Source organism: Eumetopias jubatus, unplaced genomic scaffold (genome assembly GCF_037043125.1).
Source record: "Eumetopias jubatus isolate StellerSeaLion01/CBP00866 unplaced genomic scaffold, mEumJub1_p1.0 scaffold_7, whole genome shotgun sequence".
Classification (NCBI taxonomy): Eukaryota; Metazoa; Chordata; class Mammalia; order Carnivora; family Otariidae; genus Eumetopias; species Eumetopias jubatus.
In genome coordinates, this window is record NW_028274813.1 from 48,113,202 (window position 1) to 48,241,307 (window position 128,106).

The following is a 128,106-nucleotide window of genomic DNA, read 5'->3' on the forward strand; positions in this document are numbered from 1 at the left end:
AAGCTGGGGGGCGGGTTACCGGAGGCCCGTCGGTTCACGAATGTCCGGGGGCGTCCGTAATCTCAGTGGGTAGCACAGCCTGGGCCCCGAGGGGACGCGCCCGGCCAGGGGGCGCGGTGGCCTGGCGGCCGGGAGGGTGTCGTGTCCCGACCAAGCCTCAGGGAGGCACTCTGGTCCCGCGGCCGGCGCGCTCGGGCGGGCCGCTGGGCGCCGACCCACGCTGGCCGGGAACGTTTCACCCGGTGACGCAGCCCCGGGGGGGGGGGGGGGACGTGGTGCGGCGGCGGCGGCGGCGGCGGCGGCGGCGGCGACTGTACGCACCTTCGCCGCCGCGAGAGGACGTGCGGTGCGGCGGGAGGCGGCGGCGCAAGACCTGGAGTGGCCGGCGGGCGCCGGGAAGAGGGACGCGGGCGCCGGTGCGGAAGTAGGTGCCGGACTCCGCGCTCAACAAAGAGCCGGGCCGCCCCCCTCGGGTACCGAGCCGGCCCCAGGCCCCCGGCGGGCGGGGAGACCGGCCGGGCTGTTCGCGAGCGGTCAGGAGGGGGAAGGGCCGCGCCCGGGACGGGACTGCGGGGCGCCGTGGACCCTCCCAGGCCCGCTTGTCCGCGGCCCCCGGCGGGGCGGAAGGGAAGGGGCTGGGCCGCTCCGGGTTGTAGCCCTTGCTCGTTGCTCGTGCAGGCGGAGCTGCGGGCAGAGGCTCCATGTTGGGAAGCGGCGCCGCTCGTCCTCGTTAGCGGGAATCGGGGCGCCGCGGGCAGAGCCAGCGGGGGCCGGGCCCTGAGCGAAGATGGAGGCCCCGCTGCGGCCTGCCGCGGACATCCTGAGGCGGAACCCGCAGCAGGACTACGAGCTCGTCCAGAGGGTCGGCAGCGGCACCTACGGGGACGTTTATAAGGTGAGGCAGGCCGGGCCCGGCCCCGAGCCGGGCTGCTTTCCTGCGGTCGTCTGGCTCCCGGGAATAGGGTCACTTTCTGGCCAAGTATGAGACGTGGGGAGGATGCCTTTATTGTTGCATCTTGGGGATGAAGCGGACGGGTTCCTTTTTTACTCAGCTCAGAGCACCCTGTCTGTATTCATTGCTTGCTCTGATCGTCACCAACACGCAAAACTAACCACACCGTTGCAAATCACTGTTGTACTTTTTTGTGTGTGGCATAAAGGCTTTTTACGTTTATTTGTGGTATCCAGGGGATTTCGAATCCCCTAGCACATGAGGATGTGCTAGGCTTAGCATGGAAAAATGCTTTATGAAAGACGGTAGATGAGAAAGAATATTGACATTAGACATTTGCATTTAAAGAAAAAAATTAAGTGCTTGAGCATGATTTAAAAAGTCATATGAAACCAGGTCTGTTAATTTTAACTGTAATCAGTGTAATACTAATCAAAATGATATGTGCACAAACATCCTATGTAGAACTCTGCTTTTCCTGGCAGATGTTTCATCATTTGTATTTGGTTGATTTTTTTTTTCCCCTACTTTAGCAGTTCCTCTCTCAGGGATTTAGAACATTCCATGACCAAGAGGGGATAAGAGCTGTTGTCTTTTTAATTGTGTTCTTTCGCATTATTTGAGACAAATGGCAGGGTAAGGTACTGTTAATTTGGGATTAAAGAAGAATTATAGAGAAGCAAACTGAATTCCCTAAATCCATTGAGTTCTTGAAGGATTAAAAGGAAAGGGATTGTTTCAGATTGCTTTATGCTTTTTGTTTTCTATTTCAAAAGGAACGTTAATGTAATTCATGTGGCTATATTAAGGGAAATTTCCTTTGATTTTTGCAACAGCTTTGTTTACTGGATTTAATCATGATATATATCCCATTATTCCAAACAACACTCCTGTATATAGCTGAAATGGCCTTCTGTCATATGGGTAATTTACAGTCGACTCCTCTGGGGTATGTTGTTGTATTGCACAGATGGTAAAATGGAAAGACAACCTCCCTTTTTTCTCCTTTTCTGCTTTTATTATTCCATTAATAGTAGTGATTCAAGGTGGTATATGACAACTCTAGCACTGTGTCATTTTGCTGAAATGGACTGTGATGGGTAGGCTTTTTATTCATTAAAAGGGCATTTGAATCTTCTATGTAGGCACTGCCCTAGGTATGGGATGTTGAACTATGAGGGAAGTCCCAGTTCTTGCCCTGTGAATCCACTTTGAATTCAAAGTGGATAATAAAAACAGAATCCTCTTTATGTAGAATTAGAGGTAATTAATTCTTCATTGTTTAGCCATGAATTAGCCATTTTGTGGAATGCGCTTTAAAAGTTGAAATTCCTATTTTGCCTTCTCAGTCTTACTTTTTAGTCATTTTCATCTTATGATTCACTATTAGATCAGTTCAGTTCATGTTAACAAAATACTTAAGTCTAAGTTCCAGGTCTTGTATATTTTCTCTTCTCCCTACTACAAGAAAATTTAAAGTGTTTTCCCCACAAGAATCTCAAAATAATCCACCTTTTTTTTTAAAAAAAATAAATATAATAACTAAAGCAACTCTCTGGAGCAGGATTTTATTCTTGCCAGGAAAAGCAAAGGGTTGTGTTAAAGGGAAGGCTAGTGCTTGTCTGACCCTGGTGCCCCCCTGCCCTGTGTCTCTCTCCCACAGCTCCTAAACAGAGGGTCAGTGACCCCCTCGCCCCGCCCCATCTCCTTGCTTACCACATTCATGTTCTCCCACACTCACATGTATGCTCATTCCACTCTTGGTCAGCCTCTGATTCCTAAACATCCTCAGAATCCTGGTTCTTGGTTTTCCTTTGTTCTCATTACCTGGAATCACCCTCCACCCTCCTTTTCAAATGTTGCTGTCTTACTTGTCCATGAAAACCTTCCTCACAGGCTCCTCCAGGAAGCCCTAGCTGTTCCCCTTTACCTCTCGCCCCTCATCTATAACTTTCTCCTCTTCATTCTGTTCCAGCCACACTGACCTGTTTGCTCTTCCTTAAATATAATAAGCATCTTCCTACCTTTGGGTCTTTGTTCTTGCTATTTCCTCTGCTCAGAATGTTTTTCCTCAGACAGCCATGACTTGCTCCCCTCCCTCCTTGCTTTTACACCCTCCATCTTTTTTTCCTGGTTTATTTTTTTTTCTTTGCACGTAATCACCACGTAACATAATCTTTCCTTTCTTCTTGTTTATTATCTTTTTCAATCCAGCAACATACTCCATGAGGGCAGGAGTTTTATCTGTTTTCATTTCTCTATCTCTAACAGTACCTGGAATTCTGCCTGGTGCAGAGTAAGTGCTAAAAATTTGATGAATGAATGAATGAATAATTCTCAGTAATTCTATCACCTAGTTGTCTGGACATATTCTTTTGACATCACAACACTAAGTTAGCACTTAATACTCTGTGTTAATATGTAATGTCTATTATATCCTGCTATGTATTTTTTGTACAAATTTTAATTGTTTGAGTTCTCTAGGAAAACTTTCTGGAAGACTGTTTCATAGCATACCCATTTTCAGCTGTCTAAATCCTACAGAATTGTGTCAGCTTGTATTTACTTTTATAAACCTAAAAACACGTAACATTCAGAATGTAGTGCTGAAGTTTTGAAGCTCAGAGCAGTTAGAGTAATTTTGCTATTTATCACTGTGTTTCTGATGAGCTGAAAATCCTTGGAAGCTTTAGGAGTATTTTCAGTCGGTGATATAAACTAGTAAAATAATAACAGTGAAGAATAATGAAGATAAATTAGTTGCTCTTCTAGTAGGGTATTATCTACTTTTTAAAATAAATATTACAACTATAGCAACTGTCTGGAGCAGGATTTTATTCTTACCAGGAAAAGCAAGCATCTTTTGAAGCAGGAGCTTTAAAGGGACTACAGCTTTGAGACTCTTTGTGAATTATATATATGCTCTTCAAAAACGCAGATCCCCTCTGAAGCTGAAGCTCCTGTCTTCGCTGAGAATCTCTAGTAGGGGAGAGCTCAATCTTCAACTGGCTATTCCCTGGTTGAAAAGAATTCTTTTAGATAAATAGAGCAAGAGCAGGAAATGGTAGAGGGGAAAGAAACAAAAAAGAAAAGAAATGAGGTGGAAGATGGGTGAAGGATTAAATTTCAGCTGAGTAAATTTTATTTGTAATTAATGTTAATATTTAAATCTGCCAACAGGAAGAGGAAGTCTGGAGATTCACTGTTTTCAGTACCTTCTGTCTACAAAAGAACTAGACATGTCAAATGATCTAGACAATTACAGTATCATGATAACAGTTTATAATTAACAACACAAGCCATTGAGGTGGTCTTTATCAAAATATTTGTATCAAAATTGTTCCCAACCTCTATTCCAGAGAAGGTCTAGGAATCTTTTTTTTTTTTTTTTTTAACTTTTGTGGGCTATAAATTCAGAGTGGGCAGACCCATGTATTTTTTTCTAACCTGCATGCTTTTTCTGATTGATTATACAAGAATGACATGTCTAGCTACAGGAGGGAAGGAATAGATGTCTCTAGTTCATCACTGTATGAGAGATAGATGCTCAATAAGTATTTGTTGAATGATATTAGTTATAGAAAACTGCCCAGAGTTAACACAGTTAATAATTCAATATAGTTTATTTCAAGCTCTTTTCCTGTTTTTAAACCAATATGTTTCTATAAATGGCTTTTATAAAACAAGGATCACAATGTATATCTTTTTTCTACTTGAATAGGAATGGCTAGCATTTTCCGTGGTCATTAAATATTCTTAAAAAATACCATTTTTAAATGATCTATTGAACAAACACTCATTTGGTGAATTATTCTAAGGTTCATATTTGTTTTCAATTAGAAAATTTTTTTTGCAATTATAAATAATGTATAATTTATATGGAAATCTTTGTCATGTAGTTTTAAAACTTTCATGGGTTCTTCTGGGTGCTGGATGAACTGGGTCCACTGGGACAAATCCCTCTTTTATGTATACCCTTCTTTTCTCTCCCTTAAGCCAGAAGTCACAATTCTGGAATGACCTGAGGCATTTTGAAGCATATTTCGGGATCCCATTGTATAGGTTCATTTATTCTTTTTTTTTTAATTAAGACTTTATTTATTTGACAGAGAGAGACACAGCAAGAGAAGGAACACAAGCAGGGGGAGTGGGAGAGGGAGAAGCAGGCTTCCCGCTGAGCAGGGAGCCCAATGTGGGATCAATCCCAGGACCCTGGGATTATGACCTGAGCTGAAGGCAGATGCTTAATGACTGAGCCACCCAGGTGCCCCGAGATTCATTTATTCTGGAAATATTTACTGGATGCCAATTGGATGTTAGGGTATGGGGAGGGAGACATAAGAAAGAAAAAGTACACTATCAAAAAGGAACCTATAATTTAGTCAGGAAAACAGACATGTAGACTGTTATAATAGTGGAAGTGCCATAGTAGAAGTGAAGTCAAATACCTAATTCTGTCTTTCCTGGGAATAGGGGAAGGGAGGAGAGGAGAAAGAACTCTGATGTGAACTAGGGAGGGTTAACAGAGGAAGGGGCATTAACTGGATTGTAAAAGAATGCAGAGTGATTTTCAGGTGGACGAAATGGGAAAGATATTTCAGGCTATGGGAATAGTGGATGCAAATACCTGGCATCTTGAGAAACCATGATGAATTTTGAGGGATCTGCATCTGCAGATTTGGTGTGACCAAATATAGCAGAGATGTCATAGATGGATAACACAGGCTATTTTCTGGAAGAAAAGGGCCAGATAATGGACCTTATATGTCATATCAAAGAATTTGGACTTCTTCCTATAAACTGAAGAGACACTGAAGAAGAGAATCTCTCATGTCGTAGAGGATGGATTAGGTACAGTTGCTGGAAGTCTAAAGACCAGTTATTGAATAATCCAAATGAGAGTTCATGCAAACCTAAATTTAGGCTCTGGAACTGGAGATAAAAGGAAGGGATGGATTTGAGTCGTATTTAGAAGATGATCAAAATTACCTGATGGTTAATTGTGGGGGGGGACAAGTAATCAGTGGCATTTAAAATTCTGACTTGGGTGATAATATTGCTGCCATCAACAAAATTAGAAAATACTAAATGTGTGGGTCTGGATCTTGTGTCTGGTTTTAGACATACGGCATTGCATTGGTGGATATGTCTAATAGATGGTAGGAAATGTAGCTCTGGCCTTGAGAGATGAACTGGGGATACAGGTTTGGGAGTCATCACTTTATGGGGTGGTACCTGTGAAATATAGGTGAGGTCACCCAAGAGAGTTTATAGGAGAGTTGAGGAAATGCTGTACTGTTAGAGTGGTGGCAGAAGAAAATGATACATTGAAGGTGTCTGAGAAGGAACAAAGAGGGATGAGGAAGTTCTTTACATAGAAATCATAGTTCTTTACATAGAGCTCATCTCTATCATCTCTTGCATCCATTCTTTTTCCCGTCTGCTCTGACTGCAATGAGCAAAATATACTGATCTTCAAAAATTATAAATCTGAAGTCTTGTGTCATTCCTCCTTTATTCTCCTTATCCATGGAATAAAGCCTTAGAATAATATACACTTTCAGGCCCTGCCTATCCTGACGTTCTAACCATTCTGAACTTTATTCAGTTCCTTATATTCACTGTACGTTCTGTCCTTCACGTTTTTGCAGGTACTGTTTCCTTTTCTTAGAATTCTCTTCCTCTTCTTTCTCCTCTGCTACTCTTCGGGTTTTTTTTTTTTCTTTAAGATGTGTTTATTTATTTGAGAGGGAGCACACAACCAGGGCGGTGGGCAAAGGGAGAGGGAGAGAGAGAATCTCAAGTAGACTCCCCACTGAGCATGGACCCTGAAGAGGGGTTCAGTCTCACCACCCTGAGATCATGACTTGAGCCAAAAATCAAGAGTTGGGTCACTTAATCGACTGAGCCATCCATGTGCCCCTGGGTTTATTTTTTAAACATTGCATTTTCAGGGAGGCCTTTTCTGTCCCTTAAATAAGGTCATATCTATTTGCTGTATGATTCCTTACCCTAATACTCATTTTTCACATATCGTTGTTGCTGTCAGTCTTCCTGCTCTATTCGAACTGCATGAGAACAGGGACCTTATGTTTACCATTGGATCAGCTAGCCTAGCATGGTGCCTACCAGATAGTATGTGCTCAATAAATACGTTTTGAAGGAGTGAGCAACATAGTGGTCATACAAATAAGAGTCAGTAGGGTTCATTAAGAGCAAAAGATTCAACATCAGTAATCATCAGGGAAATGCAAATCAAAACTGCAATGAAATACCACCTTATACCAGTCAGAATGGCTGGTATCAAAAAGACCAGAAATAACCAGTGTTGGCAAGGATGTGGAGAAAAAGGGATCCTCTCACCCTGTTGGTGAGAATGTAAATTGGTGCAGCCGCTGTGGAAAACAGTATGGAGGTTCCTCAAAAAATTAAAAATAGAAATGCCATATGATCCAGTAATTCCACTACTGGGTATTTACCCAAAGAAAACGAAAACACTAATTCAAAAAAAATATATGCATCCCTGTGTTTATTGCAGCATTATTTACAGTAGCCAAGATGTGGGAGCATCCCAAGTGTCCATCGATAGATGGATGGATAAAGATGTGGTATATGTGGTATACAGTGGAATATGACTCAGCCAAAAAAAGAATGAAATCTTGCCATTTGCGATGACATGGATGGACCTCGAGGGTATTATGCTAAGTGAAATAAATCAGACAGAAAGACAAATACTGTATGATTTCACTTATATGTGGAATCTAAAAAACAAATAAACAGAAAAAGCAGAAACAGAACCATAAGTACAGAGAACAACTGGTGGTTGCCAGCAGGGAGGGGGCAAGGGGTAGGGGGGATGGGCAGAATGGGTAAAGGGAAGTGGGAGATACAGGTGTCCAGTTGTGGAATGAGCAAGTCATAGGGATGAAAGGTACAGCATAGGGAATATAGTCACTGGTATTGTAATAGTGTGTGGTGACAGACAGTGTCTATACTTGTGAGCATAGCATAACGTATAGGGTTGTTGAGTCACTATGTTGTGTACTTGAAACTAATGTAACATTGTCAGCTATCCTTGAATTAAAAATAGAATAAATGTGTTAAAAAGCAAAATTGTTCAAGTATAAATGGTAAGTAAGGAAGTAGAGGGAATGTAGACCCCTCCTTGAAGCACTGTAGCTGTGAAAGGAAGAAGCAATGAGACACAGATGTTTCTTCCACTATTTCTGTTTTCTTCCTTCCATTGAGGCTGATTATAGCTTTTCAGTTATTATTCTTCAGGATTGTTTTATTACCCAGTGACCAGGAGTGTTGCTGAATTTAGAGAAGGAATTCCACAGGGAATGAAATCAAGACAAAGAATTTGGGAGGAATTGAAAATTGAGAAAGACTAAAGACAAAAACTTAGGATGGGATTGTTAGGGACTTAGGGAATACTTTTTTTTTAATATTTTATTTACTTATTTGACAGAGAGAGACACAGCGAGAGAGGGAACATAAGTAGGGGGAGTGGGAGAGGGAGAAGCAGGCTTCCCGCTGAGCAGGGAGCCCGACCTGGGGCTCGATCCCAGGACCCTGAGATCATGACCTGAGCTGAAGGCAGACGCTTAAGGACTGAGCCACCCAGGTGCCCCGGGAATACTTTTAAAGCTTACTTCCCTCCCTTTTTTCTACCCTCCCCTTTTTTTCTCTCCCTCTTCCTCTCTAAAGTAGAGCCTCCATTGATTTCCAGCCCCAGTTTCCCTACGGTATGGTTAGGATGAGGCACACTGATGAATGGGGAGCTGGGATGGAGCAGGGTGATGACAGGGTGGAAAGGGGTATTAAACATTCATTCAGTATTTAGAGGACTTCTTATGTGCCAGACACTGTACTGGGGCCTTGGGATCCATAGGTGAACAAAGTAGACAAAGATTCTTGCTCTCATGGAACTTACATTGTAGTAGAGGGAAAGAGATGATAAACATTAATAGATAAGTTGTGTATATGTTAGAAGGCGATTAAAGATATGAAAAGAAGGAAACGTTGAACAGGTTAAGGAGAATCAGGATCGCCAGGGTGGGCTGGGGGGCAGTTGGGGAATTATATGAGGATCGTCAGGGTATGCCTCACTGAGGTTAGATTTGAGCCAAGACTCTAAAGCAAATGAGGGACTTAGCTATGTGGATATCTGCGTAATCAGAAGTCTTAAATATCTATCTTACTGAATCACCTGACCCTATCACTACAGTTAAATTGTAAGCTTAGGGTGAGGAATTAGAACTAAGACACAGTCGTTGCCATCATCCCTCTTATTGGCTGGTGCAAGAGTACAGATCATTGTGATTTTAATTAAATTAAGTTCATCTGTTGGAGGTGTTACCCATTCCTATGTAATTTTTTAAAAGCTGATTTTGTAAACAAATATGTGGCTGCCTCTACTATGTCTCTCTCTACTAGTGATCTCTAATCTTTAAATGCTAATAAGTAGGCATGCCTAATGGCCCCAAATATGAAGGTGATAGAAAATGTATGTATATGCTGTTTATTATCTCTCTGACATTTGATATCAAAACATCACCTACTTTCTCTCTTTCTTTGATAGTAATTTGTTTGAATATACTGTCCTTTCTGTACCCTGGTAGTCTGGCATAAGAGATTATTGGGTTTTCATGGTAGTGTGAGAGAGAGTGAATACTTTGCAAAAATAGGTTAACAGCAAAAAAATAAGGACTGTGCTTCAAAAATCTTATTTAAAATTACATGTTTTATTAAGCTAGTGCATATCTTATTAAAAGTTAATTAGATGTTATGTTAAATATTGTGTAAGGTTACTGTGAAAATAAAGTGTGTTATTAGGTTGAAGTGAACTGTTACGGATGTTTACCATTTTATAAATCATCTGGTTAAGTCTTTTTCTTTTTTAAAGATTTTCTTTATTTATTTGACAGAGAGAGCACAAGCAGGGAGAGCGGCAGGGAGAGGGAGAAGCAGGCTCCCCGCTGAGCAAGGAGCCCAAAGTGGGGCCTGAGCCCAAGACAGACAGTTAATTGACTGAGCCACCCAGGCGCCCCTGGTTAAATCTTAATTTAGTATTTCTTACTGTGCAGAAATAGGCTTATTTTATGACTGCCTAAAAAAAGAACATGGTTGTGGTTGTAGATATGAAGCTCTGGACTATGACCGAAGGCAAATTATTTAAAAACTCTTTTCTACCTTCATAGAAATGTTGTGAAAACTATAAAAGAAGTCTTTAAAATATTTTCATCTTGGTGAAGGTAGACATAAAACAGTTTGGTGTTTTATTTATATGTCTACAAATCACTGGTGCAGGTGTATAAATTCTAGTTTCAGAATTAACTTGTGGATATAGCCTTCACCTTAGGCTTATAATACATTTTAGTGTTTTTGTTGTTTTTATTACTTAGGTTCAGCATGTTCACTTTAACCCTCATTTCCAGTGGTTTTGTTAAAGACAAATGGGATAGGTTGCAGATTGACTTAGATTTCTTAAACTGCTTTTGCTTTCAAAATTTATATAAAAGTTTCACTTCTCAGCTTTAAATTGTGGTTTCAGACCAAATATACAGGAAGAGAACTATGAAGGTTATTAACAAGTGATAACTTATATTTTCAAGGCTTTGTTGTCAATTTGAGAACTTAGTCCAAGTTCATATTAATTGGAGCAGGCACTTTCGGCTGTACTGGACTAATCGTATATTGGCTATTACTCTTCAGTTGTGTGAAGTACTATTTAAGTTAGTGTAGATAACTCTCTGTAAAGGGCAAGATGAACTTAGGTCGAATGGATCTTTATTTCTGTTAAATGTCATCATCTTCCACTGAGATTTTGAGAAGATGAATTGGGAAGCCAGACAGATAGCCTGATGTATCCTTGGAGGTGTTTGGGCCCATGAATCATATTGACCCCCACCTTCCGACATTTTTACAAAAATGAAATCGGATTAAAGTGACTAAGAGTGACTAATGTTTGTTCAGCTCTTTCGTAATCAGTATATTACTTGTTTCTTATAGTAATCCTATGAAGTAGGGACAGGTATATTATCATCTCTGGTTTACCCAAGGAAAAACTTACTATTTGTCCTAGGTCTTACTGTGAATAAGTGGCACTATGAGGATTTGAGTCCAGATTTTCTGACTCTGTTATCTCTGTTATTTCCACTATTCTCAGCTGCCTGGCGACTGTATCTTTAAATTGATTGGGGCACACACAGCCCTTAACACATTGCTTACCACATAATAAGCTCTGAACAAATTACGGTCAGATGAAACTTGGTGGCCTCACTGAGAGATGAGGGATTTTTTTTGGACGGATTTGAACGTGCATATAAACTTCAGTTTGCAGCACTAATTTTTAAGAGACTTTTTCCTGTTACCCCTTCTGGTCATTACTCTTACCCTCATATTTTCCAAATCAGAACCCAGGGTTGATTTGCCTTTACTATGGAGATGACTCAGCTCATAGTCACCCTACAATGTAAATAACTAAAAAGAGAATCTGTCTTTTTTTCTTCGTTGTTGGGACACTCTTTTGTGCCTTCTCTTGCCCTCGTTTTGTCTGGACTTTAAACTTATGGTTATTGTTATCTAGATTAACTGAGTCCCATAGACTGACTGTATGGTGTAATGCTATTATAAATTAAAATACTAATTATTTCAGGCAGTTACCATTAAGTAGTTACTTCTGTGTGCCTCTGTCTAATTTAAGGTAAATAGGACTGCCTGAGAAGGATGTGACTTTTAGCATTGTCTTGTGAACCACTTTGTTACTTCTCAAACACATGCACCTCCTTTTTTAGGTGAGCTGTGCCTTCTTACCCTCTTTTTTTTTTTTAAAGATTTATTTATCTTGGGACACCTGGGTGGCTCAGTTGCTTAAGCGCCTGACTTTGGCTCAGGTCATGATCCCAGGGTTGTGGGATCAAGCCCTGCATCAGGCTCCTTGGTCAGCAGAGAGTCTGCTTCTGCCTCTCTCTCAGCTCATGCTCTCTCTGTCTCTGTCTCTCTCTCAAATAAATAAAATCTTTTTTTAAAAAAGATTTATTTAATTTTTTATTTGAGAAAAAGGGAGCATGTGTGCCGGGGGGGGGAGGGGCAGAAGGGAAGGAGCAGAGTGGGGGAGAGAATCTCTAGCCTACTCCCAGCTAAGGGCGGAGCCACTGTGGGGCTTGATCCCAGGACCCTAAGATCATGACGGGAGCCAAAATCAAGAGTCAGCCACTGAACCAACTGAGCCACCCAGGTGCCCCACAACTTTTACATTTTAAGCTTTTTAACTGTTAATTGTATTAGATGATCAAGATGCTTGGTTCCCTACCAGTTTTTTTCCGGGAATAATTTCCTGTTACTATTTCAGCAGTAGCATAGATCCATGGGTAGGACTTGCCTTCCTGTTTTGCCTTTCTTCCTTGCCTAGGCATAAATAGCCTTCTTTCCTACCTTTTATTTTTAAAATACATTTTAAGTAATATGAGTTAATTTTAGAAAACTATGATATAGGAATAAATGAAAAATTACCTGTATCTTCTTTACCAAAAGATAAACATTGTTGTTTATATCTTTGTAGACTTTTAAAAAGATAATATTAATGGCATATACATAAATCATAATATATATAAGCACATATATACTACGTATATGATAGTGAAGATTTTTTTCATTTAACAGTATCACAAACAACTTTTTATGTTAGTAAAAATATACATTTTGTATTTGTATATTATTTCCTTGTATCATTTTACAATTAAAAAATTTTTTTGACTTATATCTGTTTTGCTTAGATTTTTGGCCCCATTGTACAATTTTTAATCCATTGTTGAACAGGTAGATTGTCTCCAGAATTTCCTTAGTATAAGCAATGCTGTGATCAGTGTCCTTGAACAAATTCTTAAGACAAAAATAAAACTCTTTAAGTAAATTTCTAGAATTAAATTTTCTAAGCTTTTTGAAATTTTAGTGAATTTTGACTAATTATTCCTCAAAAGTGTTGAACCCACCAAGAGTCGTTCCCTATTTTAATCTTAAGCTCTTTCTTCCTTTTTCTTTGCCATTAGGACATCCAGATAATTCAATTTAAGTAACCTTTTGGATGGAACTCTCCTTTTAATAAAATCAATCTGTTCTAAGAAAGGGTTAAGAAAATGCTTTTCACAGGCAAGTAAGTGTCCTAACAGGCTAAGGCTTTAGTGTGTCCTGAGAAATAAGTCATGTGGACAGATGTAGAGTAACCCTAACAGGAAGGCTTCAGGCTCTGAATATGTCTGCCTGGTAACATGTCTGCAGGAACGCTGCACTGCAGTCTCCTATGGCAGCAGGAGCACCTGTCTAGACCTGTATAACTGTGTGGAAGGCAGCTTGGAAATACTCCATAAAAATTAAGGAATTTGTGAGTTGGCAGGGACTTCTCACGCAGTGCAAAAATCCCAAACCCTATCCTTGACAAGTGGTCATTTAACTTATTTAAACAATAAGGACATAGTATGCTCAGAAGTAGTCAGTTCCTTTTTAGGTGCTATCTGTAATCTGTCTCATTGAAACTCAAACAGGGCAGGTACATCTTTGTAATTTTTTGCTCTTACTCCAGCAATACTACCCTCGTGTCTGATGTATCTGATGCATAGGTTGTGCTCAATGAAAAAAAGATATTAAAATAATGAATGACTAATCTTTATTTTAAATTTTCATGTGGAGGTTATGCCATAAGTGACTCCACCCTTATTATATTTTGTCCCCATAAATTTAAGTCTTAACTGGAAGTAGTTTCTTGAAATTCATATAACAATTTATATATGTATAATATGTCTAGTGTTTATAACCTCCCTTTTTACTAAAAGGATTTATAAGAAAAATGAAGCACTTTGCTCTTGTCAGAGGATAAGGTATTCCATTCTGTTTTGAATATAACACTTTAGACATTTATTTTTAAATTTAAATAACTTTATAGAAATTCAAAAGAAGAAGTCCCCTTTAGTGCCATGAGTCTAGTGTTATAACTGCTATCATTTTTGTTGGACATCAAACTTTGAGCACTTAATCAAAGTACATAGTAACCAGAATGGTAGGAACGGTCTGGAAACTATATGTGGCATTTTGAAGGGATTGGATGTTTGTCTGTAGTTAGAAAGAAGCTTCTATATATATGCATATATATATGTATATATATACACACATATATAAATTTTATTTGAGAGGGAGAACACAAGTGGGGGAAAGAACAGAGGGGGAGGGAGAGGGACAAGCAGACTCTGCACCAAGCAAAGAGTCCGACATGGGGCTCTATCCCAGGACCCTGAGATCATGACCTGAGCCAAAACCAAGAATCTGATGCTTAACTGACTGAGCCACCCAGGCACCCCAGCTTTTATATTTTTTGTCTGAGCAGGGTTAAAATTAGGACCTAGACCCTGACTGCCATAGGGACTCAATAAATGCTTAATAAATTAATAAATTTAGATATCTGAAATTGGTCACAGTAGGAGGAATATGCTAAATCAGTATTATCTCACAGTCCAAAACTAGGACCACTGAGGAGAAATTATAGGAAAGTAGATTTTGCTTATCATAAAGAAAGCCTTTATACAACTAAAGTTATCCTAAAAATGAATGTATCAGATTGGCTAAATTACTGCTACAAAGTAGAAGAGAATTGCTTTTTTAGAACGAAGTTGAATTAGATGATTTCTATGAGTTTCTCCAAACTGGGCTTCTAATAGAACAGTATCTCTGGAGTGGTTTTGGTTTTGTCTATTTTCACTATTCCTTAAATGTGGGTGATTTTTTTACATTCTATTCTTGACTTTCTTTTCTTATTCTCCATATTCTTCCTAAGTAATCTTATCTACCTGGCTTGGATTCAGTCATGTTGATGGTGCCCAAATCTGTCTCCAATCCAGGTTAGCTCTTGAACTTCAGGAGCTATCTATTAAATGGCTTATAGGGTATCACTAGTTGGTTTTCCATTGGAACCTAAAATTTAAATATGTTCGAATCTGAGCCATTCATCTATGCCCCTTCACTACCTTCCTGTCTCGCCCCATAAGATGTGTTCATCTTCTTTGTTTGTCTTTGTAGTGAATGGGACCACACTGTCCACTCAGTTGTGCAGTCCAGAAACTAGGGGTTATGCTAGGCTTGCTGTTTCTTTGCATTTCACATTAAATAACTTACCGGTTTGTAATGGAGACAAGCTTGAAGTAGAGTATATATAACAGAGGAGGTAAAGGGAAGTGAATGGATTTGATTTATATTTTTAAGCCATCAGGATTTGCTTATATATCAGATGTAAAGAATGTGAATGGAAGAAATGAAGAATGATCTTGGGTTTGGATTTAAGCAACTGAATGGTTGCAATTAATTTTATTTAGATTGGGAAGATATGGAAATGAATGGGTTTATGGAGCAGGGATGATTGAGTGTTCTGTGTTAGACTTGTTAAAATTGAGATGCCTGTCAGGTTTCCATGGATTTAGGAATCTGGCGCTGAGTCAGGAGAGATTTGTCCTGGAGATGGTTGTTAAAGCCATAGGACTACACAGGAGAATGTTAGATAAAGAAAAACTGAAATTCCATCATCACTCAGGATAGTTAAGAAAAGAGGGAGTAATAAAGAGGCTGAGGCATTTTTGAAGGTTTGAAGAGAAGGGAGTAAAATAGTCCTTATGAAGAGTGGAAAATAACCTTCTCCTAATGGAGAAGTTGTAGTTTGAAATTTGTGTTATGATTTCAAAATAAGACCAGTTAACATTATTTTAAATTCATTTCCAGCAGCATTTAGCTAGCTAGCTCTTGAATACCACTATGGAATGAGTGGATGTTTGGGTTTAATCAGATTAGGATTTTGCCAGGTTAGTGTGGTACATGGGAAGATGGGAAAGAAGTAAGAATGTAAGAGAGTGACTGTAAATGGAGTGATTGACCATGGAACCCTGAAAGTTAAGGGAATGTGAGGAATTGAGACGTAATTAGTAGCCATAGGGGAATGCTTTCATAAGTATGGAAGAACTAGTGAACTGAAAGGATAGGTCATCAGCAGGAAGTAACAGTGTTTGAAATCAAGATTCAGATAGGAGGTCAAGGAATGAGAAGTTAGGAAATAGATCTGGAGAATGAAGTCTCTAAAGACTTCCTTTAGAGGCAAGAGAAGAGGTGGAGAAGATGACTGTGAACCAGAGGCTATAAAATCTTAATGAACAAGGAGTGGGTGACTAAGATGGTAGCTACAAGAGAACAGTGGGTGATACAGTCTGTCTTGAGCTGCAGAGGAATCTTACGTCTCACCATTCCCTTCTTTACACTCTTAAGTTCCCTTAACACGAGATAATTTTACTTCTTTGAGATACCTGTGTTTTGTCCTATCTTTACACTGTTGCCTGGAATTCTGCCATAATCACTTACCACCACCACCACTACCATGCTTCTCCCGCAACCCCAAGGTCTCTCATCAGGTCTCAGTTTAGATTTACTTTCTCTTGGAAGCTTTCTCCAGCCAACTTTGAATGGGGTCAGAACCTTCCTGTGTTGTCTTTTATCACCTTTGAGGGCACTTGTCACAATGTATGGTATTTACTGTTTACTACTTCTCTCTCTCCAACTGTTAAAAGCCTTGGAAGACAGGAACTTTTTTCTTTAATTAAATCTCCAATATCAACAACAGTACCTGGTGCATAGTCAGTAATATTTGTTCAGTGAATGAACCAATCACAAACAGTGTTCCATAAAGATGCAGGTATAGAGGTTTTATAGCCTATGATATAATTGTTTACATTTTTTGTGGATGAACCAGTTCTTTGCATTCTTCAAACCTTACAGATGCTGTGTTGCTGCTTTTGTGTTGTAGCTCATATTCTTAAATCTCGGATGCATAATCCTGACTGAGAAATAGTCACTGGCCACTAGAGATAGCTTGTTAAATACAGAGAAGTCTCGATTTTCTGTTGTTATGTTAAAGAATATTTTTGGAGGAAGGGGCCATATTTAAAACTGGTGGCCCCAGTTGGCTTTACAGAAAAGTTTTGTGACCCTAAAAATATGCTGGAAGGAAGTTAATTAGAGATAGGATGAGGGGCCTAATGTTAAGAACAATAAAGTTGTGTGTATAAACTAGAAATGCAATTAAAAAAGAAACAAAGTTGTGTATAAAGGCTGAGCTCACTTCATGGTGACACTCTTGGTTGTCGTAGGTTTTAGATGACTGTCATTAGTTACCAGTTTCATTTTTTGACCTAATTTTTAAAAATTCTCTTCTAAAAAATTCTAACTTCATGGTGACAGAGGTGTAATGTTCATTATTAAGTCTTATCTTCCTATTCTTTCTTGAAAACTTGTAGGTAAAATGTGTAGACGCAAGACTTTATTTTTAGTCACCTTAAAAATTTCACAGCATGTGAAGAAGTTCATGGCTGAAAAAACTGGGAGCTGCATGGTATTGTTGAAATAGAAATGGCTTAATCAGGAAGATCGGCATCTTTACTTTTTTTTTTTTAGCCTTTGAGCAAGTGGAACTCTAAGGTAACTTTTTTAATAATGAATTTAAAAATCCAAGACTGGACAGTTTGAGTTAAAATGCTTCTCTGATAAGTAAAATTGACTTGGAAATATTAAGAGGTTAAAGGGAAATGCATTAACAATGAGAATAGAAACTTAATTTAACTGGAAAGGCTCTTTCATGGATTTTATTGTGACATTGACCCATTTATTATTAGTTTATCTTTCCCCACCCAGTAATTTCATTTCCTAATTAATAAGAGTTAAGTAAGAGAAAAGCAGGGCGCCTGGGTGGCTCAATCAGTTAAGCGTCTGCCTTCAGCTCAGGTCATGATCTTGGGGTCCTGAGATCGAGCCCCACATCAGGCTTCCTGCTCAGGGGAAGTCTTCTTCTCCCTCTCCTTCTGCCCCTGCCTCCTGCTTGTGCTCACGTGCACACTCTTTCTGTCTGTCTCTCTCTCTCAAGTAAATAAAATCTTTTTTAAAAAATAAGAGGTTAGCTGTAGTAACATTTTATTAGAGTTCTGGGTGTTTAGTATACTTTTAAGTCTGAATAGTGAATACCAATAACCTACTAAAATACCTAGGAATCAGAAATATATTTAGATCCTTTTTGTACAGGTGCTTTGGTACTTCCATTAGTTTCTTTTGCAGGATTTTCAAAATTCTTGTGCGTTAAAAACAAAAATACTTGAGAATATCGCATTAAACTTGTTGGAGGGAATAGTTGGGTTTCAAAATCAGTATTATGTATGACTCTTCTGGATTATAGTGTGAAATTATATAGTTAAATTTCTGAAAGATCTCTTTAGTAAATTGAATCTGTAAAGTCTCTGTTTAGATCTTTTTTTCTGAAAGCCTCTTTGCCTTTTATTATAAAAGAGCCTGGTACTGTTTTCTGTTTTTAAAAATCCAGCTGGAAAATTACAGAGTACAAAAATTTGCCCATCGGTTCTTCATTTGGAGAGAACAGAAATATGTCTTCAAAATGGAGACTGACCTTTAAGTGTTCTATCAGTGGGAGTTTTAGCTTTTATTATTTTTCTTTACTTTTTACTTCTGTTACTACATATACTTTGGCTTCTGCCTGGTACAGCTGAATATTAAAATACCATCTTTATGTGGTTCTGTAATTGTTCAATGAGCTGTTTCTTTCTGAGCCCTTCAGAGTGTCTTCAAACAAACAAACAAACAAAAACACAGCAAGGTGTCCTTGGTCTTTGTGTCTTTATTTTGGTTCTATTAAATTGAAACAACATATTTGTGTTGATTGTAATCATGAAAATTGGACTCCTAAATGTGTCTGAAAGTATCCTATACTTAAAATAGTTTTATATGTATTCTTTTAAAAATAATCAATAGACTTAATTTTTAGTACATTTTTAGATTACAGAATAATTAAGCAAATAGTATGTAGAGTTACATTCATCTACCCCCCCAGCCACTCACGTACCCATGGTTTCCCCTTTTATTAACATCTTGCATCAGGTACATTTATTATAATTATTGAACCAGTATTGATATATTATTATAGTCCCCATACTTTAAGATTCACTTGTTGTATTGTACAGTTTTAGGGGTTTTGACAGATACATAATGATGTGTATCCATCATTACAGTTTCACACAGAATAGTTTCAACACCCTGAAAACCCCCTATGCTTTATGTATTCATCACTCTCCACCCAAACCCCTGGCAACCATTGTCCTTTTTACTCTCTATAGCTTTACCGTTTCCAGAATGTCACATAGTTAGAATCATATGGTATTAGACTGACTTCTTTCACTTAGCAGTATACATTTAAGGTTCATATCTTTTCATGACTTGATGGCTCATTTTTTTAAATCACTAAATAATATTCCACTGTGTGGATGTACCACAGTTTATCATTACCTATTGAAAGACATCTTGATTATTTCCAGTTTTGGTGATTATGAATAAAGCCTGCTATAAACATTCTTCTACAGGTTTTTGTGTGGATGTAAGTTTTTAACTTAACTGGGTAAATGATAAGTGGGGATTGCTAGATCGTATGGTAACACTATGTTTAGCTTTGTAAGAAACTGTCACACTGTCAGCATATGTGTTCTTAAGAATCAACCAAATTGGGGCATATGGGTGGCTCAGTCGGTTGAGCCACTGACTCTTGGTTTTGGGTCAGGTCATGATCTCAGGGTTGTGAGATCTGCTTGGGATTCTCATTCCCTCTTCCTCTGCTCCTCCTCCCCGCTCGATCTCTTTCTCTCTCTCTCTAAAATAATTAATTAAAAAAAAGAACCTAATTAAAAATCTGGAAGGATATACTCTAAACTATTAACAGATTACCTCGGGGGATGAAATGGGGAGAGATGGGGGGGACTGTCATCTTATTTTATAATATCTGAATTTTTTAAAACAAAATACTATTTTGTAGTAATTTTTTACAAATAAAATTTTTCTCTAAAATACTTTACTTAATACATAGTAATAAAAATTGAAAATGAGGGGTGCCTGGGTGGCTCAGTTGGTTAAAGTGTCCGACTCTTGGTTTCAGCTCAAGTCATGATCTCATGGGTCATGAGATTGAACCCCGAGTCAGGTTCTGCACTCAGGGGGAAGTCGAAGATTCTCTCCTTCTGCCCCTACCCCCACTGGCTTACGCCCTCTCTCTCTCAAATAAGTAAATCTTTTTTAAAAAATTGAAAATGAGTTAACGTAAATAAAAGAAGACCATTTAAGGCAGTATATTATTAGTTTCATAGCACTTCCTAGATGTGGAGGATTTTAATATTCTTATTTTTTAAGTAAAGAGGATAATTACCGGGGCACCTGGGTGGCTCAGTCATTAAGCGTCTGCCTTCGGCTCAGGTCATGATCCCAGGGTCCTGGGATCGAGCCCCGCATCTGGCTCCCTGCTCCACAGGAAGCCTGCTTCTCCCTCTCCCACTCCCTGTGCTTGTGTTCCCTCTCTCGCTGTGTCTCTCTCTGTCAAATAAATAAATAAAATCTTTAAAAAAAAAGAAGGATAATTACCTTACTCCAGTCGTAATTGTCCATTCAACAAATTTATAGAGCATCTACCTGTGGCATAGTTTTTCATAGAATCCTGCCCAGAGCTAAGAAGAGAACACACTTCATTCAGCCTTGGGATGTCAGGCAAGACTTCCTGGAGGAGGTGATATCTGAATTATATTCTGAAGGAGAGATCTGAATTAACTAGGCTAATGTGGCGGGGAGAAGGGCAGGGGAAGGAGAATGTACCAGAATGAGGACAATGTTTTCAAACTAGAGACCAAGTCATTTGCTTCTGGTTAATCTGATTAAAATCAGAATTAATTGTTTCATATTGTCAGAGAAGCATATTAGATCTTTTCATGCTCTTGGCACTTGTTTGATAATCTGTATTTGGGAAGTGTGGGCTCATATTTTCTTTTGGTTTCTAGTGACTGGCAGGGTGTATTGCTCTAATGCCTGTTTTGCTTGGAAAACTGGAATAATGAATACCCTGAAGATATTTTGTTGCTGGAGATGTGTCAGCATCTGTCACTGTCACATGAGTTAAACATTGCACTCTTTATCTGAATTTTAGAGCCTTGAATGGTTCAACTGTCACTCTTTGTGAGTGTACATACATGTTACTTTCTTGGGCCATCTATGTCTCTTATACTTAAATCTTGCTTCCCATATGTAAACTTCCACTATATATCCATAGATTTTTTTTTCTGTTTTCTATAGGATTCCAGGGAAAAATTTAAAAATTATCACTTAGAGAAATGCAGAAAGAGGGAAAAACCAGGAAATGTATTGACATGAAGGGATGAAAGTGGATTGTGTTTGCTAGATTATAATGCAGAAGCCTTAAAAAAAGAATTAAAGTCTTGTCAGTTGATATTTTTCTGAATCCTGTAAGTTGGATTTTAAACATTTTGGAAGGCTACTGACTGTTATTTGGTCTCTTTTTCCAGATTATTTAAAATAATAATATTTTTCCTTGGATCAAATTCAACTCTCAAATTAAGACCTTAAATATGAAAGAATTCACAATTTCTTATATTGAAAATCATCATAGGAAATAGTTTAATGTAAAATATGATTAGCACATTACCCTATTTTCAATAAAAGTCACCCCTGAAGTCTATTAAATATTATGAAATTAATACTTTTCTCTGGTACCTGTTGCATTTAAAAAAGGAAAACAGAATTCTCATCTATTGAAAGGAGCAGTGAAACCTTGACATCAGAATACAGTTACTGGGTTCTAACTCCATCTCTTGCCCCCGGCCAGCAGAACAGCCTTGGGCATGTCCCCTAACTTGACCAGCTAAGTCTTTGTGTTTAAATAAATAGAATTAAGTAACGAGTATGAGAGTTCCTCCAAACTGTAAAGCAACTACAAATATAATTTGCATCATTATCATGGAATTTGTCTTCTAGTAGACATTTTATAACCCACTGAACAAGACTCCCAAGAGGTCAATTATTGCTGCTTATTTTATAACTTTTGGCCATGTTTTCTGTACCAGAATCTCACTGGCATGTGAAATGTTGAGCAGTGGACAGCCTAAATCTGTGTGCACATAATTTTCCATAGCCCACGGGAGGACTGAAATGCTGAAAGATCTTAGGAACTGGGGCAAGACCTAAGGCCAACAGATAATTCTTTTGTCCAAGGGCAAGAAAGAGGAGAGGGTAGTTGTGGTGTGAGGCTTTTGGCTGACCTGTTCCATGTCTCTAAATGTGTTTGTGTTTGGGTGAGGGATAATTACATTGGGGAGGAGAGTTAAAATGTCTGTTCTCTTCCCCAGGCCCCTCCTTACGCTAATTTACCATGATAGGTGAGGAAAATGTGAACTTCTTATCACAACATATTTGAGACTTCTGTAGAAAATCCTTTTTTTTTTTTCTTCTTCCTGTTTGTGATTTTCCTTCTGTATCCCTCTCCCGCATTCTATTCTTTTTCTTACCTTCTTTATGTCATTTCTAAAAGTATTCCTTTGAAGGCTGTCTTCCCTACATTCTTGGTCATTCTTCTATTTTCCCTTTTTCCCTCTTGTAACATTACCTATTTAATCCAGCAAATTGGTATAATTTTACTCTCCTGTTTTATCATACGCTCCTTATTTTTTATGCCAATTATGAAAGTGTAAACTTTGAAGAGTAAATGAAAGACATCGTAAAGTATTAAATTGCATTTCTACATATGATGCCACTGGATGTAGTGAAAATGAGCATTTATATTAGCAATGACAACATAATAGTACAATGCTTTTAGACTGTTTTGGTAGTATGTGTTGATGGCCTTAAATGCTCATATTCATACCCTTAGACCTAGTTAATTTCAAACCTTAGAATCCATTTGAAAGAAATAATCTTAAATAATGAAAAGACTATGTGTAGCCAGGGGCGCCTGGGTGGCTCAGTTGGTTAAGCGACTGCCTTCAGCTCAGGTCATGATCTCAGGGTCCTGGGATCGAGCCCCGCATCGAGCCCCGCATCGAGCCCCGCATCGGGCTCCCTGCTCCGTGGGAAGCCTGCTTCTCCCTTTGACCCTCCCCCTGCTTGTGTTCCCTCTCTCGCTGTCTCTCTCTCTCTCTCTCTGTCAATTAAATAAATAAATAAAATCTTAAAAAAAAAAAGACTATGTGTAGCCAAACAATGAATCATGGAACACTACATCAAAAACTAATGATGTAATGTATGGTGATTAACATAACAATAAAACATTTTTTAAAAAGGAGAAAAGACTATGTGTAGCATTCTTAATGTCTAACAATAAGGGAGAATGATTTTGTGGACTATTATGTAGCCATTTAAAATTATGTATAACATGGAAGTTCATAATTTTAAAAACAGAATTAAAATTTGGACCTACAAGAGAACTTAGCGAATATAGATTTCACATTCAAGGTTGGTGAGAATATAAATTCACACAGTTTTGTTAAAGGGCACTATGGCAATATCTTCATTTAAAATTCACATACTTTTGACCTAACAAATAGACTTGTAAGTTGCCTTACTGATAAACTCTGGTATGTGCCAAAATATTTGCAGTTATAATCATTGCAGCACTAATTATAATAAGTCTCTCCAGGGGCTCCTGGGTGGTGCAGTCGGTTAAGTGTCCAATTCTTGGTTTCTGCTCAGGTCGTGTACTCATGGGTCATGGGATCCAGCCCCATCGTGGGCTCCCTGCTCAGCTGGGAGTCTGCTTGAGGAGTCTCTCCCTCTGCCCCTCCCCCTACTTGGATGTGTGTGGTGCTCGTGCACACTCTCTCAAATAAATAAATCTCTTTTAAAAATCAATCTGTCTGTGATTTTTTGGTAAGTAGTGAATAGTTTCTTTTTTAGGAATTTATCTGAAGGAAATAAGGCTGTGGATAGATATAAAGCTAAGATATATTTATCCCTGTATTTATAACTGCAGAATAATATTAAAACCCTCCATGTTCAACAATACCAGATTAGTGAAATACAGTCTCCCATCAATAGAAAATTATGCAGCATTATAAATAACATTGTAGAAGACTATGTGTGATGTCATTATCTTCTACCACACATACACATGTAAGCACTGACACATCTACACATGGAAAAAAAGAAACACATGCTCTATTTAACTTTTTTCCTCTGGGTAGTAAGATACAGATGCCTTGTTTTTCTAAATTTTCCCTTAATGATATACTATTATATTTATAAAATACATAAAAACCATGAGTATTTTTTAATAAGAATATTAACTCTAGTATAAAGAAAAGGCTTAGCGGAAGTATAACAAAAATTGTAAATAATAGCTAGTTTTGAGTGGTGGGATGAAAGGTAACTCTGTGTGTGTGTGTCTTTTCTATATTTTTCTTTAATGAGAAAATGAATATATTCATTTTATTGGAAATAAAGTTCTGTTAAAAGCATGGTTGATAAGCAGCTAATTAACTTAGTGCCAAATAATTTTTATATAACTAACAAACTTAAAAACATTTTTATTTTCATTTTAGGCTAGAAATATTCATACAGGAGAGTTGGCTGCAGTAAAAATTATCAAATTGGAGCCTGGTATGTATTAAAACTCTCAAGATAATTTTTTAATACTTCTCTTGTGTAGTTCATAAATATAGAACTTAAGCATTTTCCGTATTTTTTCCTTATTTCCCTTCTTCCAAAAAGAAATCTTTGTTGTCAGGGCAGTAAGGTATCCAATATGGTTATAATTAAATTCCACTGGAGGTTGTTAGTTAAAGATGAGTTTGGTGTGATAGTTTTGTTGCGAAATAAAATTTGAAATGTGCACATTCAAAAATTGGAAGGCACATTGACGGTGTTAAAGTAATTTTCTTTTAAGGTTATAGTGAAATATTTGAACTTCTTTTATGAGAATTTAATTAGGAAAGTATTCATTGATGGGGTGAGATATTTGGTAATATTTGGGATAATGGTATTTTATATGTCAGATGTAACCTGGCTGTTAGGTTTAATAATTCTGGTCTTAGCCTAGGGCCTTTTTTTTTTTTCTAAACACTTCTTTGTAACAGAAAGGTGTTTGTTTTAAAACAGGGGTGCGTGGCTGGCTCAGTCAGTAGAGCATGCAAGTCTTGATCTTGGGGTGTAAGTTTGAGCCCCATGTTGGGTGTAGAGATAACTTAAAAAAAATACTGAGAAATTTGCTTTGAAAAAAAAAAACAACTGTGTAAAACCTGAAACTCTTTTGTTATTTCAATAACCTAAGAGTTTTCTAATGAGAGTAGTAGTAGCTTTTTCTCTCCAGTTTTTTATTGTAAAATATATATAACAGAAAATTTACCAACAAAACCATTTTTTTTAAGATTTTATTTATTTACTTGACAGAGAGAAACACAGCAAGAGAGGGAACACAAGCAGGGGGAGTGGGAGAGGGAGAAGCAGGCTTCCTGCCAAGCAGGGAGCCCGATGTGGGGCTCGATCCCAGCACTCTGGGATCATGACCTGAGCCGAAGGCAGACGCTTAACGACTGAGCCACCCAGGTGCCGCTGAAACCATTTTTAAGTGTATAGTTCAGTTGAATAAAATACATTGATAATGTTGTGCTACCATCACCACCATCCATCTTCAGGACTCTTCATCTTGTAAAACTTAAACTCTATACCCATTATATAGTAACTTCCCATTCTGGTCTTCCTCCTAGCCCTTGGCAACCACCATTTTACTTTTTGTCTCTGTGATTTTCACTACTCTGGGTACTTGATTTAAGTGGAATCATATAGTATTTGTCTTTTTGTGACTGGCTGGCTTATTTCACTTAGCATAATGTCTTCAAGTCTCATCCAGTTGTCACATATGTCTGAATTTCGTTCCTTTTCAAGACCAAATAACATTCCCTTGAATGAATAGATCACATTTTATTTATCCATTCATATGTTGATGGGCACTTGGGTTGCTTCCACATTTTAGCTATCGTGAATAATACTGCTATATGAGGATGAACATACAAATATTTCTTCCAGACCTGCTTTTATTCTTTTTTATATACCCAGAAGTAGAATTGCTGGATCATATAGTAATTCTATTTTTAATTTTTTAGGAACCACCATACTGTTTTCTGCAGTGGCTGTACAATTTTGCATTCCTACCAGTAGTGTTCAAGTGTTCCAATTTCTCCACATCCTCATCAACACGTATTATTTTTCTGTTTTGTTTTGTTTTGTTATCGCAGCCATCCTAATGGATGTGAGGGGGTATCTCATTGTAGCTTTTGTTTGCATTTCTGTAGTGATTAGTGATGTTGAGCATCTTTTCATGTGCTTATTTGTCTATCATTTTTGGAGAATTGTCTGTTTAAGTCCTTTGCTCATTTTTTAATTGGGTTTGTTTCTTTGTTGTTGAGTTTTTGGAGCTCTTTGTTATAATCTGGATATTAATCCCATATCAGATATATGATTTGCAAATATTTTCTCCCATTCCATGGGCTTTTTACTGTATTGGTATTGTCTTTTGGTGCATAAAATTTTAAAATTTTCATGAAGTCCAGCTTGCCTATTTTTTCTTTTGTTGCCTGTGCCTTTAGTACCATACTCAAGAAATCATTGACAAATCTAGTGTCAACGAGCTTTGCTTTATTGTAAGAGTTTTACAGTTTTACGTCTTACAAAGTCTGTGATCATCTTGAGTTAATTTTTGTATATGGTGTTGGGTGAGGGTCCGACTTTGTATTTTTGCTTGTGGATATCCATTTTCCCAGCACCATTTGTTGAAAAGATGGTCCTTTCCCCATTGAATAATCTTAGCAGCCTTGTCAGAAATCTTTTTGGTTGAAGGTCAAAAAATCTTTGACCATATATGTAAGGGCTTACTTCTGGATTCTCTATTCTATTCTGCTGGTCCTTATGTCTGTCTGTATGCCAGTATCACACTACTTTGAGTACCATAGCTTTGTAGTAAGTTTTGAAATCAGGAAGTGTGAATCATCTAATTTTGATCTTCTTTTTCAAGATTAGTTTTGGCTATCCACGGTCCCTTGAGATTTCATATAAATTTTAGGATAAATTTGTCTGTTTCTGCAAAATAATGTTGTTGGAAAAAGGAGTGGTAATTTTTGACCAGGTAGGTGAATATTTGGTGATTGTTCATTGCTGCTTCATAAACTTAGACATGTAGAATAATTGTGTGACTGTAATTATGCCAAACAATTTCTTAATTTGAGCATTAAAAATGTTTCTGCATTTCAGATACAATATTTTCATCATTATGTATATGATTCATTAAAGAGAGATTACTGAGGGTAGCTTATGCTGCAACACTTTAAAAATAAGCTTCCATATAAGACACGGTATCCTTTTTGCCTCTGGGTATTAGAAATTGTTATAATACTCTTAGAGTTCTCCCCTTCTACACTGTTGGTGGGAATGCAGGCTGGTGCAGCCACTCTGGAAAACAGTATGGAGGGTCTTCAAAAAGTTGAAAATAGCTACCATATGACCCAGCAATTCCACTACTGGGTTTTTACCCCAAAGATACAAATGTAGGGATCTGAAGGGGTACGTGCACCCCGATGTTTACAGCAGCAATGTCCACAATAGCCAAACTGTGGAAAGAGCCAAGATGTCCATTGACAGATGAATGGATAAAGAAGATGTGGTATTTATATACAATGGAATATTATGCAGCCATCAAAAGGAATGAAATCTTGCCATTTGCAATGACGTGGATGGAAATGGAGGGTATTATGCTGAGCGAAATAAGTGAATCAGAGAAAGACATGTATCATATGATCTCACTGATATGAGGAATTCTTAATCTCAGGAAACAAACTGAGGGTTGCTGGAGTGGTGGGGGGTGGGAGGGATGGGGTGGCTGGGTGATAGACATTGGGGAGGGTATGTGCTATGGTGAGTGCTGTGAGTTGTATAAGACTGTTGAATCACAGACCTGTACCTCTGAAACAAATCATACATTATATGTTAAAAAAAGAAGATAGTAGGAAGGGAAAAATGAAGGGGGGGAATTCAGAGGGGGAGATGAACCATGAGAGACTATGGACTCTGAGAAACAAACTGAGGGTTCTAGAGAGGAGGGCAGAGAGGGATGGATTAGCCTGGTGGTAGGTATTAAAGAGGGCATGTACTGAATGGAGCACTGGGTGTTATACGCAAACAATGAATCATGGAACACTACATCAGAAACTAATGATGTAGGGGTACCTGGGTGGCTCAGTTGTTAAGCAGCTGCCTTCGGCTCAGGTCATGATCCCAGGGTCCTGGGATCGAGCCCTGCATCGGGCTCCCTGCTCCGTGGGAAGCCTGCTTCTCCCTCTCCCACTCCCCCTGCTTGTGTTCCTGCTCTCGCTGTCTCTCTCTCTGTCAAATAAATTAAAAAATCTTTAAAAAAAAAAAAACTAATGATGTAATGTATGGTGATTAATATAACATAACAAAAAAAACAAAAAAAAAAAGAAATGAAGGGGATTAAGAGTACACTTATTGTGATGAGCACTGAGAAATGTATAGAATTGCTGAATCATGTTGTACACCTGAAACTAATATTACACTGTTTGCCAATTATGCTTGAATAAAAAAAAAATATGGATCACAAAAAAAAATACTCTTAAGTTCTATTTAGTAAGTATAGAGTGATCCCCAGTGATGTCACTAACACAAATAGAAGAGAATATAACACAACTATGCAAGCATTTGCCTCTTCTGGAGGAGTCGTGAGCAGATATTCAAGTTATGTTCAAGGGATAGTTAGAGTCCAAATAATGAATGGGCTGCGTTCTCAGAGGGAAGAAAGTTATTTATCCCTTCTCTGCCCTCAGTGAGTGCACTGGGCTTGCTTTAGCATAGTTTCACTTATTTGAGTTGAATGTATTTTTAAAAATCTTACTGACTTCTCATTAAGTCATAAAAGAGAAACATATATCATCATATGACGTTATTATTTAATACATAAAGATTAATTGTGGGGACCATTAAGATTGAAAGGTTGGAGTTTTTTTGTGCTTTGTTGACCTTATGTCAGAGTTCCTTAATATGTAAGATTGACTAATGTTTAAATTCTCCCCCCAAAAAGAATAATATAGAAGTTCAATAAATGCTTGATAATGTGATTTTAGTATTTGATCATTTTTATAATGTTATTTGCCTATACTTATATTTTGCCCAATTCTACCAAATTGTCTTTTATTATCAATTTTTAGATGCCATTTGCACTTTGAGAATAGTGGCTCTTCGTGTTTTTCAAGTTTTCCCCAGTTTTTCTCTCTTCGTACTCTGCTTGTCATCCTTTTCTGTGTGAAAGTGATTTCTTTCTTCTTAGATAAATTTTCAGTTTTCCTTTCACTATTCTCCTTTTCCTCGGTAGGCCTTTTCTACTAGACAATTCTAAAAGTATTTAACTAATTTTTTCTAGTTTTTTTCCCTTCTTTTCTTCTGGTATTTATATATTCGCTCCATCAGGAACAATTTGTTCTAAGGGGCGAAGGAGAGCTCTAGGTTTATTCTTTTTCAAGTGGCTAGATAGTTTCCCAGAGCTGTTTACACAGACTCTTGTCTTTTATTCTCAGGGTTAAAATGCCTCGATTGTTGTAAACTAAATTTCCATGTATCTCTGGGTTTTGTTTTCTGTTCCAGTGATTGTTTTTCCCTCCTATTTCTTCTTCAGTACTATCCTGTTTTTGATGATTCTAACTTTTCGATGCATTTTATAATCTTCACTGCTTTTATTTTTCAGGAGAACTTTAAAATCATTTTTGTCAAAGAGAAAAAAGCTTGTGAGATTAATTTAGAAGATAGAGCATTTTGAGAGTAGAAATTCAGGTCTTCAGCCAAGTATTATAACTTGCCAAATAATTCATATTTATGATATTTCTTGCTGTTACGAATGTCATTTTCCCCCCCTTACACTTTCTAGTTGGTTACTGTTGATATAAGTCATTGATTTATTGGACTTATTTTCTCTGGCAGATAGTTTTTCATCGATAGCATTTCATTAGATAGCTTTTCATGCCCTTTTGCCTTTAGTTTAACTTCATCAAACACTGATCTTGCCAACTCTCCTTTTTGATTATATTCGTGTGGCATATTAACAAATGGATACAGCTGCTATACTTGGGTCTGTCATTTTACTTTAATCCTTTCTGGGTCAGTGGTTTTTAGGTGTATGTGAGTTTTATTTTATAACCCAATCTGAATCTTTTCTCCTTTTAATAGATGAGTCTATTACTGTATTGTTTAGTGAGATGTTTGATCCTTTGTTGTGGTTTTATTTTCTAATGTTTTTTGAAGCTTTTAAAAATTTAAAAAATTATGGCTATTTTACCGCTGATATTTTGAAAGGTACACAGTCTAGTTTTAACAGAGGATAGGATGGCTTACAATGAGACTTTGATTAACATGCTTATATGGATGTTTTTGATTTATTAACTTAAGCACTGAAAGTCAATGACTTCTAGGTTTAAAGATGTTGAATTTTACATGTTTATACCCTCCTACCTCTTCATCTCCCAATTTTCAGACGTTGGTTAGTTTATTTGGAGGTTTTTGCCTGAGAATTTTTTTATTATACTGGGGCATTGAGTGTGTGTTAGTCTGCATATCTTTTAAGAATTATACCAATTATTTGGACTTAGTTTTATATTTAAGTGGATTTGGTGCTCAGTATTGGTCTTTTCATGCCATGTCCCTGCCATTCTGACTGACTTATTTTGTATCAGCTATTAATAGAATGAATCAAATAATCATATACATTTTCCTCTTATGTATTAGCAGTAGTATAGTTTGAACCCACAAATTGTTCACCCCAAACCTGCTCTTCCCTCAGTCTTCCCCATTTTGACAAGCAGTTAGCCAAGCCGGAAATCTCGGTGTTGTCCTTGCGATTTCTCTCTTTTTTTTGTACTCCAGAGTCAGGCTGTTAGCAGGTTTCTTCACCTCTACCTGTAAAATGTATTCTGCATCTGTCTACTTCTCTGCGTTGCCTTCTCTACCCTCTGGTCTCGCCGTCCTGTCCCACACCGCCCATCTTCTTCCAGCCGGTTGCACCAAGCCACCAGACTGATCTTTTAAAAACACAAATCAGATTGCAGTGCTCTCTGAAGCTTTCGAATCCACTTAGAATAATATTCACCCTTTTAACGTTGCTTATAAAACCCTACATGATTTGCTGTCTCCTTCTCTGAACTCATCATGTAACTTTTTCCCTTCTCTAATCTGCTTTTATTTTCTTTTTATTTAAACAGTCCAAGATTAAACTAGCCCTTCATTCTACCTGAAGTACTATTTTTCATGATCTTTTGAACAGAAGGCTTCTGGGTCATTTACATCTCAGTTTAAAAGTCATGTCCTCAGAGAGAGCCATTTCTGACTACCTAATTTGAAGTGGCTACTCAAGCTCTTGTTATTTTAATTCTCTGAAATAAAATGTATATGTTTATATATGTATATGTATTTGTATAATAAATATAAATAAATATATAGTGGTCTCTCTCAGCTGCTATATTTCAGCATCTGAAACAGTGTAATACGGTACAGTAGGCACTCAGTAAATAGTTTTTGTACAAATGAATATTATAAATGTCTTTCTTTTGCCTTTGAATAAGAATGACCAGTTGACGAAATATAGAACTATTTGTATCACACATTATTCCACCCTCAAAAATGTGTAGACATCTTCTCTGTGTGTAGTGTTGGGGGAAACTGTAAGGCTGTCTTGGCATTTTTTCCTCTGCAGGTCTTGCTGCTTTTCCTGATTATTTGTGGCACTAATACTGCTTATCTCCTATGAGCTTGTGATGTTCAGAAGATAGGACCATAATATTTATTATATATTCAGATTTCAGTTCATGGTTAATAGTAATTGTAATTTTAGTAAATTTAGCAAATAACAACCGTAAGTTTTTCTTATACTTTAAATATATATACTTTTCATCTTAGTAAATAGTTTCATTTATTTTCATCATCTATGCTTTAGAATTTGAGGAATTGATCTTCTGGTTGTGACAGTATTTTTATTCATTTGGATGGTTTCGTTACATCTTATTCGAGGATTTTTTTCTTTTGTATTTTGCCTCTTTTTATTTATTTTTTTTAGATTTTATTTGAGAGAGAGCACATCAGAGGGGGGAGGGTCAGAGGGAGAAGCAGGCTCCCCATTGAGCAAGGAGCCGCATGTGGGGCTCGATCCCGGAACTCCAGGATCATGACCTGAGCTGAAGGCAGTCACTTAACCAGCTGAGCCACCCAGGCACCCCATGTATTTTGCCTCTGTTTTTAAAAAATATTTTTCTGTTGACCATAGGTATTTATTTATTTATTTATTATTTATTCATTCATTCATTTATTTTAGCATTTTCACCAAAGTAGATAGTGTTTTTCACATTTTTGGAATGTGAAAATTAGGTAAAAAATATGATGGTATGCTAATGAATTTTCCCAACATTCAGTTCAGATGCTTCAAATAATTCTGGAGACAGCTGTATTTCAGAAATGAATTTTTAACTCTACTTAGTAGCTTTTAAAAAAATTTGTGCTAAAGCCAGTATAATACAAAAGTGCTTCCTTGTATTGATTTAACAGATGAGCTGGTTTAGAATTATATTTAGATATGAAAAGATAATTATTTGCCAATATGACTTAGAAAAAGCCCTATGTCTGGTAAAACATAAACAAGACTTTTTTTTTTTGAGTAAATATTATCCCAACTGTAAACTTAATAATACTTTTCACCCCAGGTAAAAATAGATTATTGAAGTTCATACTAATTGTTCGGTCTTGAATTTTATTACAGATTTACCTCACAATTTAATCTTAAAGATTATTATATTTATAATATAATATATTTAATAATATATTGAAAATTTCACTGAAACAGATTGCTTTTGCAACTCTAATACTCATAAAAATTCTAAGTGAATCTTAGAGTTAAAAATAAATTAACGTAGAGAATTGGTTTTTTTAATTAGCCACAAAAATAAAAGAAAAAGAAAATGTCAGCATTCCTTCCTGTGTCTCTATATTTTTGTTACCGTTCATATACACAGGCAAATGATTATTTTTAAGAATGATTAAATCGTTTCTGTATCTTATTTTCATAGTAGATACTTATTAAATATGCATACCTACATCTTACAAATGGTGACATTCGAATAAAGTTTGGCTTACTAGTGATTAGTATTGAAAATAAATGATACTGATGATACCATTGTGAATTTTAGTTTCATTTTCCATCTCTTTGGTCAGACATAAGGACTGCCCTAAAAAGCAGGCAGATATTATGATGCATGTCACCATGTTTTCCTGTCTGTGTCTGAATTGCAGCCTTCCCTCTAACTCATTTTACAGATGCTCATTTTGCTCAACAAGTCTGTAGCTAGTGGCAGCCGACAGCCAGAACAGAAGCAAGATTCCTGGGAAAGCTGATCATCAGAATCCTACTCCCCCTCCCTTCATTTTCTTCTCCCATTATTACCCCTCTTTTCTGGTGAAACTAAAGTGTAGTATTTTAAAGTTATGCACATGATAGTTTGTTAAAAACTGTGAACAACTCAGTAGCGAAAAGAACCCCAGTCTGATTAAAAAATGGGCAAAGGCTCTGAGTAGACGTTTTTCCAAAGCAGACATCCAAATGGCCAAATAAACACATGAAAAGATGCTGAGCATCACTCATCATCAGGGAAATGCAGATCAAAACTACAATAAGATATCACCTCACACCTGTTAGAATGGCTCTTAACAAAAAGACGAAGTAAGTGTTGGTGAGGACGTGGGGAAAATGGAACCCTTGTGTACTGTTGGTGGAAATTAAATTGGTGCAGCCACTAAATTGGTGCAGCCACTATGGAAGACAGTGTGGAGGTTCCTCAGAAAGTTAAAAATAGAAACTCTGCTATGATACAGCAGTTCCACTCTGGGTATTCATCTGAAGAAAATGAAAACACTAACTCAAAAAGATATATGTACCCCCGTGCTAATTACAGCAATTTTTTACAGTAGCCAAGATATATATGGAGTGTCTGTCCATGGATGAATGGATAAAGATGTGTGTATATGTAAAAAAGAAATGCAGTCCCGCCGTTTGTGACAACGTGGATGAATTTAGAGGACATTATGCTAAGTGAAATAAGTCAGAGAAAGCAAATGCCATATGATTTCACTTATATGTGGACTCTAAATAAAAACAAAAACTAAGCTCATAGATACAAAGAACAAATTGGTGGTTGCCAGAGGCAATTGGGTGGGGATAGGTGAAATGGGTGAAGGGAGTCAAAAGGTACAAAATTCCAGGTATAAAATAAGTCATGGAGATGTACTGTACAGCATGGTGACTGTAGTTAACAATACTGTATTGCATATATGAAAGTTGCTAAGAAAATAAATCTTAAAAGTTCTCATCACAAGAAAAAAATTTTGTGATTACTGACAGACATTAACTAGACTTACTGTGGTGATCATTTTACAATATACAAATATCAAATCATTGTGTCATACATCTGAAACTAATAAAACGTTGTATGTCATTTATACCTCAATTAAAAACAAAACAAAACTGAGCTTTGCTTATAAGGATGTGATTTAATAAAATCATTATCCATGGTGATTAACGTGATATACTTTTGTTAGTTTGTTTTTTAAAATGCTGAATTGGAAACGTTCATGAAATAATTCAGCATTTTTAAATAAAATAACAAGTTAAATGTACTTCATTGGTTTAGACAGTTTTCAAAATGAATAGGAAAATGTATCTTTGGATGTTTAAAACTTTTCTCAGTTATTTCATTTTATTTTGTTTTATTTATTTGAGAGAGCATGTGAGCGAGCACCAGTGGGGGGGGGGCAGAGGGAGAGGGAGAAGAGACTCCCCACTGAGCAGGAAGCAGGACGCAGGATGGATATGTGGGGCTCAATCCCAGGACCTGGAGATCATTGACATGAGCCAAAGGCAGATGCTTAACCGACTGAGCCACTCAGACACCCCTCAGTTTTGTTTTATAATACTTCATCTTGTTTGCTGGAAGTATAAGCAGAGAAAGTAAATTTTTAAAAAGTCAAAATGTATATAAAGATTTAAACAACCATTAGTTTGCCTTGTTAATGTTCTTGAAAGAAATCCCAAAGTAGGAGCTTTGGCCAAATAGGACAGATGTCAGCTATTCTGGGTAAGTGGTATTTTCTTGCTTTTTTAATATTTAACTTCTATTTTAAAATCTAAGAATTTCGATTTTTCAAAATCTGTGAAATAAAGTATTAAGTTAATATTACTTAACTAAAATAAGTATCCTGTCTTCACTATTTGGAAAGTTCAAGTCAGAATTGGTGGAAAAGTTAAATTGGGGTCACAAGTGCCCACCAGTGTTTTTTTTTTAATTGCCTTTAAATAATAGATACAGAAAGCTTATAAAGGCTAAATAGACATTTTCTGTCATTTTGTAGGTAAAAATCACTTTGTTATGCAAGGGTACTCAGTTTCAGTTAGATCCCAGTTTGCTTTTTGAACACAAGATGATATTGAAATGAAGATACTTTTTGTTTCCATGTAATTTAAAAAGTGAGCTTCAATGTCTGATTCTAAATTAGTGAATTTAAAATGGATAGGAATTTTCTCTGTAGATGAGTTTTCAGAATCTAAGATAGGCATCCCAAGGAAAATGTTTTGTTAGAAATGACTGTTCTATTTACATTCTATCCTCATTTTGCTCAGTGGAAAAAACTCCTGTTTCCTTATTACCAACAAAAACAATCAAATCCACAAGACATTTGAAAATCATCTGACAGAATATTTAGCATTCAATTAATTGGTTTTCTAGAAATGATACTGTTAATGTATTACCTGTACAGTAAAATCAGTTTTCCCTTTGATATCTGTCTTTAAGACTGATTTCATTTCATAAACTTCAGAAATATATATTTAGTACTTATTAGTACAAAAAGCTTTTTCCATGCCTGGTTTAAAAAAAAAAAAAGCTTTTTCCATTGCTAAGTGTTACAAATATTAATTAAAAGAGCTACTGTTTGCATTGTGATTTTACTGTAAATGATAACACAATTTTTAGATTACTTAATTTTTATTTACAAAACATATATTTGAAAACAGTAAATTTTAAAACTTGAATATCCAACCATAGTGAAATGGTTAAATAAATTAGACTATATTCACATAATTTTAAATTATTTTTATTATGGTAAAAAGTACCTATTATTAAGCTTTACCATCTTAACCATTTTTAAGCTTATAGTTTAGTGATGCTAAATATATTTACCTTTTTGTGAAACAGATCTCTGGAACTTTTTCATCTTGTAGAATTGAAAGTCCACATCTATTAAGCAACAATTCCTTGCTCCCCTTCCCTCAGCCCTTGGTAACCATCTACTTTTTATATTTATAAACTTGATTGCTTTAGATACCTCCTATAACTTGTTCTTTTGTGAGTGGTTTATTTCACTCAGCCCAATATCCTCAAGGTTCATCGATGTTGTAGCATGTTACAGGATTTCCTTCCTTTTTTAATGGCTGCGTAGTATTCCACTGTATGTCTAAGCTACATTTGGTTTATCCATTTACCCATCTGTTGATGGACATTTGAGTTGCTTCCATCTCTCAGCTATCATGAATAATGCTCCTATGAACATGGGCATGCAAATATCCCTGATACCTGCTTTCAGATTTTTTGGATATATACCTAGATATAGGATTATTAGATCATATGGTAGTAAATTTTTAATTTTTTGAGGAACTGCCGTAATGTTTTCCATAATGATTGTACAATTCTACACTACCACCAATAGTGCAGAAGGGTTTCAACTTCTCCATGTTTCTACTAACACTTGTTACTCTGTTTTTTGTTTTTTGTTTTTGTTTTTTTATAATAGTTGTGAGGTGATACCTTGTGGTTTTTATTTGCATTTCTTGGATGGTTAGTGATGTGGAGCATCTTTTTGTGTGCTTGTTGACCATTTGCATATCCTCTTTGGAGCTATACCTATTCAAGTCTTTTGCCCATGTTTTAATTGGTTATTTTTTGTTGTTGAGTTGTAGGAATTCTTTATATTTTTTGGATATTGACCACTTATCAGATACATGGTTTGCACATATTTTCTCCCATTCCACAGGTTGTTGTTTCACTCTGTTGATTGTGTCCTTTGATGAAAAAAATTTAAGTTTGACATAGTCCCATTTACCTATTTTTGCCTTCGTTGGCTTGTGCTTTTGGTGCTATATCTAAGAAATCATTGCTAAATCCAATGTTAGGAAGTTTTTCTTTAAGAGATTCATAATTTTGAATCTTACATTTAGATCTTTAATTCATTTTGAGTTAATTTTTGTGTGTATATATAGTGTAAGATAAGGGTCATCTCCATTCTTTTATATGAAGATACTCAGTTATCCCAATACTATTTGTTGAAACAACCGTCTTTTCCTTGTTTAGTGGTCTTGGCACCCTTGTCAAAGATCATTTGATCATAATTGTGTGGGTTTATTTTTGGGCTCTCTACTCTGAACTGTTGATCCGTGTGTTTTTACAGAAGTAGCATGCTGTTTTTATTACTGTGACTTTGTAATGTGTTTTGAAATCTGGAAGTGTGAATCTTCCATATCTGTTCTTTTTCAAAATTATTTGAGGCTCCTTGAGGTTCCAAATGAATTTTAGGATGATTTTTTTCTATTTCTCCTAAGAAGATGCTATTAGGATTTTGATGCAGATTATGTTGAATCTGTGGATTGCTTTGGGTGTTTTATTGACATCTAACAATAGTAAATCATCTTATCCTGAACATGGGATATCTTTCTATTTATGTCATCTTTAATTTCTCTGAGCAATGTTTTGTAGTTTTCAGTGTACTTTGACCACCTTTGTTAGGTTCATTCCTAAGTCTATTATTCTTTTTGATGCAATTGTAAATGGAATTGTTTTCTTAATTTCCTTTTCTTATTGTTCATTATTAGTGTATAGAAACACAACTGATTTTTTGTGTTGATTTTGTTTCTTAAAACTTTGCTGAATTTGTTTATTCTAAAAGTTTTCTTGTGGTATCTTTAGAGTTTTCTACGAATAAGATCATATCATCTGCAAACAAATATTTTATTCTTCCTTTCCAATTTGGATACCTTTTAAATGATTCTTAACAACACAGAAAATGTTTACAGAATGGGTCGTGAACCTGTAGAGTAGGAGTCCAGTTTGTGTCTATGGTGGGAGAAACCTTAAATACTTACAGGACTGGAAGAAATGTGAATGGTGAGTGTCTCTTGATAGTGGATTTGTGGGTGACTTTTATTCTTTATATTTTTCTACATTGGCTGACTGTTGTAGGATAAAAATATTAATGTGATACAATAATAAGAAATAAAACAGGTTTTATTTCTTTTGAAAAAGTAATTTCCATTATTGATACGCATATAGAACTAGACATGTTTCTGATAGCTTTCTGTGAATATTTGTTTAAAAAGGATTAAAGTAGGAAATACGAACAATACTTGTACTAGAAATACTTGTAGTAGGTAGGAAAAGCATGAACCCATTGATATTTGATGAAATAACAATTGGAAAATCTTGTTTCACTTTTTGTGGAAATATTAAAATATGCTAAACTCTCTGGAAGTTCAGTATATACTAAAGAATATTTTGCTGGTATTAGTCAAGGTTATAGCCCTCTCCAAAACATTGTCACATGAAAGGAACAGCATTTTAGGGGTTTGAGAGAGAGGATAGGTTTGGGGCTCTGGAGACAGATTGCTGGGGTTCTAAATACCGTCTGCCACTTAATAACTGCATAACTTCAGGCAGGTTAGGAATTATGCTAGTGGTTCTATTGAAGGAAGGAGGGTATATGAAAATCACCTGTGGAACTTTTTTAAATATATTTTTTAATATTTTATTTATTTGAGAGAGAGATAGAGCACACGAGCAGAAAGGAGGGGGAGAAGTAGTCTCCCGCTGAGCAAGGAGCCTGATGCAGGGCTCAATCCCAGGATCCTGGGATCATGACCGGAGCCGAAGGCAGACGCTTAACCAACTGAGCCACGCAGGAACCCCAAAAATCACCTGTGGAACTTTTAAAAAATAAACATTTCTACCTTCAAAAAGCTCCACCTTCAGAATATATCCAGACTCTTAATTTTGTCAACACTTTCTTTGCTGCTGTCCTGGCCTAAACCACTTCAACTCTAGCTTGAGTTATCTCAATGATTGCTTTGCTTTAGGCCTTGAGCTATCACCCCCTCCAACTTCTTCTCTCCCCTGCCCCCCCATACGCTATGTTGAATCTGTTCTCAACACAGGAACCAGAGCAATCCTTCTGAAACTAAGATACTATACTCCATTATTCAAAAATCTCAAAGGCTTGCCATCTTGCTCGGATTAAAATCAAGGTCCTTATTTGCAACGACGTGGATGGAACTGGAGGGTGTTATGCTGAGTGAAATAAGTCAATCAGAGAAAGACATGTATCCTATGACCTCACTGATATGAGGAATTCTTAATCTCAGGAAACAAACTGAGGGTTGCTGGAGTGGTGGGGGGTGGGAGGGATTGGGTGGCTGGGTGATAGACATTGGGGAGGGTATGTGCTATGGTGAGCACTGTGAATTGTACAAGACTGATGAATCACGGATCTGTACTTCTGAAACAAATAATGCAATATATGTTAAGAAAGAAAAAAGAAGAAGATAGCAGGAGGGGAAGAATGAAGGGGAGTAAGTTGGAGGGGGAGACGAACCATTAGAGACGATGACTCTGAAAAACAAACTGAGGGTTCTAGAGGGGAGGGGGGTGGGGGGATGGGTTAGCCTGGTGATGGGTATTAAAGAGGGCACATTCTGCGTGGAGCACTGGGTGTTATGCACAAACAATGAATAATGGAACACATCAAAAACTAATGATGTAATGTATGGTGATTAACATAACAATAAAAAATTTTTTTAAAAAAATCAAGGTCCTTATGATGATGGCTGAAAAGGCCATTTCCCTTTTTTTTTTTAAGATTTTATTTTTTTGAGACAGTACGCGTCATGTGCATGATGGTGGAGGGGCAGAGGGAGAGAGAGAATCTCAAGCAGACTCCCACTTGAGCATGGAGCCCAACTCGGGGCTTGATCTCGCAACTTATGACTTGAGCCTAAATCAAGAGTCACATACTTAACTGACTGAGCCACCCAGGCGTTCCCCCTTTTTATTTTTGGTAGGCTTCATGCCCAGCGTGGAACCCAGTGCGGGGCTTGAACTCATGAGCCTGAGATTAAGACTTCAGCTGAAATTATCACACACTCAACTGACTAGCCACCCAGACACCCCGGAAAAGGCCACTTCTGATCTGGCCTTCTAATTCCTGGCTCATCCCATCTTCTACCACTGTTCTGGTTCACTTTACAAACACTGGGCGTCTCTCTGTTTTCTAATGTGCCGGATACACTGCTGCTTTAAAGCTTTCATATTCGCTGTTCCTTGAGCCTAGAATGTTATTCCCTTAGGGATCCATTTGACCTACTCCCTCGCTATGTTCATGTATTTGCTCAAACATCACCTTATTGGAAAGGCCTTTCTGACCCTTCAGTCTGTGTAAAACAGCACTTAGCTCCATCATTCTCTGATCCCAAGCTCTGGTTAATTAACTCTTCTTCTTAGCACTTACAATACTTGACATATATATATTCACTTGTTTTACTTTCTGACACCCACCCAGAGAGCAAGTGTTTTGTCTGTTTTTGTTTATTTGTTTCACTAATACATTCCCAGTGCCTGACAGGGTCAGCACCCAGTGAATGTGACCTGCCTGCCTCACTTCATAGTGCTAATATTACTTTCATACCAAAACCAAAGACGGTACAAAAAAAGAAAACTGCAGACCAGTGTCTCTCATAAACATAGATTGCAAAAACTCTCCACAAGATACTAGAAAATCAGATCTTTTTTTTTTTTTTTAAGATTTTATTTATTTGACAGAGAGAGGGAATACAAGCAGGGGGAATGGTAGAGGGAGAAGCAGGCTCCCCACTGAGCAGAGAGCCCGATGTAGGGCTCGATCCCAGGACCCTGGGATCATGACCTGAGCTTAATGACTGAGCCACCCAGGCTCAGAAATCAGATCTTAAGGACATTTTGAAGAGGATATCTAGGCACTTGCAAAGGCTTTAGTAGTAGCAGTTACATTCTCTGTATGTTTGTTGGTCCAATTTAACTCCAGGACTTTGGCTTTCCTTTTCTTGAGTAGATGTTAACAATAGTAGTTTCTAAATTTACTAACCGTGTTTAGAGTTGTTTTTTGCTTTGTGCATAAAACAAAGAGAATAGAGAATGAGATTTTCCTGTAGTAAATGACCAGGAATTAGATGACAGAGAGAAATGAGTAAGATGATTAAGGAAAATAGATGTATTTGTGAGAAAGATTGCCTAATATGGAATTAACTGTCAGGGTGAAACAAATTATATATATATGCATGTTCATTGCCCTCTTTCCTTCCTGCCATCCAAAGGGGTAAAGGGAAGGAGTGTAAAAGAAATATATATATATATATATATATATTTAAAAATCAAATAATTGTGTATATCAGTAGCCAAATGTTAAATCTGTCTTGACAGGTTTGTTCTCCAAAACAATGAAAATGCATAATGTTGGAATGGAATGGTTGTGTCAGTATAAATAGCTGTTATTACAAACTGTTTGTAAATCAGGTACTTATAACTCAGAAAATACTTACCCAAACAGAATTATTTAAAATAGGGTTTCTGAAACTTGCCTGATCTTAGGAATCCCTTGAAGATTCTGATTCAGAAAGCATAAAGTGAGCCTAGGAATCTCTAATTAATAAGTGATTTTAAGATTAATTAAGAATGACAGACATTACTTTAAAATATCCAGTTTAGAATTTTAATGGGATAAAACTAGCAAGTGTAATAGATAGGCCTTTATGTAATAGTTGGATACCAATAAAAAAGTACCTTTAGCTGTCCTAAGAAGTTTGTTTTCATGTTATTTATAAAATAAGCAACAACATATTGCTAAGAAGCAGGACTGATTCCAATGTCAGCCATCTCAGACACAGAGCTACCGTCCTTCCTGCTCCCTATGGATCACATTTCTGGCTGAAGACTGCCAGTCTTTTTTTCCTAAGAGTATCAGGCTGAGTTCCTGGGAGAGAGAAAGAAAGACACACACACACACACACACACCCCTTCTGGCTGAAGACTGCCAGTCTTTTTTTCCTAAGAGTATCAGGCTGAGTTCCTGGGAGAGAGAAAGACACACACACACACACACACACACACACACACACACACCCCTTCTGGCTGAAGACTGCCCCCCCCCAAACACACCCCTTCTGGCTGAAGACTGCCACACACACACACACACACACACACACACACACACACCCCTTCTGGCTGAAGACTGCCCCCCCCCAAACACACCCCTTCTGGCTGAAGACTGCCACACACACACACACACACACACACACACACACACACACACCCCTTCTGGCTGAAGACTGCCCCCCCCCAAACACACCCCTTCTGGCTGAAGACTGCCACACACACACACACACACACACACACACACACACACACACCCCTTCTGGCTGAAGACTGCCCCCCCCCAAACACACCCCTTCTGGCTGAAGACTGCCACACACACACACACACACACACACACACACACACACACACACACACACACACACACACACACCTTCTGGCTGGTCATGAGCTTCTGGTCTCAGGGATTTCCCAACTATCTCTGCCTATACTTTGGTACACTTTCAAGCTCTGGTGGATCTTTCCCTTCCTATATAAGGATATACTCATCAGCCAGGTTTTCAGTACGTCTCTAGTAACCTTAGCCACAATCATTCATAGACTCTTATTCTAATATTCCACTTTTAATGTGATGCTTCTTGTTACTAACAACTTAGTCTCCATGGTTCACATTTTCAAGACACCAAATGTGATTAGTTACCGCATTTTTTAGGTCATTTGTCCACCTCAGTGCCTTCAGCAAGTAAAAGATGACATGACACAGACTAGCTCTTGCTGCCCCGAGGTCAGTTCTCTTAGGAGGGCTACGGAGAGGCTGCCAGAGGTTAGTCCTGTAGAAAAAAAAAAAGTGTCATTAACACAAATAGAAAGGCCAAAGAGAAAATTATTTGGTTCTTAAGATATTGGTACCTTGGAGCACATTAAATTCAAGGTGCTAGCAAGACATCTGGTTGGAAATAACAGGTACTTAGTCAAAACTGCAGATATGGAGTTCTGTATTTCTCAGCTAGTCTCGAATGAAACTTCTCTTTTTTGAGGAAATAATCTCCTCAAAACCCATTTTTACATGAACAACAGAGCTGGAACCTATAAGCCTGAGGCGTCTGAACCTAGTAGATTTTATTTTTTATCTCAAAAGGAAATGGCTGTCTGTCATCACCCAATCAGAAGAATAAAGTGAACCCAAATTTAGATATTTTGAAAAAGCTGATGTAACCCATCAAAGAATAATTACATCTGTAATGAATTATTGTATTTAGCTTATCTGCCTTTCAGGATAGACTACAAAAATATTATCTTTATATAGTCTGCTCCATGGTACAGTTTCAATTCAAAGAACATTCTACCCGCTTTGGATTAAAGCTTAAGACAATGGTGAAACAGATATATGAAGAATATATTCTAAACTGGAGTTTATTCACAAAGTTAAGTATATCAAAGAAGGCACAGTCCCCAAACATCTGAGTTATTTATGACCTGTTCTTGTGAACTCTAGCTTCCAGCTACAGCTGTAGAAAACTGTTGCTCAGTCTCACCAAGACCCCACCTTTTCTGGCAGAAACCTCATGTAGCTTCTGCTGGAACTACAGTTGTGGGGGGAGGGCGGGGGAGGAACTCAGCTAAATTTCCCCAGGAAGTAGTGGTTTGTTATTAGTATTAATTCAGCCCTATTATTGGCTTTTAAAGGTCAGTTTAAGAATTTAGACACCATTAAGAAGTTAGACATCATTTGTGAAGTTACTCCTGTGAGAAAATCTGTTCTAAATCCCGGAGTTAACTGGAGCATTTTTTAGCACAGCTCAGATATGACTTCTGTGTACATTTAAAAGTGAGAGTAAGATGAAATCCAAAGAGTAGCATATATTAACAAAGTTAGGTAATTCTTTACTCTTCTTTTCCTTTGTAATTCAGGGCTTCCTGGTAAAGTGAAGGATAGGCTAGAATCTAGCCTGCTTGTTGGAGATTAGCATGTATAAATCAGTTTTAATGCTGTAATGGAAAAGGCTCAGGCAGAGGAGTAAGATATAAGGAGAAAGCATATTCTGGTATCCAGGAGTGGACAAAGAAAGCCTCTACACCTAGGTGGGCAGGCTTTTTACTATAACTTGCAGGAGCTACTCCCTACTTCTGCATAAACTGATAATGGGAAACATAGATCATCATCTGTTTTGGATTATCTCCGTTGAGCCCCTTCTACTAGCAGACAGTTAAGAAATATTTTTTTTACAAGTGAAATCTTGCCTTTTACAGCAACATGGATGGATCTAGAGACTATAATGCTAAGCAAAATATGTCAGAGAAAGATACCATATGATTTCACTCATATGTGGAATTTAAGAAACAAATGAACAAAGAAACAAAAAAACAGACTCTTTAAACTATAGAGGACAAACTGGTGGCTACCAGAGGGGAGGGGGTGGCGGAGGATGGAGGAAATAGGTGAAGGGGGATTGAGGACACTTACGATGAGCACTGAGTAATGAATAGAATTGTTGAATCACTGTTGTATTTCTAAAACTAATATAGATAGTTAAAGTATGTTAACTAACTGGAATTAAAAACTGAAAAAGGCCCCCCCAAAAAGACTACTATATAAAATGAAGTTTGATGGTGACAATATCATTTTAGGTGGTATTCCCGTAACAACCATGAAATTCCCATAACTACCCAATATTTCATTTTAATATAACTTTTCCTAGTTAAACAACTCAAATAGATTTGAAATAAACAAATTGGAAAATACAAATAAAAAGAAGCAAAATTACTTTTAATTTTACCACCCAGACATAAACATTGTATAAGTTTTTTGAGACATTTTTTCTGTATACATATGTACTTATATATAGAACATCCCTTTTTTACTTAATATATCATGAACATATTTTCAAATCAAAACATGTTTTAACTGTATTATATGTATAACTGTACCATAAGTTATTTATTTATTTATATTTTAAAGATTTTATTTATTTGAGAGAGAGAGAACAGGGGAGGTGGGGAGAGGCAGAGGGAGAGGGAGAAGCAGGCTTCCTGCTGAGCAGGGAGCCCGATGTGAGGTTCCATCCCAGGACCCTGAGATCATGACCTGAGCCAAAGGCAGAGGCCTAACTAAGCCACCCAGCCACCAAATCTTTTTTTTAAGATTTTATTTATTTATTTGAGAGAGAGAGAGAGAGTACAAGTGGTGGGGAGAGGCAGAGGGACCATATGGTCCCTTATACTTATAATCATTCTTTCATTATTAAGTCACATTGTAGAAAACATTTATCTCTGTATAGTCTCCTTCAGAAAAAAAAATTTTTAATAAACATATAATGTATTACTTGTTTCGGGGATACAGGTCTGTGATTCATCAGTCTTACACAATTCACAACACTCACCATAGCACATACCCTCCCCAGTGTCCATCACCCAGCCACCCCATCCCTCCTACCCCCCAACCCCCTCCACTCCCCTCCAATCCAGCAACCCTCAGTTTGTTTCCTGAGATTAAGAGTCTCTTATGGTTTGTCTCCCCCTCTGGTTTCGTCTTGTTTCATTTTTCCTTCCCTTCCCCTATGATCCTCTGTCTTGTTTCTCAAATTCCTCGTATCAGTGAGATCATATGATACTGGTCTTTCTCTGATTGACTTATTTCACTTAGCATAAAACCCTCTAGTTCCATCCACTTTCTTGCAAATGTCAAGATTTCATTTTTTCGATGGCTGCACAATATTCCATTGTGTATATATATATACCACATCTTCTTTATCCGTTCATCTGTTGATGTACATCTAGGCTCTTTCCATAGTTTGGCTATTGTGGACGTTGCTGCTATGAACATTGGGGTGTATGTGCTCCTTTGGATCACTATATTTGTATCTTTGGGGTAAATACTCAGTAGTGCAATTGCTGGGTGGTAGGATAGCTCTATTTTCAACTTCTTGAGGAACCTCCATACTGTTTTCCAGAGTGGCTGCACCAGTTTGCATTCCGACCAACAGTGTAAGAGGGTTCCATTTGTCCGCATCCTCACCAACATGTCTTTTCCTGACTTGTTAATTTTAGCCGTTCTGACTGGTGTGAGTTGGTATCTCATTGAGGTTTTGATTTGTACAGAAAAGAAATTTAAGTGACATTATGAGTTCAAAGATTTTGTATATTTTTAGGGCTTCTGTGTTTTAGAAAGAATGTATTAGTTTATATTCCCACCAAAGTATTAAGAGTATCTAATTCCTCATCTCTAACATTTATTGTAAAGTTTTCCTTTCTTTTTCCATATATAAGACTCAAAATGTAACTTGGTGTCTAAGTTTTATCATTTTGTTTTTCAGGAGATGATTTTTCTTTGATTCAACAAGAAATATTTATGGTCAAAGAATGTAAACATTGCAACATCGTTGCCTACTTTGGGAGCTATCTCAGGTAAAAAACAAAGCATATGCTCTCCTTGTATTTTATACTTCTTTACTACCACTCTCCCTCCTTTTCATGTAAATGCTGTTATATACAAATTTTTAAAGTTATGTTGTCTCAGTTTTTCTTTGTCTCCCCTGCTATATTAGTGACACCTCCATTTATGCAGTTACATCTTTTCTGGCAATAAATATTATAAATGATTACAAATAAGTGTTTTAGCTTGTAAAACTGATTATATTCTAAACCATTGAAGACGGTAAGTTACTATGCTTTTCTGTATCTGGAAGAGAGACTGCCAAGGCAATTTCCTGTACACTCTGTAATCCATTCTAAACCTTGGTGTACTGAAGAGGGAAAGCCTTCAGAGCATTCAGTGATTAAGAATTCCTACCTAATATAATTTTCTTTCTCTTTCATATATTAGTCGAGAAAAACTGTGGATTTGTATGGAATACTGTGGTGGTGGATCACTTCAAGATATTTACCATGGTACTGTTAATTTGCCTTTATATTTTAAAACTGACTTTGACTTTAATGATTGTTGTTTTTATCATTCGTAGTTAACCAGGGATATTGGTAGGTAGATATACTGTTTTACATTCTTCCATTCTGCTCCTGTAGTATTAGTGCATACAAGAAATCTAAACTTTATTTTTGTTGGTTATCCAGTTAAATTCGCTGAAACCTGAACTGAGAAATCCAAGAGTTCTTGTACAATCCAAATTTTACTTTTTAGATGTAGTCTCTAGGAAATCTTATGTAGCCTGTAGGAAAATATGTTATCTACAATTGAAACTGCCCCAACTTCCTTGTAAGTAAGAATTGAAATACAAAGGTTAACTCTCACATAAAAGAAATTGTATATCTATTTTAAAAATCATTTAGCATAACTAAGAAAGTTTAATTTTTGCTATATTTTTGTATTAAGAATGTATAATTTTTAAACATTTGAAGTATTTTTTATTGAGCGTTCTGTTAGGTAATTAGGCCATTTTCTGAGTTGAATTAGATTTTACTATTTAGAAAGAGTCTTCATTTTGGCTCCATAATTTAGCTTCCAATTTGTTTTGTTGTTGACAATTAACTGATTTTCTAGAGTTTATGAGACTAAGCAGAGATCCTTATAAAACAGTGTTTTTTCTTTATTTAACTGAATATGGAATAGTAAAACTCCCATTGCAGCTTTGCATTGTATCATTTATTAAGAATTCTGTGAAATACTTTCAAACATTTCTGGGTTGAAATCTTTATATTGACAGTCTTATCAAATTTCAGTCATCAAGTTTACAAATACAACCATAGTAGATGTAAAAAGAAGTGCTAATCAAGTTTATTTTTTTTTTTAAAGATTTTATTTATTTGAGAGAGAGAGAACGAGAGATAGAGAGCATGAGAGGGAAGAGGGTCAGAGGGAGAAGCAGACTCCCTGCCGAGCAGGGAGCCCGATGTGGGACTCGATCCCGGGACTCCAGGATCATGACCCGAGCCGAAGGCAGTCGCTTAACCAACTGAGCCACCCAGGCGCCCCTCAAGTTTAAATAATATTTGTAGCTTGTAGAGGTCAGATTTTTAAAATAATCAGTAGAGCAATTATTAAATAAACTATGCTACTTCTATAATATGGAATACTATGCAGCATTTAAAAAGATGAAGTAACTCCATTTATACTAACCTGGATATATCTCTCCAAGGCCTCTTTAAATGGAAAAATTGCATCAAGAAAAAATATGTACAGCATAATCAATCACACTTAGACTTTAAAAAATAAAACTTTTTATATTCACATTATATGTGAATTTTAATGCATAGCAAAACGAAAGGATATGTACTACATTGATAAGTCATTACTTCTAGGGTAGGATAAGGTGGGACTCATAAGTAAAATTTTGAATTCTAATAAAAATGTACTGATGTATTATTTAATTATAAATTAATAAATATAATAATCTAATTTTGTCACATAACCCATGACAAAAAAATAGTTGTGACTGATTTCTAAACTCTGGACACTGCCTCTTTTTATTTAAATAATATTTAATACCACATAAATATTACAAATATACAAAATATTACAAAGAGTTTTTAAAACAAGAGTGAGGGGTACCTGGATGACTCAATTGGTTAAGTGTTTGCCTTCTGCTCAAGTCATGATCCTAGAGTCCTGTGATCAAGCCCTGCATTGGGCGCCCTGCTCAGCAGGGAGTCTGCTTCTCCCTCTCCCTTTGCCCCTCTCCCCTGCTTGTGCTTGGACACACACACTCTCTCAAATAAATAAATAAAATCTTGAAAAATAAAACAAGAGTGAATCCCATTTTTTAAAGGTTTTATTTTCTTATACACTAGTCATTTTCTTATGTATTCTGTCATACTAGAATTAATGTTCTCTTGTATCCTACTGTTAATTTTAAAGAATTATTGGTAAACAACTGTGCCACTCAATTTAAAATTCTTTTCTTTGATTTTATGAAGAATTATATGAAAAGTTTTTTTACAATTTTTATTCACACTTTTACAGACTGAGAACTCAAGAATATGGATAAATAAAACTATATAGCTGGCATTTTTAAATTAAATTTTTAAAATTAATTAAATTGTTTTAAGACATTAATCTTATTTATTAAATTCCTACTTTCCATTATTAGACTTGATATTTGTTGAATTAAATTGAATCCAAGAATGCACAGTCCTGCTAACACCTTGATTTCTAACCTCTGGCCCTTAGAACTGTGAGAGAATACATTTTCGTTGATTTAAATCATTTAGCTTATGTTAAATTGTACAGCAACCCTAGGAAACTAGTACAGGTGTGGATGAAGAATGTGAACTTCCTACAAGCTGTTGCTGCTGGGAAGTGGACCATGATTTTAATGGTACTGATTTAGTAGATGCTTTAAGTTTGGATGGAAAAGAAATCAAGTCCGGATGTTCCATAAGTCAGTTGAATACAATAAATTTAGATTATCAAACTGCAAAAAAAAAAAAAAAAAGAATCCAAGAAGTATCCATCCCTGTGTATTGTATACTAGATAGCATAGTAATCAAGAATATCTACACTTACAATAAACTGTTAATAAGGCAGCTTCCCTTGTTTTATTAGTCTATCAAGTTGCTAAATATCAAAATTTTATGTTGCTGTATTGCTGTGGAGAGCCAGTGATTAAAATACGCAGTAAAATATTTAAGGGAAGGTTATGTATAAGTACCTGATTTGGTTTCACTGCCAGCAAACACCACCCCAGATTTCAAATATTCTCATGGTATTGGACGCATTTTTTTTTTTTAAGAGAGAGAGAACGAGAAGGGGGAGGAGCAGAGAGAGAGAGAGTTCCACAGAGCCCAGCGTGGGGCTTGATCTCAGACCCAGAGATCATTACCTAAGCCAAAACCAAGAGTCCCACACTTAACCAACTGAGCCATCCAGTCGCTCCTGGAAGGCCTATTTTTTAAGTGTCTGGTTAGGTACTTACAAAAGGATTTTATATTTTATAATAGAGATCTGGTTGTCAGAAGTGACCCAGGGGGTGCCTTGGTGGTCAGTTAATCATCTGACTCTTGATTTCGGCTCAGGTCATGATCTCATGGGTCATGGGATCGAGGCCGCCCCCCCATTCCCCGTCCCATGGGGCTCCACGCTCGTGGAGTCTGCTTGAGATTCTCCTTCCCTGTCCTTCCTCCCAAGAGCACATGAGCTCGCGCTCTCTCTCTCTTTCTCTCTCAAATAAATAAATCTTAAAAAGGAAGAAGGGGTGCCTGGATGGCAGTCGGTTAAGCCACTGACTCTTGGTTTCAGCTCAGGTCATGATCTCAAAGATCGAGCCCCACATCAGGCTCCGTGCTCAGCGCACAGTCGGCTTGAGATTCTCTCCCTCTGCCCCTCCTGCTTATGCTCTCTCTCTCTCTCTAAAATAAATCAATCAATCATAAAAAAAAATTAAGTCAGGGCGCTTGGGTGGCTCATTTGGTTGAGCGACCACGTCTTGGTGACAGCTCAGGTCATGATCTGTCAGGGTCCTGAGATCAAGCCCCACCTTGGGCACTGTGTTCAGCGAGGAGTCTGCCAGAGATTCTCTCTCTCCCTCTCCCTCTCCTCCTCCCCTGCTCACACACTCTCTCTCTAAAATAAAAATAAAATCTTTAAAAAAAAAAAAGTTACCTGGTTACGTTTTAAATTCTTAGATAAGGTGCTGGATCAAGCCTTCCTATTTTGAAAAATACAGTATATGCTGCCTTTCAATATATTTCAACAATCGATCTCTTACAGTTCTCTACTTTATATAACTAATTAATTATATATGTTTATCTCATTTCTTGGCTTTATTTTAGAAAAATTGTTCAGAATTAAGATCATGTCTATTGTTTTCTATAGAACGTCCTATGTTGCCTAGTACTATGCTTTGCACATAATGGGTACTTATATTTTCACTGACCAAAGTTGTTATAGAGTAAATCTTCCATCTTTAAAGTACATTTTAAAGTTCTCAACTTAATTTTTTTTTGTTTCCTGATTACAAGAACAATGTGTGCTCATGTTGAGAAGTCACCCAATGATATGTACAGAAGTTTTATAATAGTTTGTCATTTTTACGGTAGACTGTTTTTAAGCTGTTGTATTGAAGTATATAACAATGTGGTGTCTCTTTTTTCCTAGTTACTGGGCCATTATCAGAATTGCAAATAGCCTATGTGTGCAGAGAAACTTTACAGGTAATACATTTGCTTATGTGGATAGAAAGGCAGTTCTTGTTTCACAATTGAAAACTAGAAAATGATGATATGCCCTAAAGAAAAAGAGTAAACCAAATGATTTTTCTGTTAACCTCTCATATTGTAATTCTGCAAGTCTGGTTTCTTTATTTCTGAATGAGTCACAAGAATTCATTTAAGCTGATGCTGATATAAATAGTGGTGATGTCGGGTGTTCCATTTTGTCAGGTTTGGCCCTCAGTTGCTGCAGAGCTAAGGAAAGCCACAGGTGTGAATTGGTTTTTGTGGATGAATCACCAAACCTCTCAATCCTAACAAGCTGTCTTTCCCTTTAAGTTTTATGACAAGAGAAGGTCCCTTTAAGTTTTATGACAAGAGAAGGAATCCTTTTGCATAAAACATGAAGTCTTTTACTGTTTCTCCCCAAATGAGAATAAATTAGCAAACCATAACCTGGAATGTTACCTGGAACTTCTAGCTCTATGTGATTATTAATAAGTATCATTGATAGCAGAACCCCATTTTATAGTTTTGGTCAATATTGTATTAAGCAGAAGTTTCTTTACTTCTTTATTTCAGAACCTGTGAGAGCTTTTAATAAACTAGATTGTGACCCTTTAATAAAGGTATAGAGTATGCAGCATTTCTCCCAATTTATTTTTTTAGTGCCTTGAAAAGCTAGCAAGTATTAATTTTGTTCATATCCTTTAAAGCATTTAAATTAGGAATTAAGTAGTAGTGATTACATTTTTATTTTGGTAATTTACAACTGATAATTATTAATGCTTCTATCCCTACATTTCCTAGATTGTGTAGTTTGTTTAGAAGTGAAATTGATGTTCTGTATGTTATTTTTCCATATTTTAGAAACTGAGAGATTGATTTGATTTAAGAGAAAACTCTAGTCATTTCTAAGAGTTGGTTTCCTCATGCTTTAGAATACATACCATGTAAAATCTGAATGTTAAATATACAAAAGTAAATTTGTCATATATATATATTTTTGTAATACTCTCATAACATGGATATCTACTTTTTGTGTTCACATAAAATACAAAACTAATCAGACACTCATAGCAGAGAATTGTTGACAGATTTTTTTTTTTTTTAATTTCCAAAAGTCATTGCTTTAAGTAATGGATAGAGTACTAAATGGAAGTAAGAAACAAAACGAAAACTTGAATTTGCATTCTGACCCTGGTATATGACCACAATCTATTTTATGGTTCTAATTCCCTAAGTATAAAATGAGCATTGGTAAGGATGCCCTCCAAGATTAGTTCCAATTTTGAAATTCTGTTATGCTGACAAACTTCCACCTTTGGTGTCTGTTGACAGATGAATGGAGAAGGTATAGTGTATATATACAGTGGAATATTATTTAATCATAAAAAGAAGGAAATCCTGTCATTTGTGACAACATATTTGAACCTGTAGGACATTATACTAAATGAAATAAGCCAGGCACCAGAGACAAAGACTGCATAAGTAACTTATATGTAGAATCCAAAACAGTTGAACTTATAGATGCAGAGAGTGGAATGAATGATGATTACCAGGAGCTTGAGGGTCAGGGGCGAGAAATGGAGAGATGTTGGTCAGACTATAAAGTTCAAGCCATGTAGATTGACTGATGACTAAGGTACGGCATGACAACTATATTAATAATACTGTACTGAATACTGGAAATATGTTAAGAGAGTAAATTTCAGGTGCTCTTGTTAAAAAAACAAACAAAAAACAAACCAGTAACTATGAAGAGATGATATGATGTTAACTGGCTTGACTCAAGTAATCATTTCACTATGTGTGTGTGTGTATATATATATCAAATCATCATGCTGTATATCTTATTACATATAATTTTTATTACATAAATTTTTTTTAAAAAATAAAAAGGGCAGAGATTGTCAGAATGGAAAAATGTAAGACCCAACTAGATGCTGCCTGTAAGAAATGTACTTTTATAAAAACACAAATAGTCAAAAGAAAAGAAAAAGGTATATGAGGGTGCCTGGGTGGCTCAGACGGTTAAGCGTCTGCTTTCGGCTCAAGTCATGATCCCAGAGTCCAGGGATCGAGTCCCGCATCTGGCTCCCTGCTGAGCAGGGAGCCTGCTTCTCCCTCTGCCTCTACCTGTCTCTCTCTCTCTCTCTCTCTCCCTGTCTCTCATGAATAAATAAATAAAATCTTTAAAAAAAAAAGATATATGATACTATTAAAAAGAAAGCTGGAGTGGCCATATTAATATCAGACAAAGTAGACTTTAGAGCAAACTACTACTTCTTTAGGGCCACTCCGTCAAAAGATGTAACAACCCTAAATGCTTGAGCCCCCAATAACACAGCTTCAAAATAAATGAGCAAAAACTGATAAAATTATAAGGAAGATAGACAAACACACAGTTATAATCAGGTGTACCCCTCTCACAATAATTCTGTGGCCCAAGTAGGCAGAAAATCAATAAAACCAATCAGCTTGACCTAACTGACATTTTAGTCTAACAACAGTGTGATACATATGCTTTTCAAGTGCCCATAGAGCATTTATCAAGATAGACCATATTTTGAGCTATAAAATATGTTTCAATACATTTTAAAGGATTTAAATCATATAAAGTATATTCTCTGACCACATTGCATTAAATTAAAAATTAACAGAAATATTTCTGGACTATCTCCAAATATGTGGAGACTAAATAAAGCACTGTTAAGTAACCCATGGATCAAAAAAGAAATCAGAAGAGAAACTAAAAAGTATTTTGAACCAAATGAAAATGAAAACACATGAAGGTGTGGGGTATTCCTAAAGCAATACATAGAGGGAAGTTTATAGTACTGATCACTTCTATTAGAAAGGAAAAAAGGTCTAAAATTAACATCTTCAAATTCCACCTTAAGAAACTGAAAAAAAGGGCGCCTGGGTGGCTCAGTTGGTTAAGCAACTGCCTTTGGCTCAGGTCATGATCCTGGAGTCCCCCGATCGAGTCCTGCATCGAGTCCCGCATCGGGCTCCCTGCTCAGCGGGGAGTCTGCTTCTCCCTCTGACCCTCCCCCCCTCTCATGTGCTCTCTCTCTCTCATTCTCTCTGTCTCAAATAAATAAATAAAATCTTGAAAAAAAAAACTGAAAAAAATCAAATTAAATGCAAAGTAAGCAGAGAAAGGAAATAATAAAGAGTGAGAAATCAATGAAATAGCAGAAAAATATGAAAAAAAGGCAATAAAACCAAAATCTGATTCTTTGAGAAGATCAATAAAATTGATAATCCTCTAAGAGAAAATAAAAAATTATAAAAGGAATGAATATGAAGATATTACCACAGAATCTACAAATATTGAAATAATAACAAGGATGCTTAGTACCTAAGGAATATTATGAATAGCTTTCTGCCAGTAAAGCCTACAACTTGGAAAAAATTAACAATTTCCTTGAGAGACACTACCAAAGATCACTCAGTCAGAAATCATCTGAATTCTTCTTTATATATATTCCCACAAAGAAAACTCCCAAGTCAGATGATATGGATAGATAAATTCTACCAAACATTTAAGGAAAAAATAATGCCAATTCTACACAAACTCTTCTAGAAAATTGAAGAGTAAAGAATGAATACTTCCCAAATGATTTTATGGACCAGCATTTCTCCAAAACCAAAATCAAATAATATTGCAAGAGAACAAAACTATAGACTAATACTATCCTTCATAAGTACAGATGCAAAACTTTAAAAGGATAATAAGAGGTGAACAAGGGTAATCCAACAACATATTTGAAAAGATAATACATCATCAATAAGTGGGGTTTATCCTAGAATGCAATTTTGATTTAACACTCAAAAATTACTTCAAGTAATTAACCATAGTAGCAAACAAAATGAGAAAACCACATGATCATCTTAAATAGACCTAGAAAAAGCATTTAGGAAAATCCAACATTCATTCCTGATAAAGATTCTGAGCATACCGGGAATAGAAAGTAACTTGTTCAACCTGATAAAGAACACCTATGAAAAACCTACAACTAAATCACGTTTAATGGTAAAATACCATATGCTTTCCCACCAGTCAGTCAAACAGCGCAAGAATGTCTGCTCTCATCACTTCTTTTCAACATTGTACTGGAGGTTTCAGCCAGTGCAATAAGAAAAAAAATAAAAGGCATCCAGATTAGAAAGTAAGAAGTAAAACTGTATTCACAGACCACATAATTATTTATATAAAAAATGGAATAGAATCTACAAAGTAGCTTCTAGAACTAGTAAGTGAGGCTAAGACGTTTGCAGGATTCAAGATCCATGTACAAGATTGATTGGATTTCTGTACCCTAGCAACAGATGATCAGAACTTTTATAATAATGGTAACAAAAGATATGACATTCTTAAGGGAATGTGTATGACAAAAGATACATAAATCCCTGCATACTAAAAACTACAAAACTGCTAAGAAAAAATAAAGAAGACCTAAGTAAATGGAGAACTGTACCATATTCATGGATGAGGAGACTCAACAATAGTTCTGATGTCAGTTCTCCCCAAGTTGACCTATAGATTCAGTACAATCCCAAACAAAATCCACGGAAGCACTTTTTTCTTTAGAAATGGAGAAGCTCATTCTAAAATTACTGTGGATATACAAAGAACCTAGAATAGTCAAACAATTTTAAAAAGGAACAAAAATTTGAGAGCCAGCAGCAATTTTAAGACTTAACAAAACTGTATTAATCAAAACATAGTGGCATTGGCATAAGAGTAGGAAAGTAGCTCATTGGAACAGAATAGAAAGACCAGAAATAAATCTACACATAAATGGACTGCTGGTTTTTAACAAAGTTGAAAAGACAAATCAGTGAAGAAAGTATAGACTTTTCAATAAATGGTATTGGAATAATTGGACATCCATATGCCAACAAATGAACCTTAAGCTGTACTTCATATCATATGTAAAAACCTAAAAGTAATCATAGACCTAAATATTAAAACCTAAAACTAGAACTGCTAGAAGGAAACAGAAAATTTTGCAGTCTTGAATTAAGCAAAGCATTTTCAGACATAACATGAAAAGCATGATCGAGAAAAGAAAAACTTGGTAAATCAGACTTTATTAAATGAAAACTTCCATTCTTCTAGAGACACTGGTAAGAGAATAACAAGAGAAGCTGCAGACTAGAAGAAGATATTTGTAAAGTGTATATCTGATCAAGAACTTGTATTCAGAGTACATAAATAACTCTCAAAAGTCAGTAATAAAAAAACAAGAGCCCAATAAACAAATGGACAAAAGATTTGAACAGACACTTCACTGATGCTGGTCGGGAAATTCCTGACCAGCATCAGTGAGGAATCTGTCACATGGACCCTCTCCATCCCCCCACCTAATAAGACCCCTGCCCTTCCCCCTACGGGAAGGTGACCCTGCCTGAAACAATCATTTCTATTAATAACTTCTTTTCCCACCCTCCTTCCTAGAAATTTTGTACAACTCCTTGGAACTCTACTTGATAGATGGGATGCTGCCCAACTTGTGAATCTTGCTTAATAAAGTCACTTGGATCTTAAAAAAAGAAAACAGACACTTCACCAAAGAATGGCTAAAATTAAAAAGACTGACCTTAAGAAGGTTGGTGAGGATATGGATTAACTGAAATTCTCATACACTGCTGGTTTTAATATAAAATGGTACAGCTGCTTTGGAAAACAGTTTGGCATTTGCCTAAAAGTTTAAATTTATTACCACCATATAATTCAGCTATTACACTGCTAGGTATTACCTAAGGGAAAAAAAATTATACTAGTACTTGTGTATGAACCTTAATGGCAGCTTTATTTATAAAAGCCAGAAACTGTAAACAATCCAACAATCCAAATGTCTATCAAGAGGTGGATTTGTAAACAAATTTGGTGTATCTGTACAATGGAATACTACTCAAAAATAAAGAAGAATGAACTATTGATATACACATTAACAAGGAATCTCAAATTAATTATTGTAAATGAAAGGGACCAGACAAAAAAGAATATACTATATAATTCAGTTTATCTAAAACTCTAGAAAATTTAAATCTGTAGTGATAGAAAGCAGATCTGTGTTTGTGTGTAAGAGGGACTTTTGAGGGTAATGGATATGTTCGTTATCTTGGTGATGGTTTTACAGTAAGATATTTCTGATTTTTACCAGAAAATGAATTTGAAATCTTAAAATACAGTAAACATTGATTAGTAAAAAGAAACTCTTCTAGGTTCCCCCCCCCCCGAAGACATTCTAGTTTTTCTTATTTGGTGAGAATTTAAGTAGAAAATATAGGTATTGGGGCACGTGGGTGGCTCAGTTGGTTACGCATCCTACTCTTGCTTTTGGCTCAGGTCATGATTTCATGGACTGTGGGACCAAGCCCCGTAATGGGCTCTGCATTCAGCCAGGAGACTGCTTGAAGATTCTTTCCTCTGCCCCTAGTGCATGTTCTCTCTCTCTCTCTCTCTCTCTCTCTCTCTCTCTCTCTCAAATGAGAAATCTTAAAAAAAAGATAATGTAGGTGTTAAGTTTGCAATTTGCTAATGCATACTTTTTTTTTTTTTAACTTCAGGGTCTTGCCTATTTGCATACAAAAGGCAAAATGCATAGGGATATCAAAGTAAGTTAATTTAATACGCTTAAATTGATAATTTTATCTGAAAGAGTTTTATGATGGTAATTTAATAGTATTTATATTTTTGTTTTAGGGTGCAAATATTTTATTGACAGATCATGGTGATGTAAAATTAGGTATGTTATTTCAAGTTCCTCACATTTTTTCCCAAAAAGATTTAATAAAATTTTAAATGAGAATTAACATTATACAGGCTTAATAGTCATATCAAGAACCTCAATAATATTCATGTTTTGATCCGGTAATTATACTCCTTAGATAATGTTTAAGGAAGTTAATCCAAAAGAAAAAAATCTATATTCATAGAACTATTAATTGTACATTATAACAGAAAAAAGTACAAACAGAGCTAGCAGTAAAAAAACTGTTAAACTGGGGGCACCTGGATAGCTCAGTTGGTTAAGGTCTGGCTCTTGGTTTTGGCTCAGGTCATGATTTTAGGGTCCTGGGATGGAGCCCCACATCGGGCTCTGGGCTCATTGGGGAGCCTGCTTGTCCCTCTCCCTCTTTCCCTCCCTGTGCTCACTGCCCGCCCCCGTGTGTCTGTCTCTTTCATAAAGAAATAAAAAAATCTTAAAAAAAAAACAACTGTTAAACTGTAATAAATCCACTTATGGAACATTATTCAGTCATCAAAATTAATAGTTAAGGAGAACAGGAGTAGATTCCCTCAGGTGTTAGTTAAATGACAAAAATGAACTATATGTACATTTAGTTTTTTACAGCCATGTGTAACAACAATAAAGTTTATATAGAGAAAAAAAGACTTTCTTTAATAGCACCAAAATACTGCCCTACTTGTGTTAGAGTAAAAGGCATCCAGGTGGGGGGGGTTATTTTTTTATGTTTTTTTCCTAATTAATTTCATCGTGCTTATAAGTTTTTTATTAACTTCGTTCTTTATAAAGTGTGCTTCATTCTAGTAAAGTGCCAAAAAATGATTTTCCTTCAATGAATGTTATAAACTAAGCAAGAAAATATTTAGGTATTCATTTTATATACATTTCCTTAGCATTACTGTCTGAATTCTTAATAATGCCATGCCTAAGGGTGAAATTTAGAAATGTGGGTAACTTTATTGAAAGAACTAAAATTTTTATTCAATTTTTTTCCTTACTAGCTGACTTTGGCGTGGCTGCGAAAATAACAGCCACCATTGCAAAGAGAAAATCTTTCATTGGCACTCCCTACTGGTAAGATATTATTATGATTAGATTTTGTGTATTTTCATTTCTTCAGAGTTGGTGATCAGCATAGATACTTAGTGATACAATTGACGGTTGACTGAAAGTCTGGAAATTTGCATGCTCCTTGATACTCTCATACTTCTGATTGGGTTAGGGAACTTTGATACCCATTTTTATTGTCCAGCTTTCCCTGTATTAAAGAGCTAATAATTCCTGTTGTCCCTGGGATTTTGTATTAAGAGGACTCATAAGTATGGGGTTTTTCAAAAGAAAGACTCTTATTTATAATCTCTTGTCATTTTACTAGCCTTCTTTTGGTATTGATTCTATTTTAATCCAGGTCTTCACTTTCTGGCTGTTTAAAATTCATGCATGCACCAGCCACCTTCCTCAATGCATCTTACCAAGTACTGACAAAATGATCTTTCTAAAACACTGCTTTCATCAATGAAGATAGATAATTGAAATATAACAGAATACCTAGTAGTAAACCTTAGTATGTAAAATAATTTAATGAATGTTATAAAGGTGACAAAGATTGTATGAAAGGTTGGATTTTTTAATATCAGTGTTTGGGTAACTTACTATTTGGAAAGAAATTTAAAGTCGCTCTATACCTCATACCTAATGCCAAAATAAATTGTGTATGGAAATAGTTAAATATAAAAGTAAAACCAAATGAACTATCAGTGACTATCTGCTTTGAGTTGAGTAAGCCAGGGTGCCTGGGTGGCTCAGTCGGTTAAGCATCCAACTTTTGATTTTGGCTCAGGTCATGATCTCAGGGTCATGAGATCGAGCCCCTTATTGGGCTCCATGCTTAGCACAGAATCTGCTTCAGATTCTCGTCCTCTGCCCCTTTCCTGCTCACTCGCTCGCTCTCTCTAAAATAAAATAAAATCTTTAAAAAAAATGAGTAAGCCTTTCTTGGCATAAAAGCATAAAACATTAAAGGGAAAAATTGATAGATTTAACTACATGAAAATTTAAAGTTGAACACTAGGTTGAACAAAAGTGAAAGGCAAATAACAAATCAGGAAATATCCACTAAAATATGACAAAATAGGTTTTAATACCTTTAATATATAACTTCTTAATAAGTCAATAAAAGTATTTCATTAGAAGCAGTTATTTAAATAATACATACAAGATGTTGTGAAACATTAGGGGAAACATGAAAAATGTTTCCCCTAATGATGACCAAAAATGTAAATTAAATGAACAACACCATTCTTTTCTCCAAATTGGAAAATATTTGGAATCATGAGTAATACTTATCACTGTCACTAAATATTTGACAGTGAAAGTGGAAATTGGTAGAACAGTTTTGAAGGATAATTTGGCAGTAATGTTTTTCAAAAACCTTTAACAATGTTTATGTTTTTTTAGTCTGAATTCTGCTTGTAGTAATTTATCAGAGAGACACAGATTATTATATGAAGAGCTTTATCACAGTACTTTAATAATGAAAGACTGAGAGAAGGTTTGCACATGCAAGAAGAATTAGTTAAGGAAATTACGTTTATTCAGATCAGTGGAATAAATTGCTGGTATTAAAAATCCTGTTGTAATCAATCAATCAATCCTGTTTTAAAAGTTGGTCAGTGGATAGGTTCATGATGTACTGTTATTCAAAAAATCAAGATTAAAAATAGCATATGTAAGATTAAAAGTAGCATAATATAATGCCATGTTAAAGAAGATACATGTGTAAGTAAAATTTATGGATGTAATGTGTGAAACAGTGGCTGTCTTTGAGTGGGATAATGTTTGACTTGTTTTCTTCCATATATTCCAAATTCTCTTTGTCAACACTTATCAATTATAACAACAGGAAAAATAAAGGCCCAATAAGTATCACTTAAATAAGTTAGAAGAAAACATAGCTAAGTTAGATTACCTATAGAATTTCCTTCATCGTATGCCTATTTCCTTCCTCAATCTCTTTCTGTGATTGTCCTCCCCTGTGAACATTCTTCTGTAGTCAAAATTTGTTTTTTGTACCCTGACTATATTAGGTATTATTACCTCCCTAGTATATCCATCTTCTCTGTTTATCTTAAGTCATGCCTTGTCTTAAAAGTGGCACATACTCTGCCTTTCTTGACTCATGGTAAACTGATAGATCACAGCTCTGCTTCCCACTGCGCCAGGAACTACAACACTCCTGGTCAACTTGGTGCTCCACTTACCCATTACTAACTGGTTCTGGTGGGCAGAACTCCAGCTCGACTTATGTGAACTTGCCTTTAGTCATTTTGTTCCATAGTAGTGATTATCTTCTTCTCTTTACTCCTATATCCATTTTTATGTACATAGTACTTGCATATAACAGGTACATCTACATATCAGCATTTTTAGTATACATATTTTATATCCTTAACCACTTTTAAGTTGAGAGACATTGTGCTATGTAACTTTTTGTAATCTAAGTACATATAAAGGGAACTTCCAGGGGTGGCTCAGTCAGTTAAGCTTCTGCCTTCGACTCGGCACGATCTCAGGATCCTGGGATCGCGCCCTGCATCAGGCTCCCTACTCAGCAGAAACTCTGCTTCTCCCTTTCCTTCTGCTCCTCCCCTGCACTCATGCTCACTCTCTCTCTCAAATCAATAAATAAAATCTTTTTAAAAAAATAAAAAATAAAAGCAACTTCTACCTTATGGATATTTAATATAAATTAATTTTAAAATAGTAAACATTAAAAAAAGTATTTCCCCCAGTAATATTTATACTTTATAACTTCAAATGCCATTATTATATACTACTGAATCCCAAACAAATAACTCCAGCTCAGCTACTAAATTGACCTTCAATCTTAGATATATTCCACAGTTGTTCGATAATAGCTCTACTCTAATATCCACAAGCATTTTATACTCAAATCAGTCTCTTCAGTCAACCCCTTTCATTCAGTCCCCTCTGCCACTGCATTTGAAAAGTCCTTTATCTTTTTTCCCTTGTATTTTTGAAATAGTCTTCCAACTCATTCACCCTACTCTGTTTTTACCTCCTCTCATACGGTCCTTCACGTTGCCATGAGTTTTAGATCAAGTTTACCCCCCAGAATTACCCCATTTTCACAATAAAGTCTAAACTTCCTTATATAATCAGTAGGCTATTCATTATTTAGCTCCTACTTCTGAGGTTCATTTTACAAATACTTTTTAGACCCTCTCAAACTACCTGTGGTGAATGACCAATTTTCTAAAATTTCCTGCTGATGACAGACTGATACTTTTATAAAATAAGTTAGAAATGAATTACTAAAAAATGATCATGTATTTGGACAAGAGTTAATACTCCCAATTCCTGTACTTATAATAGACTCATAACAAGCAATTTATGGCTCCAGGGAAGGCTCTAGATCATACACTGAGGAGCACTGTCCTATCACCTTGCTAGGTGTTCCGTGTTCTCTGGTCTCTCTGCATTTGCACTTGTGTCCTCTGAAATGTTGAGGCTCTTCACCCTGCTGTAGCTCCCTGCTGATTCATTCTCACCTCCTTTGGGAACATTTCATGGGGATTTAGGTATTCTTTTCTTTTCCCGTATTATATGACAAAATTCACAAAACAGAAACTAAAGTAAGACAACACAATTTTTCCTCAGAGCGCAAGTCTTCAGAGAAGATCCCAGATTTTGAAATAATGAATTTTGAAAGAGTATATCTGTATATATGTCGTCTTTACTAACTCTTTCCCAGTAAAATCTGTCAGCCTCTTTCCCTCTAGTTTAGTGAATATAACAAAAATATAACAAAAAATAGCAGATTTCCTATCATTTTTAAAAACTAAAGATGTTATACTCACTGGTTCCTCCTAGGATGGCCCCAGAAGTTGCAGCAGTAGAAAAGAATGGTGGCTACAACCAGCTCTGTGATATCTGGGCAGTGGGAATAACGGCGATTGAACTTGGAGAACTTCAACCGCCTATGTTTGATCTTCATCCAATGAGGTGTTCTCACTATCTACAATTATACAGTTATTAATAAAGTTTTCGAGGAGAATGAAATATTGATAACTTGGGTGTTCCCAGCTCATTTTCAAATCTGGCAAAATAGTAAAGGTGTTGTAAGGGACCTAGGGGTAATCAATCGCACCCAATACCTGCTCTCTTGTATTGCTGTTCCTAAGGCAGCATGGAGTGAATCATCAGTACTATTTGAAACTTTTCCATACAACAAAACTTTACTAATCATACTAGCACGTAGCAGTTATCATTTAAAAAGTTTTTTTAAGTCTTTACATTCATTCTTTCATCAGCTAAACTTGTTTCTTTTTCTGTTCTAAGCAGAATTATAAGCAAATGATAAAGGATGTAGATGAGATTTTTTTTTCTATTCTTTTTGGTTTTGTTTCTTTTTCTTTTGTCAAGGGATGATGAAGAGGTAGCTATGCTTAGCGTAATTATTATTTACGTTTTAGGGCATATTGTCTGTCAGAAAAATATTTGAGAGTCTTTGAAAAGATTTTTAATATTTTGAAGGAAAATATAAATTGAGCTAAAATTTGAACTGTTAAATAGTAGAAAGTTGGAAAGAAAACAGAGTGGGGAAAGTGTCCTAACGTGATAGCGGATTAGTGTATATTACATAAAGAATTCATTTAGAGACTGTATAGGCAAAAGATAGATTGTTTATGAGTAAGTACCACATACAAAGAAACTTGGAAAACTATTTGACCTCCTAAGTAACCAAAGATGCACAAGTTAAAAGATACCTACTTTTAGCTGGAATGCCAGTAAAAGTAGAGACCTTCAGGAAAATAATTTGATGTTGCTTGTTATGGGCAATACAAATGTTTCATTGATTCTGCTACTTGGAAAATTACACTTAGGAGATAATCCAAGAAAAGGAAAAGCTAAGAATTACCCATTGCATGTTAACAATGGAAAAAAATCTAAATGTGCAATAGCTGCTAAGTTGTGTGTTTTTTTTTTAATTTTTTTTTTCTTTTGGTGAATTGTTAAGCAAATTTTTTTAGCAGTTAAGGGCAGCTGTTACATATGTACAAACCAAAGCAACATGGAAAATTGATTATTAGTGAAAAAACAATATAATATTACCTAATATAATAATTGGTTATATAAAGACTAAAGAAGAGTGGAAGATTTGAAATAATGTCTCAGGGTAGTAGGAATATAAACTTTATATCGGAATCATTTCATTTTTAAAAAGATAAAATATCTTTGGTATTTAAAAAAAAGACCACGGAGTTTGCTTAGAAACCTGTAAAGGGTTTTGTAGGAAATACTGAAATAGAGTATTTTAGAACTTCCTTCTTAAATCTTCCATCCTTCTGCCCCCACAGCCCTAGAAAATGAGTCAAAGGTGAATTCATAGAGAAAGTCCTCTTAGCAGGTTGACTTCTACATCATTCATAATGAGAAAATGTGGAAAATTATTGTCCAAAAGAGGGGAAAAGACTAGGAAGTAGATATAATTTGCCTATATACCCAAAATAATTATAGAGACAAATCTTCCATTAAGCGTACAACCTGATGTTAGAGTAACATATCATGTCTATATTATAGAATGATACATAATTACTATATATACTTGTGCCTAAGATACAATGCTAGCTATATATGTTAACAGTATTGTAATAAAACCCTTCTCTAACATTTGGTAGCTTTACCCTGTGAATAAGAGCTGGTTTGAAATTTAAATATCCTCTCTATAGCTAGGAGAAGTTTTCTATAAAGTATCTAAAATATAAAAAATTTAATTTCCGGGGGTGCCTAGCTGGGTCAATTGGTAGAGGATGCAACTTTTAATCTCAGGGTTGCAAATTCAAGCCCCATGTTGGGTATAGAGATTACATTAATTAATTTATTTATTTATTTATTTATTTTAAAAACCACATTATTGGTGAACTTTTAAAAATAAAATCTTTTAAAAAATTTAATTTCCATATTCCATACCGGTTTTCGTCAGTGCCTACATATTAATTTGTATAAATGCATAACAGAATACTCATTCTGATTATTAGATGAAGTAATAAAAGTATTTCAGTATTGCTCTTTAACTGAAATTTTTATTCCAGGGCCCTCTTCTTAATGTCAAAAAGTAATTTTCAGCCTCCAAAACTAAAGGACAAAACAAAATGGTAAGTTAAAGATTACATAGATTTATAGAATTTTACCGATGAAAAGGAGACAGGTTCAGTTCCCTTACCTTATAGATGATGAAACTGAAGCCCAGAGCTATTAAACGGTTTACCTGAAATTATATATCTAATTTACTTGCAGAGCTATGGCAAGGATATGGGTTATTTTCTTGACAATTCCAGTTCCTTAGGAACTTAGAGTAACGAGGAATAGGAACAAGCCCATGTCAATCCAAAAGATTTTTATAATCTGCTCTGGTAAAAACTCTGATCATTTTCTTAGTTTTTTAGAAGCTTGGGTAAGAGATGTGGTCAGGAAACCATTGGAAATGAGTAGATTAAAATTTTGGAGATTCATATCTTTGCCTTGGATTCTATTACTTCTGTTAATGACATGTTGACTTTTATGGAAGGTAATATGAAAAGGTTTCCCAAGTACCATGACACTTTATCATTGTTGATTTTTTCTGCCTCCCTTACCTAATATTCAAAAAGGTTATATTTATTTTCATCCTAATCTTTTCTTTCTCTTACTGAGTAAAGCAGTTTGCCTCTTCTTAAAGTCCATTAGGACATCTTTAATTGGATGATAAAAATTGAGAATTATTTTTCTGGTAATGTTTTCCCATACATTTAATAAAAGAACCATGCAAATAAAAGTTTCCAAGTTCTTAAATTCAGGAATTCTTCATCTAGATTTAATGGATCTCTTATGGGGGGAGACCCATGGGCTCCCCAAATTCTGTGTATATATTCATTCTTGTAGGGAGACAGTCCATATCTTGTTTCAGATTTTAAGAGGCCTATCCCCAAAACAGGTTCTGAACTACTGTTTTATGTTTTACTGGCCTGTCTGTGCAAAGTGTTACTTAGGAGCCAGGCCATTCTGGGGATGATGCCAGGAGTGAAGGGAAAATCACACTGGAAATAAAGGAGTTTATATCCTACTGTGGCGCTCTATTCTTTTGTGGTGATATGGGTTTCTTCCTAATCCTTGTTACCCTAAGCTCCTAAGCAACTGGAACTGGAGGACTTTATGGCAGGAGTGACGGGATATTCATTCAGGAATGAATGACTACTAGCTGTTATGGCTAAATTCACAGTCAGATTCCAGAGCAGTTGGTGCCGTTGGGAGTACCTGTGCCAGTCTCAGGGTACTCTGACTCTGTTATCCCCACCACAAGTCACCAAATATAATGCAGTGATTTGATTTCTCTGCAAGAGAACTGCTATGTGGTTGCCCTTATTCCTAAGAAATTCAGTGATCCTATAAAGGTTTAGATAATCTTTTACATTACCTACCATACCTCTGTGCCATTCTTCTGGTATAGGAAAACATATATTATATAAATTTAAGCAGCAAGAAAAGGCCATTTTGATTCCCAAGTGGCACCTAGAACACAAGATTATAAATCCTACAAATGACGCAGCTGCCCATTTCTAGTTTTTAGTGTATTTTTTAGAGGTTTTATGTTACTGTTTTGTCAACTAATGTCATCTTACTTACAGATGAAACTGACACCTGTTTTCAAGGAATATACTATGCTTTGGGTTTTGTGTTTTGGCTTATATGGAGCTAAGAGGCCTCAGAGAAAAATCATGTGTTTCAGACTTCCTAAGTGCTTGTAAATTAGTTTTATTTAGTAACACCAAAAAACTAATATTAGTGAAATATTTTTGTACATGTCTCTTTTTATTTGAAGGTCATCAACATTCCATAATTTTGTCAAAATAGCACTAACCAAAAACCCCAAAAAAAGACCAACCGCTGAAAGACTTCTGACTGTAAGTCAATTTAAATTATAGGGGAATTTTCTGTAGTCATGCAGTAAGTAGGCCTATCACTTGAACAAAAGTATTTAGGATTTTTAATATAAAAATTTAGTGATCTCTTACTGCAGGGGTCAGCAAACTTTCTGTGAAGAGCTTAGATAGTAAATGTTTCAGGCTTTGGGGCAACACAGTCTCTTTTGCAGCTACTAAATTTTGCTACTGAAGCAGGAAAGCAACCATAGACAGTATAATCTAATGGGTATGGCTTTAATACTCAACACTTGATTTACAGAAAGAGGCAGTGCCCCAGATTTTGCCCATCAGCTTTAGTTTGCCAACCCCTGCCTTAGAGAAAACGCTTAAAAATGTTGCTATCATCTTTCTTGGTTTCTTATGTAAATTTATAGAATGCTCTGTGTGTATATGTATTTGTAGAATACTTTTATATTAGAAAGTCAATGATTACAACAGTCTAAGGAAACTATTTAAATGTCAACATTGAATTATGTATCTTTGTACATTTATATAATGTTACTGAATTAAATGTATGCAAATTTGGAATACAAATGCTTTTTTCTTATTGTGATATGGACTGTACCTCAGTTTTCATTTGCATATATCACTATAGTGACATGAGTATTGAATGTCTAGTTGTTATAGCCAACGTTGTAATTTTACACCTAATGTAGATCAGATAACTTAGAAAAATTATTCATGTTATAACTTACTCTACAAGGGTGCTTTAGTTTGATAATATATAATTATGGATTCTCTGATTAATATTTTTACTAATACATTCTCTAATTTATTTGTATTAGTAGGCTCCCATATGCTTGTCTCTGATCGTTAACTGAATGAAAAAGTACAAATAACATTTTCTATAAACCACTGATGTAAAAGCATACTCATGAAACTTTGTTTTGTTTTGACTTAGCATACGTTTGTAGGGCAGCCAGGTCTCTCTAGGGCCCTAGCAGTTGAGCTGTTGGACAAAGTGAATAATCCAGACAACCATGCACATTACACTGAGGGAGATGACGATGACTTTGAGGTAAAGAGTGTTTGCAGTCTAATATTTGAAAATAAATGTTTAATATGGTCTGAGAGTTTGTTTTCTAGTTTACTCTTTTAGTTATAACAGATTTAGCCACAAAGATTAATTAGCAATGTAAACTAAACTTATCCTGCATATAATTACCAGTTGATACTTTAAAAAAAAATTTGCGGTATAACATATGTAACGTAACTGGTTGACACTTTTTCTGGAAAGAGCGAGGATTACTAGACTAATTAAAACTACTTACATCATTTTATTTTCCTAGTTGGTTTGCCCAAAGTTACTAGAAGATAGCCAAAATTAGAATCAGATCTTTTTCCCCTCCCAGAAATCCAGAAATGCTTTCTCTTCTCCCTATACCTGAGATTTTGTAGTGAGAGTCTGATCTTTCTCTAAAGAGAAAGGACATCTATTTCTAAGGAAATAAAAGGTTTAGGAACATTGTTTTGGACCAAGAGAACAAAAAGTTAAGAGCACATGCACATAAGATTTTGCACAAAAGAGGCTCTCTAGAAATCCAATTGGTCACTTTTTAGTTTCTCTATTACACAGGTTATTAACAGAATACAAATAATTTTTAAAAATGAGGCTCCCATAGAAATTTTATCCTTTCCAATACTTGTTGAAGACTGTTATATTTTATATTATTACACGTAGCACTAGTCCTATGTTTTCCTTCTCTGAAAATAATTGTAAAATCTTTTTGAATTATATTCTGTTTAACAACAAAACTTGTAAATCAGAAATGAGGGACTTCCTTCCCGTTGTCAGGTACCTACTTAAGCTTTTATAAAACACAGCTGTACTTTTTCACCAGTGTTTCTTCCTCTCCTTTTAGGATTTCTTTTTATTTCTGTGTTTCTCTGAATTTGCCTCTTCATTTCTCTTTATGCCTTTATTTCCTTTATTTCTCTACCTTCACTCTGGCAAGACTATAGAACCAAACTTTATTATTTATTGAAGGAAATGTTCTACTTTATGTTCTTAAGTTTTGAATTATACCATATAAGTATCATGATAACTACTAACACTCTTTGGGTAGTCATTGTGTATCAAGTATTAGGCCAGGTAACTTTCACGTTAACTCATCTAATACTCAAAACAGCCCTTTGCAACAGATTCTATTACTATCCTCATTTTATAAATGAGGAAATAAAGGAGAAAGAATAGAAGTAATTTGCCCAAGATCATATGACTAGTAAGTAGTGGAACAGTATTTGGATCCAAGGCAAACTAACTCCAAAGCCTATCGTTTAATTAATATGACACCATTTCTATATATGTATTTAATAGAAATAGTCATTAAATAATCTTTGAAAATTAATCTTTAAAAACTAATCATTGCCTAGTGTATAGCATAGTCTTATCCTTGTCATTAGGTACCTAGGGAATATTTTGTTGAGTGTTAAATGAACTTTAATTGAAAATATTGAATAAGCTAACCATTCATAGATTTTTTTTTTTACTTTAACATTTGTGGACTTGTAATAATTAAGATTTTAATCCCTTAAAAATAAAAAATTATTAAAATTGTTGTAGCTTAAAGGTGGAATTGATATTACTTGATTCCCCAGTTTGTCTTTCACAGGTTATATAAATAACCAGGTTCTTTTTTTATTTTCTTTTTTATTTTTATTTTTATTTTAAAGTTTTTATTTATTTATTTGACAGAGAGAGAGAGCGAGAGCAGGAACACAAGCAGGGAGAGTGGGAGAGGGAGAAGCAGGCTTCCCGCCGAGCAGGAAGCCCGATGTGGGACTCAACCCCAAGACCCTGGTGGGATCATGATCTGAGCCAAAGGCAGATGCTTAACAACTGAACCACCCAGGAGCCCCACCAGACTCTTTTTTTATTCCCCACATTATTTTGCTGGGCTTCCCAGATTCACTCTACCTTCTGAGTTCTCCATTTCTGTTTAATGATATCACCGTACTTTTCAGTTCTTGAAATCCTTATGCCAGGTAGTTGGGACACTATGGTGTATGAGATTCACACTATCCCTGCCTTCAAAGAACTTATGGTATGGCTCAAAGGAAACTCAGAAATACCAACAAATAATTTACAAGTGTGATAACTTATGGAATGGGAAATATAGTGTGCTGTGGAGGCAAATTTTAGGGACAGGAAAGGAGTTGCTGTAGAAGTGATACGTAAGTTGAAAACCTGAAAGAGAAATCGGAATTATAAGAAGAGAGCAGGCAGAATTGTTCTGAACAGAGGGAATAATAGCATGTTAGAAAGCCTGGTGATAAAAAAGAAGACTGTATACTTGAACTAAAGAAAAGTTAGTCTGGTTTGAGTAGAAAACAAGGAAGAGGGTGCTGGGGGATGAAGTTACAGAGCTAAACACTAGCTATTTCAAACCATGTTAAAAATTTTGGGCTTTGGGGCACTTGGGTGGCTCTGTTGTTAAGCATTTGCCTTCCACTCAGGTCATGATCCCAGGGTCCTAGGATCGAGCCCCGCATCGGGCTCCCTGCTCAGCGGGAAGCCTGCTTCTCCCTCTCCCACTCCCCCCTGCTTGTGTTCCCTCTCTCGCTGTGTCTCTCTCTGTCAAATAAATAAAATCTTTAAAAAAAAAAATGGGGGCTTTACCTAAAGGTGGTAGAAGACATTAAAGGTAAGGGAGTGACATAATTGTATGTGCATTTTTTAAAGATCTCTGTGACCTCAGAATGGTGGTTACAATCCTGAAAATCTTTTAGAGGCTGTTGAGGTCATCCAGGGTAGCATGGGTGGTGTTTTAGACTAGCAAGGATGAAGAAGAGTGGACTAATTCAGGAATTCTCTGTGAGATTGGGGATTGGATGAAGACATGAGGGTGGGGGATGAATAAAGGTCACTGCTAGATTTTGATTTAAATGCCTGGGTGGATATAAAAGTGCCTCATTTACTGAGGTAGAAACACTAGAGTAAAATCAGGTTTGGGAAGAAAGAGGAGTTCAATTTTATGTATAGTAATTTTGATGTTGCACAAGACTTCCAAATGGAGAGGTCTCATAAGGAATTAGATATGTGGTTGTAACTTGGGGAGAAAAGTTTGGACTACAGATATAAATTTGGAAGTCATTAAGTATAGAAGTAGTTAATACCTTAAGGAATAAATGTGATCACTCAAGGGAAGCATGTAGAATGAGAAAAGAGGAGGGCCTAAGACAGCATCCTGAGATTTCTCCCAAAATTTGAGAATCAAGTAAGCTAGGGGGCACGTGGGTGGCACAGTCAGTTAAGTGTCTGACTCTTGGTTTCGATCAAGCCCCATGTCGGGCTCTGCACTCAGCGTGGAGTCCGCTTAAGATTCTCATTCTCTCTCTCCCTCCACCCCTCCCCGCCTGTGCACACTCTCCCTCCCTCTAAAATAAATAAATAAATCTTAAAAAAAAAAAAAAGAATCAAGTAGCTAAGAGGAATGGCAAAGGATTGATAAAGACCATTAAAAGAAGGAGGTAATTTTTAACAAGAATATTGCCTAGAAGGGGCACCTGGGTGGCTCAGTCGTTAAGCGTCTGCCTTCAGCTCAGGTCATGGTCCCGGGATCAAGCCCCGCATCGGGCTCCCTGCTCCGTGGGAAGCCTGCTTCTCCCTCTCCCACTCCCCCGCTTATATTCCCTCTCTTGCTGTGTCTGTCTCTGTCAAATAAAATCTTTTTTTTTAAAAAAAGAATATTGCCTAGAAGATAATTTAAATCATTGGATTTAGGTGAAGGTGCTTGATTACTTTTTTAAAAGGATAATACTCAAATTATCAAGGTGAAGCTAGATTGGAGTGGTTTGGAAGATAAGTATAGCAATACATTTACGCAATTTAGTTGTGAAAGGGAAAGGTAGGATGAACAGTAGATGGAGGAAAATGAGTTGGTGGGGAATTTATTTAATTAGTTAACTGTTTATGTGGGGAAAGTAATTTTGAATAGGATTAAATGCTTATGAAAGGGATCCAATAGATAGAGATAAAGATTTAAGAGAAACAAGATGAATAGACAAAGTCTCTGAGAAAGGAGGAGAGGCTGGGATCTAGATTATGAGACACTTGATCTTAGGTAATGAAACACTTCTCTTGCATGAGAGAGGAGGATATTTGAGATTGTTGCTAGAAGATACCTTCTATTTGATGATTCCAGTTTTCTCTGTGAAGTAAATGGCAGGATCATCTCTTGAAAATCTGAGGGAAAATGAGTGGGTTTGGAGAGTATGGAGAGAAGGTGTGAAATAGTAATTGAGGAGAATGGTTGGGTTAAATGATTAGACAAGTGTTTGTGGGCAAATTTGAAGCCTCAGATGAGATGAATTTTCAGTGTGGTCTGCCTGGGTGACTTTCCTCCAGTAGTGATTGGTATCCCCAATATAAACACAACGGTAGTTAGCTTAATTCATCCAAAGTTGTCATTTTGTCATGCCAGAGTACTGAAGGACAGTGGGGCAAAGGGAATTTAGGGTACTGGCAAGAGATTGCTTGAAATTGTAGACCACCGTATACAAACTGGATAGGAAGAAGAGTGAAGATAAGACAATGGAGGGTAAGAAGGTAGTGGGTCGATGGACTTGAGATTCCAATGTGAACATGAAATAGTGTAATGGGAGTAAATGAGAGTGAGCTCAAAGGGTGAGAAGTTGGGAGCATAGCGTGAGTTTGAGTATCAGAGCTGATGGCAAGGTCCAGGGAGTGATCTTAGGAATTGAGAGTGTATTGAATATTGAAGTCTGGGAGAGTGACATGAGGTCAGAAAACAAGTCCCAAACAATGGGCTGTTAAGTCCCGTGGTATGATGGTGGGTCTTGAAGTAGAGGAGAAAACATAGCAGCCATTGTCATTCATCACTGAATGAGAGTGAATCATTAGAAATTTGATAGGTGGCAGTTAAGCTGAAGGCATTGTTTCAAAGGATCAGGAGCTTATGCAAAAGGGTGTAAAGTAGCAAGCTTCTCACTTGATTAACTACAGTATTCTTACTTAATCTCCCTGCATCCAGTATTTCTCCCCTCCGTACGCTTATCCAATTACTCTTAAATCTGACTCTGAAATACCACTCCTTTTTTGTAAAATCTCCAAAAAATTTCTTGACTGAGAAAATAAAATGAGAGCCCTCGGCTGACATTTGGAGCCTTTCATGATCTGGCTCTTCCCCAGTCTGTCCAGCTTTGTCATCTCTTCACTTAATCTTCACTGAAGCCAAGTAATAACCAACTCCAGTTCCTCCAAATACTCCAATTTCTTTTTCTTCTTGCATTACTTTGTTCATATTCTCTCTGCTGTCTAGAATGCTTCCCACACTGCTGCACATCCAATGCCTACTGTCCTTCAGGACCAGATCAGATTACAGCTCTGTCATGAAGAACTTCTATACCCCTTCAGCTGGAAGTCATTTCTTTGTCATCTGGGCATTAATAGTAATTGTCTTAATGGATGGCATTAACCATTTTCTTTTTTTTTTAAGATTTATTTATTTATTTTGAGAGAGAGAGTACATGAGAGGAGGGAGAGTTAGAGGGAGAAGCAGGCTCCTCGCTGAGCAGGGAGCCCGATGCGGGACTCGATCCCGGGACTCCAGGATCATGACCTGAGCCGAAGGCAGTCGCTTAACCGACTGAGCCACCCAGGCGCCCAGCATTGACCATTTTCTAATCGTATGATTTGTGCATCTTAACTGCCTGCACTACAGACTCCTTAAAGATAAGATTTCTGTCTGACTTTCTTTGCATCTTTTCATTACTTTATACAGTATAAACATGAAATAAATAACTTTTTAAAGTATCTTAGTGTTCATTTAATTATGTTTATCCTATAATTTGCTCTTTTAGGTAGTCATGTTAGTAAATGATTGTTTAGTTAAAAAGAAAAGTTTGACCTTTTAACTTTATCACTGAAATTTTTTAAAGTGTGTATATTATGCTTATATTCACAGCCCCATGCAATCATTCGTCATACCATTAGATCTACAAACAGGAATGCCAGAGCTGAACGGACAGCTTCAGAAATAAATTGTATGTGTTTGGTATACATTTTTAATTGGTGGTTTTGGAGGGTTGAGCTGGGTGTTTTTGTGGGTCTTTTTGGAATAATAAAATTTCAGACTAACTGAAGCTATGTGCTTTAACATAATCAGAATACCTCTAAAATAGAGGTTGTTTCTCAGGTTTGTAATGGAATTCTCTTGTTTTTTAATTAAATGGTTTTTATACACTAATTATAAAGGTAATGTATGTTCATTGTAGAAAATTTGTAAGAGGAAAAAAGTAGAAAATTAACATTGCCCATAATCTCATCCCCCAGTACCAACCCACAGATAGTATTTTTGCTAAATTGCCTTCATGTTTTTCCATGACTGAATTTAGTTAACATAGAAGCATTTTTGATACATTAGCGTAGCCTTTATAATCGTTTAAGGTTGCATCCTTTTTCACCGAAGTGGTATGTAGTTGAATAATTTCCTGTTGTTGGACATTTGGGTTGGTTTCAGTTTTTTTAGTCAAGTTAACAGGAGAGATGACTCTTCTTTAAAATATATACTTAAAAGGGGAAATTGACATTTATTCAATAAATTAATCATTGACAGATATTTTGTATCAAGGATATTTATTACTTTAGCCAAATTAATTTAGAAGAACAGATTTGCAAAGAAATTTTAGGTGTGAGTATATGGACTTAAATGCATACTGTTTCAAAAGAGATTTTTTAAAAGTTTACAGTAAAAGATAAAAAATTATAAACTGTAATAAAGATAATATATTAAGTATTTAAGCTAATTAGAATTATTGCAGATGAGCATCTTGTTGAAATCTGAGTTTTCTTGAACCCAAATATTTCTAGCTTTCTGGATACAGCTTTGGAAATATCTAGGTCAGTGGACAGTTAGAATGTCCTTCCTATATCCATCGATTCATTCAGGCCTTTTCTTAAACCGGTAATTCGAGATTTTATCTGTTAGTCTCAGATTGCTGATATTTCTTATGCTATCTTCTTATATAATCCCAGATGAACTCTCAAGACTTCAAATACCATATAGCAAAGTAGCAAAGTTGCTATTCCATTATAAAGCTGCCTTCTTTATTTTTTGCAGGTGTATAAGTATTCAATTAATAGTCTAATTTGCCTATATTTTCTTCTGTAGCTTTTGAATTTTGTGTCCTATTTAGCAAAGCCTTCCTGATTTTAAGATTACAAAAGAATTCTATTATTTTTCTTCTATTTTTACAGTTTCACTTCTTTAATATTTAAATCTTTGATACAAGATATTAATTTGGTAAGAGGAATGAAGTATGGATTCAACTTCAGTTCTTTTTAAGTGACTACCCATTTGTCTGAATGCTAATTATTAAAAACTTAATACTTTCACCAGTGGATTTGATATATCACCTTTATGATGTACCTAAATGGCCATATATATTTTTGGATTCTTTCCAGAAATTCTGTCATTGCATTAGTATGTCTAGTCATGTGCCGATAGCATAATTTGATTATTTTGTCTTTATTATGTCTTTTAAAATCTGTTAGGACTAATCCTCCTCCCACCCTCCTCACTCCTCCCTCCGCCCATACATATCTTGTTGCTGTTCTTTGTTAATGATATTTTGCTATTGTATTTTTCCACATAAACTTAAGAATCAGCTTATCTAGTTAAAAATTCTCAGTATTTTTAGTGAGATTTCATAAAAGTTCATGTATTAGCTTGGGGAGAATTGACCTCTTTATGATAGTCTGTCTTCTTAACTAAGATAGGCTTTTTCAGAGGTAACTTCAAGACTTAGTTCTTTCCTGAATGCCCAGGGCACTAATATCTTCATGATGTAAGCTCTTTGTGCTTCAGTACCAGAAAAAAATTGGTAAAGGTGAAGGTCATTTTATTGGTGATTTATCTTTACATTTTCTCAGGTCTTCTTTTGTGTCTATCAAGAGCATTTTATAGCTTTGTTTTTATGTGTTTGTTTTAATAGATTTTATATACACCTAATTAGTTTTATTCTTAGTTTTTTGTTTCATTTTTTAAATTTGAGCTGGTAACTTACATACAGTAAATGCTTAGGTGTACTATATGATGAACTTTTAAAAATGTATACACTCATGAAACTGCCACTCAGATCAAAATATAGAACATTACCAGAATCTCTGAAGGCCCCTTCCCTAGTGCTCCTTCACAGTCAGCACCCTTCTATCTTCCTATATCCCCCTGCCCTTTCCATTGCCCAGGCTAATCACTGTTCTGTTCTCTAGTCACCATAGATTGGTTTTTACCTTGATCTGGATCTTCAGATAAATGGGATTTACAATTTGCACCCTTTTTGCTTGGTTTCTTTTGTTCAACATTATGTCTGTGAAAGTCATTCATGTCATGTATAGAAATAGTTGTTTTCACAGTAATAGAATGTTTTATTGTATGATTTAACACAATTTATCCATTCCTTGGTTGATGGGCATTTGATTTGTTACCAGTTTTTGGCTATTATGACTAGTATAAGCATTCTTCCTATGTGTTTTTAGTAGATGTAAGTAATTATTATGGTCTTGGCCTAGTCTAAGAGCACCAAGGATGAATTTGTAGTCCAGCAAAGTCAGGTTTGTTGACTCTGTACAATGAGGGAAAACACACACTAGAGGAACTATGGAACATCTCATTAAACAAAGGAAAAGAGTTAGAGGGTTTTGGAAAGAGTAGAGTTCAAGTGAAATATGATAATACAAAAAAAGAGATATATATGATAGGGTGACTTTCAGGTCCAATACTGTGAAAATTGACCCAGAGGCCTGTTTTCTTGGAAATTTGGAATGCTGTGTTTGGAAACCCCTTTATTTGAAGTTCTGTGTCTATTTTTCTACTGGTTATGGTTTCTATTCTCCTGCTTCTCCCTGGTTATTTTTTGATTATTATATCTTGGACATTGTGGCACAACGTTGAGTGTATGGTTGTGTCCTCTTTATTCTAAAGGGTGTTTAAAGAAGGAAGGAAGGGGGGAAATCGGAGGGGGAGACAAACCATGAGAGATGATGGACTCAAACAAACTGAGGGTTCTAGAGGGGAGGGGGTGGGGGGGTGGGTTAGCCTGGTAATGGGTATTAAGGAGGGCACGTACTGCATGGAGCACTGGGTGTTATACGCAAACAATGAATCATGGAACACTACATCAAAAACTAATGATGTGATGTATGGTGATTAACATAACATAAAAAAAAAAACAACTGGTATGTCAGTTTGATCCTTTTAAAGCTAATGTCAGGTTTTACCAGAGTATTCAGCAAGCTCTTTCCTCTGGTTAGAAACTCACCTATCTTTCCTGGCACTGTGATCACCAGAATCTACATTTAGCTCACAACACTCTTGTCAGCTTTTGGTGACACACTTTGTACAGTCTTTGCTTTTTTTTTTTTTGCTCATGGGCAATTTAGTATTCATCCAAAGACAAAGAGATCCCTTGGCATATTTCTAGAGCTCCTTCGTGTAGCTTTCTTATTTCTGGCACTCTGCCCTTCAAATTCCCACCACCTAAGCATCCCCAATCTCCAGTCTTTGTTTCCTGCACCCAGTAAGACTGTTACTCTCTCTTCGGATTCTACTTTCTTGTGCCCTAGTTTGGAAAGTGCCTCCAGGTGGAAAGCTAGAGTGAATGTGGATCTTACCACTGTGTATTCCCTTCTCTCAAGGATGACAGCGTTGTGGGGTCTGTTAGCCACTACCCCAAAATAATTACTTCATATCATTTGTACACACATTGGTGTTACATGTATGTAGATGTTTAAAGCAGAAGGATAAGTCCAATTCCTGTTACTTCATTATGGCTAGAACCTACATCATCTTACAGAAATAAAAGAGTATGTATAATAGAATAGAAGATGGTAAACCTCCCCATCTTTGGATTTTCGTAGGCCAAAAATGCACCCGAAGGGTACTGTCAGTATTTCCTTTAAAACAAAACAAGTTGAGGTCCCATCTTCCACATAAAACAATGATATTGGAGGCTCTAGCATTTCTGTGCCATAAATTATGGCTACAATAATTTTAGAACGGTCATAAGGAATTTGATTTTCTTAAGGAGTACTTTTCTTATGTTTTAAAACATCTTAAATGTTTATGAAACTCATTTTTTCTTGGAATTTCTTGTAAGTCTTAAAATTTGCTTGATCTATAATTCTTATTGTTAATGATATTTTCTCTTTCTTTTCTACACCTGCTTGCCTGCCAGTATTTCTAGTTGTGACAAAAAAAAACTTTAGTTCATCTCTGTCTCAAATGAATTGAAGTAGTGAATTAGAGTAGTGGTTTTTGAGTTAAGATATTTTTTAAATTATGTTAAGAAATAAGTCATTAATAACTGAGAGCTTTTTATTTTAGGTTGTTTTTGAAAAGTTGATACAATGTTTTATGAACTGTATTTCAATCTTACTGAAAATTTTTATGACAATGTTTTTGTTTAATGAATTATATGAAAACTTCATTACTTTACAAATTTTGTTTTAGGGATAAGAACAACTGGATCCTTTTTGAAAGTGATTTTTTAATTTTTTTTTTTGCCAAGATTGTATTTGGGTATCTTGCATCTTTATGATGCAAATATGAATTTTTTTGTTTGTTTTTTAGTCACATTAAATTTTATAATCTTAAATTTCTGTGTACTTTATGGGGCACCTGGGTGGCTCAGTCGGTTAAGTGTCCGACTGATCTCAGCTCAGGTCTTGAACTCAGGGTCATGAGTTCAAGCCCCATGTTGGGCTCCATCCTACTTAAAAAACAAAACAAAACAAAAAAAAAACCCAAAACAACTGTGAAGTAGATAATAAGCCATCCTTTTCTCTGTTTTAGAATATTTCACATAAGAGAAGTTTGAGCAGGCCAAGTAAAATACACATTGAGCAAAATATATTAAATTTCCAAATACTATTATAACATTTAATTTAAATACTGTTTGTTCTTTTTAGATAATTACAGGTAGTTTGGGGAGGTTCATCCCTGCCATAAAGTTGTAGCCTTAGAACAGAGTGTGCAGCCCAGACAGAAAATCCTTAAAGTGTTTTTTCTTAGTCAAGTGGATACTTTAATTTTTTGAAATCTTTCATACACAAAAAGTGCTGCTTAATTTCCTGACTCCAACCGAGAATTAAGCAGAGTTGTTAGGAAGGTACCAAATTGTTACCTTCTTTTGGTAAATATAAAAAAAGGGGTACTCTTGCAGTAAAAAATCTTATCTTCTTCCTTCTCCCTTTCCCTCTCCCCAGTACATACGCTTCTTGTTACATTTTTGAGATTAACCCTTTAGATAGAGTTTGTGAATATCTGTTACATATTTTGCAGTTGACAAATTACAGTTCGAACCTCCTCTGAGAAAAGAAACAGAAGCTCGGGATGAAATGGTAGGAATCATTACTTTTGAAGTACTTTACAAATTAAAATTTGAGAAAACTTATAGTTAGGTATACTTTGACTAAGGAACAAAGTTATATACTCTTCTAAGCAATAATTTTGATACTGCATTTCACACATTAAAGTTTGAAAAGCTTATAGTTAGGTACATTTTGACTAGGGTTTAATGTGTAATAGACCATTTTAACCATTCATTTTGACGCTTCTGAGTCTTTGGAAGGATTTACATGAAGTTATTAAATATATGATTTTGATGTTCAGCTTAAAGCTATCAGGATCTTTTTTCTTACCAACTCTTTAGGTTTAGAGTTTATGTTTGCATTACCTTACTGGTTTTAATATTTGTTTATTAATATAGCTTCTATTTTAACCATTGCGCTTATTTTGAGGTTACTATTTCGTTAAACCTTTCCTTATCTAAAAGGAAATAAGTAATAGAGCAAGGTATTATTAGAGTTGCCTAGATGTTATCTTAATATATTTACTTTATTTTTCAGCTTTGGCAAAGTATAATTTTTATAGGAATTGTCTTCTGTTAATGGATCTCTTCATTCTTAACATTTGGCAGTAATGCTCTTCTTACTGTATATATTGATATATAATTCTCAATTTCCATGCCATTGGGAAAAAATAGCACCAGTAAGTTCACGATAGCTTAATAATATGATGTTTAGTTTTCCACACTAATGGATTAGTGACGCAGATAATTCAGAGTTATGTTTCTCTGTTTTATTTGGAATATAATAGCAATGGTAAAGAGAGCTTGTCATTTGAAACTATATTTAGTATGTTTATGGAACTTCTTACGCATAAGGCAACTGATAATGAATCATTGACCTAAATATGTCAAATGACAGCAACTCTAGCTGGAGATTTAAAAATTGACTGAAAGCCAAGATGATTAACAATCATGACACTGAATATTTTCTTGAATCAAATAAGATGATTAATATCTGTTATGAGGAAACATTTTAAACTATTTTTTCACCTTCACAGGGAGTGTCATCAGACCCAAACTTTGTGTTACAGTGGAATCCTTTTGTTGATGGTGCAAATACTGGCAAGTAAGTTGTTTTTTAACTTAATAACTATATTTTACTTGATTACATAAGAACAGTATTGGGAGGGAGTGGTTTATTCTAACAAGTTTTAATTTTCATTCTTAAAGAAGTTGTGCTATGCCTTTTATCAGAGTAAAGCTTCTGACTTTTTAATTACCAAAAGGCATCATGTGTTAATCATTAAGTTTTCTTGAGTTTTCTTCTTTAAGTCAGAACTTAGTATGTGTAATGTTAATTTACTGAAGGATGAATTACATAATGTCATGGGAAGAAATACTATAGGAGGAGTCAAAAAGCCCCAATTCCATCTCTGCAGTATAGTTTCTTCATATTCTAGACCTCTCTTCCCTCAACAGTTAAGTTGCAGGGCCGGCCAGCCTAAATGTTCCAAGCCTGTTTGTGCATTGCAGTGCTTCGAGTGGGCTTTGGAAATACAGATTTCTGGGCCCTCCACATTCAGCTTATAGATCTGGGATTGGCAAACTCTGGCCTATAAGACACATCTGATCCACTGCATATTTTTTGTACAGTCCACAAACTCGAATGGTATTTAGATTTTTTTTAATAGTTGAAAAAAATCCAAAGAAAAGTGATATTTTGTTACATATGAAAATTATATGAACATTTCAGTGTCCATAAACGTTTGTTGGAACACAACCATGCTTTCACATTATAAAGTGAAAAAAGCTATGGCTTTTTTTTTTTTTAATATAGCTTTTCTTTTTTTAATATGGCTTTTATAACATGAAAAAAGCTGTGGCTGCTTTCACGTTATAACAAAAGAGTTAAGTAGTTGTGACCACAGTGTAGACTAAAGTCTGTAATATTTACTATCTGGTCCTTTACAGAAAGTAAAAGTGATGCAGATGTTACTGATCTGCGGATCCCACTTGGGGCAGCTAAAGGGTTTGACGATACAGCCACTTGAATCTGTGATTCACAATGGCTTCCAGCTCTATAATCCTGAATCTGTTTTTTACTGCTCTGTTTAATTCATTTTTATTACATACTAAATATGCAAAGCAAAACCGTAAAGTTAAAAAGACTTTGTATTTATTTTATAAAAATCTATTTTATAGTCCTAATACAGTTTGACACAGTGAGGTCTTAAGTCTTCTATAGATTGTAAAAATACTCCTCAGCATGATCTAATTGTTTTTTATATCCCCTGAATATAAACAGATTTTAATGCACATTTAATGGAGTCTCTGTTTTATGTTATCATTTACCACCATCTGAATTGCATGTTTCTCTTTGTGTTAGATCAACCTCAAAACGCGCAGTACCACCTCCCCTACCTCCTAAGGTGAGCTGCTTAAAATTTTTGAATAAATCCTTTTTTAAGTAATATAGTAATTAAGTTTAAAAAATGATTTTATTGAATTTGTTCAAAATTCTCTTAAATATATTTAGATAAATATAGTTTTCTTTACGAGGAGATTACAAAGATGTAAAATATATATTAAAAAAGACTTCATGAGAAATACAGTATTTGGATAGCTATAAGAAAAAGGTAAAAATCAGTCATACTCATTTGAGAGAAAACTGCATGGAGAGGATATAAGAGTTCATCATTTATAATCCTCATTTACTACTATAATTTGCTATTTCAGTGGAGTCATACTTGATTAAGTCCTTGCTTGTTTCTACTTATTAAATACTTTGTGTATTGTTTATATAATTTTATCAGTTAAAATTATGTCAGTTTTGACTTAGGGATGATTAAAAAAAAATCACATGGCAAGTTCTTAGTTGTGTTGGGACAGTATTTCAACTCTTGTTTGCTTACTTAGCGCAGTGATTGAATTATATAGAAGAAAGGAAGAAAAGACATATCCCCTTTCCCCTCAAGTCTTTGATACATAATGATAATGGAGTGTTACTGTTTTATATCCAAATTTATTAAAGCACTTTTGTGTCTTATTATCACTAGCCAAGGATCAACAGCTACCCTGAAGACAGCCTCCTAGATGAAGAAAAGTCATCAACTGTAAAACGTTGCCCTGATTCAGAGAACAGAGCTCCCCAGTTTCTCAGAAGACAGAGTAGCCCAAGTTGTGGTCCTGTAGCTGAGACTTCCTCTATTGGTATGGCTAGCAGTATCAGCAGTCCTGGAGTGCATACAGCTAGATACTGTGATCTGGGTAAATAAATCAAAGTGAAAACTGAAAAGAAAGCCATTTTCATATTTTAAAGAATGTCTTCAGTCAATTTTATAACTGTTTAAAGCTTTCTGAAGTTATTTTAAAATTCCACATGGATGGGCTATACATAGATTCAGTCCAGTTCAATCCTAATCTGATCCCTTACTAAATATGACAGGGTCTTAGAATGATGAATGGATGTTCCTACCCTCCAGAAGCTCAGGATGTATAGCAGAAGGTACACCCATGTACCCATAACATTAGACAAGACAGTTTGTTTAAGTGTCTCATACAATAATTACATGTAATAAAGATGAGAGGTGTTTAGGAAGATAAGGATAGGCAATAGAGGGGGTGGGCCCTTGCAGAGTATTAAAGGACTTGGTTGAGCCTTCATTAGGGGGAGCCAGTGCTGACAGGCATTCCTGATGAACAAGAAGGAATAAACAAATGTACTGAACCATGAAAATCTGGATTGTATTGTAAGTAGAGTCTAGTATGAGAGAAGTGTGAGCTTTCGAAAGATATATAATGGGAAACAGGACTAGAAAGGTAGGTTGAAGTCCACTTATGAAAGGCCTTGAATATCAGCATAGCATTCATATAGCATTTCTTTTTCTCACAATATGGAAAGACATTTGGTGTTGTTTTCATGAATTAAGACCACTGCTAACTATGCTTTCATACTTTCACTTGTCTGCCAGTAGAGAATATTTCCCAGTAAAGGATCACCCAAATGGTACAGAAGTACTGGGGGAAAGGGAAAATTATTTTTCATGGGAAGTACTTATTTGTGTTCATTCGGCTTTTAATCATGATTCTTTTTAGGAAATGGTGATGGTATTTCAAAACTGATTAGTGAAAATACAGAAGGATCAGCACAAGCACCACAGTTACCACGGAAGAAGGACAAGCGCGATTTCCCGGTCGGTATAACCGGTGTTTGGTGATCAGTTGTGACTACTACCATGCTCATCGCATAAGAGGCTATGTCTGTTTTCATGGGCCGGGGGGCATAGTCTGTTTAAGTCAAGAATTTGAATAACTAAAATTCCAAATATATAAGGTTTTTTTTAAGGCTTAAGAGATCTTATAGCGTTAAAAATTATTTTTCCCACAGAAACCAGCCATCAATGGCCTTCCACCCACCCCAAAAGTGCTGGTAAGGAATATTTCTCTGTAAACCACTTGCCAATTTCCATCTCTTTAGACACATCAGCAGATTTTTTATTTGCTGTCAAGTATCTTGAGCTATTGAAAGGAAGGATTCACAAAATACAGAGTCATTAAAGGCATTTTGATATACCATGGATCAGATCATATACCCTAATTTGAGTGAGTTGGTTAGAATTTGGAGAGTTTCACTTTTTGTAAATATGGCAGTTGGATTCTCAGATTAGCCTTCAAAGGCCAAGTTAACTTTAATGTGGTATCAGTAGTACTGTGTTCTCTTTATAATATGAATTAAATATCTTTCTACCCCTGAAGCCATTTTCATATTGAACTATACACAGTGAAAAGGAACAGGGAAGCTTATGTTAATGCTTGTTCTGTGGCTCTTTAAGGTGGTTCAGCCAATCATATGAATGGGATGCTTTATAAATTATACCTTCTTATTCAGTAAAAGTCTAATATGTAACGTAACTATGAGTCTTTTTGTCTTTTTCACTGTTACAGAGTTATACTGCAATTATAATCACTGTGATACTGCTCAGAAATATCATCCATTCTTTCACATTCTTAAATGTTAGTTCTAAAGATAAGTGGTGACTTAAAATTCCTAAAATGTATCACTGATATATGTAGATGTTTTGATAAATCTGATAGTTTTGCTCTGAAATAGCAGATTACACAAGGGAAGAATAGGAGAAAGAGTTAAATGATATCAGAATAGGAATTTTGTTTTGTAATGAGACCATAAATATGCAGTAAGAGTCAGTTTAGCATTTTGTAATAATCTTAGGTATTTTCTAGGACTATATAAAATTATCTAATCAAATAAGTCAATATTTCTTTCTTTATAAATAAGATGGGAGCATGTTTTTCCAAAGTTTTTGATGGCTGCCCTTTGAAAATTAATTGTGCAACATCCTGGATACATCCTGATACAAAAGGTAAAATTTCTGAACTTTTATGTACATCTCTAATAAAATATTTGTTCTGGGAAAGTATATGGTCAGTGAACTGAGGTTGTTTACTTTAAAAATATGACTTTAGAGACTAAATCGGGCAGGTACCTGCAACAACCTAAATAGATAAATAGAGTTTTGGTGTAAGGTATTAGAATTTAGAGTATACAGGAAATGCTCTGATTAGAGGAGACTGAGTAGTCATCACAAGTGATTACAACCATGATTAGGGATTTTCTTTTCTATAAAAGGACAATACTGGGACAATTGATAATCTCAATCAGTAAAATCGTTAGATTAGATAATAGTATTGTTGCAGTGTTAATTTCCTGATTTTGATCATTGTACTATGGTTATGTAAGGTTTTTCTTTTTCTTTTTTTTAAGAGATGCACACTGAAATAGGAATAAAGGGACATTGTGTTTGTAACTTAAATAGTTCAGAAAACAAAAAAATGTGTATATGGAAGGTGAAAAAAGGATAAAGCAAAAGTAGTAAATGTTAGTATTTGTGGAATCTGTGTGAAGGAGGATATTCAGGAATTCTTTGTACTCTTCAAACTTTTCTGTAAATCTGAAATAACAGCAAAATAACAAACTTTATTTTTAAAAATTTATACTGTATATTTTTAAAGTGAGAAAGCCTAATACATAGAGGTAAAAATTTGGCATCAAATAGATCTGGGTTTGAATTCCTGCTCTGTCATTATTACATGACTTTGGAAAGATACTTAAAACCCCTGGTTCTCAGTGTGATCATTTATAACATAAGTACTCTTTTTTTCTTTTTTTTAAATATTTATTTATTTTAGAGAGAGAAAGCGAGTGGGGTTAGTGGTAAGTGGAAAGGGAGAGAGAATCCTTAAGCAGACTTGGGCTGAACACGGAGCCGGACATGGGGCTCCATCCCAGGACCCTGAGATCGTGACTTGAGTCAAAGGCAGACCCTTAACCGACTGAGCTATCCAGGTGCCCCTAACATAAGTACTATTAATACCCACTTTGTTGCAAGGAAGGAAAAAGCCTCCCTACCTGAGTGTCTGGCAATTAGCAAAAAGAGGTTAGGCAGTAAAGGGTGTTCAGGAAATGTTTGTTTCCACTCTAACACAGTAATAAAGACAAGTCATATAATTATCTGTTTTAAATGCTACTATTAGAAAGTATAACAGAGAAAAAAATATTTTTATCAGTAAGGAAATGGGTTTTTTTGTCTTTATAACTTTTGATATAATTTCAGACTTACAGAAAAGTTAGAAAAATAATGCAAGAAACTCCTTTATACTCAGAATCATCAGTTATTTCTATTATCTGCCTGTATGTGCATTTTTTTCTGAATTACTTGAGAGTGCTTCCCTATACTTCATTTTGTATTTCCTATAGGAACAAGAATTGTCTCTTATATACCCATGGTTCCAATTGTGAAAATCAGGAAATTTATTATTGATGTAATCCACAGTCCATATTTATGTATTTTTTAATTGAAGTATAACTGACATCACCGTCCATATAGAAATTATTAATTGCTTCAGTAATATTCTTTATTGTCTCCCCCTTCCTTTTTTCCCCAACCCAACAATATCCAATTCAAGATCACATGTTTCATTTAGCTACCACATCTCTTTAATCTCCTCTGGTCAGGAACAGTTCCTCAACCTTTTTGTATCTCTCTAGATCTTGACATTTTTGAGGCTATTTATTTTGTAGAATGTCCCTTAATTTGGGTTTGTCTGATGAGTCCTCATGCTGAGATCAGGTAATGTGGTTTTGGTGGGAATATGAAAGAAGTGTTACTGTGCTCTTCTCAGCTCATCCTATCAGAAGGCACATTCTATGAGCTTGTCCAAGTACCAGTGATACTAACAGTGACCAGCTGGTTAAGGTGGTATTCACTAGCTTTGTCTACTGTCAAGTTACTTTTTTTTTCTTTGTAATTAATTAGTAATTACTTAATTTCCTAAGCTGAATAATAGTATGGAATACATTGAGACTATATAAATATCCTCTTGTTCATTAGACTTCCACCAACTGGTTTTAGCATTTATTGATAGTCCATTGACAATCTTTTGAGATCTACAGACAATTTCCCTTCTTTCCCATTTATTTATGTACATGTATTAGTTTAAACTTACGAATTTTTATTCAGTGAGATATGATCTATTATTAATTTTAGCACTTAAATTGTCCCAGAATTTTTGAGCAGTGCGAGTTCCTATGTTCTTTTACTGAACATTTGATCACTTCGTTACTTTCTGGCACAGCAGAATTTCTAGGCCCATCTTACACTTTCCTTGCCCCAGAATTGGAATCTGTCTTTTCCAAGCAGCCCTGGTTCTTTTTAGTGGAAGGTAGTATTTAGGAACCAAGATCTGGACACTTAGGTGTACTTATCGCTTCTGGTGTGTCATGATTTATAATTTCTTTTTAATTTACAGTTTCCTTCTTCCAAGAGTATTTGAGATACCTGGCAAAAATATATAGCTGTAATGAAAAATTTTAAGACCTGATTGTTATGTTGAAAGGAAGGATTATATAAGTTAAGTAAGATAAAGCCAAGGGACACCTGGGTGGCTCAGCCGGTTAAGGTGGCTGCCTTAGGCTCAGGTCATGATCCCAGCCTCCTGGGATTGAGTCCAGCATTGGGCTCCTTGCTCACTGGGGAGCCTGCTTCTCCCTCTGCCTGCTGCCCTCTCCCCCCTGCCGCTTGTGCACACTCTCTCTCTGACAAATAAATAAAATCTTTAAAAAAAAAAAAAGAGCTAAAGCCAGAGTGAATGAGTAACAGAGAATATATTTGCTTTTAAAAAATGAGATCAGAATTGGAGAAAGAGGTAAAGAAGATGGCATGAATTTTAGAAAATAATTTTTCTTTGGCTGTGGCTAATTCTCAATACCATTAAAGGGGTACCTGGATGGTTCAGTCTGTTAAGTGTCCGACTCTGGATTTTGGCTCAGGGCGTGATCTCAGGGTCTTGGGATCAAGCCCATCGTTGGGCTCTGCGCTCAGTGTGAAGTCTGCTGGAGATTCTTTCTCTCCCTCTGCCCCTCTTCCCACTCGTGCACTTGCTAAATAAATAAATAAAATCTTTAAAAAAAAACCATTAAAGTATAAAGACATTTTATTGAATTATTTCAGAAAATTATAGTAAATTCTGGTGATTTATTTCAACTATTTTAGATCAGTACATCATTTTTGGAACTGAAGATGGTATTTACACATTGAATCTCAATGAACTACATGAGGCAACGATGGAACAGGTAACTTAGGAGTTTTAACTCAAGAAATTAGTTTGAGTATATTGAATAAAAGAAATATTTTAATTTTAAATTTTTATGGGTCTCAGTTTTAATTATTATGATTTAAATATTTAAGGAGGTGAAGTTGTACTCTTTACATGTTCATGTTATAGGATTTTTTTTCCTCTAAAGTTTTGGTAATTTACTAAAAGATAGAAAATAGTTATTTTTATACTATTTCAGACTGTTGGGATTTGGAAGTTAAAACATAAGGGAATGAAAATTGGAGAATTTTAATTACCTTTTTTTCTTTATAGTTATTTCCACGGAAATGTACTTGGCTCTATGTTATCAATAATACTTTAATGTCATTATCAGGTATGTATATAACAAAACTAATATGAAAAGTAAACCATAGACAAGCAGAGAAATACAATTTTTTAATTGAAGTATAGTTGACACAAGAGAAATGTGCTTTTAATATACAGTATTTTTAAATGTTATTTGTTACTTTGGGTAACTATAGTATAGTAACTTTGAGGCTTGCAGATGTTTTCTACCAACTTAGAATGGAAAGAAACCTTGAGAAAGGACCTGTGTTCAGTGAAGGTAGCACTTCCCAAACTTGCCCAGGACCTAAACACCTGAGGACTATCACAGTGATTGTCACCTGAGGCCGTCCACTTCTGCTCAGACTCCTTCCCCGTCAACTATCCCAGCACCATTGGCCTTCCATGAAGAATTAACAGTTGAAGGGAAAGTATCAGAGGATATAGCTGCTTCCTTTCTCTGTGCTCTTGAACAGATCACCCTCTCTCAGCCTCAGTTTCCTTAACTGTAAAATGAGGACGATGGAAACAATACCAGCCTTATGAGGCTGTGGTGAGGATTAAACGAGATGATCTCGAGCACTTAGCTTACTCGAGCTTACTTATATAGCGCTTTTTTTTTTTCGATTCTTACCTACCAAAACCTATTTTCTTACATTTTAGATTTAAGTGACTACCTAGAGGTTCGCTGCTTACTTTCATTCTGATAGTAGAGTACAAGAGAGTTAATTATTTCTGTCTCTTAATAATCCTAATGCTGTCAACTATTAAAATAGCATTCACCCCTCTCTCTACTTAAAATAATTAATTATTTTAGTATTTCTTAAATTTTTTTTCATTTCTTCTCTCTATGTGAGTGTTATATCCCAGCTCTTATTTACTGTACTGTCAGGCTTTTTGGTACCTTTCTGCTACTTATGTTTTAAAGCGTCAATGCCAATATACAGCCTTACTGATAGGTGGATCATTATGAATTGTGGCCTAATCTAAGAAATGTCTTTTTTATAATTTTAACTGTGTGTATATAACTTGAACTCTTCCACTAACCATTGCCTAATAGAGATTCTTCAGAAATTTGTATATATGAGCTGATGACAGTGTTTACAAAGAACATATTATTTGATTGTGCATAAATGACTTCTAAAAAGCTGGGGGTCCTTGAAAAAGTACTTAATCACTTTGATTTTAATTATGCTTCCCCCAGGGTTTTTTTGTTTACCAAAATAATAATATATGCTCTTATAAAAATAAACTTAAACCCAATTGTGTTTAACAATTCTGATTTGCATACATATAAAATCACTTTCCTCTTACTCTCTTAACTGTTTTTATCCCTGCTCATTCCTGCCTTTGGATATAAGCTTAAAAACCACACAGAATACATTTTATATATTTATAAAATAACTATAGGAAAACAGGGAGAAGTTAGCCTATAAATTAGTTATTTCCATATTCTAGTTAATATGACCCATAAAACTGAATGCAGGTAAGTAGCAGAGCTCAATAGGCAAAAACATTATTCTGCCTGAGGGTCTGCATTTGTGTGGACATGCACACATACATACATAAGTGTATTTAGCTGCCTCGCTAGCTAATATAGGGGGGGAATGGAGAAAGGTAGGGTGTGGTATGGTGTTAGGCAGAATGTTTGCATTCTAAGAAAATACGGGGAATTTTCTTGAGGATAAGACTCAATACTGTATTATAAGACTTTTTCATATACAGTTGACCCTTGAATAATGCAGAGGTTAGGGTTGCTGACTCCCGGAGCACTTGAAAATCCCTATAACTTATGACTCTCCAAAAACTTAAGTACTAATAGCCTACAGTTGACTGGAAGCCTTATCAATAACATAAACAGTTGATTACCACATTTTTATATGTTATATGTTTTATATACTATATTCTTATAATAAAGTAAGCTAGAGAAAAGAATGTTAAAATCATAAAGAAAATACATTAACAGTACTGTACTGTACTTATTTTTTAAAAAGTTCACATATAAGCAGACCCACAGAGTTCAAACTCATGTTTAAGGGTCAAAAGTATATTTATGTTTTCTAATAGTAAAATGATAAATACTTGTTCTGTGTTGTTATGGTACTATAGTGTGTATAATAAGGAGTCAGTAGATGTTTCCCTTATCTCCCCCTGCTTAACACACCTGTAGTTTTGATTATATGGAAATTGTAGCCCCATTATCCTGGTATTATGGCATATAATATTAGTTTGCTTTGCTTTTCTCAGTATTTTAATCTGTTGTTATATTTAAGACTTCACAATTTTAAACCAAGGTAATTTGATAAATTCTTGATAAATGGGTCTATCCCAGGAAGATAATATAATATAGTTTTACAGAATTTCCTGTGTTATACTAAAATATTCACATGTTCCTCATTATAACTCAGTCCCCTATACAACAGTGTTTAACTGTTTTTTCTTTCTGTGCTGGCTTCATTAAGGCTTATATATATTCTGCCCAGATCACCTGTTAGTTAAAATATACCTAATTCATGTATTAGGAAACATAATTATCTACTTTCTTAAAACTCTGTTATCTTTCAAAATGTATTAACTGGGTTTTTGTTTTTTGTTTTTTCATATGTTTTTCTGTTTTACTTGGCTCTTTGAACATTTCTGGACTCCTTTATTTTTAGAAGGTAATTATGTTTTCTTTTGCTTAAAAATTCTTGTTTTTCTGCTGTGAAAGATTCTAATAAAAATAACATGTTTTTCTTTTATAGGAAAAACCTTTCAACTCTACTCTCATAACCTTATAGCTTTGTTTGAACAAGCCAAAAAACCAGGATTAGCTGCCCATATTCAAACTCATAGGTTTCCAGACCGCATACTACCAAGGTACAAAATATTTTAACTCTTCTGGGAGTGAGGGGCATTAATATCTATTTTTAAAATAACCAGTTTTCCTTGCCCACTAAAAAACTTCCTTTGTTTTAATTCTGAAAGGTAGTTTACACTAAAGTGCACTTCATATAGAATTCAAAAGATCAGTGTTTCCTTAGCTTGACTGTCCAGGAGAACCACCTATAGAAGTTTTATAAATATAGATTCGCAGGCCCTGTCTCAGTCCTAGAGAATCAGGTAGTTTGGGGGTCAGAGTTTACTACGATTGGTTTTGTAAAGCTCCTTGACTGGCTACTGTGTAGCCAGGTCACAAATCACTGGGAGCCACTGCAGTAGAGTACATTTACCTTGTCTGTGTTTCAGAAAGTTCGCTTTAACAACAAAGATTCCTGACACAAAAGGCTGCCACAAATGTTGCATAGGTGAGTAAACGCTGTTTCTCAAACTGGATGATTAGAATTTTGAACATTCTTAAAATTCTTTAAGACCATGGAGAGTCTTAAGGTATCAAATAGGAAGGAAGGTAGGCTTTGTATTTGTTTTTAATAAGTAGTTAAGGGGCCATTGAAGCACAAGACTGTGTGGCAGGGCATGGCATAAAAATGTTTGGAGATAACAGTCCTAATGCTTTCTCAGAGCACAGTGTCCCTAGAGTTTTTTAACCATACTCCCTGAGGCTGTATCTCTGCTAAGATCCTAGTTTACCATTTATTTAACATTTGCATTTATATAACCATTACAGCTTAGTGCTTTACGAACATTATTATAGGAGTTTAGCTAACTATGAAGTTAGAGGGAACAGTCCACGCAAGACCACCCTCTTCTGACACCAAGTGCAAGTCTGGGGGGTTTCCAAAACCACCCTCATGTTAAAAAATTCTCTAGAAGACTCAGAACTCACTGAAAGTACTTATACTCATAGTTAACGATTTATTACAGGGAAGGGATAAAAATTAAAATCAGACAAGAGAAGACGGGCATAGGGCAGAGTCTGGGAATAGCACCAAACATAGAGCTTCTGTTGTTCTCTCCCCATGGAGTAATGGACAGTGTTACTTTCCTGGCAGTGGTGTGTGACAATACACATGGAGCATTGCCATCCAGGGAGCATACTGCAACCTCAATACTCAGAGATTTTATTAGGGCTCCCCTCACAGAGGCTTGATTGTCCACATGGCTGATCTCAATATCCAATCCCTCTGAAGGTCATTTGATACTGCATGACCTAAAGCCTAAATCCTAAATCACATTGCTGGTCTTTTCGGCATGACTGTCCTTCCCCTTCCCCAAGCCCCCACTTGAGATCATATTATTAGACTATTCAGTGACCCAAGGCCCTAGGCAAACAAAGACACTCCTATCAAACATGACATTCCTAAAGCTTAGAGATTACCTCCCAAAAGGGGGGACAAAGGCCAGACTTCTTTTGGAGCAAGGTTAAATTTTTTACTATATAATTATTTTACCTCATTTAACCATCAATCAACTCCATGATATTTGTTACATCGCTAGTAAGAAACAGAACCTGGGATCAGACCTGGTCCATGACTTCAGATCCTGGGCTCTTAACTTCCTGTTTAATTCTGTTTGTTGAAGCAATGAGCTTACTCATTGATCTTCATGCTGCATGGTTCCATAGGATACTTTCTTAGTTATAAACAAATTTCATAAGCATTTTTCCAGGGAGAATTAGGTCCATATCTGTTATCAGAATCCCAAGATCTATGACTCAAGAAAGGTCTTAGAAGCTTACAATCTTAAGATATAAACTCATAAATATATTAAGATACAGCTTATTTGCAAATAACTACTCATGTAATCAATACATATAATTGTTGATGGGAGTCAAACTGGGGAGAAGGAAAGACCAATTACGATTTTTTGTAGATTTGAGTCAAGAATGTTACATCTTTAGTAAAATGTAAAATAGTTATTTTCATCTTACCTTAAGTAAACTACTATACCAAAAATGAAATCATAGATTTCAGTTGCTTCCTAGACTTTCTGTTTCAGTTAGTTTACTTAAAAAACAGCTCTTTAGGTTGCATTCTAGGTGTTTTAGTGCTTAAAATACTATCCCTTGTAGAAGGTTTTTAGGTGTTTTAGTGCTTAAAATATTGTCCCTTGTAGCAGGTTCCTATGTTTAACATAAAGATGTTTAGAAGTAATTGTATATAATTTAAAATTGAGGTAAGAAAGTGAAAAGGAAAGGGTAACAAAGCCAAAAGAAAAAACATCCTTTTTCTTTACTTACTCTTATCATCCTTGTGAATAGAAACAATCATTTTTCTTTATCAGCTAAATAATCACTTCAGATAGTTTCTTCCATCCATATTTTGGTATCAATGGCAAGCCACATTTCATTGTTTTTCCCATATATCAGCACTGCCTTTATAAAGAAAGTAAGTTAGCTCTTAAATGAGCATAACTCAGTTGTTGCTTTTAATGAACTAAACTAATTGTGTTTTCGTATCAAGGTGTTCAGTGTTTTGGTTGTGTCTGTTTTGCTTTGTTTCTTTCCAGTCAGAAACCCTTACACAGGACATAAATACCTCTGTGGAGCTTTACAGTCTGGAATTGTTTTACTTCAGTGGTATGAGCCAATGCAGAAATTCATGTTGATAAAGGTATGTATTACTTTGTTTATAGTTTTCTTCTTTAGAAAACCCTAGTGTATAACGGAAGCTAAAATTATATGATCTCAGGGTGCCTGGGTGCCTCATTCGGTTGAGTGTCAGACTCTTGATTTTGGCTCAGGTTGTGATCTCAGGGTCTTGAGACGAAGCCCCATGTCGGGCTCCGCCCTGAACATAGAGCCTGCTTAAGATTCTCTCTCCCTCTCTGCCTGCCCCTCCCCCCCCAAAAATAAAATGCTTAAAATTATATGATCTCAATGCTACTATGCTACTCCACACATTTACAGTTATTTATGGGTGTTTACTTGGTTTAGGGGTTTTTGTATTCTTGTTAAGGTTTCTTCTGTAACTTATGTTAGTTAACTTACAGAAGCATCACAGCCATAAAGATGAATCTGGCCAATTCTCTAAAACATATTTTTATAGAAAACTCAACCTTACCGTGATCATTTTAGAGGTAGTCATTTTTAGAAGTAGATCAATCAAGGAGAAAATGAAAGCCTTTCTTTTGGCTTTATTCAACAGTATGAATGGGGAGATTGTTTCTAAATTATACTTCTGTTTATTTTTTGCAGCACTTTGATTTTCCTTTGCCAAGTCCTTTGAATGTTTTTGAAATGCTGGTAATACCAGAACAGGAATATCCTATGGTCTGTGTAGCTATTAGCAAGGGCACCGAATCAAATCAGGTTGTTCAGTTTGAGACAATCAATTTGAACTCTGCATCTTCATGGTTTACAGAAATTGGCGCAGGTAAGTGTTTTTAACCTTATGTTAAAATACTGATGCTTTTGCATATAAAAGAAGCAGAATAAGCTCCATTAGCATGGGCTGGTTCAAAGAGTCAATCAACATAGTTTCCCAAGTAAGTCCAGAGGAACATGTACATATTGTTTATGATCTCTATATGCCTGAGGCAATTGATACAAATTATTTTACCAAGAAAAATTTTAATGATTCCTGACATACAAAGGTCTTAGTTGTTATCAGTTAATTTTTGAACTTACTAAATAATTAAATTTTCTAAGACATTTTTCAAATTTATCAGCTTCTCAAGCAAAGAGATTTACCTCTTTCCTATAAGTTTTTCCCCCCCACACTTCCTAGAATCATTAGGTTCAAGTGCTTTTCAGACTTGACTAGAAGCTTCTCATGTATGACCTCCAAGCTTTACCATTTAAAGATACTGGGAAATAGCTCTTGTGCTTTTTAACAATAGTTCATTAGCCTAGGATTTATCATATGTGTCTCACTGAAAGCTCTGAAAACGTTGGGAAGTTTATTCTTAAACTTTAAAATTGGAACAAATCAACCACAAATTTTTAAAAATCTACATAATAAGTGAGATGAAGGGGATCCTTTAATGTTTATTGTGCTAGTATCTTATTTGATCATCTGTAACCCTATATTTATCAAGTCTTTTTTTTACATATGAGGTCAAGCAAGCTTCAGTCAGAACTGTTTCATTACTTACCACTGTTATATTTCCTTATTACCTTGTGAAGAAATTTGTTACAGGCATCAAGTTTGATGCTTGTTCTTATTAAATATCTTACTATATCTTTTGCTCATTTGTAGGCTAAATTACAAGAACTCTTTATACAACCCAGCTGTTGAAGTTAATGTAGAACCACACCAATATCACTTTGAGAATAAGCATCAGTATGAACCAGTGGTGTTCTGATAAATGTTTAACTACATTTGGGGTACAGAGAAGCCTGACATAGCAGTTGTCAGTTTCTGTGGTATAAATACTCCCACCAAGGGAATATTTCAAACTACCAAACCTGATTTCATGTGGCTCACAAAATTCCTGAATATTTAACAACCCAGTACAAGCCAGTTCCAGCATGCGCTGGATTGTCTATGATCACTCTCTTTATGGACCAAGTCATAATTTCCAGTAAAATAAGATTGTATTCTCTACCCTCCCAACCCCACCTATACTCCACCTTTCTTCTTAATTTATTGTTTAAACACTTTTAGTTGAGTTAGAAGCACCACCTTCTGTATAGCTAACAGAATGATGCAAATGACATTGTTTTTTATCATGAAATATAAACAGCCCAAACATAAACATGTTTCTATTACATAGTTATGCTAAAAAGAAGAGTTATAGATCAGTTTATTTAAAAACCAAGATCATTTTTGGCAGACAGCCCCAACTTTTATTTTTTTTTACTGGTTAGTATATAATAGTGGTATAGAGCAAGGTATTTCATACAGTTATCTGTATTTGCAACCACTTTCTTCTGTGTGATATATTAAGAGGTTGCATTGCTCAAGGGTAGACAGTTAGTCCTCTTTTGAATTTGGGGGGGGGTTGTTGCTTTGTTTTTTTAATGCCTGAGGGTACTATTCTACCCACTTTTAACATTGTCTAGGCTAAAATTAAGGCAGACCCGAAATTACTTTTTATTTTATTTTATTTTATTTATTTGAGAGAGAGACAGAGATAGCGAGAAAGAACACAAGTGGGGAGGAGAGGGAGAAGCAGCCTTCCCGTTGAGCAAGGAGTCTGATGTGGGACTCCATCCCAGGACCCTGGGATCATGACCTGAGCCAAAGGCAGATGCTTAACCGACTGAGCCACCCAGACGCCCCTCAGAATTACTTTCTGAGGAAAGCCAGAACTCTGCTTAAGGGTAATCATTCAAATCACCCTCAAGCAGAGGTGGTCCTTATTAGGTTTCTCCATTTTTGCCTCCCATCTGTGTTCATTGTTGAGGTCAGGCCTTGAGTTAGCAACAGTTGTACCAGTTAAAATGAACTCCTATTCCAAGACTCTTTCAGTCTTAGTTTAACTTATCATTGCAATGTCTTTATCTCCAAAGGGTGATGCCTAGCATATTATCAGCACTCAATAAATATTTGTTGAATAAAGGCATGTATATAGATTTACTGAGAAAAACTATTTTGGAGTGTTGACTGAGGTCTCAGTTCTGTAGATCTAAATGCTTCACTTTGTATGGGCTTTTTGAAAGGTCCACAAGCCCCAAAGTAATATATAAAACGTTTGTTTATGTTCAAATGTGCAGTTTCTAAGGGAGAGGGCTTCCCAAAGAGATGTAATTAAAAATGACTGCTCTAGGGGTACCTGGGTGGCTCAGTCGGTTAAGCAGCTGCCTTCTGCTTAGGTCATGATGTCAGGGTCCTGGGATCCAGCCCTACGTCGGGCTCCTTCCTCAGCAGGGAGTCTGCTTCTCCCTCTCCCTCTGCTCCTCCCCCCTGCTCAGTGCTTGCTAGACCATTCAGGCAAACTGAGTGCCTGAAATGAGTTGTTTTACCAAAATGTTTTACAAAAATGTCATCACACCTGTTAGCAAAGCAGCCCCATGAATATCAGCAAAGTTATGAAAGTTGCTTCATGGAAAGATGTTGTTGACAGTATTGTCCATTATGTTACTCTGTGGCCTCTTAATAAAGGAAGTCCCACTTATACATACGCACACATATACCAACACCAAAAAGGTTTCTCTCTGATAATAATTTCATTAATCTTTTTGATTTTTCTGAATTACTGGCTTATTTTTATTTCAGATGCTGTGATTCACCTAACTGATCTTGCTTCCCTCCTCCCATTGGCTATTGTAAAATACACAGCAAAATCTAGTCATTGTATAGCATGCATTTACTTTCTTCCTCATATTTACCCTTGGCTTCATTTTAAGTTTGTAACCTTTCTATAACTAGTTGAGGTATTAATTAAATGCAAAGTTGAGTTTTTCTCAGCTCACTTAGCTATGCTTAGGACTTAGGTCTGTTCTAAGTTGACCTACATACATTTTTTGAAAGATAACATAATTACAAAATACAATTTCTGTGTTAAATTTCAAAGACTAGTTTTAAATGAAAGAAAAAAATTCAGCATTTGTGTTTCTTTTCTAAGCTTTGGTTTCTAAAGCATGTTGTGTAACAATAACCCTGTTTTTTTTTTCTCCTTCCAAGGCAGCCAACAGTTAGATTCCATTCACGTAACACAGTTGGAGAGAGATACTGTTTTAGTGTGTTTAGATAGTAAGTACACTTTTAAAGTTTGAGTATACTACTTGATATAACATCTTTTCGTGGAATTAATTCTGTTAAACTATAATTCAAGATTTTCCCTTTTCTGCCTTAAAAGTAGCTTTTTTTATTGATGAAAAACCTAAATTGGCTACAGATACAGTAATTAATTGATCTGTTTGTTAATACTGTTCTCTGTGACTTTTTTTTTATTTTGTTTGACCTACTTGGAAACGTATTAGGACAGCTTGCCATAACCCTGGGGTAAAATTTTGTATAAAACTATTCTGTATAAAATTCTTATAAAACTGAGAGTTTTTTTCCTACCTTACTTTAATTAATGGAAAAAATAGAAGGTTATACTAGTATGGTCACTTTGTCATATAACATGAACTTTTGGAATCATGTAGAAGTGAGAGTCTAATGTACAGACAGATTTGACACCTTCATCTGCTATTCATAATTCTTTTGATGCAGGGAGAGATGTTATTGATAGAAATATGTTGTACTATAAGCAGTGGAGAAGCAGAAAAAACAACAAAAACAGGAATTATTTCAATTTTCAAAGAAGTCAGGTTCCTAAAACTCACCTTATTTTTATACAGTAAATCATGCAAGGTGAAATTCACCCAAACTTAAAATTACACTTAAAACTTGGCAACCGTTGCTATGTTTGATCCATTTCAGTATTTTTAAATTACTGGACGTGTCCAGAGGTGTTCAGGGTAATTTTAAAAATTGTTCTACTACTGAATTTGCCTGTATTTTTGTCCTAATTCCTATTCTCTAAAGAGTTCCCTAGTGGATTTGCCTTACATAATCATAAAGATCAACTAATACTGTAGAGTGAACCAAAACCCAAATTGTTTCATTCACCCATCATCCTTTCTTTAAGTACTTTGGATTCTTTGACTACTGGTAAGATTGGAGTGTTATTCTGTTACGTTTAAGTGATTTTGATAAATTCTTTTTTATCCAAACAAGTAGGAAGTTCAGTACTGATTAAGCAAATAATCAGAATTTAATATTAATAATGTTGAGTCTTTAATGCCAAAATCCCTAAAAACCTTCTGATTCATCTAAGGAAAATGTGCTTAGTTTTCATTTTGTTGATTTATGTATTTTATCAAAAAACGTTAAAAACCTTTGATTAGCGAGGCCCTCCATTTGCCAGTTATTCAAGGTAAATGGAAAGGTGACTTTCTTGAGCTTTGGAGTTTTTTTAAGGGAGCAGAATGAGACTTTAAAAGTGAGTTGTCAACTATACAGTATAAATCAATTTTAGTAAGCGGCAGAAGAGATAGGACTATAATCACAAATCATGGTAGACAGATAAGAAAGTAATGCAGAGAGGTGTCTTCCAAATCAGAGCTAAAGATGGTTAAATTAAAAACAAATAGATAAAAAATAGATTTGTGTATACTCACCATCCTCGAATTTACTTATAAGAAATTATGACCCTTGGGGCTCCTGGGTGGCTCAGTCGTTGGGCATCTGCCTTCGGCTCAGGTCATGATCCCAGGGTCCTGGGCTCAAGCCTCGCATCTGGGCTCTCTGCTCAGTGGGAAGCCTGCTTCTCCCCCTCCCACTCCCCCTGCTTGGGTTCCGTCTCTCACTGTCTTTCTATCTCTGTCAAAATAAGTAAATAAAATCTTAAAAAAAAAAAAAATTATGACCCTTGAGAAGTACTGTTTGTTGCCCCTGTGTACCTCTATACAATATTATTCATATACTAAAGTTTTAGATTACTACAAATATTACTTATCATATGTTATATAATTTGTGAGGGAAAATATCAACTCCAATTGCTAAGTACTTGGGCACTAAGGTCGCCACCTTGAAACATGCTTTTTAAAAAATGAGAATCCTAAAGAGAAGGAAAAAAGGAAAGAAAAAAATAGCAGTGGAATTGCCTTATTTACTAAAGAAGTCACTCTTATATCTTATAAAACAGATAGTTTTGCACATATTAATAACAGTTTTTCAGTGGGCACACTTGAATCATGGTAATAAATAGTTGAACTTTATTAAGAATATTTGTTCTATATCCATATAAAATCCACTTACCAAGTTCCATTTATTTTAGCAGATTTGTATTTCCAGTTTTGACTTGCTTTTTCTTTTTTTTAAGAATTTGTAAAAATTGTAAATCTACAAGGAAAACTAAAATCAAGTAAGAAACTGGCCTCCGAGCTAAGTTTTGATTTTCGCATTGAATCTGTAGGTAAGTCTGCTTTTTTTTTTAATTTAAGTATAATTGACATACAGTATCCTGTTTGAGATATATGTCATAGTCATTTGATATTTTTATACGTTATGAAATGATCCCCACAATAAGTCTAGTTACCATCTGTCACCATACGAAGTTACTACAGTGATGTTGACTGTATTCCCTGTACTGTACATTACATCCCTGTGGCTTACTTGTTTTATAACTGGAAGTTTGTACCTCTTAATCCCCTCCACCTATTTTGCCTAAGCCTCTGTTTTTTAATAATGTGTTTAGAATACTTGATTTTTTGTTTATTCCATACTTGGGGTTGTCTAGACCAGCAGTGTCTCATAGAAGTTTCAGTGATGTGGAAATGTTCTGTGTGCTCTTAAATATAGTAGTCATTAACCACACCTGTTAAGTACTTGAAACATGGCTAGTGCTACATTTTAATTTTAATTTTTTTTTAAATTTTAATGTAATTGTAATGTTAATAGCCACATGTGGCCAGTTGCTTTATCATATTGCACAGTGCAGGTCTAGACCTTAATAAATCTTCTGTTGTTGTTTCCTGGGTAGTTAAAACTTGAAATCATTTTTAAAATTTCTGTTCATTGTTCCTTTTGCTGCATGAAGTGAATTATGTACTCCCAGTTTTTTTCCAAATCATGAAGGTATTTGTGTGATGTGTTTAATGGTGTTAGATATGCTTTGATTCTTTGCCATGTAAAGTTCAGGTTGGTGGGTTGATGGTTATTGCTTTTAGGTTCATTTATATTATAAATAACTAGTTTCCGGGGCGCTTGGGTGGCTCAGTCGACTGTTAAGCGTCTGCTTTCGGCTCAGGTCATAATCCCAGAGTCCCGAGATCGAGGCCCGAATCAGGCTCCCTACTCAGCGGGAGACCTGCTTCTCCCTTTCCCACTCCCCCCTGCTTGTATCACTATGTCTCTTTCTGTCAAACGAATAAAATCTTTAAATAAATAGATAAATAACCAGTTTCCCATAGGACTTGGAAACTAATAAGTCATTTTAATTTGCTTCCTTGCCAATGAGTATTTTACTCTGTGTAATACTCATTGCTTTTATGATAAAAATTATTATATTTTATTGTTGTTTGCATCCTCTATGGTTATATGTCAGTAAATATTTTCCCAGGGGTGATAGAACTTACGAAAAAAATACCATAACTGGAAACATTTTGAACAATATATGATGTGACTCTACTATAAGTCAAAAATAGTTAAAAACAATGTTGGCAATTTTTATTTGTGCCGTAAAAAGTACATGTATTTCATAATTAAATGTATATTCTTTTAAAAATATGTTTCTCATTTAGAAAGTTTCTGTTTCATCTATTAAATATTTTAATGGTTTCTCAACTGGAATTTTGCCCTTTTGCAAAGTACGTTCATCCCTCTGTGTAAACATTTTACATAAAAGTAATTTGCTTGCAATTGGAAAATTTTTAATTTATTGAAGCAGGAAACCTAAACATTCTGTAGATGGCCAGACAAAAGGAATTTTGAAACTAGTTTCTTCTTTTACTCCTTTATGTGCTGGATATTGCATACCAGTTTCCAAGATTTAATATTTTCAATAGGGATTCTGACATACAGATCTTTAGTTCCTTTTCATTTTAACTGAAACATACTGGTACCTAAACTTTTTCACATGTGTCACATATTTTAGGAAATTTTAATTGTTACACAGAAGTTTGTTCCTCTTAAGCTACCATCTCTCCTTGCTAGTGAACTTGGAAATAATTACAAGGATCCTCCTGGGTAAAAAAAGAGTCCCTTTAAATCACCTTTTAAAAATAAAACCAGTAACTGAGTCTTTTTATTTGTCACAGTTAGTGAAACATGTGATTTGTTACTGTAAAATACTTTTATTTTTATTGAGCTAATTTATATTCCCAGAACATTCTTACGTTAACTTTTTACAGAGTCCGTATTCTAGTAAGAAACAAAATGCTTCAATCACTTTCTCTCTTTACCTTTACTGTGTGGGGCATGTGGCTAACTCTCCAAAATCAAATGGGCTCTCTCCCTCACTGACTACACTTTAATGACTGCAGCCCCCTGCCAGGAAGGGCCTGCTCTCTTCCCCTACAATTGTGTGACCTGCCTACTCTATTTCTAAACCTCTGAGTTACCCCATAAGGGTGCCTCAGTGGGCCCAGGCCTATTGCTTGAAACCAAGGAGAAGATAGAGATGGACAAGGCACAAGAACGGGTTTCCCTCCAAGACCTTCAGGCCACACCAGGGGAACAGGGGAGATGGGTAGGGAGCAGGAGGGATTGTGGCGTGTCATGTGGTGGCCACACTTTGGGGTCATGGTCACCCCTGAATCCAAAGCCATTAGGAAGGTGAGCAAGCTTGGTGGTGAACCATTGTGTGGACAGTGGGGCCTGCAAGTCCGGGGGAAAGGCCCAGGGGACTCCAGAGGCCTGAGGTGGGTGGGGGTGGGAATGCTGAAGGCTGCAGCAGTGAGAACTGTAACTGGGAGCCCCTCCGAATAAGAACTGGCTCACAGATCAAATAGTGTGTGGGTACATTTTGGATTATAAGACAGGTTTACATTTTAAAATAAAATTTGTAGTAGGGAAATGTAAATATAAATAAAAGATGCTTCCTTAGGGCACCTGGGTGGCTCAGTTGGTTAAGCGACTGCCTTCGGCTCAGGTCATGATCCTGGAGTCCCGGGATCGAGTACCGCACTGGGCTCCCTGCTCGGAAAGGAGCCTGCTTCTCTCTCTAACCCTCCCCCCTCTCATGTACTCTCTCTCTCTCTCACATTCTCACTCTCTCAAAATAAATAAATAAATCTTTAAAAAAAAAGATGCTTCCTTAATAGCTACTTGTAAATATATGACAGTATTTAAATAACCATGTTTTTGATCCAAAAAAACAAATATGTATGTTTTTTTATTCATCTAAGACAAAAGATAGCATATGAAAGAGAAATTAATATGTTGATATCCAGCTCAGTAGAAGTTAGCTCATGTTTAAATGAATGCCTGTTATATATATTTTTGAAAACTTGCATGACCCTGCCTCAATAAATTATTTGAGCTTAGGCATGGCTTAGCCACAAAAATGTTGGGAACTGATGGTCTAGACAGTGGAATTTTGCACCAAGCACTTGAGAGATTTACATTAGAATTTATTTAAAACAGTAAAGGAAAATGTATAATGAATTACTCTGTGCTTTATTTTAGTTTCAGTTCTCTCTCATCTTTTTTAGTATGCCTTCAAGATAGTGTGTTGGCTTTCTGGAAACATGGAATGCAGGGTAAAAGCTTCAAATCAGATGAGGTAAGGCTTCTCACATTACCTCCTGTGATTCCCACAAAAGATTTTAAATGTTGAAACATTCATTTTATGCATTTTCTTTCTGAACCCACATTACTCTGTTTAGAGCCTTTAATGCTTTGAACTGGTAGAGCAAAATTGCCAGTATTTTCCCTTCAGATAATTTTATTTTGTATTCATTGTATGATTCTCAGTGGCCATGAGGAATTGTCAAACATGAGTTTGTACAATTTCAGTTCTCTAATTTGTAATCTGTAAATGTGGTTGCCAAGGTTGCTAAACTTCTCTAAATTTGGTAAGTCTTTTCCATAATCTATAAATGTATAGCTTCTTTTTTAATACTATTTTTTAAATTTTAAGTTAATATGTATTAGATCACAGCACTAAGGAAAAATCTAAGAAAATTAACTCATTTAGTAAGTAATTATTGAGTACCAACAACATGCAAGACACTATTATTATAACACTGTAAGGCATAATGAAGCATAATTATAAATATCAAACCTTTTAGACCATCCGTGTTCCAGGCACTTTACAAGTATTAGCTTATTTAAAGCTAATAATCCAGTGGGGTTAGGTACTATTCATAGTCCCATTTTTTTTTTTTAAGATTTTTTTTTTTTTTATCTGACAGAGAGAATACAAGCAGGGGGAGTGGCAGGCAGAGGGAGAGGGAGAAGCAGGCTCCCTGCTGAGCAGGGAGCCCGATGTGGGGCTAGATCCCAGGACCCTGGGATCATGACCTGAGCCGAAGGCAGATGCTTAACCGTCTGAGCCACCCAGGCGCCCCTCATAGTCCCATTTTTTATAGGCACAGAGTGGTTAAGTATCTTGCCCAGGTTAAGTGGCTAGGTAAATGGCAGAGTCTGGATTTGAAGGGAGGGTCTTCAAAAATCACTTCTAGTTGAGATAATCAGGCTACATTTTATGCAGGAGAGGGACCTGGAAGATGAATCCTAATAGTTAAGATGATCCTAACATTTCCTACTCATATGAGTACCCGTGTAATTCTTCTACACAATTGTCTCACACATTTTTGGACTTATTTTAAAACTGAAAGTCTTCTATTTGAATTATCTTTAGTTTTATCCATGCTCATATTTATATGTGACTGATTATTTGTACCTCTTACATGAATATGGAGTCAGAATGCTTCCAAGAGAAAATAGCATAAATCAGCTGTCTTTGAATATATCAGTTTATCTAGTTACTCATGTCACTAAATGTTACCACGTCCCTGCATTTAATGAAACCTGTAGTCCTACTTACTGCCATAAAATTAATTGTCCTTAGATGCTTTTCTCAGTGTGTCACTCCTGTGGTTAAAAATCTATAGAAAATACCTGTTGCTCACTATATCATGTACAAATTCTATTTCCTATTTTTAACTCATCTTGCTTACCTCTTTCTTTTTGTGTTCTCATCCTTCATTTGCGCCTAGCTGTGATATTCATAAAGTACTACTCAACCATTCAACCACAAAAAAAAGAGTATATTAATAAACTGGTTCCCACTATGCGTGCCAGGGCTTAACCGTAAAGGGACCACCTAAGGAAGGATATAGAGCATACTTCAAAATAGACTCATTTGAAGGTGGGAAGGCTGGTGCATTTATACACCAACTGCTGTCTCTTTTGATTAAGTGTTATTCCCAGGGATATAAACTCCCCACACTTTGGAATAGTACCTGCACATGAGTTTGTGTACCTTCTACAGCTTTGGAGAAAACAGAGCAGAGGAATACCATAGATAACACTGAAGTAAGACACTAGTACTTGGGAGTACAGCTCTGTGGAACTCAGGTGGGCTATGGGGTGCCACGTCAAGCATCTGCACTGAGGGAAAGGAAAAAAGAGTAGGGGCTCTGCGGTTCAGCAAACCTGTATTGAAATCCTGGGTCTACCAGTTATATAATCTTAAGCAAGTTATTCAACTTCTCTGAGCCTTAGTGGTTTTTTTCCCCAATAATATGGGAATTATATATCACAAAGAATTCTCTTAAGGAAAGTACCTGACCAATACCAGATGTTCCATAAATGTTCATTTATTTCTTAATAAGGCAGTCAAAAAAAAACTTACTAAAATTTATATCATTTGAGGAATTGAGCCTATCAAAAATTGCTCTGTCTAAATGGTTTTTAAATTATGATTTAAATAATATGGGGATGAAGGTATGACTATAGGTATTTTCTTTTCATAGGTTACCCAGGAGATTTCAGATGAAACAAGAGTTTTCCGCTTATTGGGATCAGACAGGTAATAGTTTGGTTGTTTTAATTTCATTACCAAAGGAGTTCAGTAGTTGTGTTCTTAATTATATTATCACCCTGTAACTGTTTCAAACAAGATTCTTAGAAGGCTCAGCAACTTAGAGAAATTTCCTTGTATCTTTATTGAGATAGAGAAGAATTTAACTATTCGATTCAGCAATCTTCCCACCAGTGTGAGGACCGTGATTCTAGAGATATAGTCAGCCAAAACAGTGTGTTCATGCCCCTAGTACCATGACATATTTCAGGTCCCTTAATTTTCATCATTTGTTCCTGGTTTGTTATTTTCTATTAACTATCACTACATAAACCCAAAAGAATATGCACTTCCTGACATTTTTGTATCATTTTGTATCCGAAAACATTTGACTCCGTTTCTGAAGTCAGTCTAAAGTAGAAGGAATTATGTGGTCTCTCTGATCAAAATGAAAGACAAATTCCAAAACTGTGCCATCTTAGGAAACAAATGTAGTAGCTTTTGTTCTTCAAAGTCTATATTGTCTACCTCTACAATTAATAAAATACCCCTCCCTTCCTATTTTCCCACCCAAAGTTGTTACTGCAGCAAAATTGGCTACGGTAATAGGCATCAGTTGTGAGGCAAGGACGAAAAACCTCCGGTCTTCCAGCTCAGGCTGGTCACAGAATCACTGTTTGGATGGGTGCCTCTTAGATTCCTGTTTTCTTCTCTACGCTCTTCGTTCACCCCCTTCTTGTTAGTGTATATCGACCCTTGAACAACACAGGTTTCAACTGCACGGGTCCACTTATATGCAGATTTTTTTCAATAAATACAGTACAGTACTGTAAATGTATTTTCTCTTAGGATTTTTTGAATAACTTTCTTCTCTAGCTTACTTTACTGTAAGAATACAGTATGTAGATGCATAAAGCATACAGAATATGTGGTAGTCAGCTGTTCATGTTATCGGTAAGGCTTCGAGTCAGCAGTAGGCTAAGTTTGCAGGGAGTTAAAAGTTATACATGGATTTTCAACTGTGCAGGGGGTCAGTGCCCCTAACCCTAATGTTGTTCTAGAATCAATTGTATTCTAAAGCTTTATTATACTTTTTATTGGCAAATACGAGTAAGCAAATTTGGTTTTAATTGGAGTAAGATGATGAGACTATCCTGAAATGTTTTGAGTATTTTATATTCATAAATTCATACAGTTGTTATTCAGTTTTGTTTTTAACCTATGAAGTGTAAAGCTGAATTTGACAGTGCACCTGTGATCTTTATGAGAATATGAACAATGATATTCTTTCCTGGTTTGATATTAGTATTTGAATGAAGCATGCAGTCTCTGTTTTTACTTTTAAACAAGCCTTTTGTTTTGGTTTAATTGCAGGGTTGTCGTTTTGGAAAGCAGGCCAACAGAAAATCCTACTGCACACAGCAATCTTTACATCTTGGCTGGACATGAAAATAGTTACTAAACAACAAAAACTGATCTCAAATGACAGGAAAATGACTATACTCCATTGAAATCAGCAAAAATATCTTAAGTTCAGTACAAACTACACTATGATTTACTTTAACTTCTATGGGTTATATCTCAAATAATCTGTACTTTAAGGTAGAATTCAATATTTTCTGTAGCTGGAAACAGCTGTTCTATCTCTTGCCACTGTGTGGTGGTTATATCAAGTTTGCTTAATAAAAGCTATGAGACAAATAGTCCTCTAGTTCCAGGAAACACAGTCTTTTAAAAACATATTGTAACAAGGGTGCCATGATATTTTTAGATAACAACTCATGTGATTATCTTCAGAGGGATAAATTTAGTGATAGTTTTCTTATTTTATACCATGTTTTATTCCTTCTTAATGAACATAATTTGATAAAAAAATTATCAAATAAGCCTTTCACTTTGACATTGGCCATTCTGTATGTTTTTGTAAAATAGAATATTTAATCCTTATTTATTAATCTCTTGCTGGAGTGGTGTGATATATGTAACTTTTAGCAAAGGAGGGTTTCAGAGCAGTTTAAATTTTTTTATAATGTATAAAAATTTTGTTTAACTTTTAAGAGTAGTACTTTGAGGGGTTAAAGGCAGTGTGTTTGGATTCAGTACATACATGCAGTTTTGCTTAACACAAGTATTTTATAATACAGGATCATCCAGAATTGCCTTAAAAGGGAGTTTTGTGTTTTCAATTATAATAGTTGCAGGGGGTCATACAGAAGATACTGATAATGGTTGAAATATTGTTAGAGGGGTGTGTGTGTCTAGATGTGACTACCATGTGTATGTATTCTTGACAAGCAGTATAATATACCTGTGATTTTTTTTTTTTACATAAGGGATCATGCATAATAAATTAATACTCATATATATGATCATCCCTGATGTAGGGGGGACGTATTTAACTGCCCGTGATATGTATTTTACTTATACTGTACCAGAGGGGAAACTGTAAAGCAGCTACATGTGTAATCTTGGTTTTTTCACATATGTAGGTATCCATTTTGAGTAGGTTTAAGGAAAAAAAATCTTTAAATAAAATTGAATTCCTGATGGGATAGTATAAATAAGTATTTTAAAAACCAGTATTCTAAAAATAAAGGATAGGGCCATTATTGAGTTTCTCTTTTGCTATTGTTAGTATTCAAAATTAAAGTGTCACTTTTGGTACCTGTTGTCTTAATGCATTTACTGAGAACAGTTAGCATTGAGATGATGAACAAGGGGTTAGCAATAGCAAAGTATAGATTATATTCAGCAGTTACTTGAGAGGACAACAGTATAACAATCTCAGTCAGTCTTTAGCAGTTCTGTAAAATAGTATTATCATTTCCATTTTTCAGATGAGGAAATAAGGGTTTAGCCAGGTTAAGAGATTTACCCTGTTCACACAGCAAGTTGGTGGTTGAGCCAGACCATGAGTCTTGTGACTCTGTTCTTTTCACTATGCAAACACAAAAATGTTATGCAAATAAAATATAAAGTAAATTTTCTTTAAAAATGCACATATGATCTGATTTCATTAAGTGTGTGCTTGTTTATTTCGGGTATGTTAAAGGGGGCCTCTGAACTAAAGGACACTGGAACACCAGATGGCAGGCAACCTTACTCAGAATATTTACATACTAGATACAAAGACCAGTGTCCTCCTTCTCTCACTGAATCCTGGCAGCCAGACCTTCCCATCCCAACAATATTCGAAGTCTTCTCTCTGCAATCTGGCCAGTTCAGGTGGAAAGACCTAAATAGATCCCGACATGAAAATCATAGTTAACATGCCCACCACCCCATGCATCCAGAGCTCACAGTTCATCTTACAGTCCTATGCTAATAATAATGATAAAACAACCAAGACATAAAATCTCTGAGGAAAACCTATCACATAAGAGGAAGAAAACAGTTTTCGGGAAAAAAGCACTTAGAGGGAACAGACTATCCAAGATGATGTCAAAAGAAAAAAATATATTCTGAAAGATGTAGCTATGAATCAAGAGTAGGAAACGAAAAAGGGAGCTTTCAAAAAATAAAAAGCTCTTAGAAAATATGATAGCATAGTTGAATAATTCAATAGAAGATTTAGAATATAAAGTTGAAGTTTCTGTGATGAGCACTGGGTGTTCCATATAAGTGATGAATTACTAAATTCTACTCCTGAAACCAGTATTACACCAAATGTTAACTAACTAGAATTTAACTAAAAACTTGAAATTAAAAAAAAAACTTGAACTTTCTCAGAAAATAAAAGGAAATGGAAACACTGGGGGCAAGTTAAGATTAATAACCCAGGAGGCCCATTATCCAGTCTCTCCAAAAAGAAACAAGGAAGAAATCAGTGGAGTATTTCAAGAAGCTTTTCCAGTACTAAAGAACTTTAGATTGTAGAATGAAAAAACAACAGTAGATTACAAAAACCTATACCAAAGCACATCATTGTGAAGTTTCAGAGACACTGGGGTCAAAGAGAAGATCGGCTGTTTCCAAAGAAAAAGCGCAAGTTCTATACCAAGGAATAAGAATCAGGATCAAAGTTCAACAGAAGTATTGCCTTCAAAATTCAGAAAGAAATTTCCAACCTAACATTCTGGACCCAAATAAACTATTAATCAAACCTAAGGGTAAAAATGAAGATATTTTTAGCTTTACAAGCTCTAAAAAACCTTAACTCCCATATAGCCTTGCTCAGGAAGCTACTAGAGGATGTGCTTCATAAAAATCAGGGCATAAATGAAAACATAAGATGCAGAAAATGGGATTCCATACAGGAGGGAGATGAAGGAAATCCTTGGTTGATGGTGATGGGATATCCAAGGATGACACTAGACCAGGCATAGAGAACATAACGGAAGCATATTAGAAGCTCCTGGAGAGACCATTTCAGAAAGAATAAACTGGTAAAATACCTGATGCATCTCAGTATCTTTAAGAGTGAAACTACTAGGGGCGCCTGGGTGGCTCAGTTGTTAAGCGTCTATCTTCGGCTCAGGTCATGATCCCAGGGTCCTGGGATCGAGCCCCGCATCGGGCTCCCTGCTCCGCGGGAAGCCTGCTTCTCCCTCTCCCACTCCCCCTGGTTGTGTTCCCTCTCTCCCTGTGTCTGTCTCTGTCAGATAAATAAATAAAATCTTTAAAAAAAAAAGTGAAACTACTTGCAAAGAGTAAGAAGTTTCTACTGAGACTGAGAAAAGAACAAAGGTAAGATCATTTACTTCAGAAACCCCAGAAAACAGGCCTGAGGGACTTTTGATATGGAGATGGAGAAGTGGGAAAGGTTGATAGAAGAGTTCATTATTGATGTCATTGCCATGTAGACAATGGCAGCTGGATTCTACCAGGTCTTTAAGAAGCTGTGTGATAGCTCCCACAATTGTCTCCTGAAAGACAAGTGGCTGGAGCCTTTATCTACAGATTCTCACTCCTCATGGTAGAGTTGCTGCGGGCATTATCTCCAAGTGTACCAAGTTGTACCTGGCACTTTGGCCAGGTAAGCTCCGTCAGTGTCAGAGAAGGCCCTGATGCAGAAAGCTGAAAGAGTATGAGGTAAATCTGAGCCCATTTAGAACCATCCACTGCCTAAGTGGCTGAAATCAGAGGTGGGTGGAAGGGATTTTTCAAGGCCCCAGGGTTCAATCAGTGATGCTATTGTTTCTTAAATAAAACAAACAGGAAAGCAAAATAGTGTATAGAAAAGAAAAAGTCAACTAGGACCAGGGGTTGATTGGCATATTGTTAACAGTAAATACTGATCTAATCAAAATGGCAGCATAGTTGAAGTGGGAGAGGACATGGTGTTGTAGAGGTAAGGTAGAAAACTTACCTAGATCATCCTATTTCACAGTAGGAAATAAATGGATAATACCTACAAATTAAAAATCAAGAAATAGGGGCACCTGGGTGGCTCAGTTAAGCGTCTGCCTTTGGCTCAGGTCACGATCCCAGGGTCCTGGGATCAAGCCCCGCATCGGGCTCCCTGCTCCGCGGGGAGTCTGCTGCTCCCTCTCCCACTCCCCCTGCTTGTGTTCCCTCTCTCGCTGTGTCTCTCTGTCAAATAAAATCTTTAAAAAAATTATAGCTTATTTAGTGACAGAAGTAAAATAATCTGCTAAAAGAAAAGTTTTTGAGGTGAGGGGTGGGGGAGGGGCATGTATTTTGGGTGACAAACTTTAAGGACTATTTGGTTATTTATGTGCATGCCTATATTTGGGGGTTTTTGTTGTTTTTAATAAGATTTTTATTTGTTTATATGTCAGAGAGAGAGAGCAGGGGGAGGGGCAGAGGAAGAAGCAGGCTCCCCGCTGACCCGCTGAGCAAGGCAAGAACACTAATGTGGGACTCAATCCCAGGACCCCAGGGTCTCATGACCTGAGTGAGCCAAAGGTAGACGCTTAACTGACTAAGCCACCCAGGTGTCTCGGTGTTTAATGTAAAAGAAAATTTTAACTTTAAAAGTATGAACCACTGTTAGATAAACAGTATGAACAAACATATATAACAAGTTCAGCTTCTTAAACTGTACCTTACACATAGTAGGCATTCAAAAAATACTGATTATAGTTAATGTATGAATAATGTGGAAGGAGGCATAGTAATTGGGAAGGAAAAACTAGAGTACGTAAACCCACAAGGTCTTGTGAGAGAAAGTATTTTCATCAAATTACTTTTTTTTTTTGTTAAGTCTCCCCTATCCTTTTTTCCCCCCAAAATTCCACCAAGCACCAAGCACCCTGGAACAATGGCACCTAGAGGCCATGACCATTCCAGTTTCATTGCTTGACTCATAAGCTCTCCCACCCTGAAATTCTGATTTGTCACCAAAAATGTAAACCTTTTACTTCACTCAGGTCACTCAGTTCAAGGTATAACTTTTGCACAACAGCTCTCACTGCTTAAGCCAGCCTACTTTCTGGTTTTCAGAATGTCTACAGCACACAGAGATTATACATGTCAGTGTAACACTCAGTCGTTACTAGCCAGCTGAACCACAGCACTTAAGCACTTAGACACCTTACTCAAGCTGCCTGGGCCACCATCTCCTTATCTGTTGATGGAAAATAATGGCCACTTCACGTGGCTATTAGGAGGATTAAGTGAGATCATGTTCAGAAAGTTTCTTGGTCAAGGTAAGAAAAAAAAGTTGGCTCCTTTACTTTTCACCAAGAATCTCACTTAAGGTCATAAAGAGTGCATTATCATTCTTTAATTTTCCTCTCAGTATGTATATCATACATTGGTAAACTTACCATGGGGCTTTTTAAATTCTGCTTTTTTCAAGTTCCTTATATGCTTTTTCATTACAGAAATAACCAGTATCTTGTACTGAAGGTCCAAGAAGCTCCCATACCAAACCTAGCAGAAGGGATCATGTTAGATTTTACTGAGAAATTGCAGAGTGTTCCTAAAGGATCTTAGGAGAGAGCAAGAACATTTTTTTAATATCTACTACATTGACATCAGGAACGAAGTCAAATATTCTCACTTTCACCACTTGTTATTCATTGTACTAGAGATCCTAGTCACTTCAATGAAACTAGAAAACTAAGAAATTTAAAAATGAAAGATTAAAAGATTTGGAAAGGGGGCGCCTGGGTGGCTCAGTGGGTTAAGTGTCTGCCTTCAGCTCAGGTGGTGATCTCAGGGTCCTGGGATCCAGCCCTGCATTGGACTCCCTGCTCTGCGGGAAGCCTGCTTCTCCCTCTCCTCTACCTCTTCCCCCCACTTGTGCTCTCTCTAGCTCACTCTCTCAAATAAATAAATAATCTTAAAAACAGGTTTGGGAAGGAATAAAAATACTATTATTTGCAAATAAACTTAGAAATCATAAGTGAATCTGGAAAAACAGCTAGATGCACTGTCAACATATCTGTAATAGAGAATGAAATTTTAGAAGGATTCCATTTACATTATAGAAAACTATCAGATAAGAAAAAATGAGATGTAAGATCTGTATACTTAAAACTAACAAAACATCACTGAAATTAAAGAAGACCTAAATAAATGGCAGAGGATGCCATGTTGATGAATTAGTTTTGATACTGTATTTCTCTTTATTTGCGAGAACACAAGGCAGGGGGGACGATGAGCAGAGGCAGAGAGAGAAGCAAATTCCCCGCTGAGCAGGGAGCCTGACACAGGGCTCGATCCCAGGACCCTGGGATCATGACCTGAGCCGAAGGCAGACGCTTAACCCGACTGAGCCACCCAGGTGCCCCAGAATTAGGTTTGATGTTGTAAGGCTGCCAGTTGATATTAAGATTGTGTGATCCCAGCAGATATTTCTATAGAAATTGACAAATTGATTCTAAAATTACATAAAATGCGAAGTGTCAGGAATACTCAAGGCAATCTTGAAGAAGAAACACAAACCTGGGAGTCTTAGGCTACCGGATTTCAAGAGATGATAGAGCAACATTGGCATGAAGAGAGACAATGAGATACAGTCATGAGTCCAGAAACAAGGCACACTTAGCTTATTTTTGAATAAGCTGGAGTGAAGCAAGAATAGCCTTTTCAATAAGTTATATTGAAAACAACAGAAAATCAAGGGAATCTTGACTCTACCTCACACAACAAAAATACCAAATAGATTGTAAATGATCTAAGGTGTATAAAACAATACTGCTTTTAAAATAAAACATAATATCCTCACAAACTTGGGGTAAGCAAAGATTTCCCAAACAGATCATTAAGGCTTTGACCATAAAAGAAAAAGTTTAGATAAAATGGACTTAACTAAAATTAAGATACTCTGGGGCGCCTGGGTGGCTCAGATGGTTAAGCGTCTGCCTTCGGCTCAGGTCATGATCCCAGGGTCCCTGGGATCGAGTCCCGCATCGGGCTCCCTGCTCCTTGGGAGCCTGCTTCTCCCTCTGCTTCTCTCTCTCTCTCTCTCTCTGTCTCTCATGAATAAATAAATAAAATCTTTTAAAAAAATAAAATAAAGATACTCTGTTATCTAAGGACACCCTCACAAGAAGGAAAGGACAAGCCACAACATGGGAGAAGAGGCTTGCATTACATATGTCCACGCGTACCCAAAAGAACTTGCACAAATCATTAAGAAAAAAGACAGACGGGGGACTGACTGGCTGAGTCAGTAGAGGCTGCGACTCTTGATCTCAGGTTTGAGAGTCTGAACCCCACGCAGGGTGTAGAGATTACTTAAAAAAATAATAAGATCTTTAAAAACAAAAAAGGCAGACAATAGAAAAATGGGCAAAAGATTTTTTTAATTTAATTTTTTTAAAGATTGATTTATTTATTTAACAGAGAGAGAAAAAGAGAGAGAGAGCACAAGTAGGCAGAGCGGCAGACAGAGGGAGAGGGAGAAGCAGGCTTCCCACTGAGCAGGGAGCCCGACGCGGGGCTCGACCCTGGGATCATGACCTGAGCCGAAGGCAGCTGCTTAACCGACTGAGCCACCCAGGTGCCCCTGGGCAAAAGATTTTGAACAAGCCCTCCACAAAAGGTAATATCCAGGTCATCAATAAATACATGGAAATGTATTCCACCTCCTTGGTGATCAGAGGAATGCAAATTAAAACAACGCAGTACTTTTACACACCCACCAAAATGGCTAAAATAAAAAGGACAAACAAATACTGTGAGATTGTGGGGAAGCCAGGGCACTTACACATTGCTAGTGGGAATGTAAAATGGCACAATACTTTGGAAGACAATTTGGCAGTTTCTTAAAAATAGTAAACATAAATTTACCATATGACTCAGCAATTCCACCCCTAGGTATCTGCCCAAGAGAAAACATGTCCACATAAAGACTTGTATGCAAATGCCCAAAGGTGCATTATCCATAATAGCCAACAAGTAGAAGCAACCCAAATATCCACCAGCTGGTAAATGGATAAACAGTATATGTTCTATCCATGCAATGGAATGCTATTCAGCAATGAGAAGGAACAACACACTGATAAATGCCACAATGCAGATGAACCTCAAAAACATGTTAGGTCGGGTGCCCGGGTGGCTCAGTTGGTTAAGCGACTGCCTTTGGCTCAGGTCATGATCCTGGAGTCCCGGGATCAAGTCCCGCATCGGGCTCCCTGCTCGGCGGGGAGCCTGCTTCTCCCTCTGATCCATTCCCCTCTCATGTACTCTCTCTCTCTCATTCTCGCTCTCTCAAATAAATAAATTAAAAAAAAAAAATGTTAGGTCAAAGAAACTAGTCCTAAAAGATCACATATTATAATGATTATATGAAATGTCTACAAAAGGTAATTCTATGGAGACAGAGGGTAGACTAGGGACAGGGGTTGAGAAGGGAGAGTGACTGTAAGTGAGCACGAGGTTTCTTTTTGAGATGATGAAAATGTCCTAAAATGAGACGGGGGGGCACCTAGATGGCTCAGTTGGTTGAGTGTCAGACTTGGTTTTGGCTCAGATCCTGATCTCAGGGTCATGAGATCGAGCCCAGTCTCAGGCTCTGCACTTAGCAGGGAGTCTGCTGGAGATTCTCTCTCCCTCTTCTTCTGTCCCTCCCCCACAAATAAATAAATAAATCTTAAAAAAAAAAAAAGAAATGATGAGACACCTGGGTGGCTCAGGTGGTTAAGTGTTTGCCTTTGGCTCAGGTCATGATTTCAGAGTCCTGGAATCGAGTCCCGCATCAGGCTCCCTGCTCGGTGGGGAGTCTGCTTCTCCCTCTGCCCCTCCCCCTGCTCGTGCTCTCTCTCTCTCTGTCTCAAATAAATAAAATCTTAAAAAAGAATGAGACTGTGGTGATAGCTGCAAAACTGTACACTTATTAAAAATCATCTATCTGCACACTTAAAGTGACTACATTTTACGGTATTTTAAGTATACCTGAATAAAGCTAAACAGAAAAAGAACATCCAAGGGGTCAATAAATACTTGTAAAGGTGTTCAAATTCATTAGATACCAGAGAAACATAAACTGAAACAATAATCCCACTACAAAATAAGCTGACAGTGCAATACTACCACGCATCCCACCAGAGTGACTAAATGACAGAAGACAGTAGGAAGTGTTGATGAGGCTGTGGGGCAGTTGGAACTCATGTACTGTCAGAAGAAGTGGAAACTGGTACTAGTCACTTTGAAAAACAAGCGCAACGGACACATCTCAGCAGCCAGCATTTCCAGTCCTAGGTGTACGCCTCAAAAACACGGTTACCAAAAGACCTAGAAGACTGTTCATAGCCGCATTATTCATAGTTTCCAAAAACTGGAAATAACCCAAATGTCCATTTACGGTTGAAAGGATAAGTTGTGAGATGCTCACAAGTCAAATACTGCAATGCAAGGAGGAGCTATGACAAGATGCCTTTCGACACCTCTCCCCCAAAATAAACAGAAGGTTCCAGGTAAGAGTCCAGACATTGAGAACATTAAAAGTAGACTGTAGGATTTCACTTAAATGGAGTTCCAGAACAGGCAGTGTGTAGTGTAATGTTAGAAATCACTACAGGATAGTGGTTACTTTTGAGGAGGAGTGAGGGAATACTGGTTGAGATGGGGCCTGAGGGGATGCTTTTGAGGTGCTGGAAATGTTCCATTTGTCACTTCTCAGCAAGCTGTGCACTGATGATCGATGCACTTTTTTTTTTTTTTGCATGTACATCAATAAAACATTTATTAGAGTCCATGCCAAGACCTGTACTGGGGAGAATATTCTTTAATTTTCAAACATTAACCCAATGATATCAGAAGTGGGGCTCCTGTTTTATAAATGAGAAAACCAAAGAGGTTAGTCCTTGTCACAGACTGTTCCACAGAAGGGGGACTTACTTGGGGAACCAGCTGTGTGGAAAATAAGAGCAGGAATAAGCTGAAAGGCTCTGGCAGAAGTGACACACATGAACTGAGACAGGGAGGAAGAAGAATTTGCTAGAGCCTCAGACTGCAGTACAGCTCTGTGAGCAGAGCATCTTGGCCAGTCAGTGGGCAGCCCCAGAGCAAAGACTGCCCACTAGAGGATTTTCGTGTTAGAAAAGATGAGCTCAGCTTTCAAAACCATAGGCAACTCAGTCATTACCTGGGAGCAGCCAAGTGAAAGCTTGGACAAAGCTGGGCTGATTCTGAAGGTTCACTAATTTCTTACAGCAGGTTCTCTCTTGAAGGGAGATCTGACTGGCACCTACCTAAAGCTGCCACGCTCACACACTAAGTTAACTGGAAAGTTGGAGTGAATCCCAGATCCATCTCCCTGGATCCAGACAGTCCCTTCACGACCATTTAAATAGACACCTACCAGTTATGGCTCAAATATCTACGAAAGCCATTAAACTAGTCCATATCTCTGGAGGAAATATAGTATTTGGAAATGGAAAGATGGGAGTAAGAAGCATTCCCCATGAGGAAACTATCTGAAATAAATCTAAGTGATAGTTAAACTTCTGTATCAGGGTTCTTTGGCTGTCCTTTAGTGGTTGTAGATTCAAGAAAAAGCTGCAGAACCGGGCTCAGAGAAGAGCTACTTGCAGGAGCCAGGGCTTGGCCCCTTTGGGTCTCAGGAGGAATCCGTTTCTGCAAGATTCCGGTTCTGAGGGAAGAGAATCTGCTCAGCCTGGGGTTGGTCATCCGTTGGGCATGGACGGGAAGGTGCCTTAAAACAACAGTCACAGTGAGACAGATCACCAAAGCAGAAGGAGGAAGGAAGGTTGGGCTTTTAACAGAAGGAGAAATGGATGCTGAGCTGGTAAAAGCAACAGATGTCCTGTGTAGCTATAAACCATCACTCGGTGAAGCTTAAAAAAAAACCAAAGCCACTTACCACGTGTGAGTGAAACAAATCATTATGATCTTCACCCACAAGTTTTTTCTTCAGCAATTTTGGTAAGTGTAAGATTTAGCACACTCTAAATATGACATTTAATTTTGGATATATGACTTCATCCTGGTCATGTTTGTCAAGTCTAAATCTTCCTGGATTAATAACTTCACTGTGGTTATTTGCGATTAACTACAGGACACAGAGAATCCAGTGATCAATGTTCGTCCTTGAGCACCTGTCAGAGCATCCCAGCCCTTTGACGTGTAACTGCTCTGTATAAAGCACTGACTGACTGTATCAAGCTTTCAAGGATATACTTCTGTTTATGGTTTCCGAAAACCCACAGTGAATACCGGTGTCCACTTAAATTCCTTAAAGCCCAGGGGCGCCTGGGCGGCTCAGTCAGTTAAGCAGCTGCCTTTGGCTCAGTTCATGACCCCAGGGTCCTGGGATCAAGCCCCGCATCGGGCTCCCTGCTCAGCAGGGAGTCTGCTTCTCCCTCTCCCTCTGCTGCTCCCCCGTTTGTGCTCTCTTGCTCTGTCAAATAAATAAATAAAATCTTTAAAAAAAATTTCTTAAAGCCCAGTGTACAAAGTCTCCTTCTCCAGGATCCCACAACCTCTTGTGCATCCTTTATTAAAGCTCCTATTACCATACAACAGGTAGGAATTCCTTTCTCTCATAAGGATAAGGAACAATGACACTTATAGCTGCATCCCCAGCACCGAACAGTTCCTGACACGTAGTAGGTAGTTAGTAAACATTTGTTGTATTAAACTACAATAGAATGAATAGCATGCGGTAACTTACTCGTGTATAACTAGTAAAAATTTTCTTTGACTCAAGTCTTGCTCCTGTAAAATGCAGATATATTGCAAATACCTTCCAGTTTTCTGAAAATGAGGAAAGTATTGGGAGTAAATTAGTTAACATTATTGAGTCTAAGAATATCAGTCAGGATCTAGGCAACAAAACAAGACACCACAGTAGGTATTTTACTAGAGAATTAATACGTGGAGTTGTTCCACAGATGTTAGCAGAAATAGGACATGCAGAGAACCCAGGAGAACAATAACTGCGGGAAGCAGTCACCGCCAACAGGGTGGGAGGAAGCAAAGGGTCCAGTGTGGGATTACTAGAAGCCGGCGACTGAGAGGAGCAAAGCCCGTAAGATGGTGCTCTGACCACTGTGGAGGGGCTGCTGCCCAGCTGCTCCAAGCTCAGCAGGAGCTCAGAGGAAGGGGCCCATGAAGTTGGGGCTCACACCTTGAGAAGAGAAGCTGCCTGGCTAATGCAGGTACCTCTGAAGGTGTGTCATAATTCAGGTTCTGGAAGGGCCAAAAGAAGCTGAAGCTAGGGAGAACTCCCACAGGTAAGGAATAGCAAGAAATGGAAAGAAGGTTTTTTCTCCTTTTCTACCCTCCATTCTCCTCCTCATGTCCCCAGCTGGTCCAACTTTACTGGAATGGACTCTGAAAATTTCTAAGTTGCCCTTGCTAAAACTTAGTGGTGTAGAAGAAGTACCGAGAATTAACAAATTTTAGTTAGGTACCTGCTGTGTACCAGAAAGTATATTTTTAAAGACTATTTCTGTCATGCTTGGGCACAGTGAACCTGTGGCACTCAGTTTGATCAAAGATAAGAGTAACGTGGATCATAAAGGAATGGAAGATAGAATGGTTCAGTTAGCAGTGCGAGTCTATGTCTATCCCATCTATAAGGACAGAATTTCAAGATATTTAAGTACTCCACAGAATCTTTTTGACTGGGAAAATTATTTTCTTCAGGGGTGTGAACAGATGTCTAATCTCAGAACTTCTGGGATCACTTCTTGGTGCCAGTGGCCTTCGGGACTTTGAGCACGTTGAAGCGCAGTCTTGCTCAAGGGTTGGCACTCGCCCACCATGACGATGTTGGACATCCCTGAAGCAGGGCAACAGGTACACGGACATGATCCTGTGGTTGTACTTTCAAATGTTGTGGAGGTAGGCTCAGAGGATGACAGTGGTCCTGTGCATCTTCATCTTGGTCAGCACACCAGACAGAATCCGCCCTCGGATGGAGACATTACCAGTAAAGGGACATTTCTTGTCAATATAGGTGCCCTCAATCGCCCCCTTGGGCACCATGAAGCCAAGACCGATGTTTCTATAGTATCACAGAAACTTCTCCTTGCTAGTTCCTCCAAGCGGGACCCTCTTCTTATTTTGAAAGATGGTTGGCTGCTTTTGGTAGACATGCTTAGTCTGAATGCCTACCATCTTCCTGGCCACCTAAAGAAAGGGTAATCCAGAAAATCTTAACTTTTTTGCCACTTATTGTGCTAATGTTTTTACTTATAGCACAATTTACTTATACCACCTTATAGCAGCCACAGTGACACTGGAAAGAACACACACACACACACACACACACACACACACACACACACACACACACCCATCATTCCGAGGTCCTTTGGTGTCCTTTTTTCCCCCAGGAGTTCAAGAGTCCTTCAAGGGCCCAGACATGTCTGCTCTCTCCTTTCTGCTCCACATCAGAACTTGCTTTCCAGAGCCCCCACTTACAGCAGTGTGACACCAAAGAGCTAGACGGCGATTAGGTACCTCACCCTCCTTCTAGGACAGGAGAAAAGCTGAGAGGGTAACCAACTGCTCAGGATCACACAGTTAGTTATAAGGAGATGGGATTTGAGCTCAGACCTCTGAATGCCCAAGTGAGTGTTCTTTCCAACGTATGATGTGGCCTTGTATTAATACGTCATTTAGAGCCTACAATGGCCCTCCTTTTTCAGATATTTGCATTTTCTCGAGATCAGAACTTAAGTAAAATAATAACATGAAACTTTACATTAGATAGGATATGAAGGGAATCCTAGAGCTCTTCGGAAGTTCCTAAAACCGCATCCTATAGCTGCCTGCGTAGCAATCTTAGGGCACGCAGGAAGTCACTCACAACTTCTATTTTACTGAGAGAAAGGAGAAGGATCATGTGATCGGCACCTGCCATGTGTCAGACACGTGCTACACATTTTACCTGTGGGACCTCGTTTCATCTTTAAAACAAGTCCATTAGGCAGCTGTTATTGTCCCCATCTATAAACAGTGTGGAGGTACAGCACATATTTCTTACGCTTTGTGGCTGTCTTTGGAAACTTGCTCTACACTACAGTCATTTCCCACATTACGAATCTGGGGATTCATAGGCAGAAACTCAGACTCCCTTTCCCCGCACGTCCCCAACTCAGACTCACACAAGTCTCAGAAGGAGAGCGGTGTGAAGAAGCCATGCTGTCCTAAATCCATTTTCCTGGCTTGGACAGCAGACAGGAGTCTGGTCTTCAGTGACAGGAATGACAGAGAGCCTTGCGTGCCATGCACAGGCATCTTCAGCACCAGCCGCAGCAGCGGGGCTGGGGGCTGGCCGACACCGTCCTGCACGGTGGGTTTGGTATGGTTTCTGGCTGTGCAGCCTCCAGACCTGACCATCTGCCTCTCCCGGAGAGTCTACAAACTCCTGAATATCCCTTAATAAATCCCCTTCTGCTGAAACTAGCTGAAGTGGCTTCTGGGGTTGGCAACTAAGACCCCAGTCCACAGTTCAAAACCACAGTGAGATACCACCTCACACCCATCAGGATGACTACTGTCAAGAAAATAAAGAAAAAGAGAGTAACAAGTGTTAGTGAGGATGTGGAGAAACTGGAACTCTTGTGTACTGCTGGTGGGAATGTAAAATGAGGCAGGTGCTGTGGAAGACAGTATGGTAGTTCCTCACAAAATTAAAAATAGACTTAGCCTACGATCCAGCAATCCCACTTCTGGGTGTACCCAAAAGACTGAAGTCAGGGTCTCAGATATCTGTACACCTATATCCATAGCAGCATTATTCACAACAGCTAAAATATGAAACATGAAATATGAAAATGGAATGCCAATTGCCAGAGGCTGGGGTGGGGTGAATCGGAAGTTACTGCACATTGGGTACAGCGTTTCCACTTTACAAGATGGACAGCGCTCGAAGATGGTGGAGACGGCTGCACAACAACATGAAAGCCCTTAATACGACTGAGCTGTCCACTCAAAATGGTAAAGATAGTACATTTTATGTTATGTGCATCTTACCACAACTTAAAAACAAAGAAAAGACTGACAGTACCAAGCGCTTGCAATGATGTGGGGCACCTGGGACTCTCCCGCTTTGCTGATGAGTGTGAAAATGGTACAGCCATTGTGAAAAACCATATGGCGGTGCCTTGGAAGGTTACACAGACGTTTGCCATATAATCCTGCCATCCCAGCTCTACGTATGTACCCACCTAGGCCGCAGAAGAACTGATTGATAAGCAGGGCTCGGGGATGGGCGGCGGGAGGGGTAACATGAGGGGTACCTGTGGTGATAAGAGCTGTTCTGTAGGTTGACTTCATCGATGTGAATATTGGACCATAGTTTGCCAAGATGTTACCATCTGGGGAAACTGGGCAGACAGTTTACAGGATCTTTACAACTGTATGTGAATCTGCAATTTACCTAAAAAAAAAAAAAAGAGAGAGAGAGAGAAAATTCCCAGACCAAAGAAGAAGTAATTTTCCTGGTTTCACACAGCCAAAAAAGGGTAGAACCCAGATCTGAACCCTGGTCTGATTGGCCCTCTTCACGTGCTGTCCCCTTCCTCTGAGACCGTCCGTTGAGCAATCGCATGCTGTGAGCACTCAACCCTCACAACGACTTGGAAGGTAGCTAATTTCTATGTTGCAGATGACACGAAGGAAGCATAAGGAGGTCGAGCCACTTGCCTGAGTCCTCACAGATGGCTCACAGCAGAGCTAGAGAGCCGTCTGGCTCCAGAGTCCATGCTCTTACTAGGAAAATCAGGTCAAATGATGCTGAAGAAAAATAAATATGTTGCTGTATAAGGTGCAGGATTTCTTATTGTTTGGGGGAAATATACCTTAAATGTGTATTTTTTAAACGGATTTGTTTTAGATGCCTCACAATACCTCACTGCTAATACTTGATGAGCCATTCCTGTGAAAGCTGCTTACAATAATAGGATTTCCTCCTGTGGTTGTAACTATGATCTTCACTCAATCCTCGGCATGTATGCAGCTTAAAGATGACCTTATGAAACTATTTACATCTTTTGGATCAACAGATGCCTAAAAATTCAATGGTTGACATGGGAGATGTATCTAAGGTCCAGTGGTTTCTGTTTGTACAAAGAGTTAGACACCAGTGAATAAGCATCACAAAGTTGAGAGGACTTAAATTATTAACTCCATTCAAGAAATGAATGCAGTTTTATAACAATCTATATGAAAAGAAATCTCACTTTAAGTGAAGAGTATTTTTAAAGTGCAAATAATTCACACTCCCTGTCCTCTCCCCCACCTTGTCACATCCATGAATATTTCTATTTTGATACTGGGTTTTCTTAAGGCAGATTTCTATTTCTTTAGCCACACAATTGGAGTTCCCTAATTTGAAGCCGCAGTGGGGTATGGCAGGTGGAAAAAATACAAATCAGAATTGAGACCCAGGCTCTCAGCCTGTTTGCTGCCCAGAGCAAATTTGTTGTTTGCCTCGGAATGCCTCATATACATTTTCTGTATCTGTTTCCTCAAGTGCCAGGTGTGCCTTCTCGTCTTCCCAGACCCATGGGAAGTATTTTGAAAAGCCCTCCATGTTCTCCTATCTAGTTTCCTTCTTGTTTTGAGTTTGGAAAGGAAATCATTCCATGGGCACACACAGAAAATAGTTAATAACTACCATTTAGGGACACTTACGTTTCAGGCTCAATAACCACATTATCTTGAATCTTTATAACAATCCTACATGGTAGGATATATTAACTGGTTGGAATTATTAACAGCCCCATTTTATAAAAGAAGCAGCAGAGGGTGCAGAGGCAGGAGCACTGGCCATGGACACGGACATGGTGTTTGAGCTCGGGAAAGTCACTTCTTGGTCACCCGTGCCCAGTGTGGTGGCCGACATGTACCAGCTCTCAGGAAAAGCCTGCTTTCCAAACAGCTGTTTCTGTGTCATGGCTTTAAGCTGAAGTTCAGAAAGTCATTAATGTGCTTTCCTATTTCTTCAGTCTCATAAATTTACCTTTGGAAAATTTACCTTCTTTTCTAGCATGTAAGGGTTCAAAATCATAAAGCATGGAAATGTACATAGATTGCCTTATTTAAGATAAGTGTGGTGGGCAATCTAATGTCCAAGGTGGCAAAGAGATGTCCACTTTGAGGTTTTGAAACTTAATTTCCTGAAGAAGGATCATTGTATACAGTGACTCATCCACTGGTAGCCCAGGCCCAGCTACATAACTCTCCCAAGGTTTTAGTGTTAATATTGCTGAGCTCTTAAGGCATTTGGGTTCAAGGGTGAAAGTACTGGGTGGTTGCTTTAAAATCTGGAAATGCAAAAAAGGTGTTGAGGTTGTTAAGATTCAGAAACAAAGCTTTTTAGAAGAAGGGGTTCTTTAAAAGGATAGCTTGCCATATGTAAAATGCAATAAATATTTATTTTTTTTTTTTTTAGAGAGAGAGAAAGTGTGTGAATGAGTAGGGGTGGGGAGGGGGAGAGGGAGAGAGAGAATCTCAAGCTGGCTCCACGCTCAGCGCAGAGCCCAGACACAGGGCTCAATCTTATGACCCTGAGATCATGACCTGAGCCGAAATCAAGATTCGGACCCTTACTCCACTGAGCCACCCAGGCGCCCCTGCAATAAGTATTTAAAGGGAAAAACACACACAAAATAACTAAGGTTATGTTAATTAGGGATGAGAATACTTTATTTCACCATTGGCTAGGCTCACAAAGTCAAGGATGATAGGCCCTTATTTAATTTACAGTTATTTTCCCATATTTACATTAATTCACCAGTCTCCAGATAAGGGGAACAGTTACTTACATGTTTAGCAGTGATCTGTCACTTTACGTTGTTCACAGATGGTCCTCGTTGTCACCATTCCCTGTAGCACCTCCAAAGCACGGGCTTTGCAAATAGGTGCAGTTGGGTTTGAAACCTGGCTTTCCAGCCCCAGAGAGCTGGATGGCTTGTCTACTCTGACCAACCTCTCTGAGCCTCAGCTACCTCTTTTATAAAATGGGGCTGTTAATAATTCCAACCAGTTAATAGATCCAACCATGCAGGATTGTTACAAAGATTAGAGATAGTGTGGTTATTGAGCCTGAAACGTAAGTGTCCCTAAATGGTAGTTATTAACTACTCTGTGTATGCCCATGGAATGATTTCCTTTCTAAACCCACTTAAAGCAGGGAAAGTGAATTCCAGTATTTCCTCAAGCAGCTGTATAGTGTCATTTTAAGATCACGGTGACTCAACTCCCTTTTCCTTAAGGAAATAGAATTGGGAAAAAAAAGAAAAAGCTTCCAGCATTGCCCTGTGTTGAGCACTCAGAGGAGGTGTCAGTACTCTGCCCAACCTCGAGGGGAGGTTAGTTCTCCAGAGTGTGAGAAGAAAGCCTAATGACAAGACTCATGTTCCCGGCAGCTCTAAAAAAAGGAGGGTGCTACATTGTGCACTATAAGTACTTTGGGTCAATTCCCAGTGTCCTATACCTTCATTCAAAAATCCTGACAACTGGGGTGCTTGGGTGGCTCAGTTAGTTAGGCATCTGCCTTCTGCGTGGGTCATGATCCTGGGGTCCTGGGATGGAGCTGCTCAGCGGGGAGTCTGCTTCTTCCTCTGCCCCTCCCCCTGCTTGTGTGACTCTCAAAAAAAGAAAAACAACTTTATAAAAAAATAGTCCTGACAACCACCCCTACACATTAGGTACTTTTAGCGAAACAGGAGCAAAGGTTCTGGACTCACTGCCTATGTCCGCCTCTCCGCTTCACAACTCACTAGCTTTTTGCCCTTAGACAAAGGACTTAGCCATTCTAAAACTCACTGTCCTCATGTGAAACCTCTCGATAATGTTGATGCCCATCTCCCAGGGCTGTTGTGAGGCTCACGTATAAAATATTCTGAGCATGACGCCTGCCAGGAAGGAAACACTAAACAGTTATTATTGTTTACACAGTAGTAATTGTCTTGCACAATATCAAACACTAGTAAGAAGGTAGAAATCCTAGTCTTCTGACTCCAAACCCCAGGCTCCTTCTCTCTCACCATGTGTTACCCTGCAGAATGTTTCCTGCTTCCTTCAATGATTAAAATACCTCAGTACTGTCTGCGTAATCCACGGACACCGAAGAATTCTAATGATGCAGAGCTACAAATAAAAGATCATGGTAAGGAGAAAAAGAAAATGTTGTCTCACTGTTCTTTGCTCTTGCTCGAGAAGGAGGGCCCACATATCGGACCCTGTCTCAGTTCCCAAGAACTCTACTTCCCAGGAGTTGTATTTCTCTGATACCAAGACGGATTTCAGTCCTGCCGACCAAAAGCACTCCCTGTGGTGATTTGACAGTAGAGAGGCCACATTATCCTCTCTGTTTGGTGCTAAATGGTGACATCAACTGTTTATCTCCCTTTCAAAGTGACCCTCTAGTATTTTGCTCCAACTTCCTTCAAACAACAAAACTGGTGCTGTTGCCAGTCACGCTGGCTTTCTGGTTCACTGCCCACGAAGGCCGAAATAAATGGTGCCCTTGCTCCCTACTTTAACTACCACTGGGCTGGGCACAGTTCCAGGCTCCTTGGGTACTGAACCTTGCAGGGTCCATAAAGTTAATTTTCCAGACTCACTGCAGCCTGGCATGAACTTCAGACAAGGCAGCTCTGGAGAAAGTCACAATGACTTTCCCATATCACTTAAAAATAATTTTTTTAACTTGTCAAAAAGAAACATTCACCAACATAGACCATAGGCTGGTCTTAATACATTGCAAAGTTTAAATCATACAAAGAGAGTTCTCTGAAAAGAATGGATCTCTGATTCTAGAAAACAGGAATAAAAAGATATCTAGAAAGTCCCCAACTAGTTGGAAATTAAACAACACACTTCAAAATAACCCATGGGTCCAACAGGAAGTCACAAGATAAGTTGGAAAATACTTTGGGCTGAATGAAAATACAACATATTAAGATTTCTGGGATGTATTTAAAGTAGTGCTTAGAGAGGAAAATATATGGCACCAAAGGCTTATATTATAAACAAGAAATATCTAAAATTAATGGTCTAGGTTTCCATCTTTAAAAAACTAGAAAAAGGGACGCCTGGGTGGCTCAGTTGGTTAAGCGACTGCCTTCGGCTCAGGTCATGATCCTGGAGTCCCGGGATCGAGTCCCACATCGGGCTTCCTGCTCAGCAGGGAGTCTGCTTCTCCCTCTGACCCTCTTCCCTCTCGTGCTTTCTATCTCTCATTCTCTCTCTCTCTCTCAAATAAATAAATAAAATCTTAAAAAAAATTTAAAAAAACTAGAAAAAGCAGCTAAAAGTAAAGCAAACAGAAAGAAAAAATAAAGAGATGAAATCAAAGTGAAACAGAAAAATCATAGAGAAAATCAACTAAATCAAAAGCTGTTTCTTTTAAAAGACCAATAAAATTGATAAGACTTAGTCAAACTGATCAAGAAAAAGAAGGGGAAAAAACATATTATTAATATCAAGAATGACACAGGGAACACCACTATATATCCCGTAAGTACTAAAAGGGTAATAATGTAATAGTATTATACATTAACAACATTAAAAGGATGATAGTGAAATATTGTTATATATGAACAACTTTATACACATAAACTCCAGTATCTAGATGAAATAAACAAATTCCTTGAAGATACAAGCTACCAAGACTCACTCAAGAAAAAATAGATATCCTGAATAGCCTTATATATTTTATTAAAGAAATAGAACTTGTAGTTTAAAACATTTCAACAGGGAAAACTCCATACTCAGATGGCTTTATTGGAAAAATTCTAACAAACACTTAAGGAATAAATAATACCAATTTAATGTAAATGTCTCCAGAAAACAGAAGAGAAGGAAACACTTCCGCATTTTATGAGATCAGTATTACCCTGACACCAAAACTAGACAAAGACATTACAAGAAAACTATTAGATCAATGTCTCTCAGAAATATTAATTCAAGAATCCTTAATTAAATGTGACTAATTGACTCCTGCAACGTAGCAAAATGATAGAATATCATAACTAAGTTGGATTTATCCCAGGAAGGCAAGTTTTGCGTTCAACATTTTAATTTCTTACTTTTATTTATTTCTTTGTGTTCATTTATTTTTAAAGATTTTATTTCTTTGACAGAGAGAAAGAGCACAAGAAGGTGGGGTGACAGGCTGAAGGAGAAGCAGGCTCCCCACTGAGCAGGGAGCTGGACATGGGGCTCCGTCCCAGGACCCTGGGATCATG

General features: G+C 36.7%; 1 protein-coding gene and 1 pseudogene across 1 annotated transcript; one reads left to right on the forward strand and one right to left on the reverse strand.

The window, feature by feature from the left end:
* The first annotated feature begins 314 nt into the window (after nt 1-314).
* Nucleotides 315-108,515, forward strand: MAP4K5 (mitogen-activated protein kinase kinase kinase kinase 5). Its single transcript, XM_028101528.2, has 33 exons — nt 315-424; nt 679-895; nt 24,406-24,463; nt 46,434-46,524; nt 46,943-47,007; nt 51,167-51,222; nt 57,805-57,852; nt 57,941-57,983; nt 58,988-59,060; nt 62,880-63,011; nt 65,102-65,164; nt 66,868-66,949; nt 67,872-67,988; nt 73,897-73,975; nt 79,273-79,331; nt 80,338-80,405; nt 81,666-81,708; nt 82,336-82,546; nt 83,375-83,472; nt 83,667-83,708; nt 84,576-84,660; nt 87,850-87,929; nt 88,226-88,286; nt 90,895-90,897; nt 90,982-91,096; nt 91,466-91,524; nt 93,626-93,729; nt 94,314-94,491; nt 97,687-97,755; nt 99,875-99,967; nt 103,206-103,276; nt 105,474-105,529; nt 106,895-108,515. The coding sequence occupies exons 2-33, from the start codon at nt 788-790 to the stop codon at nt 106,980-106,982; spliced, it is 2,598 nt and encodes an 865-aa protein (XP_027957329.1). The 5' UTR covers nt 315-424; nt 679-787; the 3' UTR covers nt 106,983-108,515.
* An 11,052-nt stretch (nt 108,516-119,567) lies between these two features.
* Nucleotides 119,568-120,019, reverse strand: LOC114206179 (small ribosomal subunit protein uS17 pseudogene; annotated as a pseudogene).
* Nucleotides 120,020-128,106: the final 8,087 nt, after the last annotated feature.

Coding starts and splice junctions, on each gene's coding strand:
- MAP4K5 (XM_028101528.2), top strand. CDS start 788: ATGGAGGCCCCGCTGCGGCCTGCCGCGGACATCCTGAGGCGGAACCCG. Junction 73,976..79,272: donor GACAGCTTCAGAAATAAATT/GTATGTGTTTGG, acceptor CATATTTTGCAG/TTGACAAATTACAGTTCGAA. Junction 83,709..84,575: donor CACCCACCCCAAAAGTGCTG/GTAAGGAATATT, acceptor TTTATAAATAAG/ATGGGAGCATGTTTTTCCAA.